Genomic DNA, 144179 nt, shown 5'->3' with positions numbered 1-144179 from the left:
CATCGAAGAAAGTAAAAGAGACTAAAATTGAGTGTCCCAAAGATACTTGAGAATACGAAGAACAACACCCAATGAACTTTTATGGAAGCTGAAACAAATTTACTACAACATGAACAACATGTGCAATGTCTAGACAAATCACAGTAAGATAAACCAGACTCCCAACAATAGTTCGATATAAAGTATAATCAATCAAAGGAACACTATTAGATGGAGAATATTGTACACTTGTCTTAAGAGGAGTATCAACAATCTTGCTGTTAGTAAGTCGAGCACACTCAAATAGGTCAGCAATATACTTGGACTAAGACAAAAGATAACCTTTGGGAGAAGAAGCAACCTCGATATCTAAAATAGTACACCCAAATCATTTATAGCAAAACGATGGAGAGTGTAAGTAAAAGTTGTCAAAGCACAACTATAAATCAAACATAAAAGTCCAAACTACTAGAGATTATAGAAAATCACAAAAATCCAATTAAACCATTTTACATTGTATTGTTAACATAGATACAATGTATAATGAACCTAGAATTTTTATGGTTTATATACTATTTTGGTCTATCTTTTGTTCCAGCTTGTTCAATTTGTTTTTCTTTTTTTGTGCGTTTAATTTGGTATCTGATTTGCTAAATTGTGTTCAATTTCGTCCTTTTTGATACTGTTTAAATTGATAACGGCAGAGTGTACACGATGTCATTGTTCATTTGACGTATTCACATTATAATTGGTTTTATTTTGTTCAAATAAGTCCTTATTTTAGTTAAATTTGTTCAATTTAGTCACATTATGTTAGTTTTGAAATTGTTATTTAAGCCAAGAAGGGGGGGTGAATTGACTTTATAAAAGTTTTTCGAAAGCTTAAACCTCTTTTAAATTGAATCAAATTGACTGGAAAGTTAGTATGTAAAAGTAGCAGACCAATACACTTTCAATCGATTAAAACACAAAACAATAGACTAATTTGTTCTTGAACTATGAAACAGTCGATTAAAAAGACAAATCAGTCGGCTAAAATAGTAGAGATTTATGCAGAATGCAGTATTCGCATATTTAACTCAAATAACAATCTTTTACATACAAGACTTGTTCCAATCAATATTTTTAACAAGTATACAATCTCAGATTACACAAGAACGCATTAAATCACACCAAAGAATGAATTGCTTGGTTTTCTTGAGTTTTTAAAGAGATTCAAAGTGAGTGAGATGAGGGAGATAGAATTGCACAGTTGTTTTTATACTGGTTTAGTCAATCACAGAGCTACATCCAGTTTACCAGGACAACCTGAGCCTGATTTCCACTATATCCAAAAGTTTTACAAATCACACACCAAATTACACTTTTGAACAAAGAAACTCACAAGATTTTTGACTCACAAAAATCTAGACACACACCCTGCAAGAATCACACTTACAGACCTGAAATCACATCAGACAAACCAACTAGAGGCACAAGAACATCCAAACGTGATGGTGGTTGTCCCTAGCCAACCATACATGTGTTCTTCAAGCTACTCACAAGTCAAAATGCCTCCAAGATCACCAAAGATCTTCAAACCACGAGTTGCAGTTGTGTATTGTAGAGAGAGAGTTTTCCAGAGAAGAATGACAAAGTTTCGTGCTCAAAAACTCATATTCGCACCTCTGCTCTCGAAAATACAACATATATAGTCTGGTTTAAGTGAAAACAGTCGATTGAATTTTTCGTACAATCAGTTGATTTCACTCGACTTAAGTGAAATCAATCCATTGAAAAATAAACTGACTGAATGCATTCATACCAGAAACTATATAATGCAAGCCTTTTAATATGTTAAAACCCATTTTAACATATTAAAAGAGACACACTAAGGCACACAAAACATCTAACCTATGTCATATAGCCTACCAACATTATATAACAATAAAACATTACATTTAACATATTATTTTCAGATTTAACAACAAAAACTTAATCTTCAAGTGGATCTTCATCAAACACCTATAATCTTCATGCACATGGCTTTATCAATTCTTTGCTTCAAGCTTGCTTGTGCCAACATACTATTTATTTCATGACCTTTTACCACTACCACCACCACCAATGTCGCTATCACCACCACCACCACCACCACCACACAAAGCGTAGGTATATAAGGGGAATCTGTTGGTGTGCATGAAGGAGAAGGAGGCGAGAGCAAGAAAGAGTTGCGTGATCATTATTCTTAATCACTCCCTGCAACCACACCACCACTATGAGTGTTGTTGTTGAAATGGAGGGTCATGAAATGGAGGATGAAACTAAATTGAACAAATTTAACTAAAATAGAGACTTATTTAAACAAAGCACAACTAATCATAATGTGAACAATGTTAGTTTGTACACTATGTCGTTATGAATTTAAACAATGTCAACAAAAAAGACAAAATTGAACATATTTTAGCAAATCAAAGACCAAATTGAACGCAAAAAAAAGTATCGAATTAAATAAATTGGACCAAAACGAGACCAAAATATTATTTAAATCGATCTTTATTGATATGAATTTTCACTTGTTATACTTCTCAATATTGTTTCGTGATTGTAGTAAGAAAACTACAAAGGTTAGTAATACAGATAAAATTTACCTTACTATACATTAATTATGATGTTGACTTAGTATTAATAATACTAATAATAATAAATATAAAATATTATGCTAATAATTAGGGATGACAAAAATACTCGTGCCCGTAAGTATCTGCGGATAAACATAATGAATATTTGGTACCAACGGATATTTGTTACCTACGGATAACGAGTATTTTAATACCTGCTTATAAATGGGTCGGGTGCGGGTATCATACTATCCGTAACCGCGGGTAACTACGGGTATCATACTTTTAAAATTATGTTTTATAAAGTTAAATTTAATGAAAATGAAAATTTAATTTATATTTTATTAGATTAAATTAAATTAAATTTAAATTTAATTGAATTTATATTTTATTTTATACTTTTTTGTAATTTTATTTAAATTAAATTTTAAATATTTATAAAATACATTTTTTAAATATTTACGAGTATCCACAAGTACCCGCAAATTTTAAAATACCTACGAATATTTTTTAAACGGATATCCACATGAATAGAGGGATGAGTAGCAAATAAATTTTTTATCACACATCAAGTTACAGATACATACTATCTGTGTTCGACCCGACCCGTTCTCATCTTTATTAACCACTCCCGTGATTGTGATATGAATTATGGGGATGACCATGACACTATGGTATGGTAGTTGTTAAAATGGTTATAATCGTAAAGTTCATGTGTATGGTAATGGTATTGACAGTAACACTAATAATAAAAATATTGATAATGATGATATAACAAAAAATATTATGTTAAATTAAAGAAAAAATTATAACCTCACTAAATAATACTCATACTTCCCTTTAATTCAAAAAAATTGATACCTACCTCCGTTTGTTTTTACAAAATAATACTTACATTCTCTATACATTTTAAATAAACATAACCTTTCTTATATTTTTAATAAATCACACATCTATTTATTTTAGTTTTTTCAATAAAGTGACAACGCAGCATCTTACTTTATATAAATATTTATATATTTTTTTCAAATTTTATTTTACATAAATTTTAGTTCTGTTAAAATTATATGTTAAAATAAAATAAGATAAGTGGGTGTTTATTTAAAGGTAAAAGAATTACGAATCTTATTTTATTGCAAATATAAAAAAGAAAGTAAATGTAAATTTTCAAATTTTCAATTTAAATGTAATGAAGTTGATGTGCTGTTTTATAAAATGGTAAAGTAAATACTTATTGTTCCGTAATGAATTTTCATATTTAAAAACAGAGAGTAACAACTATCAACCTTAACAAGGTTTTCTTAAAGTATTTTGAAATAGCGGAATTAGAAAAAAAAATGAAATTATAATTTATTGATTAAAATTATTTTAGTTGTAAGAATTATTTTACATTGTTCTAATTTTTATGTAAACTAATTTAATTTTTAACAAAAACTTATTTTATTTTTTATTACTCTTGTTTTGTATAGTATAAAAATGGCAGTATTATTCTTGCGTCTTAATAATAACAATAAACCAAAACAGTTAGGACACACGCGGCAAACGCTGACGAAGAGAGAGAAAAATTTGAAAACATTTCAATATACCGGGAGATTTGAAAAGCTGAGTGAGAAAATAGTGGAGGCAAACAATGTCTTCGTTTCCGAGTTCTGAAGAACGAACGGTTGCATCGTCTCTGCTTCTTCTCAACATCACACCTCCCTCTCCCTCGCTTTCTACTCCAAAGTAACTGCAGCAGTCTGAATTTACGTTTTTCTTCTTAGGTTTCTTCGTTTCGATCTTCACTCTGTTTTCACAAATTTCTCGCTCTGAAGGTTTCGCTCTGATTCAAGCGATGCAGTTCCAGAGAGAAGAAGCAGCAGCAACACGTCCAAACAAATCTCAGTTTCCTACTGTTCTAATAAATCCTCATCTTCCTCACTCACCAATGACGACGGTGATTCCTCGGAGAAAGAGATCAAATCGCACAGTATATCGTTCTCTGCTATATTGCGTTACAATCAGATGAAGCTCAAGGTCGATTTTATATTTCTGTATATCTTCTCGTTGGTTGTATTTTAGAGTTTATTTCGCTTCGTTTTTTGTTTGTGCTTGTGTTTGCAAGCAGAACAAAAACAAACATCTATCTGTGATATGAAATTCGCGGAACTGATTCTTCTGATGAGATTATTCATCGTTGTTGCTGTTGTTTCTGGGATTTTATGTTCTGTTATGATCTCTTGGATTTGATAATGTATGGTTGTGTCTAAGCGTCGGTGTTAGAGGATAAGAGATTTAATTATTTGATTGATAATTGCGATTTATGTTATAAATTTATCGACTGTTTTATGTAAACTGAGGATTTTAGTTTTGTGAAAGATTGCAAGGAAGATAAGATCGAAGGTCACGTGGACCTCGTCGTGCTCCGGCGACCGGAAACCCAACGCCGGCGAGGATGCGAATATGCTCTCTCCTTTTTCGGCCTCCGGCGAGGCCTCTTCCTGCTTGTCGAGCAGCTCGAGCGGCATCTCCAGCGCGCGAAGTTTGCGCTACGCTAAAAGATGCAGAGGCGCGATTGTTGAGCGTGTGGCCGGGATCGGACGTGAGAAGGCCGCGCCGTCGCGTCGGGCGGCTGGTTCACCGCACCTTCGACGGCGTGGCGAAGCCATACTCAAGTTGCTCTCTTGCGGTGACTCCTCTGAAGTGAAGATCCGTCAAATGCTCGGTGACAGCCCCGACACCAGCAAAGCTCTAAGAATGTAATCTCTCTCACTCACCCAAACACGCAGATTGTGCCATGCAACATAACGTTTACGTGATTTAAATATAATAGGTTTAGTTTGGTTGATTTCAGCGGATTGAAATCATTAACCGTTTGATTTTGTTATTGCAGCGAAAACAAGCACGAACCAACTGTTTGGATTTTTCATACACACAAAAATGATAACAAATCACTCTCAGGATGTGTTTAACAGGGAGGAGGAGGGAAATGGGAGGAATGAGTAACATGAAAAGAAGTAATAAGAGTGAAAATATATGGAAAATGAAGTGAAAAGAGAGAAAAAGTAAATGTGTTAAATTGAGGGTAGAGAGAGACAGTACGGGTACGAGTAGAAATACATTGGGAAAAGAATATAAAAGTACAAGTAGGTTCTCATTGTTCCTAAGATTTTTTTTTCCTTAAATCATCTCAACCAAGCATTCTTATTTCCCTTTTTAATCATCCATCGTCATAAGGTATCTCCACCAAATAAAGGCTTAAAATTTATCAAAAACTGAATCTCACTTTTCTCTAATGAATGTTAATTACGACAGTAATAAATTCTAATAATACTAAACATGTTTAAAAGAACCTACTAAATATTGATATTCAATGCTTTTATATATATAAATGTCATTATTTTTGTTGTCTGATGGATAGAATACTGTGTCTAGGTTGCTAAGGGTGGATGCTGTGAAAAGATCAGGCTCAGGAGGGCGTTATGATCCTTATGTTTACACGGTACACATCTTTATAATTCACTAATTAATTGAGTTTAATTTTTATAGCATAAAATTCGGTGTCATTTCATAGTGATTCATGCAATAATGAATTACACTTATCCTATCTTTTCCCCTAACATCTTATTGCTTCACGATGTCTGCTCTACTTAGATGATTTCATTTCCTTGTTTTCATGTTGTTTTTTGGAAAACAAATATTTTTCTCACAGATAAGTGGATGAAGTTAGCGTTGCTAGCTAGATTGTAGCGGATTAAGTATACTCACGGATATAGGTAATATCATATTTCGGTGCAATTTCAGGTATATATATCCCTAAAATAGATAGGGAAATTTTGCTGTAGCCCAATTATTATATAGTGATCTAGATGTTTTTTATGCTTATGATGATGTACTATATAAATCAATAACCATCATTGAGTACATAATGCTATCCGAATGTAGTATAGAAATCAATAATCATAGCTTAAAGTACATATTTTTTTTCTTCTTGCTATCTTCTCTATTTCTTTTTGTTTTTATTTTGTTGTTTTGTTTGTTATTCTCCGTATTCAAAATATGTCAGTTGTGCAATGAAAATATATTTAAAACTCAAAAGTGGTAGAACTAGAGATTGGAAATGTTAAGTTGATGACTTCTATGTGCTCCCCATACATTAAGTGATGAGCTTTGTAGTCTAGTATTCTTGTAAAATTCACGTTTGAGCACAATAACTCTTCAATGTATTTATCATTCAATATGATGCATTTCTTCGCTCTCAATTGCATGAAATCTATTTTAAACAAGAATTGGGTCATTCCTGATTGAAAAAACAATTAAAAATGGTAGTATTCAGACAATGAAAATGATTATAGACATTCTGATGTTGTCTACATTTATTACACACTTTTTTTTTTTTTCTATCTCTCTTCTTATCATATCACATAACCTATAAGTTTATTATCTTTCTTCTCTCTTTAAGTGTTTTTAGATGTTAATACACATTTTTGGTGTCCTTGAATTATTACTCTTCATACATGTGATTATTACAAAACATTAATTAGGCATAACAAGTACACTTTTTAATCCTGAATAACCATTCAAACTCTATACCTAATTCTCCTAAAAATGATATTCTTTGACTTGGTTCAAGTTTAGAGTTTGAACTCATTGTTCGGATCAAATGTGTTTATATATATATATATATATATATATATATATATATATATATATATATATATATATATATATATATATATATATATATATAATATTATATTGATATAATTTTTATTAAATTTTATATTACTTATTATTTTGAATTTATTATATATTGTTTAAATTTATCGTGAGAGCTAAATTATATCATTAACTTGCTATTTTCAATTTTTAAAAAAATTAACGTTATTTATGATGATATTATGTTATGATTTAATAATTAATTGATACGCATTATTTTTGTATAAATTATTAAAAGTATATCGTTATAATTTGATCTCTTATATATATATATATATATATATATATATATATATATTAGTTCTTACAAAAATGAATATAAATTATTTAATTTATTAAATAATATTTTATTTGTAACTTATTTTCAATTTATTAAATTTGTTATATTTTATCGATTCAAATTATAATTAATAGCTTAATTTACGATGTTTAAAAAAAATTCATAAGTACATTATTTTCTTAAAATTAAAGATTCTCGCAATTTTTTACAAACAAATTTACAAATTTGAGGAGAATGAGTTTTAAAATTTTAAATCTATCTTTTCCAAAAATTCAAACTCAGCCCTTTAACCTCTTTTTTTGTTGTCATCTCACCCTATAACCTATCTCGACCTCGTGACATGAAATCTTTACATAAATGTTTAGAAACGGTTTATGAGAGCGATGCCATATTATTCTTAACACACAAAAAAATAAAAAAGACAAAGACGTATATTATGAAGTGGAAAAGAAGATGGAGCGATATAAATTTTATTTTGCAAGAATATTATAACTTTTAAAGATGTAGATACAAAATATTTCAAGTATGAACGTATTATCAAATATTTTGAGTTTTTCTATGATACTGTATTTGTAGTTTTGTATATATTAAATGCTATTAATTCAAAATTAGATTATATAATATTACTTTAGTATATATTTTAAATAAATCACATAAATGTAAACATAATATAATAATAGACATTTATTTATATCTTAAATAAAAAATATAAATTAAAATAAAAAGGGGTTAATTAGTATCTAAATATATCAATTTTTTATTTAATGACTTTATAAGAATGCAAAGATTTGATTGATACAATTTATTATTTATATAAAAATATTAATAATGTAAAAATTTGTCAAATTAATATGGAGTACATATTAACTCTAGTATGGAGTATATATTGATTGAACAAAAATATCTCTCTCTCTCTCTCTCTCTCTCTATATATATATATATATATATATATATATATATATATATATATATATATATATATATATATATATATATATATTAAAAAGTGTCGTTAAGGATAATAATAAAAATTAACTGTCATGAAAATTAGTGGATATTTTTCCTATGTCATGATGATAAAAAATTAGAATAAGGTTTAGATCGTGAGGAGATGAATAAAGTTATATATTTAAACTTTTAATTAATCTTTATTTTGATAAATCAAATCTTTTAAATTTCAATTTGTTAGTTCTAATAAATTAATTTATTATTTTGTGTATACAAAATAAAAAATATTATCTATAAACAAGTTAAAATTTCATCAAAACAAATGTTAGCTAACATTATTATATTTCATATTTAATAATTTTAAAAAATTACGAATATTAACCTCTTAAAACTCGTATTCATAGAGAAAAGATAGTTCCAAGACAAAGAAGAAAAATATATAAAAGAAAAGAAGAGAAATCAAACAAAGAACGAGACAAGAGAAAGAAGAAACATATAAAAAAGGAAGAGAAATAAAACAGAGGAAAAGTCGAGAGAAGAAAGAAAGAGAGAGAGAGAGAGAGGAAAATAAGAAAGAGGAAAATAAGATTAAGAAGGAAAAAAAGAAAGTAAAAACTGTGAAGTACACACAAAATTTGAAAAGACACAAAAGATACAATAGAAGAGAAAAACATACAGATGAGAAAATAGACACAAGGTTAAATTCTTAATATTTTGTGAAATTTGAAATTTAAAATTTAAAGTAATCAAAATATTTTCATAAATTTACATTCCAATTCTTTCCAAAAATATTTTATCCAAATATGCTTCAGTACAAAATATTTTAAATTCTCGAATTATTTTTTTTTAAATTTCTAATACAAATACAGTAAAACAAAACAAAATAATTATAATTACCTTGAATTGGTTCAATTTATTAAGACCTTGTTTAGGAAGTTGTGATTATATCTTTAAATGTAATTTTAAAATAAAATGTGTTAAAGAAATACTAATATTATGAATTTAAAAGGTTTTTCCTTTGTTTTCAAAATTAAGAAAAAATATTTCTAAATTTAATTTATAGCATAAAAGATATATATATATATATATATTTTACTTTTGAAATAATATTTTCTATCACCATTATTACTATTACCGTTGTGGAGACTAGGGGCCATGGTCCCCAAAAATTTGAATTTCTTTTATACTATAGATAATATATTAGAAATTAATGATAATTAAATTAACTATTTTTATTTCTTTTATAAAATATAATATTTAATATTAATAAATAATAAAATACAAAAATCAAACATAATAAAGAATAAAAATATTTATCAAGATATTTTTTTTATTGTGCAAATTATTCTTATTTTTCATTCTCACTTGTTTTCTCTTATTTTTTAAGAGAAAAATATCTATTACTTTTACTCTCATCTCTTATATGTTCTCTTCCATTCTTGAATCTCTCTTGTCTTACTTGACAATGAAATATTAGTTTAATCATTTATTTCATGAGCTTCTTGTATATCAATTTTTTATTTTGTGAACATAGAAGTAAAAGTATTGTTCTGTATTTTTTTATAACTTAATTTTAATTGTGGTTTAATTATTATCGAATTTTCTTTTAGTATTTATGTCTCTCAATTTTATTTTTTATTAGATTATGGTAAATTATTTTTTAGTTTTAATTTTTTTTAAATAGGTATATTGATGAAGAATAAATTGATATTTTTAAAAGTGATAAAAAGAAAGTTACACATGAAGATGAAAACAAGACAAATTCAACATCTTCATAAATGTTGAAACACGATACTAATGATCCAATTGTTCAAATAGTAAAGCCCTTTCTTAATGCTCAAAGAATTAGAGGTGAAGAATTTCATATTAATTCTTTGGAACGAACTAGGAAAACATATTATTTTAACTATTCCTGTCTTTACAACTACAACACAGATAATTTTCTGCAATGAAGATTATCAAAACAAGACTGCAAAAAAAAAAATGGAAGATGGATATCTTGCTGACAATATGGTTATTTACATTGACAAAGGAATATCTGAAAATTTTAGTTTTGATTTAATTATTGATGAGTTTAGGGATATAAAGGAACAAAAGAAAATATTTTAAATATGTGTGATTTCTTTTTTAGTTATCGTTATACCAATTTTAGGTGTATTATTTTGGCTCCTCCAACAATGTTGGTCAAGATCAGCTACTGACGGTTACAACTACCCATATAATTAGGATCACCAACACTTTTATTTCAATTTTATATCCTATTTGTTTTGTTAAAATTTCTTAATAACAACATTTGACTTTGGTGTTTGTTATGTGATAATTTATAAGTGTCTAGAATATGTAAAGTTTTCATACAAATTTGACACTTATCATGCTTTAATTAATCATGTTTTGTAAGTAAACAACCCCAATGAGGTACTTTAAAGAAGAAAATTAGGAAATTGATTATTTTTTGATAATTTTGTAGCAATTTCTCAAAGATTTAAAGATGATACTGCTGAGCCCCAGAATTCACGGTTGAGATCTAGTAAGGCGATCAAAGAAGGATCCAGAATATGACTTTTCGAGCTGAGCCACAACAAAATGGTGCTCAGCACTTAACGCGGTGCATGATTGAGCCACAAGAGAATGTGGTTAGCGCACTTAAGGCGACGCATAGTTGAGCGCCAAAAGTTGGGCTAAGCATCGTTCTCTAAATAAAGACTTTAAGTCCTCATTTAAAGCATTGAGTGGAGGCTATAAAATGTAGTAGTAGGATAGAATAGGGTCTGTGAGGCGCAATGGAGATGCTTTTAGTGTAAATCTTATGTGTAGATGTTGTTATAATTGCATTGTAATATTCTATGAGTAGTTGAACTCCCTCGTGTCCAGTTTTGATGTAATCAATTCTAATTCCATACACTTCTACTCCTTGGGTATTTATCTTTGCTTTCATTCAATTGTTTGTGGTTTAATTTATGCTTAATGATGACTTGATCACTCATCTATTTAACTAGTTTGGATTGAGTTGAGAAATTGGTCTCAAGTGCCTATTTGATGCCTATTTAATAGCTAGAGGGGATGCCAGGTAAGAGAGTTTTGCACATTAAAGCAATGATTCATTTTATCAGGAGTTGAGGAATCACATTGGGTTTGAAGTCCTTAGGTTCTAGTGATTCAAGGATGAACCTAGATCTATAGAGAAAGATTACTCCCAAGATATTGAATGATTTGCATAATAAGTAAACAAGATGGTAGTGGTGTAGTAGAAGAAGATGAGATGAAATCAATTCATAGCCTCCACTCCACTCAATCTATATAATTACTACTATCTATATTTACATAAACTCTATCACAATCCAAAAAACCCAAAAATTAACTATCAATATACTTACTAAATCCTTATGGATACAATAACCCTCATTCGGTTGTTCTACAACTGACTTGGTACACTTGTCAATAGGTCACACAATTGGATATCTGTTTTAAAACTTGATTATGTGTGATGTTGGGGCTTTTAGGGCTAAGCCTATAGGACTAAAAGATGTTTTGGCTTTTGTGGCTCAAGCCCAAATGTTCTAAAAATTGTTTGTGGCTTTCGTTGCCCAAGCCCAATGGACAAAAAGTTGTTGTGGCTTTTGTGGCTTAAGCCCAATGTGCAAAAATTGTTGTGGCTTTTATGGCTCAAGTCAAATGGACTAAAATTCTCAACTGAAGTTTACCCATCATTATGTCTAATTAGTTATACTTTATATTACTCTAATATGTAGTTAGTTACAATTGTAGCTAATTTGTATGTATTTGAGTCTAATGATAAATTTTTCAAAGGGTTAAAGGGAGTCCCGTAAACTTTTTTCTGTTAAGTTTTTCAAAGTAAATTACATACACATGGAACAAGCATGAAACATTTAAAAAGAGCTAAACATGAAAAGAAAGCCAAATCATGGTGTATGGTCTTTATATCTATTTTATGTGGTATAGGAGAGACACATGAGAATAATTTGAATTTTTCCTTTCTTTTGTTAAATTTTCAAATATAAAAATAGGATCCTCCACTCTCGGTAAATTCACTTTGGATTTGAATGAGATAAGTTACTATAGTGGAATTTTAAGACAAAGTTATTTTTTTGTAATTCAATCTCATCTTGCATGTCTTGAATTAAGTAGCAAATCTCCTTGTTACTCGTTAAGAATCCTTCCAAGAGGCATGATTTCACTTCTCCATCCAGGTAAGTTATTTTCTTCGATGTCATTTTTCAAATTTCATTTACTTGTCTAGTTTGTCTCTATCTTTCTATTCCACTTTTGCTTGTATTATTGTTTGTGTTGTACGATTCCATTATGCAATTTGATGAAAGTTTTCACACTTATTCCGGTGAACATCGTAGAGTCTTCTTTAACCTAAAATTCATAAAGAACTAAAATTCAACTTTAATATCCTTCTAAAAGCTAATTGTTTGCTAATTCTTATTTTCTAATTCTTATTTTGTGCAAATTTTGCTCTTATGAGTAAAAATATGCTCCTCAAAACAAGAATGAAAAAAAATAATAAGATAATTTAAAAATCAAAAGGAGAAAGATGGTAAAGAATTATTGAAGCTTCTACCTTTTGAAGATAACATGAAATGGTTTGTACATAGGTACACTTTTGCATCACTTCATTGAGATAAGCAAGGAGTTAAATCACTACCTAAGAACTCCACTCAAGATAAGAACTCTTCTAAAAGAAAGAAGGCTTGCTAACTTTCACAAATTACTCTAAACTCAATTTTATCAAAGTTGTCTTACTCGATGACACTTAGCTCCTTATATAGATACTAAGGTTGAATGTTTTACATCACCAAACAAGGATGGTCATGAGTTTAACTAATGCACAAGATATATTATTACTTCGAGAAAGAGGTTATTCGCCTAAACTAAAATATTAAACTTTTTTTATGATCTCTTGTATTTCCTGCATCCTTTCTTTCTTTTTCTTTTCTCCTTAGTCTCACATCTTGTAATAGCTCCTTGATGAACACTTTTCCTTATCTCTTTTACTATTTATTTATTTGATTCATCTTCTTTATCGACACTCTTCTTCTATGCAAAGTATTTTTTTATTACCTTAAGTTAACATGCAAAAAGATTTTCATCTCAAAATTTTACATCATTTCAAATATGCTTCTTGATATACTTCATTATTTTTATCTAAGATGTTTTGTTGTGCATGATCCAAGGCTTGAAAGAATATTTTGAAAGAATGTGTTGAAAGAAAAATTCTTCTTTAACTTCGTTCTTCATGATGTTTGATCACATAAACAATAAAAAAAGAATTTAGTAAACTTTAAAAAAATTATAAACTCAAAATAAGAAAAGAAATTCAAATAAAGATGTATTGACATATTTAACTGTAAAAACAACAAAAAACACACAAAACAAAGAGAATCTAGGACAACTAAAATAAGACTTTGAACAAGAAAAATATATTAGAACAATTTACTTGAAAATAAATGTCTTCAATCTTAATTTGAATCCAATTTCTAGATACCACTTAATGAAAACTTATGTGAATCTTAAAAGGATCTATCAGCTCTAAGTTTTTAAAACAAAGAAATCAATAGAACTCACGGATCCCATGAAGATATAAACTCATCCAAACAAGAAACAAAAAAAAAAATAATTAAAATAAGAAATGGAAAGAGGAAAAATGATATACCATGCCATCTTTGGAAAAATTAGTTATAAAGATTCACTACTTGAATAGCCTATTAAAAGTAAGAACTAAAGAGAGAAAATAAATCTTATAAGAGAAAATTGATAATAACAAAGTAAAATTATGATTTACCTGAAGATTGTAGCTATCTTAAGAGGTGTGTGCAAGAAATTAAATAGAATTCTAGTTGTAAAAATTTAACTATAATAAATTTAGTCAGTTCTAAAATCTTTAACTAATTAGATAAATTATCATTGATTATGAGACCATTAAGCATAAATAACTTATTAGATACGTTATCATTGTTTCAAGTGTTTAGGTGGTCAAGTTGTGCTTTGGTTATACAATGGATATAGCATGACTACATGGATAGTGTGAAGACCACAATTTGAAACCCTTAAATGAATTAAGAAGAATCAAGGACGTTGTGATGATCTCTGGATGTGTTAGACTCATTTATTCATTTATAATATAGATTTGTCATCTTTGTATTTTGGAGATGTATGTGGTTATGTATTGTATTCAAGATGGGCAATGGGTTGGAATTTCTTTGGTGATTAAGATGTTAGTCCTATGCACTTATTGATCCAAGGTGAACAATATTTTGGTCATCATGTTCATTTTTTTTTTGTCGAGACTCATGATGTTAATCTTCTTGCATCCCTTATATATAGGGCTATCATATTTTTTGTAAAAGAGTTAGAACACCCTACAAGTGTTTTACTATATTATTTACTTAATTCTTTGCTGACAAAAGAAAATCATAAATAATTTATTGTCCATGCCAATAGTTTCTAAGAGAAGTTTTACATGTTAGATGGAAGTTAGGATAATTAATAAATTATAAGTTATTTCATTAATTTCATGGTAGGAGATTAATACTTAATATTGACTTTAATACACATGGTTAATATGATGTGGTCAATACCATATTTACGAAACCCCTTAACTTGATTTGTCTTTAAATTTGATGGGCATATTTTAGAATAAGAAAGAAATACAAAATTATTTTCTTTTTTTCTTATTTACTTTAATTTCTTATTCATCTTCAAATTACTCTTACATACAAAAAATATATATATATATATATATATATATATATATATATATATATATATATATATATATATATATAAATACTAAAACTTTGATCCCTTATTCATTAAAAACTAATTTCAGACAAAATATCATCTATTAGGCTTGACATGGAGAAAACCTAGTGGCAAGACAACATCTTTTACCCATCAAATATTCATTACCTATTGAAATGTCTTTGGCTATGTGTTAATTAATAATGTGGTTTTTCTTTTCTGTGTTTTTTTTTGTTGCCTTTCAATGAAAGTTTGCTACTGAAAATTTAATCCTTTTACTCTATAGATATTATTGGTTACTCAACACGTGTTGTATTTAGTATGAACCGCTTTTTTTCATACAACTTCATTTATAAAGGCTTTAAAAATTTTACCATTGATCGCATTTAACAACAAACACAATTGAAAAAAAAAAAACTGAGCACAAAACGTATAAAAGAAAAAAGAAAAATAAAGTTAATGATTAAGATAAAAAAACACGTACACTGTCATAAAATAATATCATAACTCTGGAAATGTTTTCATTAATTATGGACACAACACAAATATTTATTTATATTGGAAAGAATGTTAATTTTGATTGTCGAACCATTATAATCATGCTGCCAATTATCAATGTTCTATTTTATATTGAAAACATGAGTAGAAACTTATCTAATTACGTACACACATTCCAAGTCATTTATTAATTGATATATTTTGGTTAATATCACAAAGTCTAATTTAATAAAAAAATGTTATATTTATAAAGCAAGATAGAAGCAATTAATTAGTATTTCAAGAATGACACCTGCCATATGCTTCATATGTCATGACATGCATCCAAACAAGTGTTATATGTTAAGAAATGCTATAGATTTTTTGTTATAAAATTTTGTATATGCATAGTGTAAGGGATGGCACCGGGACGAGTGAATTGCGGACATGTTTTCATTATCTTGAAAGTTTCGGTTAGAGATAAGACAATTTTATAATACATAAGTAAAGGAACTTTATTTTATAAATTAGTTTTTTGAAATCGAGTTAGGTTTAAAATCCATTTTTGACATATTATCCTTTCATTTTTATTTTTGAAATAAAAAAGTATTTTTATATACATTTTTAATCTAATAATATAATTTTTTTTGTCACATTCTATTTTTACTAAATAACCGGTATATCTCGTATCCATTATTTTACCATTTCAATATCAATTAATAATATTTTTGAATAATATAAAATTATGATATAAAAAATATTATCAAATATTTAATATCAAATAGACATATTTTAATTTTTTCCATATCAAATATTTATAAAGTAATTAGTAATAATATAAATTTTAAATCCAAATACCAAGTAATAATTGGATAAAAATGAAACAAATATATAAATATTATACAATTACACATAAATAAAATTTTATAACAATAAAAACATATATTAGTATCACAAATGTTAATAAAACAAAGTTGATAAAGTTAAAAAGTATTTTTAAATAATTATAAAAGAAAATAAATATTCAAGTTTAAAAATAAGTTAAATGTCTCTTTACTTTCCTTCTCTAAACTGTAATGAAATCTGTTTTTTGATACACCAGAAAAAATCATAATACACCACTTAAATGAAATTGTACAGAAAAAAAAAATTATTAAACTAAAAAAATCAAATTTAGATATAGATATTTCATCTTTTCAACTTCTTGATAATGATATTAAATTATTATATTATAGTAAATAAAATATCATTATACAATTATATCGGTAAGATTACACTTATGAGAATGAGTTAAAAAATTAAAATAATTATATAAAATCATTAAAATAATATTTTACATGATTAAAATAAATAACAACAAAAAATATTAAAAGAAGTAAAAATGATCAAAATGTGCCATAAAAACATTTTAATACATCATTGAATGAAATCACACAAAGTAAAAAAGTATAATTAAGATTATGATAAGATAAAAAATAACGAGATATGAGAAAACTTAAGATATAAAATTAGTTGAACTATTGGGAGATAATGAAAATTATTTTAATAAAACAAAAAAATTTTCAAATAAAACAAAGATTAAAGATAAAAGAGAACAGAAAAGATAAGTTATTATATATATATATATATATATATATATATATATATATATATATATATTAAATCAAGGAACTATGTGATTGAACACTTCCAATTAAGAGTCAAAAATTCTGATGCAAAATAAACATAAAATAAGTATACTAAAAAAAAGGAGTATAAACAATCACATGTAAGACCTAATACTCTTTGATTAATTTAAATTGATAATACACAATTTGAATATATATATATATATATATATATATATATAAATATAAAAAATGTGTAATTAAGATTGTACTTAGAGGAAGAGTACTTTGGAGAGGTATAACAAATCTTGTGGATATAAAACAAATCAAAAAGTTAGAAGAGAGTAAGAAAAAAGTATGAAACAAAAGAGAAAAAGAAAAGGTTACAAAACTAAATTATATATATATATATATATATAATTTTTTTAAGTTATTTAATAAACAATAAATACTTTGGTAGTTTAAATTGGACAAAGATGAATATGAGTTGAATATTAAGACGAGTACAAAGTATAAAAATATGTATATCATTAAAAAAAATAAGATATTATTTATATTGATATCTTAATTTAATAATTGCAGATTTTTTATCAAAATAATAATAATTACATAGACGGATAATTTTCTCATTCCAAAATATATTTATTTTTGTTTGAGTAACATGTATGATATTTCTTTAGACTTTCTCTTATTTTCTTTGAATAGTTTTGGCTAATTAAATTGGTCAGTTAAAAATCTGAACTATATATTGCGAATTTAAATTTTAGTTTAACTTCTTGAGACTTTACTTATTTTTCAAGTGATTTAAGATTTTAAAATAAACTCCTGAAATTTAAACTGTTCTATAACTTACAAAACTGTTATGTAAATTAAGACATATTTATTGTCTGCAAATATGCAGGAAAATACACGAAACGCACTTTTAAATTAGAATAATTGTTATATATATATATATATATATATATATATATATATAACCTTTAATATTCTTCTTAATCTAGTTACCATATCAGTCCAATGTGTTTAATAACAAATTTTCCTTTTTATTTTAAATACCTAATTATTAAACATAAATACTTATACATACATAGAATTTCTTTATAGATACTAATAACACAGAAAAAGAAGATGAAATGTACAAGTTAAAATTACTTGAGGTATATGAACTAATTTGTAAACTGTTTTATATATAATTTTAAAAATTTAATTTAAATTCTGTACATAAACTAATTTGAATATGCATTGATTTTTATATAAAAGTCTTCTATACTCAATTAAAAGTGAAAATAATACAAAAATATTTATAATAATAATTTACTGAATCATTATTGTTATTATTATTATTATTATATGCATTATTTTTTTATATTTTAGATAATGATTTTTTTATACCGAAGGTGAGAAGAAACAATCTTTCATAAAAAATATATTATCATATTCTAAAGTTCAAACCTCTCACCTCTCATACACCATATTTTTTTTATGTTAATATTTTGTTTTGTTAGTTATACCAATGCAGAAATTACTTTTTTATAGTTAATATACCATATAGATAAGATGTTAGACATATTTACTTTTTCTTTTTCGAATTTGTTCATGGTGTGTTTGAAAAAAGAATGTTCAAATGATTTTCTTCTGAAATTTTAATTTTGTTTCAATCAGTTCATTATAAATGGTGTGTGACAATTGAGTTAAATATACAATGCAAAATAGAACATACGTTGAATAATAAGGGTAATGAAGATGGTCAAAGTTGAGTTAGTTTTAGTTTGACTATTTAATTTCTTTAGTTCTATTGAATGTAATTAGTATTCAGGATATCATGCTATTTAATTAAAAATGTTCAATTTGACTTGACCACTACCCTTATTATTATTTTTTTCACATTTTTATGAGTGTTACATCATTTTAAACAATAAATACATAACTATATGTGCAATATTATATTTACTCAGTTTAGATTAATTAAATTGCTTTTTATTGATTCTTTTTTTCATAAAATATCATCCTAGTTCACTCTTATAATTTATAATTTGTTCAGTATGGTTAATTTGAGTGTGTTGAATGACTTCAATAGAATTAAATGGATTTCTAATATAACTTAAACAAGGGATGTGGAATTAGGTGACCAATTCACCATTGGTCAAACCAAAACAAACTTTGGTGTTAAAACATTACATTGTTTTTAATGTTTTCATTCCATGTTTTCCTAATTCTTATAATATAATTGGGTAAGAATTTATAATAATAATTGTTTTTAATTTAGATTGAGCTTAATTATATTTTCATTTTTTTATAAAATTAGTGAATTCTAATTTTGATTTTTATAAAGCAATATTTTTGTATAAAAATTGAAATCACTTTATTTAGTTATTTTGAAATATTCTAAATTTTAATTTTTATCTATGATTTTTTTTTTTCAAAAATTTAAACAATATTTACTTTATATAAATAAACAACATTTATTATATAAGTTTTAAGAATTTTTCATATTAATGTCAATATTATATTACAGTATTTAAATGCATTACTTGAAATTATTATTTAATATTTCTAAAAGTAAAAATTAATATGTATTCATTTACATAATTTTAATTTAAAAATTAAACTTACACGTGTTATAGAAGAACACACTGTGAATGTATTACTTGCGTAAACGACAAAAAACCCTTTTTAGGTGAAAAAATCCACAAAATCTCAGTGTTTAGGTACTTAGATCAAATGCATGAAAATATGTGAAACATCCGACAAAGATTCTGTGAACCATCCGACAAAGATTTTGTGAAGGATCCGACAAAAACTCTATCATTATCTAAATCAAGTGAATGTTCTATCAATCAGAAGAACTTTGCTATAATCTTTTTCTCTTATGCTTAAATTTATTATATTTACTAAATCCGATAAATCTGAATGATTTCACAACCTTATATAAGTAATTTAAAATCAGTTTTATTCACATTAATGTCCTATGTAACTGTTATCTTAAAATAATATTATCCATCTATATTGATGCGAGAAACTTAAATACTACTTTTTTTTTTCTTTTCAAATTCAAATATTTAAGTTATATATATATATATATATATATATATATATATATATATATAATTAGTTATAAACTAAAGATAGTATTTAAATAGTGTAAATAAAATGTTATCGTCAATATTATAATTTTTATTTACATATAGAATTAATTATATTTATAGATACAAGTAAAATATATATTCAAAGCCAATATTCACTCTTCGTTTATTATAATAAAAGTTTCATTAAACTATAAATAATTTTTAATTATTAAAATAAATAATATTAATATGCTATACAATAATTTTCATAAAAAAGTCATTATAAAAGTAGATAATTTTTTATAATATTTTATTATATACATGTTTTTTTATTAAAGTTAAATATATTTGTAATTCTTAATCTTAGACACAGAATTAAAATTAGTTTTTGTCCCAAACTTTAATACATTCTTGTTTCAAGCTTAAAAAATGAATAGATTTGTTCTTAACCCAAAAAAGTTAAATTTCGTTGACGTGTCAAAACATATTTAGACTAATGTTCGAGCTCTTTGACAACAAAAAATAATTTAATGTCGTTGGGTTAAAATTACTTCAATTTGAAGGTTTGGAAAAAAATTGTATCAAAGTTGGAGATACTATAGCCAACTTCAATTGTGTCTAAGTTTAAAAACTACAAATATATTTAACATTTGTTTGAGTAATTATTTAAATGTAAAAAAATTTATTAAAAAGATAAAATTGGAAAATAATTTTTAATTATAATAATTATTTGAATTGAAAACATAGTTATTAAAATGGTAAAGCTAGAAAAAAAATTGTGCACACAAAGAAGAAAAACCTATGTAGCAATGATATAGATCAGAGACATATAGAAGTGTTGCATATAGCATAAGTTATTTGCAAATAGATATTTTCATATATTAATTTATACTAATAACACATAATGAAAATATCGATAATATTATTTAAAATTGTTTTTATTAAAGAAGTTGAAACTGAAATTTTTTTGAAATCGCATTGTAATGTGTAATGTGTGGCCCCTCATCTGTAATGATTTCAAGAGTCGAGGGATAGTAACAAGTTTGTCACTTACAAGAGAAAGATTCTATTTTTTTTTTTTATATAATTAAGAATTAGAAGATGTTAATCTTATAATGAACTCTTGTTGTAGAATGATACAAGCTCCACCACCCTGATAAACCATACAAAGAGCTTTGTACAACTTGCATTCTTTCATATCACCCCTTGTTTCTTGTTTATCGTGAAGCCAAACATTTTCCTTCTTTCTCTGCCTACGAGACAGAGAAAACAACTAGCACCTGGTCCTGTGCCAACCTTGTATTATGTGATTTCAGTTCTCTCTTTCATTTTGTCACTTTTTTGCTTCTTCTGCTTTTCCATTCCTTTCCTCACATCTGCACCAAAACATGCAATTTATGGTGTTGGTAATGTAACCACCTTTTGTTTCTTTCACTGTTATCTCTTTTTCTTGCTAAGCAATTCCTTGGACTGGCTTGATCGTCTTGTAATTCTCAAAATCCTTCCGTCCACATTACCATCACATGCATTTTGAAACCATTTTAAAAGGGGGGTATCTCTAGACCTTTTCATTGTGGGTTACTCAATTATCCAGTGAAAGCTTACAAAACCACTTTTTCTTCCCTCAACAAAGTCTTGTGAATTCACATCTTCAAGAAAAGATCTTTCTTTTTTTCTGTGAAGATGGTGTTTTCAGTGATGAGAATTCTTAGCTTGTTGCCTTTTCTGCTTACTTTGTTTCTGTCAAAATCTCTGCTTGTGGATGCTGAGTTGCAGGAACAAACTATACTATTTTCCATCAACAAAAATCTCAGAGTTCCTGGGTGGAATGCCACCAACTCAGATTACTGCTCCTGGAACGGTGTCACCTGTGGCCATCGCTCACTGGTGGAGAGTCTGTCACTCTCTAAGCAGAATCTTGGAGGTGATGTAAGTTCAATTTCCATGCTCAAAGCTTTGAAGTGGCTTGACCTTTCAAACAACAACTTTCAAGGGATGATTCCTAATGCTTTTGGAAATTTATCCCATCTTGAATATCTTGACCTGTCTTCAAACAAGTTTGAAGGTTCAATTCCAATAGGATTTGGACGCCTCAAACGCCTCAAAACATTGAACTTTTCCAATAACATGCTGGTGGGAGAGATGCCTAAGGAACTTCAAGGCCTTGAGAGTTTGCAGGAATTTCAAATTTACAACAATCATCTGAGTGGTTTGATACCATCTTGGGTGAGGCACTGGACCAATCTGAGAGTTTTTGCTGCTTATGAGAATCATTTCAATGGAATGATTCCAGATGATCTGGGATTCATTTCTGAGCTTAAAACACTAAACCTGCATACAAACCACCTTGAAGGTCCTATACCAGCAAGCCTCTTTTCTGCATGGAAGCTACAAGTCCTGATCCTCACTCAGAACAACTTGAGTGGTGAAATTCCGGAGGAAATCGGGAACTGTCAAACCCTTCTCAGTGTTCGAATTGGAAACAATAATCTACAAGGTAACATTCCTAAGAGTGTTGGAAACCTCACTAGCCTTGCTTATTTTGAAGCTGACCATAATAATCTTTCTGGTGAGTTAGTATCAGAATTTTCTCTGTGTTATAATCTCACCTTCTTGAACCTGGCCTCAAATGGGCTTGCTGGAAAAATTTCACCAGAGTTTGGAAAGCTTATGAACCTGCAGGTGCTGATGCTTTCTGAAAATATCCTTTCTGGAGATATTCCAGAACCGATTCTGCAGATCAAAAGTCTTAAGATTGTTGACTTAAGCAATAACAGGTTCAACGGAACAATACCAAATGAAATCTGTGGCACCGCTCAGTTGCAGAAGCTGCGTTTGAATCAGAATTTCTTAAGAGGATTGATCCCTCATGAAATGGGAAGGTGTAGAGAACTTGTTGAATTGCAGTTGGGGAGTAACGATCTGACAGGAACCATTCCCTCTCAGATTGGTCACATGCATAACTTGGAGATAGCCTTAAATTTGAGCTACAACCATCTTGAAGGAAAATTGCACCCAGAATTAGGAAGAATAAACAAACTTGGCTCTCTGGATCTTTCCAACAATAATCTCTCAGGTAAGATCCCAGAAACATTTATCAAGTTGTTGAACTTGGTTGTCGTTAACATATCAAATAATCAGCTCAGTGGTCCATTGCCAAAGTCTGCAGCATTCCTGCTCAATCCTGCTTCAAGTTATTTGGGCAACAAAGGGCTCTGCGGGGCGCCATTGAACACTACATGTGAAGATCAAGATAATCCTCATCATTATGCAGCTGTGGGAAACAATAATGGAATTTCTTACGTAACCATAATATATATACTTGGACCAATTCTTCTGGCTTTTGTGTTATTTGCTTCAACTGTCTTTGTAAACAGAATGTGTCGAAGGCAAGTACCAAATGTTCCTGAGATAATAGAAGGTGGTGAAACCGATACCAAACCATATATAATATCACGAGAAGTTTTTGCTAACAATCTAACAGAAGAAGTAGACCTTGGCGCGGTTGTTGAAGCAACTCGTGATGAATCGAATAAGGTTAGCAGTGGAAATTTCAGTGCAGTTTACAAGGCATTGATGCCCTCTGGGATAGTCTTATTTGTAAGGAAAATGTTCCCTATGGACATGACAATGATGCAGCAACACAACAAGATCGTTGCAGAGCTTCAAAGGCTTAGAAAACTGAACCATGAAAATTTAATGAAACCCGTTGGATATGTCATTTGTAATAAATTTGCTCTTCTCATTTATGAGTACATATCCCGTGGAACACTGGCTCAACTTCTTCATGAACCTGCAATGCAACCTGCATATGAGCTCGATTGGCCTGCTAGAATCTCTATTGCAATTGAAGTGGCAAATGGTTTGGGTTTCCTTCATAGTAAGACAATGATCCACCACGACATTTCTTCTAGCAATGTTCTTCTAGATGCAAATCTGAATGCACTGATCGGGGACATCGAAATATCAAAGTTCCTAGATCAAACTAAAGAAAGTTCTAGTATTATCCCATATGTTGGTTCTTTCGGTTACGTTCCACCAGGTATACTACTTTCTAACATCCAATCTTCCATGTTTTCTTGCTACTAATGTTTAAACTAGATCAAAATATTGTTGTAGTTCTCATATTAAAAAATGTTTTCATCAAAGTTCATTCTAGTTTCTACGTTTTCATGGAGGTAGTTCTGTGCCTTGTATTTTCTAAAATGCAGTGGATCTTGTCCTGTGTTGGTTCAAAATGAGGTATAGCATTCAAACACTGAAAATGTAATGCATTTTGATTCTTACATGAATTTGTTCCTACCCTCTTGAGAAAGGTTACAACTTTGTTCTATGTATTGAATATAATGTTTGGCATGATTGTAAGTAACTATTGTGGTTGTTCTTTGGTGCAGAATATGCATACACAATGCAAGTGACAGAATCTGGAAATGTTTATAGCTTTGGTGTGATTCTTCTGGAGATGATAACTTCCAGAACAGCCATTGATGAAGGTGTAGAGCTGGTGAAGTGGGTTCATGAAGCTGCAGAAAGAGGTGAATCTCCAGAGGAGATAATGGATGCAACGCTTAGCTCGGAGTGCGATGGTTGGAGGAATGAAATGCTTGGTACTCTGAAATTGGCGATGCTGTGCACTGACAACAGGCCAATAATCCGACCACAGATGATCAACCTTGCGGGAATGCTTCGACAAATAAGGAACCCTGTTGATGTCTATGTCGCATGATCTACCCTGCAGTGGAGAGTAAGAATAAACCTTAATAAAGTGGTGTCTGTCTTTTTGTTTTTCAGTTGTTAAGAAAAAAATTACAAAAATAAAGAACCTTGGTTTGTTTATTTTGCATTTGAATTTGAAGGGAGAAGATGAAAAATCCTTTTTCTGTGTAATCACTCTGATATCAGAGATGATGATGACAGAATGGATTGTGTTTAGCTTTCTAGGTTAAGTGGTTTGAGTCAATAAAGCACTATGTTGGATTCTGTTTGAGATGTATGGCATCCATTTGACTTTATATTTAGTTGAATGTCATGTTATTGCCTTATTATGAAAGAGTTGTGTTGATCTGAAAATCAAATTTGAAGAAAAGAGATTAGTGAAAATAAAGGAATGCTTTTTCATAATTTTTTTTGGTGAGATAAAAATAAAATTATTCAGATCGGAAAACACAAGCTCACTCGACTCGATCGATTGAGTGAGACTGGTTCATCACCCGGCCGCAAAAAATGGAGGTTTTTTCTTTTTTATCCCATTATTTTAAAATAATCATTATCTGTTCTAGGAATCTTCTGGAACAAGTTTTCGAAACTTTTAAAATATAACTTTTGGAATAAAATTTTTAAAACGGGATTTCTATAATAAAATTTTTGGAATATCTTTTTCTTAAACAAATGGAATGGATATTCAAATATGCATTTCAAGATTAAATATATTTGTGTAATTCAAGTTTCATTGAAATTTAAAATTGATTTTTTTTTAAATTTTTAATTAATTTAGTCTTTTATATTTAAAAATGTATAAATTTAGTTTTTTAATCATTAACCAGATATTGTTAAGTTTATCTTCTATTTCATGATAGTATTTGAATTGTTTATATCGTTTGAACTATTTTCGCTTTAATGCTAACTCAAATATTATCATAAAACACGTTTGAAACTCTAAATAAACTTTACAAAATGTGATTAAAAGAACTAAATTTACGCATTTTTAAAGATGAAAGACTAAATTGGTCAAAAGTTTTAACGAGGGACTAATTCCAAATAGATAAAAAAACATATTTAACCTTAAAATTTTTAGAATAATTTTCTTAGAATATGTATGATCCTGTGTAGAACGAGGTTTTTGGAACAAACGTCTTGAAACAATTTTTTGAAGAAACATGAAATACATTTTGGAATAAGTTTTTCATACCAAAATTTTTGGAACCGGCTTTCCAGAATATTTACGATATCTTTAGGAACGATTTTCTTGAAACAAACTTATTTTTTCTTCTTCCTTCTCTTAAGGAGTGCAGCGGTGAAGAACAAAGGTGTAGTTGCAGGTAACTGTGATAATGGTAGCAACAGCGACGACAGAGGTAAAATGATGCAACGAGGAGGATATTTTAGCCTTTTACTCTAAATATAGGGGTGCAATTAAATGAATTATCATGTGGTGCAATAAGAAAAGGCCGAAATGAATCATAAAATACAAAAATGAAAAATAACCATTAAGATTTTACTTTATATACTCCGCACAATTTCTTTGTGAACCCCTCAAACTTTTGAAATAACCATTCATCTGAAAAAGTGACTTCCGAACTACATATTTTACAAACTTTTCGGGATTTCGGGATTTTCAAAACTAAATTTCTGAAACAAAATTTCCAAAACGTAATTTTTGGAATAAAATTTGGAGAACATATTTCGTATGTTCTTTAATAAAATTTTCGGAATGAGATTTTCAAAGAAAACTTTCCGAAACTCTTAAAATGTCTAAAAGAGCTATCTAGAATACATGAAATATTTTCTGGAAAAAGACTTTCCGGAACAAGTCCTTTTCTACTTGTTCTCTCTTCTTTTCCCTCTGCAGCATTTTCTTTCTTTTTCTTCTTCCTTTGCGCACAATAAACGTGATAGAAACTGTGATAGTGTTGGTGATGTGTAGAAATGAATATGGGAGTGCAGGAAGCAATAGTCTAACTCTTTTATCCCGGCCCACCGTAAGCCTCATCAGGCTTATCCAGCAATAGCATACATATTGTAGTATGGTTTCCAACAATTAAAAAAAAAAAGACAATTAATTTAAATAGGAAAATTTAGTTGAATGATAAAAGATAATAATAATCTAATCTAAATTTAATTTAAATATTTTTTTAATAATATTAGAGAAATTAAATTTATAAAATAAGCTAACCATAAGAACTATATACATTTTTTTTAATATTTAAAAGATATACAGTAAGAATTTTAAATTAAATTTTTTGATATATATTTTTTTAAATGGAGAGCATGTAAGATAGTCATATGGATATATTATCTTTATGAGAGTTATCTTTCTATATATTTATTTCGTTTTGTACCTAAAAGTCATAGCAGAGTTCTTGATCTCTTGAAAAAATTAAAAAGGAAATTCAGGAATTATTTATATATTCAATGTAACTAAAAGTGATTTATGTACTAAATTATAAAATTATTTCTTAGTTGAACTCTTAAAAGAATTTTAAAGGAGTATTGATGGTAACACAAGTTAAGATGAACTAATATAAAACCCTCTTTTACTTAAATAATGTTTTATTTTATTTAATATTATTTTGGTCAAACTTAGGATTGTTAATATGAGTTAGTGAGTTGGCCCAAGGTGTACCTTGTATTTCTTATCTGTGTTGTTTGTGGTACAGTGCATACCTTTGAATTTTCAATCCAAGTTCCTTTGACAAAAATAAAACAAGGGTTCATAAAAATCGATATTTCAGGGGGAAAAAACTCTAAAATCTATTCTGTGATCTCTCTTCTATATTTCATTCCTTCTTCTTTGAGCTCCATCAGCAATACAACCTGGCATAACAAAATCAATAAGAATCAGCTTATACAACTCTCCTACTATCATTGTTAACTTAAATAACTTGTATATTATTTCACTAACTTATTTGAAGCTCTTTTGGTACACGAATTTGTTTTAGTAAGTTCCATAGTTTTTTCATGAATTACTTGAATAGTTTATCAAAATAAATTAGCTTATAAAACACGAACTTTTATTTTTTCATTGTTATCCTAATTAATGTATTTGAAATATCATTTTAACTCAGAATTGGAAAAAAAATATCTCAGAACCAAATATTTCATTATATCGATCAGCTATTTCATTCATTACTGATAATATTTCAATTCATTTACTTGTAAATCTTTAACTCTTCAGTTTCCAACTTCTAGCTTGTAAGCTTCAACTAGCTTAACAATTGGCTTTTACCAAACACGCACCCTTTATTATGCACACAGCAAATCTTGTTAATGGGAATTAATCTCTTCACATGAAAAAAGGAGAAAAAGAGGGTATGTAGGAACAAAGTGAGGTCCGCCACTGCTTCCACAAAATGAGTGTGAAGTGAAATTCGAGAACTTGCATTTCCATTCTAATTTCTAAACGAGAAATTCGAGATTTCGAAAATTCAGGCCGGTCCCAACAAAGTTAGTCAGAAAAAAAATGTACATCACTATCGATTGAATTGATCCTGCAAATCCCTGACAAATTTGCAATTACTGATAGTATCCATTGAAGAGGTCAGTGTGATTCAAAACATAAAAAATAATTGAGAAATCAAATGAATCCGTCAGCCAAGCCAATCCCGAGGCATAGATACAAATAAGTAAAGAAGCATCTTCAAATTCATATCCACACTTTGATTATGAAGTTTAATTTTGATATATATGCTACGAGTGTAAGGATTTGTATCCTATCAGTCAAGACTTTTAAAGTAACTATAACAGAAGTCAACAAATTTTAATCATATGTGATCCATGATTGTATGACAATGTTTACACTCTAAAATGTATTCAAATTCAATTCATGTTAACAAAACTACTCATCCAGAATTGCCATAAAAAAATGCATTTTCTTCTCGGTATAATTCATTCAATAAAAAATACCAACTCCATACCTTATGATCTAGAATTGCCACCATGATCCCTCTCAACATGTTCCACAAGGGCAACAGGATCCTGAAATCCTCTGCTACACTTAGGGCAAGCATCAATTGTAACCTTTGGTGCAGATCGGTTGCCACTCCTTTCATGAACTTTTTGCACATGGTCCACCAAAGCAGTAACAGAGGAAAACTTGGCACCACACTGAGGGCATTGCTCCACTTGACCACTACTCTGGCTAGCTCCCACCCCACCTGATGCTTTCCACCAGCCTTGGTTAGCTTCACTCAACTTCGACACACCAGCCTCTGCTGATGATCGAATGTTAGAAACTGCATTAAGAAAGCCTGAAGACCATCTAGATGATGCAGATGAACTTGGCTGGGGTTTGGATTCCTGTTTTTTACTCACATTCAAAAGATTCCTGAATGAAAAACTTGTTTCCATTTTTCTGGGACCAGGACATTTATGATCAGGTCCAAACCGATGCTTTAAACAATGGTCTACATTGCAGTCCCTGCACTTAATTGTGTTTGAGAATCCTAATATCTCTCTGCACCCTGGGACAGGGCATTTTTTCTTCTTCGTGACTTTGTCATAGTTCGATGGGTCACAGTCAGTGTTGACATGATTCTCCCAAGTTATATTTGCATCTTGATCTGGAACTAAGCGAACTCCTTTAGCGCAAAGTGGACATACAACTACAGTAACATCTTTCTTGTCTGCTTTTGGACACTGATGTTTAATATAACCTCTGTGCTCCAAACAATACACCTGCAAAGATTTTGCTGATAAGTTTGATCAAACAAAAAGCTCTTAAAACGAGCGCAGGTGGAATAATAATCCATAATTCCACACCCAGATAAATTCCCAGTCACCAGAGAAAATCAATAATCAGAACAGTGTTTCATGCATTAACCCAAAAGTTTATGTGCTACTCAGAACCAATGAAAAATTATTAATACTTAACCAAACAAAACAGAAAATTGCAGTAGCAGAATTTACGCAAAACTGACTTTTGAGGGGCGCAAAAGTTTTAAGCTGAGTTAAAATTTAGAAGTTTAAAATATGACTGTGTGAAAGTTAAGAGTAACCTAAACTCATGGAGCTACTGCAGAATTGACTCTTGAGTCTACAAAATGTAAGAAATAATATTCAAACACAACCTATTGATAACATAAATGTATATACTTTCAACCAAGGTTATCTTATCAAATCGTGAATCATGAAGCTAATTTTTGAACTGTGAATCACAGTACATCGTCCGAACGATGTGTAGTGTTCATTCAAAATTTTTAGAGCAAAATTATTAGTTATATCTGAGTTTATAAATCCTTTATTTAAGAAAAATAGAACAAATTAAATGACTAAATAACACATTGAATGAGTGGGAGACAAACATAAGTAGTGGAACAGTAAGATAAGATAAGTTAAGTTTAGAAGTGTTGCATCAATTCCTTTTCATTTAACAATTTAAGTTTATATGACTTTTCAATTCTTTTCATGGGAATTGGTGGAAAAACAATGAATTGAACGATTCATATCAATGATTTGAATTTGAACATATTCATTCATGAATAGAAAGATTCTGATAACTATACTTTTAACACAACAACAACTCAACATTTCAGCTCCACAATAAAACAAAGTATCCAACTACAATACTAAACTACCTAAATGATTGAATCATACATAAATTTATAAAAACAAAAATTTCTATGGGGAAAACATTTTAAAAAAAGAGTTAACAGAGTTAATTTCTTCAAATAATTTGATCCCAATAAAATGTCAACATTAGCTTCAAAAGCTATATATGGTTCATTTAAAGCATTGTCACAATAGTTAGTTAAACTTATTGACTTATTGACTCAGTTCTTGACTCAAGCGTTTATACAAGTTTAATGAGTATACCTACGTTTACCAAATAAAAGACTTCAATAGTGAGTTAACTCATTTTCTCTAACTAATTGTAAACTTATAAGGATCTACAAGTCAACTCAAAGTTCAATAACAATTGTTAGAAAGTTTACAGCACCCCTTTTCACACACATATATATAATGGTATTTTTCTTTAGTTGAATTTGAGGGTCATGGAAATAAAAATAACAATACTAAGAAGCAATTCCTTAGTTCTATTAGTGCTATTTTCAAGTTATAATTGAAGGTAACCCCACGATAACAGTTGGCATTGGTTTAAACTTCTATTTAAAACCCAAAAATGCCCATAAAATTGCACCAAGTCTGATCCTATAACTAACCATTGTTAGGTTTTTCAAGGGGAGATACCAAGAAGATTCAACACCAATGCATCGTGAACAAATTCATATAAGAGATCAGAACACCACTTTCAATCGAAAACCTTAAGACAATAGATTTATAAGTCCTTCTACTCATATATTGTTCATCTTACTTACTTTTATCCAATGTGGAACTTCCAACTCACCTTGAATTCTTCACAATCTCTTCTTCAAGTGTGAGTCTTTCCACACCGGAATACCTCCCTTTCAAGCACGAGTATCTCAGTGGTGACTATTCCTTTGTACCACCGTTCTACCATAGTATACACTTTCCTGAAATGGAAGACTTTCGATACAAAGAACTCTTCAACTTTAAAATTTTTCACCTACTTTATACCATACTCGTCCAAACCAAAACTAAGATGAACCATTGACTTTGATACCACTGTGAGGTTTTTGGAGGAGAAACACCAGGAAGATTCGGTACCAAAGAGTTATGAACAAACCTATATAAGAAACCAAGATACTACTTTTAACCCAAAACCTTAAGACAATAAATTTATGGATTCTTCTACTTATATATTGTTCATCTTACTCATTTTTTATCCCATGCGAGACTTCCATCTCAACTTAAATTCCTAACAACCATAAGCTACAACAACAAGGAGCCTACCATTCCCACCTCTTTTGTCTCCCGCTCTTACATCATTGCCACTTTTCCCGTAGTTTATATAACTACTTTTACTTCCATTCCTAATTCTGGAAGCCACTTCCTCTGCACTTTTCTTGAATTGTTTCAACTCTGCACAGTTGTACAACTAGCCAACTTCCCATCCCTACTTCAACATAAAATTAAAAACAAGCCCATCCTTTCAAAGCTTTTCATCACAAAAGCAACTTCTCCTCTCATCACCATAATTCTTTAAAAATTAAATTGGTCAATATAGGTAAATAGACTTTCGCCCAATTAGCTACAGATTATGCCAGCAAAGAAAAAATGACACGATGGATCAGATCAAAAGGTAGTTTATAGAATAACAGTATTAAAATAAATTGGAAAAAACACATACCCAGATGAATAGTCCAATAGGTTTGTTCTCATAGTTCATGTAATACAAGAACTCAATCAAATTACAGCATTAGGCGTAAGTCAATTGAAAAATTCACTTTTGGGGGGAAATCAAAGATATAGAAAGGGAAGAACCTGGTGGCAGCGATCACAGGTGAAGGGCAAGAAATCGATCAGCTTGCAATCAGAGACCGAACAGTGCTTTCCCAGATCTGGGAATTCCGGCGTTCCCATCCAACACACTTGCAAACACAAGAAAAGGAAAATGAAATTGAGCAGAGAATGAAGGTTGGTGGGAAGAGGAAGGGAAAAGAAGGAGAAGGAGTCTTCCTATGCTGACCTTGACCCCTCTCAAAAACCCATCTAATTCCATTCTAAATTATGTATATATTTATCTATTTTATCTTTAAAAAAATAAATTTTATATATACCGGTAAAAACTGATGCACTACAAGTTCAATTTTTTAATTTTATTATAAATATTTTATTATTTATTTTATAATAATTCTTTTATTAAAGATATTTATTTTAGTTTAAAAATGATTAATTTAAAAATAAATAATAAAGAAAATAGTTAAATTTAACAAAATAATTATTTAAAAGGTAAAAATAATAAGATAGTTATTTTAATTTAAAAAATTATTATTTATTAAAGTGTAGGATTGAAAATAAGAGTGTGAACACCAAAAAGGGATATTTCTACTCTATATACAAGTAAAAGCACATGCGATTTGTGTTCACTTTTTGTAATTTTAAAAGTAAATTTAATATTTTTTAATTTTTATTATAAATATTTATGTAACTGTATATAATTTTTTTTAATAGAGATACTAATTTTAGTTTAAAAATAATTAAATTAATGAAACAGTTAAATCTAACGTAGTGATTACCGAAAAAGTAAAAATATTAAAATAATTATTTTAATTAAAAAAATATTGAAAAGTAAAATTAGAAATAAAAATATAGACACCAAAATAAAATATAAATATAATATATATATATATATATATATATATATATATATATATATATTCTTCTTTTATTGTATTTTTATTATTTTGCTTAATTATTTATAGTTTTTAAGATTAAATATATTATTGATTTTTAATTTTTGGATTGAAATTAGTTTTTTTATAATTTTTAGTCTCTTGTCTTTCGCGTAAATTTAATTTAATTAAATTTTGTTTAAATTTATTTAACGTGTTTTAAATGCGTTCGGTTAATATTGAAATAGTATATAACTTTCCTCTTTTTATAAAATTAATTTTAGATTCATCTTATAATGTATTTGAAATTAAATAGTTTTATCCTATTATAAACATATTATTCGATTATAAATAAAGTATATCAATGTATCAACATAATAACATATAATTACCATTAAATGACAATTTAATGAAATGATTAATTTACAAATATTAGAATAGGAAATATCTAATTAAAATTTTATAAAATTCAAAATTATATATTAATGAAACTACTGGACCCTTACAAATTTATCTTATTTTATTATTAAATTTTAGATTTGATTTACTTTATAATTTGTTAAATGCATGAAAGTGTGCTCATGCTAAGAAGATTTAAAATAGTTCAAGGACGTCAAGTTGTTAGTGTAAGAGGAGTGAAATGCAAAAAAAAAAAAAAAACAGAAAAAGTTGATTTTGTTAATGCACACATCACAATAGTTACAATGTTTTAAATAAAATAGTTTATAAAATTGTAAAATTGACTAAAGTAACTACATATAACTCACAAAGGGTTTGAATTACATTTTTAACACCTTCTTTGGTTCAAAATTTACAAATGAAAATCAACTATATTGACTTTCTTAACTCTTTCAATCTTTTGATCTTTAAAGTCATAGTCATAATATCAGCCAGTTACACTTCTATCATGCAATGCTTTAGTTTGATCATATCTTTGATGACTTGATCTTGAAGAAATGAAACTTGATGTCTATATATATTTGTTTCTATAATGAGACATTGGATTTTTGGCCAAATCTATGGCTGATTTATTGTCCACCGATAATTATACAGTATTATCAGCATACATTACAAGAAAATTGGTCATTATCTATGAATATTTATTTACGAAATATTTTTCGTAGATAATTTTATTTTATCTACGAAGAGTAGTCGTAGATAATGTAATAGTTCGTAGGTAAAAGAAAAGTAAATTACGTACGAAAATTTCGTAAATAATCATGACTCACTTTGGTGAAAAACATTTCTACAAAGTGTTACTGGTGAAATTTGGCATAGATAACAAATATCATAAAAAATATATATAAAAATTATTTTAAAAAACTTTATCTATGAAATATTTCATATGTAAAAATTATATTATTTTTTATTAAAAATATAATATTTTAAACTTACTTTGTATTACCCAGACAACTTTTTTTTTTCTAAGTCAGAAAGAAACCTCGAAACCTCACCTCACTCTCGAACCCTCACCTCGCTCGAACCCTCACCTCATTCTCAAACCCTCACCTCGCTCGAAGCCTCACCTCACTCTCGAACCCTCACACCCACCGGAAATACTCTGTCATCGAAAACCTCCATAGTCACCTTAAACCTCCACACTCCGTCCCATCTCTCTCGAACCCTCACCTCGCTCGAACCCTCACTCTCGAACCATCACCTCGCTCGAACCCTCACCTCACTCTCGAACCCTCACCCAAACCAAGATGATGCTCGGGAGAGGGACCACCATCATGGACAAAACTCTTCTCATTATGTAGATTATTAGTTAGGTTTGTAATTGTAGGACTTGTTGAACTAAGGGTAAAATTAGTTAGTTTTTAAATTGTAGGACTCGACCTATGTAGATTATTTGTTAGTTTCTTAATCTGTGTTATCTACTTTATTTTATATTTGTAGTTTTTAATGTTTTGATGTGATGATATGAATGGTGTTAAACCTTTGGAAAACTATGTTGTTATACTTGATGTGTTATTTGAATGTTGGGATGTTTGTAGGATCTACAGGTGGAGGCCAAGGCCAACTTTTATGTCTAGACATCACTTCTCTTGTCTATGATATAAAACTACTATATTTTCTATTTTAGAATCTTTTGAGTTATAATTAAGTAGACAAAATTGTCTACTGCATTGTTTACATGTAGAGTTTAGATGTGAGTGCTGACATCAATTAATATATGTTAAAATATTTAATAATAATTTTTAGAAATTAAAATTATTTTAAATTTTTTTATAATATGATAACATTACCTATGAAAAGTTTCATATGTAAATTACCTACGAAGTCTGTCGTAGATAATTACCTACGAAGATCTTCGTAAGTAATTTACACATGCAGAATGTTGGAGATAGTTACCTACGACAGTGTTCGTAGATAACTTACCTACGAAGATTTTCGTTGGTAAATTATATATGCAGAATATCGCAGATAAATTACCCATGACAATTTTTGTAGATAAGTTACCTACGAAATATTTCGTAGATAACTCTAGTTGTAAATTATCCACAACAATTTTCGTAGATAACTCATGTTCGTAGATAATTATCTACGTACTCTTTTCGTAGATAATATTCGTAGGTAATTTATCTACGAAGCCAGAATTTCGTAGATAAAGTTACCTACCAGCTCAATACCTACGAAATTTGCTTCGTAGGTAATTCGTAGATAAAATTGCATTACCTACGAAAACAGAACATTACCTACGAAAAACTGGCGTAAATAATAAGCGAATTTCTTGTAGTGATACATCTTCAATTCATTAAACAATGAGCATAACCATAATACTTGACAAATTGTTAAACAAGCTACAATATAGTTTGTTTCACATGTTGATAGTGTCACCACTATTTACTTATTTTAGCTCCAAGACATAGGGTACCCAAACAATAGAAAAACTTATCCACAGTGTTTTTCCTATCAACCAAGTCACTACACAGAAACGGAGATATAAAAAATTATTGATAATTAAATCTTATTATTGTTAGTAATTTTGGGTCATGCATATATATGATACATAATTAAATGTGTTAGGGCCATTATTTATAAAGTCAAATAACAAAGTGATCTGACTAAATTAAAGATTTGGCTAAAGGCATATGTCATGAAAATAAATATTGTGTAGCAGTTAATAATTTCTAATTTGATGAGGGACCAAATTAGAAATACTAAAACTTAAGTAATTCAGTTTATAAAGGGTTGTGGTCCCCTTCTGAGAGCACACATAGAATCATAACGTACTTTTCCTGGTCCTTTCTCCCTATCCCCATCAAGAGAGAAAACCAAAGGGAAATCAAGGTGCTCTACAGGAGGAAGATCACTGTATCATTAATGCTCTAATATTATCGTTATGGCCAATTCAGGTACGCTTCCGTTTACTTTTTACAGCATGATTATCAGTATGGATATTTTGTATATGAGTTTATGATTGATTATTAGAATCAATATTAGGATCATATTACGTTTATGCTTACAATTATACACTAGTGCAGAAATTGATTTTTACCTCGCCTTATATGCCTCGGTTGTCCAGGAACCGAAGCATATAATGGCGCGGTGGCATTTTTGCAATTTCAGACAACTTTTATGCCTCGGTTCAGCTTAACCCGAAGCAAAAGAGATGTATATGCTTCGGTTCGCCAAAAACCGGTGCCAAAGGAGGCTCATATGCTTCGGTTACACAGACCCGAAGCCAAAAACCCACTAGTCGTTACCTCTTTGGCCTCGGGTGGGTCTGAATCGGTGCCAAATAGGGCTATATGCCTCGGTTCAATTAATAACCGAGGCCATATGGTTTAATTAGGGCACCAAATTCGCGAGCCCCCTTTCTCTTCTTCTTCCCCGCGCCCCTCTCTGCAACAGTACCATTTCTCTTCTCCCTCTGGCATGGTTGTTCCAGGCGCAGTGGTGATGGTTGGATGCGCTGCTGCCTGTGCTTCTTCTTCTCCTGTGATGTGGCTGTGCGACGGAGATGGTGGAGCTGCGGTGGCTAGTGCAGGTTCCATGGCTCGTTGACGCTGCTGTTGCAGGTTGTGTGTCGCGGCGCAATGAAGCTTTGCGTGAGCGTTAATGGTGCATATCAGTGTTGGAGCGTTGCGAAGAATGCATCTTGCTCTCGTTGCTGCAATGGAGGCGTTGGTCGCAGTTTCAGATCTGCCAGATCTGCGGAGCGTTGATGATGGTTCGAATCTGGCTCGCGTGCAGGCAGTGGATCTGTGTTGATGGTGAACGTTGCAGGTGCTGCCTTGGTGGTTGCAGGTCCAGACAATGCTGTTGCTATTGCGGAACGCTGGCTGTTGTTGCGGTGCCGGAACTCGCGGTCACGGTGGAAGAAGATGGTGGTGGCTGCTGCTTTTCGCTGGCGAGGTTACAGAACACTATGGCTCCGGTTCATTTAGAACCGAGGCATAAAAGGAATTTTATGGCTTCGGGTAACGACCGAGGCCAAAAGGGGTGTCTTTAGGTCTCGTCCCAATATGCCTCGGTTCCAGACCCGAGGCAAAATGAGAAAAACAACCGGGGCAAAAAGCCCTTACTGCACTAGTGATAACAAATAGCTAAATTAAAGTGCATACATCATCTATTTAAATTAATCCTAATGTGTGTGTATAATGTTGAAAGTTAATCATAAAGTAAAGTATGATAAGTAAATTTTATTTATGGAACATGGAACAAATGATGAGATATGATACAAATATGATTGTTGGCTGCTATACAAATGAATTAGCCTTATTATGTGCAAAACAATTAATGTTGCATTATTTGGAAGTGTGTGTTTTGTATTGCTATGGGCATTGAGGGTTAACATCTCCTCTGTAGGACAATTGAACACTGTTGCATGAAGCTTTGGCCCCTTCTCCATCTTCACGTTCAAGCTCTACGTTCTGCAACACTATCCCTTTGCATGGGAACTTCTCGCTGCACTCAAATTGCACACCCACATCAGAAGCACTTGTGCCCTTTATGTTTTCGTACAACACATTCCTGATCTCAACTGCAGATTTCTGCAACAACATAACCTAATTAATCATCACTAATTAAATAAATAAATAAATAAATAACTTAAATTTAATTTGTTTTTACTTGTTTTTTGCATGGTGTCGCTTGATCACAGTAATTCTGATCTATTATTATGGGGTTCATTACTTTGTCCATTTCAATGTTCTGAAACTTGATGTTGCTTGCACTTCCTGAACCTCCCTGCATGCATGCACGCACGTACACAATAAATTTAACCAAAACCGATTATATATATATACTCACTATGGTAAAATGGTTCTTCAAATTTCAAATTACCTGCCATGTTTTAATTCTTACTCCATTTGTAGTTCCAGAAAATTTAGCACCGTTTATCGTTACTCCTGAAACAAAATCCTTGGATTTCCCAGACCCTAAGCTTCCGATGCTGATATCATTATTATTGCAAACACAGTCACATTTCAAAATAATCATAGCAATGTGCGAACAAGTCTCAACAATATTAAAAGTTCTTTTTATTTCATCTCAGTTAAGGTATACAGAAGATTGTGATGATTATGTTGTTGAAGGTACCTGATACCATGGCCTGGTCCGCAGGTTATTTTTGTGGCTTGCACATTCGTGGATCCACTTTCTATTGATATACAATCATCACCTGCAAGAGTTGAAACCGAAAGTGATTTAGAAACTTTAAGAAATTCACTTTTATTGTTTTGAAACGCGGAACATGTAGATTAAGAATACCTGTTCCTATAACTGTGTTTAAGATTTGGATGTTTTGAGTGTTTGTGATGTGAATTCCATCAGTGTTGGGGCTATCCTCAGGTGCTGTCACAGTGAGACCAGAAGCTATAACATTCTTAGATTCTTCGAACGACACATGCATCTGTTGGCCATTCTTTATCGTCAAATCTTCAACTGTTAAGTAGTTGCACCGGTAGAAAGTCAACGCCTGCAAAGATACAAAACAGTTGTTAGCATTTGAAGGTTGTACCAGTGAATTAATGGATCTTCTTCTGTCATATTCCACTTTGGCTAAATTATTATTATTTCTTCTAAATATCATGTATGTTTTACAGAAGACAATGCAATAATATTAAGTCTTCTTTAATCATACAAATAATTTATCGTTGGAAATAATAACTAATACTTTCCACAAAATGCATATATAATACCAAGTCTAATTTATATATAAAATTCTTTTAGTTGGCTACATTAATGTATTAAAAGTTTTATTATTTTTCTTACAATTATCCTTTATTTTTTTAAATATATTTCTGTATAATTCTAACCAGAAAAACAAACTTAATTAATTAATTAATTAACAACCCAGCTTCAGTAGTGTCATTTTGTATTCCATAAAAAAGGTGGAATAAATGAGAGGAGTAATCCTAATGCGTTTTCCTATACTCATGAAAGAGAGAGACTCATCAAAGAAATTCACTTATCATAATTATATTTTTGACTAGAAAAAGAAAATGTCAATGGAGTAACTAGAGAGCTTTTTGTGTAAAAGTAATTGATTGTAATAAATAATTGTTTCAAAAAGGATTAACCAAACCAACTTTATATATAGACATAATTAATCTTATAATCTTATAACGAATTTAAATATATTTTTTTTCTATTAATCCATAGATTTTAATCCAAATTGAGAGAGCAATACATACCGTAGGGGCCTTCTTGCAAGGCTGCAAATGGAAAAACACAGAAGAATGGTTAGGTTTTGAATATGATATATTACTAATCAAAGATAACAATATTGCAGTATAATATATATCTTACAAGCTTGTGGTTCCTTTTGCATGAGTTTTGCCACCATATGTTTCCATTTCCATCGATGGTTCCACCACCATTAACTGATAGTTTCTGAACACTGTGGAACATAATCCAGTGTGTGCGGTCTCCACTGTAATCTGATGGATTATCTGATGCTTCAAGGGTCCCAGATATCTGATAAAAACAAAAGAAATCAAGAGTTCATCCCTTATAATTAATCTATGTTACCGTTCTACATGACATCAATTGTCCTCCGGTGAAAATCAAGTGAATTGAGTCATAATCGAATCATGATGTTTGGATTGTTACATTCTTAAGTAAAAAGAGTTGCATTCAGACTAAAAATTATAGTATTTAACCTAATGGTAAATGTTCGATCTAACTGTTACTATGATGCGGATATTATTTACATATAATTTTAATGCTTTTAAGAATCTCTGGAACTGCAAATTTGAATCTGTGCCTTACTAACCTGTACTGCGATGTTGGATTTGCAAGGTCCAGAAAATGTGATTGGCTTGAGTACATAACTTTTCTGCGGCACCACAAAAACTGCTCCTGCAGATGAACATGCTACTTTCCAAGCCTTCTTGAATGCCTGAAGTAACCAACCCATTTAAGCAAAAACGAATACTTCAAATATTTACTAACACAACACATCACTAAATTTAATATAAAAAAGTACGTGATGACATTTTTATACAAATGATCAATATTTAATAAATATAAAAGAAGTAAATATTTACGTCTAATCCTCATAAGTTAGTGATAAATAAGTAAATTTACGTATATTGAAAAAAAGTTAATTTGTAATATATCTAATATTTTTTTTTGGTTACTATATATACTAGGAAGTGTGAGTGAGAAGATGCATGTGACATGAATTTATGAGGTGAGAATATTTACCAGAGTGTCATCAGTTTTACCATCTCCATGAGCTCCATAATCATTGACGTTAACCATTTTAAGCGAAGAAGAAACGAGACCCAATTTGCCAAAACTCTTCAACTTCAAAACATGTTGTGTACTCTGCATGATGAAGTTCTTGTCTTTAGGAGAAGCCTGATGAAATAACCTAAGTGGGTCCTCTGGCACTGTGCTATCAGCAAAAGAAACAAACATGGCAACGAGGAACAAAAAGAGTTGGTGTCTTGGGAGGGCCATTGTTTGTTGGATTTCCCTTTGTGTGAAAGTGAGAATTGATGCTATCTTGAATAATGAAAGATGTTTCATGAAAATGGCTATGGCCGATATATCCAAGTTGGTGAGGAATTGATGAGAAGATTGTGTATTTATAGAGAAAGAAATAATGGAGTTGATTAAGTATTTTTTTTTTCTTCTTATGTTACGGTATGGGAAGCTAGGGTATGAGTGATTGAGACGAAAGAATCTCTAGGGTTCAATGACTTTAATTTGCTCCATACATGCTTGTATACACAAAGTTTACCAATGTGTCAGTTCATTTATGTGATATGTATGTCAAAATATGACCTAAATATTAATGATAAGTAAATATGATTACTACGTAACTACGTATATATGTATCAATTAGCCCTAGACACAATTTTAAGTTGGCTTAATTAACTTCAAATTAAGGATTGGAATACTTCACTTGTAAGACCTAGTTTTCCATAGGCTTTCTATGAATTTCATCAACTGCATGATATCTTCTTTATCTAGAAAATAAAAAGGAAGAGATGATTTTTTTTTTATGAATACAAAATAATTTATGTATATGATGATAATCGTAATAACAAGTCATAATTTTTTTAAATTATTATTTTTAATTTACTAATAAATTAATGTTAACTTATGAAAAAAAATTATTTATTGACAGACTTCTTTAAAGATACATTTACCACTTATGTTAGGGTTTAGGGTTGAGCTTAAGTAATCTTTCCTAATTAAATTGAACAATATTATTTGAACTAAGTCACCTTCCATTTATATATATGTTTTAGGTGCAATCAATGCAAATAGGTATGATAACGGGTGTGTTTTCATAGAAGTTGGGAGGGGAAAAGGTTTATAAGAGGTGTGTTTAATTTTAATACTCATTCTCGTTTATGTGAAAGTTTTGATAAACTTATTGCTAACTACCCTACTTATCTTATTTTATTGTTTACAATTTCAATTTATACACGTATTTTAAACAATTTATATATTAATTTATTAGTTATATTTTAATTCTTGATAAATGTAATTTACAAAAAGTAAGTATTTTAAATAACTGGTTTGGTTAATTACAAAATCAATATAAAATAACAATGAGTTAATATGTTATAAATATGATACAAACTTTATGAAAATAAGGTCTATTTGAAATATATATTAAAAAAAATAAGAATTGAAAATGCTTGTTATTAATCCTATTTTTAGTATTTATATTTCCTTAAATTAATATCAACTAAGTTGACACTAATTTTAATTATTTTATTATTTATTTAAGTTAATATGAACTAAATTAAATTTTTAATATTTATTTATGTCAGTGCCGATTAAATTGATAATATATATATATATATATACATATATATATATATATATATATATATATATATATATATTATGTGTTCGTGACAATAAATATGAACACTAAATTATTTTTAATTCAAAGGCTTTTATGACAAATTTTTTCATTTATAATTTTTCTCTTTTCCTCTCTATGGTCTTTCTTTCTCACTTTTTATATAAATTTTCTTATAATTATTTTTTTCATCCACATTTATTTTTTTCCATCCATATATCACTTATTTTATCCACATTAATTTCCTTTGTTCATTATAATTTGTTTTTCATTTGTATTTTATTTTATTGAAAATATATATAGACTGTCGACAATTTTAAAATTATTTTCATTAGTATCACCTAAAAAGTGTAAACTAAATTAATATTGAAAACAAATATCATCTAGAAATGGTTTAGCGACACTAAATTAAATAACTTTTAAAATAAAAAAAATCATTACTGTCGACTATGCTAATCTACTTTAATAAAAAATTAATTATTGAAAGGTCCACACTAATAAATTAACACATATGATCGTAGGAGTTTGAATTCTCTATTGATTTTGTTGTACTGTTCCTCTACTGTGTTATTATAATACACTGATTACCACTAATTTTACGTTTTAAAATATATTAAAAAGATATTTAAAATACCAATACATTTTACTTTTATCGTTCAGCAAAGACAACACCAAAAAAATCAGTAGAGATTCTGGACTCATGATTGTAGTGTTTGTTCTCCATGGAATGCAAATCCAACCCTATTAGATAATTAGTATAAATTTTAGGTCGATGCTAAATGTCTATTTTATTTTTGTAATAATTTATTTAGAAAATTTGGACCAGAACTTAAATTAAAATTTAAAAGTTTTAAAATAAAAATTAAGTACTTTTGTAAGCAAAAAGTTAAAAAAGTTACAAATAAAATAAAAAGGTAAATAAGTGTATTAGAAAATATGAATATGATTTTATCACAAAAATATAAAAGAGATAAATTTCTACTTTAAAGTTATAAGGTACATAAATCCTTTTAAGTAGAATTTTTCTATTTTAGTTGTCCTTTTCTTAAAGTAATGTTGAAAAAACGACAAGGAGGAACGACATACAAAAGACATAGTTTATTAGGTTCCATTCTGGGATTTGTTAATCTATATTACATGAATGAGCTATTACAATCTCAAGTTACTTTTGAGTTATATTTTGTCTTGCTTTGATTGTTGGAAACAATTTTTTGATTGAAAACGTTTCGTATGAGTTATTTACAAAATGTCTTACTTATTTCTCTAACTAACTTGACTTGAAAAAAAATTATTTATTAAAATGATAACTATTATTATATAGGTTTAATAACAACATTTTCTTTTTACTATTTATAGTAATTGTTTAATATTTTTTTTAGCTTTTCAATATTTATTAAAAGGAACATGGTCCCTTTCGTAATAACATTAGTTGGTAAAATGATACGGATTTTTTTTTTCTTGTAGAAATATAAAGTGCTAAATATTTTTTGTTTTTAACTTTAATTAAAAATTAAAATTAATTTATTTTTAAAATTTTAATTCGATTTAGTCTCTATATTTTAAAAATATGTGAATTTAATTTTTTAAACAAAATTTTGTTCAATTTATTAAAAGGAACATGGTCCCTATGGTAGTAACATTAGTTAGTAAAATGACATGAATATTTTTGTTCCCTTGTACAAACATAAAGTGTTAAATACATTTTTTTTTTATTTTAAGTGAAAATTGAAATTAATTTATTTTTAAAATTTTTGTCCAATTTAATTCTCTAACTTGAACTACGTGGGTTTAATTCTTTTAATAAAATTTTGTTAAATTTATTTAAAGTTTTTAAAGTGTTTCATGATCGTATTTGAGTTGTTTACACCGTTTGTTACATTTCTATTTCAATGTTAACGGAAAAACGCATTTGAAACATCAAATAAAAACAAAATTTGACTAAAATGACTAAATTCACACATTTTTAAAGTTAAGGGACTAAATTATCAAATAAATTTAACAAAATTTGGCTAAAATAACTAAATTCACACATTTTTAAAGTTGAGAGACTAAATTATACCAAAATTTCAAATAATAACTAATTCCAAATTTCAAATTTAAGAAACCAAAAACATTTTAACCCAAATATAAATATATCAATGTGTAAATCATCACCCTCTAACAATTAAAGGAATTACGATGATTCATTTTAATAAATAGCTATACCACATCAAGTAAAATAAATTGGGTGAAAATATTAAATAATTATTATAAATACTATGATAAAAAGAGATATTAAACCAATTATATATAATAATTAAATAAAAAACTGAAACATAAAATTATGATTTACTTCAATGATTAATTATTTCATTAAAAGAAAATTAAAAATAAATTTATTAATAACTATATAACTGTAAAAATCACAAATTACATTTTTTTTATTAGAGATACCTCATATTAATGTATTAATATGTTATAAATGTATCTGATGATCTTAAAATGCATAATTGATGGTAGTTATTTACTCTCACATATAATTGAGAATTTATATATTTAAAAGTTATTTTCGTTTTTTAATTTCGACAAAACTTTTTATTTTCATTATTTTATCGTCGATAGAATGTTTTTTTATTGGATAAAATATTTTAGTATCATTGTTTTTAATATTTGTTTTACTTTGCTATTGTCATTTTAAAAGCTACATATAATTAAATTTACCAAATATATAAATATATGTAAAGGAAAGAAGAAGGTAAAACATGTTCTTAAATTGTCATATATTTAATGTTCTTAAAACTTATTAGTTATAAAACCGCTTAATGTAAGGTTTAATGGTTTTCGAACTGAACAAAATAATTTTTAATCACTAAAAATGATATTAAAATGTACAATATTGCAATTTTATGATGTTAACAACTAAAATTAAATATAAATTTGATCGTATTAATTTTTTATTGGTGTATATCATATTCTAACAAAATAAAATAATTAAAAAAAAAATAACTATTAAACATAAGTAAACGTATTAAGACACAAACTTAAAAATATTGATTAAATTAAAATATAATTAATGTGTCAATTAGTTTATACTTTCGGAAAGATCAATGCAAATCATTACCAAAATTTGCTGCATCCCCTGACCTTGAAGTTAATAGGAGAACCTTTAAAACTTTCATTGAAAGGGCAAAAAAAATCACTTTGCGTAGAAGAAATCATGAACTTTATGTAGACATAATTCTAAATAGATATCCTTAACATTTTATTTTAGAGAACATGTACAAGTCATTAATTCCCATGACACTCTTTATTTTTATCAGATTTTAATCATAATTAGTGGGTTGATTAACCGTATACTCCATACAAGCTAGCTAATGATGTTGTCTTATGGATAATTTAAGTCGTTAATTAAGAAAAAAAAACTCATGGAATCATGTCATTTTTGCTTCAAAAAAATATATGGGAATTATATATTCCTAGTTGTAAAAGAAAAAAAATCTTTGACTTTATCATGTTGATGAACAGTAAAATATTGTAGTTGTTCTTTTTTCGATGAATTACTAGAGAAATACAAGTCCATGTTGTATATTAATTTTAAACTATCATCTAAAAATAAACCAACATGAAAGATAAATTATTATTTATTTTTATGATAATTATCTAAAAGATTATACTAATTATAGTTTGAATATTAAAGTGTTTAAGTAACAGGGTTTCGTGAGATTAGTTGTTTCGTGCATTGTTTATACTTTGAAGGAGGGTACAGACATTCCCATACCTTTGCATGCAATAATCACTAATGACATCAGAGTGAAAGTTTGGTTCATCTTATTATGCGTGTCCAATATTATAATTAGGATGGTTAGGAACAACATTGCTGACTAAACATTTTTCTCTTGTTCAAATGTTAATATTCTTAACTATATGATCTTATATTAGGTTGGAAGTTTCGTGTCAACCAGAAATAAGATAATTTCGTGATATAAATGAGGTGCAAACTTTACCTTATAAGTCGATTTTGTGGGACTGAGTTAGACTTAAAAATTCACTTCTAACGTAGTATGAGCCATTGTTTAAAAAAAAAAACTATTACCGGATGGACTTGGATCAGGTTGGAACAGAAAATATATTAAATGTATACATTAATTAATTTATTTGTATGGTTGTTAGGAATCCAAGTGTGAGTCTAAGTCCCACATTGACCAGAATTGAAAAAGTAGAGCACCATATAAGGATCAAGGCCCATAAACCCATTGCCTTAAGGTTTTGGGTTGAGAGTGGTGTCGGTATCTTATGTGGTTAGGCTCAGGTCTCATTGAAAAATTCACTTCTAACATGGTCTCAGAACCATTGTTTAAAAAAAACTATTACCGAATGGACTTGGATCATGTCAGAACAGAAAATATATTAAATGTATACATTAATTTATTTTTACTATAAATTAAATTTATTATTTTTTTATTTATTTAGATATAATATTTTAACTACCAATTAAGTAATATTTGTTAACTCAAAAATATTAGTTGGTAATGTTTTCCTTCAACGTTGATCAATAAAATATTAAATAATGCTAATTGAAAAATAACACTGATTTGCAAGAACAAAGAGATAAGCCTTGTTAATCTCAAACTAATTTGGTCACACTTTAATGACAAACCAAGGAGAGAATATGAAGAAAATAAACGAATAAAAGAGAAGAGAAATATAAAACAATTTAAATTCTTACTTTTTACGTAAAATTTAAATTTTATAAATTTAAAATAAAATTATTTTCGTAGATTTTTAAATTTCAATTTTTTTCTTTAGAAAAAAAAATAAACAAACTATTTTTTTCCATATAAAATTTCAAATTCTCTATACAAAAATGAACTATTCTCTAAAAAATTTTCCTCCACAAACATATTTTGGTGATGCTACCAAATTATTCTAGAGGATGATAAAGGGAAAAAAAGGGAAGTTTTGGTGAGAGATATGCAATGAGAAGATATACTCCAAATTTGACTTGTAAGAAGATGAAGGTATGGAGGAGAAGGTGAGTCTTAGAAACATAAAAGGTTGTATAGTTTATGTCGAATAAGTTTGACTAAGTTATTGTGAACTTGTGCACTTCATCTTACTATCGTAACGTATTCTTTTTGTATTTTACTTTGGATATTTTTATGGACACAACATAATCATAATTATATACTCCATTATTGTACAAGAAATCATTTACATTGTTCAAATCAGGTAAACCAATTTGAAAATGTGATTTGGTGACGTACATATAGTTCGGGCAAGTCTAAAAATAGATGATAAATTTTATATTCTGTGAAAGTTGATAAAAAGTGATGGGAAACAATAATAATACAAAACTAGAAAATGGTAAGAATAATCACAAAAAAGAGAATAATATTTTTAGCAAGAGAAAAAATTTTCAATGTGAAAATTAAAATCATACCGGCATAAACCAATCAATCAAGTTCTATTAAGATTAAAGAGTCAAATAAAAAACATAAACAAGTGTCTACAACCAATATGTCAAAATAGTAATACTTTCAAATTTGAAAAACAAAGAAAAAGAAACAAAAATAGAGTCATAGTGCAAGACTGATTTCTCTAACCACATCCTTCCAATTGAAGATCCCAATAACAATGAAAATGAAGAAGCATGTGTCACTAATCTTCTATCAAATTTTTAACTCAATCCAACGATAAAGAAAGAGGAATAACAAATTTATTGAGACGACATGACAAATATGTCAACAATTTTTCTCTTTTTCAAAGGCTGTGAAATACTCTCTCTTGACCTGAGGCTCCTCTCTCCATTAGGATAAGTGAGACAAAATAAGCTTCATTAGGTTGGACTTTTTAGACACATAGTTGGAAGCCTAACCCAACATAATTTTCTCCTCACAACTATGTGAAGGTGACTATCAACCCGACAATTTCACAACAAACTTTAAACTTTTGTCTTGGTAGAACCTTAGTTATCATACCAACACCATTGTCATTGGTTTGGAATTTATCCAACTTCAACAACGTAGCATCCAAAGCATCATGTATCCAATGACACCTCACATGTGCAATATCTGATCTTATACATACCACTACATATATCAAATTGTCCATCGTAGATGCATAAGGAACTCTAGTCATATATGTTTTCTCAACTTCATTTGAAGGACTCTCTTTAACACTTTAGCACAATTTTAAAATGTGTAGCATGACCAATGTTCACAACTTTAGCATTTTCAATCTGGAATCTATACTACACCATCTTAATGTAGTGCTCCTATGATAGTCAAAATTTATTTTCTCATCCATCACTTGAGATACTTATGTCAAGAAACTTTTTATCAACTCTCATGTCTTTCATGACAAATGACTTGCCAAGTGTCTTCTTTAACTTGTCAACTTTGAAATATTTTTCCAACAATAAATATGTCATCAACATATAATACACTACACAAATATGCTTAATTGTTGACGAAATTTTACCATGAAAAAAAATTTGTTGGTAATTTTGATTTATCGAAGGATTTTACTGAAAAATATAAATTACTAATTTCATTGATAATGGACCATCAGTGAAATTCGTTAGTAAATAACAGCTTTAATTACAAATAAAAATTTTTATCAATAAAATTTGTCTATAAATTAGAATTTTAATTACCGGTGGAAAATTTCTATTAGCAATGGATTCATCAGTAAAATTTATTGATAAAATTCATTGATAAATTATAATTTTAACTATAGACAAATTTTTTTCATTAGCAAATTCTATCGGTAAAAGGGTGCCAAATTCCCGCTTTGGATTTTGACCATTTCGTCGTTATCCATCGATAATTTTGTTGGTAATTGATTTTTTTTTTAATTTATCGGTAACTTTGTGATAATTTAATATTTTTGAAAATTCATCAATAACTTAATTTTCTATAATTCTTTAGTAAACCCTTTCATAAAATGGATACCAAAGTTTCTATTAAATATGACAATATGTTTATAAATTAATTGGAATCTATCAGTAATTCCATTTTTTCTTGTAGTGATAACAAGATAATAAAGTCAACATAAAAGAACTTTCTAATAATAAAGACACAATGATGAGAAGTAATCATTTTGTAATGTTGATCACACATAAAATACTTAAATTTCTTATACTATTATCTTGGAACCTGCTTCACATAGTATAAACTCTTTCTCAACTTATGCATAACTTTCTTTGCTTTGAACAAAAAAACCAATGGTCAAGCAAATAAATATAGCTCCAAACCAAAGAGCTATAATGGAGAAATAACAACACGACAAAAAATAACAAAGTATTTAACTATAATTCATTGATAAAAAGTAAAATTTATTGATAAAATTCATTGATAAATTATAATTTTAACTATAGACAAATTTTTTTCATCAGCAAATTCTATCGGTAAAAGGGTGCCAAATTCCCGCTTTGGATTTTGACCATTTCGTCGTTATCCATCGATAATTTTGTTGGTAATTGATTTTTTTTTTAATTTATCGGTAACTTTGTGATAATTTAATATTTTTGAAAATTCATCAATAACTTAATTTTCTATAATTCTTTAGTAAACCCTTTCATAAAATGGATGCCAAAGTTTCTATTAAATATGACAAAATATGTTTATAAATTAATTGGAATCTATCAGTAATTCCATTTTTTCTTGTAGTGATAACAAGATAATAAAGTCAACATAAAAGAACTTTCTAATAATAAAGACACAATGATGAGAAGTAGTCATTTTGTAATGTTGATCACACATAAAATACTTAAATTTCTTATACTATTATCTTGGAACCTGCTTCACATAGTATAAACTCTTTCTCAACTTATGCATAACTTTCTTTGCTTTGAACAAAAAAACCAATGGTCAAGCAAATAAATATAGCTCCAAACCAAAGAGCTATAATGGAGAAATAACAACACGACAAAAAATAACAAAGTATGCAATTGAAATAATTTCTCAAAACTTGCAAAAATCTCCGAGGAAGCAACAATAAAAAAAAAATAGCATAATAATCACAAAAAGAAAACACTAATATTTTTAATATGGAAAAACCCTCTCAATGTGAGAAGTAAAATCTACGGACATAAGCTAGTCAATCAAACTCCACTAAGTTTAGATATGGGTAAAAGAGAATCAAATCAAAAAGTACAAATAAGGGTCTAAAATAAGTCAATAAATCTAAACAATAATGTTCTCAAATTTGAAGAATAAAGAAAAAGAAATCTAAAATAGAATATCAATGCAAGACTAATTTCTCTAACCATAAATATTTAATTGACAATCCCAACGACCAAAATAAAAACTAATATATCATGAACTTCCTATCAAAATTTAAGTTCGATCTAATTGTATCAAAAGTAAGAATTATAATTTTACTTCAGACAATTCAGTAAATAGCCAACAAATTTTCTCATGCTTTTTTCTCTTTTCAAGGCTACGAGAATAACAATTTCTCTTATCCTAAAAGATCATCTCCACTTATATCAAATGAGACAAAATAAACTCAACTAAGTTAAACTTTTTAAATACATAATTAAGAGTTAAAAAAAAACGGTAAAAATTGATGGAAAGCACTTATTAAAGGTATTCATACACGTTATTTTACACAGGAAGACAACAAAATGCGATGGAAAGATTTTTTAATAGAATTCATTTACACCAATTAAGAAAAACAATGAATACTATTTAATTTTACCACTCTCAATTTTAATTTTTTTCTAGATGCTTCTTATTAGAATTTGATACCATTAAATGGTGTTTAAGTTCACCATACGTAGCATTTTGATTGTTTATATTTAAGTTTGGATGGAATTAATAATAATGAAATGATGTAAATTTGTTTGAGATATAAAATTATGACCAATTTATATATCAATTTATTAAGTAAAAAAATTAGTAACTAAAATAGATTTTGTTATCACTATTACAAAAGTTTACATTATTGAGATTTTTCTTGCAAATTTGTTAAAATTGTAAGAAAATTTTTTTTCTACCATTTTTTTAAGAATTTTAATTGGAAAGTATTTTATTTGTGGGTAATTATTTCCTACAAAATTATAAAATTTATAAGTATTTTTTATAAAATTTGTTGTGAAAAATGTTTTATATAAAATATTTTATAAAAAAATTGGTAGCAATTTCTTAAAAAAAACTTTCATAACAAAATTTGAAAGTATTTTTTACAAAAAATTCAAAACAAAATTAACAGAAAATATGAATTTTTTTAATAGTGTAAGAATAATTAGTCTGTAAATTAGTCTTTAAAATTTAATTATTAAGAGTTTGACTACTAAAGTAATTAGTTTATAAATTAATTACTAAATATTAACTATCGAAGTTTTAGTTATCAAAAGAATTAGTTTCTAACTTAATCTACTTAATTAATAATCAATTTAATGATCAATTATAATCTTTTATTTATAATAGTAACTATTTTAATAATTAATAACTTTTTATTTTGTAAATTAATATCTAAATAAATTAATATAGTACCTACAATTTTTTATTATTAAAATTTATTATTATTTTAAATGATTTGTTGCGGATTATTTTGATTATATTTTAATATAGAGTTTGATTATGGATGAACTTGTATAACATATTAAGAATTTGCTTAAAATTATTGAAAAAGAAACATTATGTGTAAATAAGAAAAAATTGTGTCTTAGGAATGATTGTGTTGTCTATCTAAAGTTTTTGTGAGCTCCATGGGTATTAAAGTTGATGAGAAAAAGGGTAAGACAATAAGAAAATCTAACTCTACAAAAATCAGTAAGGTAAAAAGATTTCACAAGTATGTTAATTCCTATAATGATACATAAGCTTATTTAAAATTTCTATAATCGTTTTGAAAGATGTTAACACAATTGTCATCTTTAACTAAAATAGTTAAAAAAAATTATTAGAGACAAGGTTTAAGAAAAATCATTTTAAGAATTAATAAACTCTTAATGCCCCAATCTTACGACTTCACAATTTCACTAAATCATGTGAAATTAAGAATAATACTTCCAATATAGATATTGAACTTGTACTTCTTCAAGAAGTACCTCCTGTAATTTATTTAGGTAAAATATAAATAGGAGTTGCATCAATTATTCTACCAATGATAAAGAATTTCATGATAAATAGGAGCTGGTTCTAATTACTGGAATGGGAATTTTGCATATACTTCTTGGTTCAGCGTTGCTTATCTTTTATCGAAAAAATTAAAGGATTAAATATATTTTTCTCTCTTAACTTTTATGAATTTTAAAATTTATTTATTTTAAAATTTGAATTAATTTAATTTTTAATTTATAAAATAAAAATACTTTTAATTAATTTATTTAATATTTTATACACATTTAAAAATTATATTTAAATTGTTTATAATATTTTACATAATTAAATTAATTCAAAATTTTAAAAATTAATTCAAAATTTTAAAGTAAACTAATTTCAAAATTCTATGAAAATAAAAGAAAAAGACATTTAATTCAAAATTAAACGATATTAAATTTGTCACTAGAAAATAAACTAAAATCATATTTTCTTGTTAATTAAACTATATAGATTTTATGGTACAATTCTATTTATTTTATAATAATTCTGGTTATGGTTTAGTTGATAATAATATTAATATTTATGAATTAATTTCTTAAACCCAATTACAAAGACGGAAGTAAATATTGGAAAAAGACGTTGAGTTTTTATTACTGAAGAAAAACTTTTCTTCCTAACACAAATACACTCTTCTCCGTTCTATATATGGTACCACTGCATCTGAAGCTATTAAGACTCAAAAATGGATCTCTATCTGCCAAACGTACATGTCCCTTTCAGGCACAGGGATGTAAAAGGTTGTCAACCCGTTCTCTGAGTCATAGTTGAAATCTGTTTCATTGCCACCCACCAAACACTTCACAGGACACTCAGAACAATAAACCCCGAATCTGCCATTTCCTCTCGCTCTCACAATAAAACTTGTTTTTCCTGATTCTTCATGGACATCAAAATCTTCCACTGCACCTCCAACGTTCAACATCTCCAGTAACCCTATCGGTGCAAATGAAATACTTGGCTCAATTTCCTGTTCAACAACACTGGACCAATTAGTATATCATGCTCCAGTTTTAATAACACCACAATGGTACAAAACCAAAAACTAATGAAGCTTCTTCACCTTGATTGGACAAAAATGGAAAACTTCGTACTCCAGAACTTTCAGTGTCACAGGAACCGAAGCACCTTTTGGCAGCCGAATCACCTCACCTAAAACATGGAAACAGGTTAGTTTCAATGAGGTTGAATTGGAGTCGTTTGCATAATTAGAACTGTCAAAATGGATCAAAATCAAAATGGATCAAAATCCACCAGGTATTGAGTTGAATTTCTCTTACAAATTTCAAGACCAGATTCCAAGTTTTTCGATTTGCTAACAAGTAAATCAGATTGAATTGATCTGCTAATTAATCAATTCGTGATAAATCGGATCTATCGATCTATTTTTGACAGATCTAAGCATAATAAATAAACTAAGTTTAAGTTACCTGATCTATAGGCATAAACAACAGTGTCACCATGCCAATCAGCACCGGCTACTTGAGCAATGAGGTCAACATCAGAGGCACGAACAGAGCCAGTGAGAGTCCCGGGTGATGGACAATGAATTCGGGTTTTCTTTTGTATCTTGCACCACCCAGCACCTTGGCAGTTAAACACACCAACCACGCCAGAGCATTTGTTCAAGTTCCATATCTTCAGCAAACTGGACAAGACAACTTAGGCACATGAGAACCATCACAATGTCCCAAAAACATTGCAACATTGGTAAGAAAACTAAACCAACCTGGTTCCATCTCTTGCTGGATCGACAAAGAGAGTGTCAAGAGTAGGCCTGCCAGGTAACTGAGCACGGAGAACTGAACCATCATACAGAACCAGTCTCTTGAGAAGATTAAAATTGTGCCTTCCTGGCTTATCACTGCAAAATCAACAAATCTACACGTCACATGTGCTAACTCGGTTCATGTATGGCCTAATGCAGGACAATTAATATTTGTAACGTACCTAACATAAATTGGACCTCCACTGACTGCACGAGCTGCAGCATGGTACTCTGCTGCCGGATGTAAACTCTGACACAAAAATTGTTTTGTCAAGATCCAGGAAATGTAACATATTCATGAACTAAACTACTATAACTTCCACTTACATGAAACATATCCCAGTCAGGTTGCATAAACTCTCCCAGAAAAAGTGTGTTATATGCAACAGATGAAATGTGAATTGTGTGGGAAGCAGGATCACTGGGATAAAAGTCATCAGAAGCTCTCACAACAGCGGTCTGCTTAGAACTGTAAAGGCCATCAGTGTTATGGCACATGCAGGCAATGCATCCATTGTCAGCAAAATTCTGAGCAACAGAAGCCTCAAGTGCCTGAATATAGCTGCGCGTGAGTGTGACTCTACCACCGTGTCCACTACCTAGTGTCTCAATAATGTTTTGCACATCAACCTTCACTCCATCTACTCCACATGAAGCTAGGTAAGCATGAAGCTCATTGTAGAAATCAAAAACCTTCTTCGGGTGCACCAGTCCCAGGCCATGGACAGACAAGCTGTCCATGACAATGTCCGGTTGGTTTCCTAGCACACCCGGAGACTGTACTGGATATGCCAAGGAAGTGTCGTAATGTTCCATGCCACTTGCTGCAGGCTTCACTCCTCCCCAATAACCAGCCAGAGCATGCCAAACATAAACATATCTGTCCACAATTCACAAACTCATCAACATCTCATAATTCTCCTCTAACATTAAAATATCCGAAAACACTCAACTCAAGTTTCAAGGTCTAAGACCATACTTCACATTGTGACATCGCTTTGCTTCATCTACAACATGCTTCAGACCAGAAACTGTGTCATTGCTCTGTCCATTCTTCTGAAATTTAGTATTTTCTTTGATACCAGTCAACCTGGTAGCAAACCTGCCATCACCAAAATTCTCCAAAATATAAATTACAAATGCTTTAAAATGATAATGGAAAACTGTTGGTAGCTATCAAAACTTATTAGTCAATCTTACTGTGCTCCTTCTTGTACAAGACAATCATCATCGTTTTTTGGTTTACTTTCAATCTGTTGCCAGCCATCATCAATGATTAGGAACCTTGGACTTGTACCTCCCTCTGATAAGCTGAAGTAATATTAACCAAAGTTTCAGTGTTTCAGTATCCGGTAACTTGACTCTTCTTCACGGACATAAAACAAACTAGCACACTACTATTTCCCTTAGATTATTACCTTTTGAGGCCTTCCTCAACACCCTCAGCTGTGACATCAGTATAGAAAGCATCCCATGTGCACCACCCAAACCAGTCAAGAAAAGATGGCAACTGCAAAAGTGGAACTAAAAGTAAGAAACAAAATGCATCACATATTAAGCATTGAATCCTTTTGTATACAGCCAAGAGGAGATTCTTACTTTTTTCTTCTCACGGTGACGGAAAGTTTGCATATGTTTTTCTACAGCCCTTGAGTGACATTAGAAAAGGAATCAGTAACATCTCAGTAGACAACAAACAAATTCCATTGTTCACCAAAAAAATGACAAATTCAAGTCAATGCAATTTTTGTGTAAGGTCCTCGAGAGACAGATAACATATTACAGAGAGAAAAAGGGAAAGTTGCCTTACTTGACAGCTTGGTTGATGACTTCAAAGGGGTTGGTACCGGCATGCATGTAGACCAAGTGAAGGCCGTGATTGGTCTGAACAGCAGGATCTCCTGCAAAACCAAACCATACACCAAAAGGAAACATATTGTTTCTGTTCTTTGGGACTCCTCCTTACATATACATTTTTGATTGATTTAATTGATTGGTAGGAAGCCATTGAGAGGTTTCTTCATCCCATTAGTATATTCACATATGGTAGCTCCACCTCAGGTTCTCTACAAACTTGGGGGAGCTTAATTTGAAGCCAGTTGCAGAGTTTGTGATAGGTAACACCAAATCAATTTTCATGGCCAAGAAGCAACTCACCACTCTCAAGGCAAATCTCTATCTGGTTTTTGTCATTGCCTTGTAGAACAGCACGGAACTGGCCTTCGAGGAGAGGAAGCAGAACAGTGTAAACTGTTGGAGAATTGTCTTCATTATAATAATCTTTACTGTCCTTGCTCTCTATAAGCATGAACTGAGTCTCCAATGGGACGTCCCTCCCACAGGTTCCCACTCTGTGAGTCATCCACCATAACTTGAACCGGAAACAACTCAAGAACCGAAGATCCCTATTCAAAAACCAGCTAAACTTTAGTAAAGAAGATAGATATAGCATGCTAATTCATTGTATAAAGGAAGCAAAGTTTAAAGGGACTTACTCTAAGACACCGATGGGAAAGACATGCAGACTTTTGGTGTTGGAAGCAGTGGCACCAATAAATGCGCCTGTGACAAGGCCCTTTCCGGTTCCTGGAGTTAGGACAATGTTGTCTGGCACTGCACTCAGTATAATGTTGCCATTAACCACCAGGTTCCCATCATTGATCGAGATCATAGGTCTCACCGTCATGTTTGGAACACTTAACTACTGAAACAACAACACCATATTAGAAACACTAGATTAGTATTATTAACATGAGAAAATAGGTAACAATTGATACTTGAATACTCTAGATGTTTCAAAGTCAATGTGAGCCTAAGAGAGAGAACTACCACATATTATGAATAATGATATTTTGATTTTTTTTACTTATTTTTAATTTATTATTTTAATTATTTTAGATTATTATATTATTTTAAATATTATTATAATCGAAATAGGTTATGCATGAGTAACATACAACAAATAATTATTAGATGGCCCGGATAACATTTTTCATGGCATGTAACTAAGTGTTTAATTATTTAAAAACATATAAATTAATAAAAAAATTGCTTACCATAATAAAAATTATTATTTTAATATAAGTCCCACGTATGATTTATTTAAAATTAAAAAATATATTTATAAATAAAAATTATTTTCATTTAAATCTAATATTTAATTTGTTTAAATTAAAATATTTATTTATAAAGTGTAAAGAGTTTTTATATTAATACTTCATTTAATTTATAAAATAGTTAATTTGTGGAAATCACATTAAAATATAATATTTTTATTTATAAATAACAATTGTAAACCATTCTCATCCAAATTTGGATGAGATTTCCATTGAAGGTACTCTTAATAAATAACTTTAACCGCCACATTTAGTTTCAAGTGTTAGTTTTTAAGGTGTCTAAATATGATTTTGTCTTTAAAATATTACATTTTATATTTTTTTTTAAAAAAGAAAAATTCAAAGACCCTTATTGCTTTGATTTTTTAAAAATTAATATATAAAAAAGTTTTAAAAAATCAGAAAACACCAACTGAGGTTAAATTGAAAATCATGTATAAATATAAACTATAATATTATTTGCACTGAACTCAGATCAATTATTACATACAGATATAAACACGCATCAAAGTTTAATAATAAGAAATGTTATATACAGATGTTGAATGGTTGAGGGAAAATGATTCTCTTTTTATACATAAGTTATCTGAAGATCATTTTAGACAAACATTTATACTTACAGAGTACTGATTATGAGTCAGAGTTAATGAAACTGAAGAACTTACCTGAAGAAGAGGATTCAAATATAAGAAACCTTGAGACAGATGAAGAACGTGAAACACAGAATCAGAATATCAGAATGAGTGTGTAATAATGAAGAAGAGAAGAGACAGTGTTGGTATCAGAAACTCAAAAGTTTGATGCAATTGTTAGCTGAATTCGAATTGGAATATGAAACGAATGAGATTCCAGAGAGTAATTTATAGTGCGTGAGGAGGTAAAGGTCGAGCAACTTCTAGGCCTCCATGGTCGAGATGGTGACACGTGGATGTGACATTCATGGTAGATGGATCTTGAAAAATGGTGAATTAGAAAGGAGAATTTTTGTTTTTGTAATGTAAGAGAAATAAATACCAACATGTGATCTGACCTACTGAACTACGTGTTTAGATTGGTCACTATTTTTTTTTTTTAAATTTAAGGGGTTTAAAAATTAAATCAATCAGTATTTTTAATCTTATCAAATGTTAATTATTACGTTTTAGTAATATGAATAGGAGTAACATTTGATCTTTGGAACATATGTTATCATCATATTATATAAACAATATTTTCTATATTATATTAAAATTTATATAATTAATTCAAGTATAAGTGATAATTTTCATGCATATATTTATTTAATTTCCTTCTTGATAAATGTATATAATAACATGTCATCTCAGTGGGAACAAAATGCACAACATAAAACTTGATAGTGAGAATGTTGTGCATATAAGAATAGAAAAGGTCATGATACCCTAAAAGCCTTATCTATATAATCTATTTTCTTATTACATTATTTTGATACCCTAAAAGCCTTATCCTATATAATATATTTTTTATTACATTATTTTGACTTTATAAATGTCATAAATTTCACCACATTAAAATTTTGTCATGACTTTCTTAGCTTGATGCTCATCCTAACATCGATGCATATTGATTCTCCAACATTTAATTGTCATTATTAAAAATTATAATAATATACTTATTTTATCTTTGAGAACATAAAAATATAATATAATATATAATATTATAATTGCTTTATAAGTATAATAATATACTTATTTTATCTTAAATATACTGAACATCAAACAAATTATAAAAATACAATTATAGACTAAATTCAGAAACTAGAAAAAAATGATAATGACTGCATTGGCAGATAGAAATATAATTTATGTGAAAATGATTTCTAGTTTTCCGGAACAATCTAGTGAGTGCATTGATGGCGTCATTCAATACACAAGATAGATATTTTGAAACTCACAAAGATTTATGTGATTGGAAACTTTGTTCCATTTGAGATTCACCTAAAACCAATATTAGTTCTAGGTATACAAAATAATAAAATAACCAAATGAAATAAGCACATAAAAAATAAAAGCTGAAAGAAAATTATATATAATATTATGATTCAATAAGTTGAACTTAAAGAGAAAATAATTTTACATAATATTAATATTAAAAGATATTGTCAAGTTTTGGACGAAGTAGAAAGACTAAAATATGACTACCCTTTGTGTGTAAATTAATCTTCTAATTGTTTTGGAGAATTTTCAAGTTTAACATATTCTTATTCAGCTTTGTAGTAGCAATTATTTTTTACTATGTCCCAATATAAATTAATTGATAACCATTAATAATGGTTCTTCCAATTTTGTCAAAGATGTGTGGAGTGTTCTATTTTAATACAAATTTTAATGTTGTCCTAGAAAATTTATTAAGTTAAACCTCAGCAGTAATAGTAATGAAAAACAAACTTGTTTGCTTCACATCTACATGTACATGGTAAGGGTTAATAAAATAAAAATTATCATAAATTTATTATACAAGAGTAGAAATAAAATATTATTAGTGAAAATAAAGTGTAATATAAACTCGTAAATAAATATCTTTTTATAACTCATTTATAATAAATAATCCAAATTTCTTAATAAATATCTCTAAAGTAAATTATAAGTCCTTCTTAACAAATCTCTCAATAAATTTTATTATTTATGGAAAAAAATATTACATATATTCTTATTTGATATGGTTTAGCCATTTTATCTTTAGATAATAATACTTTGTTAAGTCAAAAGTAACTTATTGAAAGAATATTTTGTTAAGCCAAAAATGATTTGTTGAAATAATACGTTAAGTTAATAATAACTTATTAAAAGAATATTTGGTTGAGTTAGAAGTGATGATGAGTCCAAACAATACTCAAAGTGTCAATGAGGAGTGGTTATGAACTCAAACAATACTCAAGAGTTAGTTAGGAATGAGTGCGAGTTTAAACATTGCTTAAAGGGTTGATCAAAAGTGACTATAAACCCAAAGAATACTCTTTGTACTTCATGACATTAGTATGCTTAATAACTCAATCAATTAAATGATAGTTTATATAATCAAAGGAACCAATATAAAAATGTAATGTCTATTTTCTCTTCTTTTTTTTGTCTTTTTTGTCTTTTTTGTCTTTTTTTTTTTTTTTTGCATCTTTTTACATTTCATGTGTGTATAACCAAAGATTTTAAATAAGTAAATCAATTAAACACTAAAGTTGCATACGTTATATTTCTTCATATACAACTACCATCAACTAATTATACTTTACATACAAAATTATCATCTAAATATTTTTTATGAGATGACATTTGAAAAAAAGTCCAAAAATTTTCTTGAAATGTAATTAAACTCTTCTTTCTTGATTTTACATCAAAACTTTTATTGAGACATGTGATAATGATTTTTTAAAATAATGAACATTCAATGAAAAGTGTTGTCAATAATTATTGTATTTGAGTTTATTATTTTTTTTATCGACAAATGTTAGTTATTAGTTTTTGTTAAGAGAGAGAATTGAACCTATCATGTCTTTCACCTTCCCTCTAGACCTACTAAACCAATTTTATTTCTCTAAATTGTTAACATACGTCATCTCTTATCTTCATTGTCTATTTTTTTTATTATGTTAGTTTAAAATTCCATATAATTATAATATAATCACAACTATTTAAAAAAAAAAATACACTCACGTTTTGAAACCTCCATGTTTCACCAACTCCTATCTCAAATGACATTTTCAACCAACAAAAACAACTTAGAATAAAAGTAAGCAAATCACCATCTAATCGTATCTCTATATAAAATTGACAAACAAAATATGTACACGAAAAAAAGTGAAAATTTCCATATATTGAATTCATCGTCTTATAATATGAGATTGTATATAGACTAAATATATCATTGAATAATGAATAAAACTATATAAATCGCACATGAACTTTAGGTCACTAAACATATTCTTATCTTCACCATATAACATTTTAGTGAAAATTTAGAAACCAGAAACGAACAAGCAACAAACAATGACAAGAAATTAGTTCATACTTTAGATAATTTAAATATATTTTGTTATAATTATTTGTATATTTTGATCATTGAAATTGAATAAAGTATAATATATACATACAGAGACAGAGAGCCCAAATGTTAATGAATCTGTAAATAGAAAACCTGTAATATTAGAAAGGCATTGAAAATTACAAAAGAGAATTGTGTTACAGTTTTGAATAAAACTTTTGACCTTTAATTGCTTAAACAGTAAGCTAAGGGCATTGGTTATAAGAAAAAATTGAGAAAAGAATAAGGATGAAGGGAAAACAGTAAAAGGATGAGTTTTTGGGAGTAAAACAGATTGTGATTTCTAAATTCAGCTACCGCCATTGTTTAACTGCAAAGACCCGTCCTTCTTGAACAACTTCTGACTTAAGGTAGAAAACCTCTCTCTTGAATACTGCCTTGATGCTTTCCTCCAATCTGTGCCAGCCTTCATCATTGCAGCAAATTCCTCATAGCTTATTCTTCCATCCTGCAATCACATCAACACAAACTCTTTCAAATTCAATAATGTATGTATAATATATATACATATAAAATCAAATTCAAATATACTGACCTTATCTGTGTCAACATCATGCATAATTGCATTGATGACTTCGTCGATGTTTGTTTCAACCTCATCAGCTAAGGTATTGTGTAACTCTTCAATTTCAATATATCCACTTTTATTCTTATCAAAAAATTGGAAGGCTTTGTGAATGTGCTCATCATGGTCTATCTTTCTCAGATGAATAGATATGGCAAGAAACTCTGCATAATCTAGATACCCATCTTTGTCTGAATCACCCTGTATTAAGCAGCACCCATCCAAAGTTTACACTTAGTTTCATATATTACAACGAAAATAATTTTGAAAAACAAGAGAAGAAACTACTTTTTTCTCCACCCATAAATTGAAGAACAAAAAGAGATAAAGTGAAAAAGTACTCACAACTTCCATAAGTATTTGTACATCTGCGTCAGGAATTTGGTGACCTAGTTTCTGCAACCCTTCTCGCAGCTCATCAATGTTAATTTTGCCTTTATTGCCTGTATCCATCAGGTCGAATCCCTCTTTTATTCCAGCAGCTTCTTCTGATGACAAATGTTCTGCAATCACCTGTTCACATGAAAGTCAACAGAACATAGTGTTAAAACAATTTTCCCTTAAGATTTTGGAGAGTATTTCCCATAAGATTGTTCAAATACGGTTTAGAACATTACCCTCAAAGCTCTTTTCTTAAGCTTGTTCATTACAGAAAATTGCATGAGCTTTGATCTAACAGTTTCTCCCAATGAAACATTAGGAGCTTTCTTTTCATTCTGTAACCATGGATGATCTGCATTTAGTGAACATTTTTGTCAGCAAACTTTTTATCATAATAGTCCATCTTATAAGAAAAAAACCAAATAATTCTACACTTAATCTCCCTAAGCAGTTATACGAAATGCATATATATATGTATACCTAACACTTCTTGTGCAGTAAGCCGGCGCTTTGGGTCAGGATCAAGCATCTTCTTCACAAGGTCTTTTGCATTATCAGAAACCTTGGGCCATGGTTCCCTCCTAAAATCAACGACAGACCGAATAATTGATTGAGCAACTCCCTGTTCAGTTTCTGCATTCAAGACAAAACATTTAGAGAATCGAATATATCAGAGACAATAATAGCAAGAAATAATTGTATGACACAAATTTTACTAAACGATCGACGATAAGCGAAACACTATTCATACGAGCACCAAATAATCTTTTTCTATGTTAAAAGATCACTACGAGTAAATAATTCTTTTTCTATGTTGTAACTAAGACATAATATTTTTCTTCCAACGCAAAGAATTATTTTTCTAACATTACTATAGTACATATTTGTTGTTAGTACAAAAGGGCAAAACCCACACACATTGACCTAAATAAGTGAGCTACTTAAGATCTAAGACTCTCGCAAATGCCAGAAACATCATTCATAATACAAAACTAACCTGCCCAAAAAGGTGGAACACCACAAAGTAAGATGTAAAGAATTACTCCAGCACTCCAAATATCTACTTCAGGGCCATAATTACGCTTTAATACTTCAGGAGCCATGTAATATGGACTTCCAACTATCTCATTAAACTTTTCACCTGCAGAAAAAGGCAAACTTCAGCTTATTGTAAAGGCATGGCAGCATCAAAATGTTGAGGATCAAACAACAGCATCGAAATTTAATAAATAGCCAAAGCATTGCCTGGTGTGAAGATAACCGACAATCCAAAGTCAATTGCTTTCAGAGGTGCTGACTCCTTCTTGTTTCCAAACAAAAAGTTCTCAGGTTTGAGATCTCTATGCATCACACCATGTTTGTGGCACATCTAAACCACAAAAAAGACAAATACAAAAGAGTGATCATTTAATATCAAATTTAGAATAACCAATAATATATATATAGAGAGAGAGAAACACTCCAAGCACATTGCAGTGAAGAGCAAATAATATTCATAGAAACCAAGAAACAAACCATACCAGTCCCAATATTTCAACTCCAAAGGTTAAAATGCCATTCATGCATAATATATCATTTATTTGAAGGTCTGATAAGTGAGATATACAAAACAGTCTTTCATCAACATCCATCTGATAAACGTAGAAACTCCCATAAAAGGTAAACAAAAACATAGCAGAAGAAAATATAGTAATACTGAGTCTTCAGCACCGATTTTAAACAAAACACTGAATTGCACACACCAATTAATTACGTAATTGTTATGCTATTTCTTTCATTTCAAAGTAATACCACAACTAAAATTTCAATTTACTTCAAATTATTCATCATTTAAAAATTAGCAACAGAGATGAAGAACTTTTTTTTCTGATCCCACAATGAATAAAAAAGAGAAATAACATAAAACTACAACACCATCAGTTAATTTAATACCTAATATCTCAACATTATTTTATCATCCAAAATTATTTGTCAATATTTATCACTAATAACATCAACATCACGTAATACTCATTTTAGCCTTTTTAAAATTCCAAGACAAGCACCAAACCAACCAATATTTCAAAACTTCAGAGGTTAAAACAACCTAAATCATTACTTTTTTCTGGAGAATCTAAACCATTACTTTATATTAATTAAATCCGTAATCTAATCTAATATTTGACTACAATTAAAAAAAAAAAAAATCAATGCAACTGCGTTACTGCTTCTATTATTCTTCTCTAATCAGTTAAAATTTATGCTTGATATCTGTATCAAAAGCTAATGTAAAACTCCATCATGCAAATTATTGAAGTTTGATTACTGAAGAATTCTTTTTTTCATTTCATAAGTCATCTACCATTCTAACAATTCTCCCTTCTGCAACTTGGAAACCGAGACTTTGAACCGTATACGGTAACACGGTATAGGGTCTAGAATGTGAGCCCACCCGGCTCACCGTATGTTGAGATGAAAATGGGTTACCTTAATCTGGCTCAGAGTTAAAAATGGGTCAAATTAACCCATCTTACTTTATAACAAATAAAAAATTTTGCTACCCAACTCGAATTATCAGATATTAGCGAGTTCTGGCAGATAGACTCTGAATTTGTTTTATATATTTATTGGAAAAGCAACAGTGTGGGTGGTTGGTTCTACCCAGCTATTTATGCAGAAAAATCAATAGTGATTTCTCGTGGGATTAAAAATTCATATATAGAAATGAGTAGGAGTTAATCCACCACGGACCTACCTCAAACCCAGATTAGTGAATTGGGTTCATACGGTTCAAAATTCAAAAGAAAGTTTTTTTTTTCTTCAATCTAACCGAACCGGGTCTCCGCGCTGAGCGGATTTGCTCATAGGTTTGGACCAATTTGACACCCCTACCGCGGCAACCACCATCCAACGACGCGTGTTGGCGCTAAATTTAACTTACACGCGAAAAAGAAAGACGAGTTAACGATCATGCAAAAACGGTAAACAGAAAGGATATGGCAGCGAACCTGGACGACTTCGACGATGGTTTTGACGACGGATGCGGCGGCGCGCTCGGTGTAGTGGCCGCGCGCGACAATGCGGTCGAAGAGCTCGCCGCCCTCGCAGAGCTCCATGACGAGGTGAACCGCATTGTCGTCCTCGAATGTGTCCTTGAGCGAGACGATGTTGGGGTGTTTGGGCAAGTGGCGCATGATCTCCACCTCTCTGCGCACATCCTCGATATCAATGGCGGTTCGCAGTTTCTTCTTGGATATCGATTTGCACGCCCACTCCTCCTTGGTCTCCTTGTCGCGGCAGAGGTAGGTGACGCCGAACTCCCCTCGGCCCAGCTCCTTGCCCAATTCATAGCGCAGCCCAATGTCCCGGCCCGTGGGTTCCTTGAGCACGACGAGCTTCTTGGCCGCCGCCTCCTCCTTCTTCCGCTGCCTCCTCTCCCTTCTTAGCCTCACCGGAGTGACGCAACTGTTCCCCATAACTACAATGCGTTACACCGTTTTCAAAATGGGAGAATGAATTGGAAGAATAATAATATGTGAAGGAATATGAAAATGAGAAAGGAGGGTTTTGGAGAGAGTGAAGGATGAATGAGAAACGCGGACGCAGGGTCCAGCGTCTCCGTCTTCTTCTTCTTCTTCTTCCTCCTCTTCTTCCTTGACCCTCTCTTTTGCGCTTCTTCTTCTTCTTTTTTCTCTCTAACTTTAATGGCGTGGAAAATGTGAGTATTTCCATTTTTGTCCTCTGCGGTACTTGGCTTTTGTTTCGTGCGGGTTTTATTTTTGGCAAAGCTGACGTGTCACGCTACCTGTCTCTGTTACAAAAACAAGCTTCGTTAACTAATTAATTCATTATTAATTGTTGGGATTGTTGAAAAGTGTTGGTGCTGGAACAATCTCTGTTTGTCTGTTGCTGTTGTGTGGATGGAAAGAAATTTATTTAAACTAACTCATATATATAAAGAAAATCAAATTTAAGAAAATTGAAATAAATAAACTTATATATAAAGAAAATATATTGCACAACAATGCCTCACGAAACTCATCTCAATTTAGAAAGTGACACCACACGATGAAAAATATTATTATTATTTTTTTGGCTTTTAAATAATATGTAAAAATTTATAACATCATTATAAAAAAAGGAAAAACATGTAGTAACTTTTTTTTATCGTAAGTTTTCTAAACTCATTGGTACAGAACTAATACTTTTATAATTGCAGTTAATTGGGACTTTGCTATTTTACTAATCTAGATGAAAGTTTCCCTTTTTTTCTTATTATCCATTGTTTGGTTTGGATGAAAAAAATTAACCACTTGTTTACTTCAAAAGATGTAAAGACACACATTTACTGGTAAGAAAATAAAAAGGAAATGAAGAAAACCAAAACAGAATAAATACGAAAATTGAAAATCCAAAATTGATACTATTTTCTATTCAAAACCACAAGAAATGCGATAAAAATAATTATTTATAGTTTATTATATTTAATAACATAATCAATTTGTGTATATAAATCTCATATAATATTTGAGAATATAATTGATTATGTTAGAAGATGTTTTTAAGTATCATATTATGTATATAAACCACTTCCATGCTTACTAATAGAGATTTGTGATGATTTTTCTTAGAACAAATTACATTTATTAATTTTATTTGTTCGTTTAGGGGAATTTTACATCTATGTTGCATCATAACACGAATTTATAGACATGATAGACTTTTACAATAGAAAAAAAAAAAGGATGGATGTGATAAAGTTTAAAGCCTCACGTAAGTTTGAGTACGTATTTTCTTTCTATTAAAACAAAGAAAATAGAAGTTCAATAAAAAGATCTCATGAATGAATTTACTTTAAAATTAAAATATTAAATAGTAATCATGTATACCACTCTTTTCTGTTTCAATTTAATGTTTGAAAAGTCTCTCTGAGGAAATTTATTTTCTTTGATTCTAGAACACGAGAGGACGAATTTATGGAAAAAAAAAATTGGAAAATCTCTTTTCTATCTTCTTTTTTCTTCGATAAAACGATGTTATGTCAAAAGTATGATAAGCTTGTCAAAGGATAAGTGTAACGTTTCATTTTATTAGTATAAAATTAATAAAATAAGAGATTTCATAATAATATTTAAAAGGAGATTAACAAAATAAAAAATATATTAATATAATTTTTATAAGAGTTCAAACTATAAAAATATACAACGATACAAAGTCTACAAAAGATATCCCTATAACTAACATATTAACTCCCCGTACATCCACCACAATCTCACAATTCTAACTACGGACTTCTCATTCAAATACTGACAAACATTAAAAATATTTTAAAATACAAAGTACACTAACACACAATATCACTTTCAAATGGAGGGACCACAATGAAAAAAGAAAGGAGCACATGCCATGACACAGACCCATACTGAAATAAGCACAATATTCCATAATACATTACTATTGACCAACAAAACTAACATTTGTTTTCCAAACGGATGAGCGCACTCGAAAAAACTTCCAATCGCACAATCCCCAAATTTTCCCAACCTTTCTAATTTTAAAACCCTAAACCTAATTTCAGTAATATAATATTTTAAAAAAATTCCCTACGTAAAAATTACCCTTGTCATTCCACGTCATTGTTTCCTTGCCTCGTCACTGTTCTAGCACTGGTCAACCTTGCCATGTCACTATTCACCTAACGATGTCTAGCCAGACTTAACAGAAAGGGCAAATTTGAGACTTTTTAATAAAAAATGGGACCAAATTGAGATTTTAACTCTAAAATGGGGACCAAAGACATGATTAAACCTTATATATATATATATATATATATATATATATATATATATATATATATATATATATATATATATATATATATATATATAAACTAAAATATTTTAGATTATACTACTGAAAATATATGCGTCATATATGTGTGTTAATTTCTTTTATACAGTGGACAATTTCAGAGATATCATTTCCCACAAAGACTAATGTAATTTAAACTAATTGGTTGTTTAATAATAAAAGGGAAGATTAACGAAACATTTTGGTGTATAAAAATAAGAAATTCAGAAGTAAAGAAATAATAGAATTTCATTCAATGGAAACAATGAGCATTATAAGGTCCTTTATTCTTATGTAGGCATCCTAATGTCAGGTACGATGTAGCGAAATGAGTAACACTTGCCTCACCAAATCTTTTCTTTTTGTGAAACATTGTAGTAGAGAAATTAGAGAAGATCTTGATAGATAAAGGTAGTCATTTTTTTTACCTTTTGGAATTGTCTCCCATGAATGGAGATCTTCTTCACATAGTCCTCCAACATTAAGTCAACACAATGTGCAGCACACGATGTCCAAAATAGCTTTTTTCTCTTTTGTCATAAACATTTGACTAGCAACTTTGTAGTTTATTACATTATTTGTGACAACTTGAATGAAATTTTCTTCTCCTACCTCTTCAACAATGTTATCCTTCATATCAAATATTTTCTCAATTGTTTTAGATATTGCATATGCATCTATGAACTTCAACAACACAATTTCCTTTAGGTTGCTCACCAGGAAGTTTATTACTGTCCTTCTTTTCCTATCTGTCCAAAATCGGTCATAATAATACATCCTTTTTTTTCATTCATCCCTATGTGCTTGTAAAGCAAGGGATGTAGTTCGAACTTCCTCTTTCAAATATTTAACTATAATATCATGATAAGATGAAGGTTTAAAACCAAGGCCATGTCTTGGAACCAAATCAAGCATAGTAATGAACTCTTCACTTTTTGCCACATTGAAAGGTATAACATTGTTATAGAAGAATCTAGCAATTGTTTGACAAACTTCCTCTCTCATACCTTTCTTAAACATGTTCTTGATGGTAGTTTGTGTACTAAATACTGTATTCTTAAAAATATTTGTAGGATTGTTGCTTGATGCTTTACTATTTTTTCTTTTCTCACCAGCTTCTGTTGTTTCCTCCTTCATATTAAGCATTGGCTTCTTGTTTAAATTTTGTTGCAAACCAATAACAATTTACCACATTTCTTTCTTCACTTCATTTGTAACATCCTTGCAAGCACCAACGTTCTTTTGAGTACTAACCAAGTGACACTTCAATCAATAAACTCCCTCTGTTACTAGCTTTTGACAATATTTACATTGAAGTTTCCTAGTATCACAGCAACAGAATTACAATGCTTCAAAACTATATCACTCCTATTTCTTGAAGCATTTTTTTGAGCCACGAGTATAACAGATTTTGAAGTCATTTTAATAAGTAAGAATGCATATTGGACTGCAGTTTGGATGTTGTGAAGAGTTTGGATAAACAAAGTAGTGTGGTGATGTCGTGAAAGAAACAAAGGGAGAAATTGTGGGTGGGTATGGCATTTGGGTACAGGGGGTGCAGTGAAGTTTGGGTACACTAGGCAGAGTGAAAAAAAAAAAAGAGAACAAAGAGAGAAGAGAGGGGGTGGTAGTTCAGTGTCCCTTTTTTTTTAAAAAAAAAGAAACTTAGAGTGCCACTTGTTGTATGTTATGGAAGAGAGGGAGTTACTTTTACCTATTGGGGTAATGGTAACTTTTACGGTCATGTATCTTTACCTTTCATTGTCACTAATTGAACTTCAAAATTGGACTTTAATATGTTTAAAATAATAGGGTTTTAAAAGAGGTCCCAATTCCATCAATCCTCATAAAGGGACTTGTAGAGAGGTCGTCACCACTATTAGGTATGTTGATGTCGTTAGAGTCATCATCATCAGAGTTGTCGTTTGTGGAGGCACCACCGCCGCAAGGTCTACCCCCTTATTCTCCCTCACCACTAGAAAGGATTGTGATGTGAGGCCACGAGAGAAGCACCATCGCGAGCCCTATCAGCTTCTCCTTCACCATTTGGAGGGACTGCATCGCGAGAATCCCTACTCCCACACCACTTGCAATTTACAACGACAATCCAACAAAATATGTGAAGATCACGAATTTTAAGTGAAGCGAGATCGAAGATGGAGAAAAAGATCATAGATTCATATAATCTCACGTTCTAGACCACGATTTTGACTACCTTGTTATTATGAGCATCACCATATACCTTTGAATATTTAATGACTTTAGCACACAATACCTACAGAATTAATGCTGATTTAGATTTTAATCATATCTCTTGTTTTATGACTATCACCTAAGAATTTGCGAGTCTTTCACAAGTGAGACTCCACGACCACACCATGTGTTTGATTTTTGACACAAAATAAATCTTTATTAGTAGACATTGGTAAAATATTGAAAGTTCTTTAATTACATGACTATATATAAAATATTGCACCTCTATAATTTTTTTTAAATAGGCTCACCAAAAAATGTTTCTCCAACATTAAAGTAAACTTTAAATCTAATTCAACTCCATTGTATATATACAAAAAATATATATATTGAATGTCTATAACTTTTGTTTCAACATGTTCACCAAAGAATGTTTTTCTAACATAATCTATTAAGATATGAACTTTAAACATAATTCAATCACACAAAATCAACTTGTAATGTAATATTTAAACTCACTTATATAATATAAACTTACCTTATTTCGAATTGATATAAGATCTCCAACATGATCCAAGACTAATTTTCTTAAATGAAAAAATCTTAGTCTTGCATGAAATGTTTTTCTAGCTTGTCACTCATTCAAAGTAAAAGCTAAATATCAATACGTGAAGATTGGTGAGGTAGTTCAAAATCAGTGATCTCACTGGAAATTTAACCCAAGGTGTGGTGTTGCTATTTGCCAACCAATATGAAGAATTGATATCTTCAAGTTCCTTTCTGCTAAAATATGGACTTTACAAAGCAAGTAAACAAAACTCTGTAATGTTACTTTATCCCCTTAAATCAACTGTGACCAATACCTATAATGAATATTGAATACGGCTTTCAGCAGCTCCTATATTATTCTGCATGCAGCTTTGGAAGAATATGTGACACTACATCACTGGTAGTGATTTACTTCTTCATCGATTCAGCAGCAACAGCATTAATGAGTCATGCAGCTTCAGCTGTAGTAACTGGTAACTCAAAAAGCATTTGCAAGTTACTGCTTCACAGTGAAAGTCTACCTTGGTTTCCTTGCTAATTTTGGATTCTTGCACATTCGGATACTTGTTGGGGTGACCTCTACAAGTTCATCTTCTTGGATGTATTCAATGCAGTCATCCAGACTATAGTCTAATGGTGTATCAAGAATCACTGCACAAGGGAATAAAGTAAGTTAAACCTTTCTGGCCTATTAGCATACCACTACCACACATTTCTTCAAGATTATTGAAGCAGCATTATTTCTTCAATGGTACAAAACAATGTTGAAGTTAAAATTAATCAAAAGAGTATATCATTTGAATTCAGTTCAGTAGTACTGCTTTAACTGAGGAACTAAAGATCATCAAACCATGTTATTCGAATGTGTGTTTCATATAAGATAACATATGATGTACCGAAACTTCAATTCGTATCCCGTATCTGTGTTCAACACGTATTCGTATCCGATATTTTATAATACTTTACCGATAATTATCATTGAAGTATCTATTATATAAATCAGTAATACATTTATGATGACAATAATTTATAAAATTTTATGTTGAAAATGTTTAATATATTTGATTTTAATTTGGATTCACACAATATTAATCATATATATATATATATATATATATATATATATTATGTTTTTAAGAATTTTTGTATAACTTTCGATATACATATATCATGTATCGTGTTTATTATTTTAAAAATAAGTGTATGGATGTATTAGTTACGTGTTGTCTTGTATCCGATACATATGTATTGCATCAGTACATCATAACTTGAGTGTTACCTGTTTGTTCCTTGTTGGAACGAATGTTGGTAGCAGCTTTCTTCTTACAAACATTCAAGGACAAGTCTCCAGGTCGCTGATGGATGCCAACAATTTGACCTTTATAAACTTCCACACCAGGTCCAATAAACATCTGTCCCCTCTCCTGTGAACTAGAGATTGCATAAGAAGTACTTGCTCCATCCTCAAAAGCAACCTGAAATTCCATAACTTCATCAATGACTGAGGGAAACAATGGAATTATGGAGTACCATGCTCTACAAATTTCTTTCAATGCAGACATTACCAATGAGCCTTGATCACGGGTACTAATGTCACCGGCCCAATGCCCGTAGCTATCGAAGACGGTGTTGAGAATAGCCGTTCCTCGGGAGGCGGTTAAAATTGAATTCCGCAATCCAAGAAGACCACGTGTTGGGATCTTATATTTGAGTAGTGTAGTTCCTTCCGATCTAACACAGAAATAAATGTTGTCAGTATCAGATCAAATGTTATGCAAGTGTAGTTGATAAATGTGAACTTTTCATCAATTATTATAGCCAACAAAGATATCATCAATGTCTTTTACGTGAATCTAATCTATTAATCCAAAACAACACAAGATAGAACTCCCAATGTACTAAACAAAGAAACTCATTTCCATGATGATGATTCTCTTAGAAGTTTTGCTTAACTTCAATGCTTTGTTCCTATAACAAGTATATCACGTTCAAAATAGAAGCAAAGAAAGAATTTACACACCCAACTCCTTGCATGTCAAACATCTGTCCCCGTCTCTTGCCAAGAAGTTCAACAACAGCTCCCATGTGCTCTTCTGGTACCTCCACAGTTGCAATCTGCAACACATCCTCTTGTTAAAACGTGCAATGAATTATAAAAGAAATTTATTCTTTGTTAGGATGATAAAAAGAATAGGAAGAAAAGAAAGAAAAAAAGAGAGAAATAGAGTGAAAAAGATGCATTGTTAATATGAATAAAGTTGAAGAAAAAAACTAAAATTTCTCTTCACTTTGTTCGGATGTGTACAAAAGAGTGAGAGGAAAGAAAACAATGTGTAAGATTTTTTTTTCTAATGTAGGGAAGAAGAGTAGAAGAAATAGAGGATAAAAAGAAGAGAATTAATTTTGTAAGTCCCACACCAAAAAGGATAGAAATTTGGCTGGGCGTTTCAAAACAAAAATCTTAATTTTTCTGCTTTTGAAAAGCAGTAAAAAATTGATTGAGATATTACCTCAAACGGTTCCAACAGTTTGTCATTCAGCTTCTTGTTGATAACTTTGGGAGGTCCAACCATGAATTCATAGCCTTCTCTTCGCCTGCAGATGCAATATTATTTAAAGAGCTTGAAGAATAATAATAATCAATGAGAAATGAAATATTCACAACACTCACATATTTTCTATGAGTATAGTGATATGTAAAGTTCCACGCCCACTGACAACAAATGTATCAGCTGTTTCACCATCTTCAACTTTCATAGCCAGATTCCGCTCAAGTTCACGATAAAGCCTATCCCTTAGGTTCCTACTAGTAACATACTTTCCCTGAAAAATTACAATACATTTTAGCTGATCTATGACATAGCTGTGAAAAGCACAAATTACACTGTTACCAAGAAAGAAGCTGAACATAGCAGCAATGGTTGTGCCTAACTAACAGAGAAAGAGATAATACAGAACATTTTTATGGCAAAGCATTAATATACCTCACGGCCAACAAAAGGTGAAGTGTTTATGGAGAAAGACATTTTCACTGTTGGTTCTTCCACCTTGATGGAAGGTAGTGGCTTCCCAGATACTTTATCAGCAATTGTCTCCCCAATCTGAGTATAGCATTGTAAAGGTTAAAAAGGTTACTGTGATACAAGATTATGCATTTTATCCAAAACCCTCAATCTTTACCTGAATGTCAGTAATTCCACACACTGCACATATATCACCTGCCTCCACATTATCTGCAGGAACCCTACTGAATTTGTCATACACGTAGAGCTCACTAATTCTTCCAAATCTACATGAATCTTCTGAAGTACATACCTGGACAAAATCAACGAATAAGGGGTATGCTGATAGAAACAGGATCAGAATGTAGAATCCCTAATTCCCAATCACTGCCCCAATGAACGAGATCACGTTTACCCCCTGAATATCACTTGAATACCACTAATCCTCTCTTTATGTATCCACTTTTATTCTCTAGGTGCTGTCATAAACTGATTATTACAGTTACTATTGTGTTTCTCAGAAGTTATGATCCCCTCTTACTCTCTTACTTCTCCTCACATAGACTTATTTAACTGGAGGTCTTTTACTTTCAAAAACAGATTAAAATAATCTATATCCTACATCAAACTTTGAACTGAATGGATTCATTCATTTGTGTTCCACAATAATCTCTACTACAACTCGCCCACAACTCAAAAATACAAGATTTAGAGAAGTGAATGTAAGACTTAAAATATAGCTGTTTGTAAAGTATATAAAATTCACTATTATATGGAAGTACAGATATTTATCCCTGGTAGTAAGATAAACTCAAAGAAGCAAAGGGTAACATGTGAGTATGAATGAATTCACAAAAATGAAGAACAAAATACTCACTCGAACATCCATGCCTTTTTCTAAAACTCCAGCTTGCACACGCCCAATTGCTATACGCCCTTTATGTTCATCATATTCAATATTTGTCACCTAGTTGACAAATAAGCATATGTAAAAACAAATTAGATCTTGTATACAGAAATAGCATTATCAGAGTCAAGCAGAAATTTAACAGGGTTGTCATTGTTTATTTTCTCATAAATAAACTGGTCAAGATCTTCACTTGCTTCTTTATTTTCTATTTCCCTTGTGCTGGTAAATTAGCAGGAACAAAAATAAGCTAACCATAATGAAAAGATAAATCAATAGAAAAATAGAATAAAAAAGACTAAGAAGTGATATAACTAGCAACTACTAACCAGCATTTGAAGAGCACCATCTTTGTCAATGCGCGGTCCAGGGATGCATCTAATGACGGATTCAAACAATGGACCAAGGTCTTCTGCCAGATCTTCAGGAGACAAACCTGCTTTCCCTTTTATACCACTTGCATAGATCACTTGAAAGTCACACTGCAAGCAGAAAAAAAAGATGATTTATTGTAATAATATTCCTACAGATCATTGGGAATAAAGAAATCACAGTAGAGTTTTGACCAAATACAAACTTCCAAGCTCCAACCCAATTTGTAAACAACACACAAAAACTACAACTATTTAAGTCATATGATAAGTTGATAACCAACATACTTGTTCGTCAGTGGCATTCAGTTCAATGAAGAGTTCAAAAGTAGAATTGACAACAAAATCCGGGCGAGCAGAAGGTCTATCTATTTTATTCACAACCACAACAACTGAATGACCAAACTCCAAAGCCTTCTTCAAGACAAATCTTGTCTGTGGCATTGGTCCTTCAACAGAATCTACCTACAAATACAAAGAGCAGCTTCATAAACCCTATATATTACAAGAAGCCACACTACAAAAAAGAAAATGAAGCATTTTTATATAAGGGAATATGTAACAAAATTCCTAATGGAGGAAACAAACTACAGTTAGAAGGAGTACCACTAGAAGGATCCCTTCCACCATATTTAGGATACGCTCCACTTCACCCCCAAAATCAGAGTGACCTGGAGTATCTATTATATTGATCTTTGTGTCTTTATAGGTGACAGATGTATTTTTACTCAGTATAGTGATCCCTCTTTCGCGCTCCAAATCATTCGAGTCCATTATCCTTTCCTGCACAAATTGGTTATCACGAAACACCTGCAAAAAATTCAACAGATGAATACCATATCAATATTACCCTTCATTCTTTTTTATAAGAATAAACCAATCGACTTTATGGCGAAAACAATGGCTAAACCATTTAACAGATATTGAATGTCTCTAATCTACCACTTTTCAACAATTGTATAAAACTATCCGTCTGTTTAGTCTGCTGGATAAATCAACTCCACACACTGTGACGCACATTCCAATCACGTTAATAGTTAAAAATCAATTCTACCAAACACAAACAAATTCTCACTAAATCATTTTCTACTACAGGGCCTGCACGCCAAATCACGTCCATTAAATAATGGATGTCAATTGGCTCAAGTTAACAAATGAACTAAAATTACACAAATAAAAAATCAAATTCTCCAAAAGAAACCCGTTGAAACTAACCATGTTCCATGTAATGAACAATACCTTAGTTTGTTTGAGCATGGCATCAACGAGAGTAGTCTTTCCATGATCAACATGAGCAACAATCGCTATGTTTCTGACGTCCCCTCTTCTCAACAATTGCTTCTTCTTCTCTAAGAGACAAATAAATAAAAAAATCTCAAAAAGGCAAACCTTATAACAAAGGGTTTGCTAAAACCACTGCAGTAATTAAGAAACTAAAAGGAGGAAAATTTAATTTGAAATCATACAAAAGCTGGTAAAAAACATTACAAAAGAACACATTTTTAGGTAGCCCGATAAAAAAAATGCTTCTAATTCCTAAACAAATGAACTTGAATCACTGGTTAACAACACTTTGTGAATAATAAAATTGAAATACAGATGAAAGAAGAGGGTGCGGATTTATTACCACCAGCTTTGGGCTCTGTGGCTTCGGAAACAGAACATTTGATGGGCCTGGAAGTGAAGGAAGATAATCTTTTGGCGACGGAAAAAGAAGAAGATAAGGGTAGGCCAAGAAGTCGGGTAGAGAAGAAGGGTTGAAAAGATGATGGCTTTTGAAGAATGGTGTTGGTGGGGAAGAAGGAGGTGTGGATAGTAGTAAGTGCAGCCATCTTCTCCATTCTCACTCTCACACAGAAGAGAAGAGAAGAGAATAGGAGAAGAAAGAGATGAAGAAGAAAAGGAGTAGGAGTATGAGGCTGTTAATGAATTGTTTTTGCTATTGGAAGTTCCGCTATTGAGTGGCAAAGGAATGGATATCGAAGACTGTGTGGGAAATGGCGTATAAGGTTTCACTCTCACAGTCTCTACGGACCACTTTTTTCCACATCATCGTATCTTCCCACCTTAACCTATTTCATTAACCTTAAAAATGGTTTTATTTTCGGTTTAATAAGTGATACCCATTTTTGTTCAGATGTGTTAATTTGGTATCTGTTTTTAAATATGTGTCAATCTAGTTCCAACTTTTGAAAAAGTTTCTTAATCAGATCTCTTTCAGACAAAAATTACTAAAACCGTTAACTTAATTCATGATTTTTATCACTAAATTTTAACATAAATATCAATACATAATTTTGTAAGTCATTGTAAATATCAATAACCGTTAATAATGTTAATAATTTTGTTGAAAAGAACATAATTGAGACATCTTTTCAATAGTTGGGACTTAATTGATACATTTTTAAAAACGAATATCAAACTCACATGTATACCATCTAACTAATTAAACATTTTCTATATTTTTTGTAATCCTATGGATAGAAAATAACCTATTTCATTGTAATACAACGAACCTTGATTTTTTTATGTTCTTCTATTTATCTATGTCAATAATATGTAGCTTTTGATTATACAAAGTTCTATGCGAATATCCCAAAATTCTCTTTGGACTTGTATTATCCACCTATTACAAAATATCACATAATAAAGAAAATATCAATCATGATAAGCTAAGACATTTATTTCATATTAACCTTATCAAACATTATATAGACAAACCTTATTATCTAATCACATGAACCTTTTTACTTCATCTTAGAGCAATACTTTTGTTTATTATTCATCAAAATAAGCATTTATTAATTTGTCCTTGGACTTAACAATGAGCCAACATGGCATCATCCAAGAGTATTTTCATGATTCCACATACACATAAGTAAAGAGTGCTTAGTTAAATCATGGAAGTGGAATATCACAATTAAGCATCCTATGTATGTTGCACTTCATGCATTAACCAAAATTTTTCTCACAGTGCATTTATATAATGCTAACCAAAATACATAAACTTTATTATATATTATATTAGAATCATGTTGTAATAAATAAATAATTTGAAATACTTAGAGATTACATGTATATAAAATGTAGGCCTTTTTCTTTAATTTACATAAGAGTCTCTTTTCACTATATGTTACTTTCTTTTTGTTTTTTTTATTCTTATTTTTGCTTGACTATGTTTTATTTTTCTTTTCTTTTCATTAACATTGGTTTTTTATTGTGAATTTTGTATGATAAGTTTAAAATATTATCAATATAAAATAGAAAAATAAGTTATGTACATAAAAAGAGAAATTACATACTTTACATATTTTTACATACTTTTACATGAATAAATTATTTCAAAATAACAATTCGTCTTTTGACCTAAAGTTATTATTTTAACACATTTACAACTCCAGATTAATTATTTATTTAAATGGACTATTTACATAGAAAAGCTTCTTTAAAAGCTCCATTATTTTTAATTATTTTCATTATACATTTTAGAAAGAAAGACAATGTGGGTTGAACCGTCCGTTTAGGCTCGATTCGTATAAGGTTCGTACATCGCGGGCTATCTCGTCCCATCCCGCGTAATTTATGCGGGCTATAACCACTGGCCCGCTCCGTCCCGTACTTGGCCCGCGGGCCTGCGGGCTAGCACGATTTTTTTTTCATTTTTTAAACTTTATTTTTTTTTTAATTTTTATGATAAAATTTTCAATGTTTAAAAATTGAGAAACTTTAAGAAGTTTACACAATCAAGTAAAAGACTTTGGAGAGTTGGATGATAAATTGATAATTCAACATTTTCATTATTCATACTATGACATATACAATGTATTCTTTAAATTTTAGCACATTAAAAAAAATATACTTGTATTTTTTCAGTTATACACAAATTTGAAACGTTAATGCAAGAGTCCATAAAAAAAGTAATTAACATACACAAGTGCAAGTTTTTTTTATGCGAGCTTGCGGGCCGGCCCGCACAGGCTGCAGATTTATGCAAGTCGGTCCGCACAAACTACAGGCTTATGCGGGCCGGGCCACTACGGACATGCGGGCTCACTACCCTGGTCCACCATGTGTTTTTTTCGCGGGCTGGCCCGACGAGTTAGACCTTGATTGCCATCCCTAGAATGAATGACTCAGATTACTATTTAAGCTTTGTTTGGATGATATAATGAATTTGAAAGAATAAATTTGTGAGAAAAAGAAGATGAATGTAGAATTATTTAAATTAAAAGAAAGATAATATAAATGGAGAAGATTTGAGAAGAAAAATTATGAAAAATAAAATATAACGTGACAAATTTAATCAATTAAAAAAGTATTTTAGTTGAAAAATATATAAAATTGTTATTATTTTATTTTATTATTATTATATTATTTTATAATCATCATTATTATAATTTAAATAAAAGTTAACTTCATTTAAAGTAAAATTATTTAACTTTCCTCGCAAATCTCTTGTATTGTAAAGAGAAAGTTAAAACAAAAAACATAACTTTGATTTCCGTGAGTTTTTGTCTTTTACCTATTACTTTCTTTCTAAATTAAATTTCTGCATTTCTATCGTTCGAAACAAAAAGAGTATTAGGATGTATTAATTTGAAAGAGTGAATTCGTGAGAGAGCGAGTCGATGAATATCAGTGGATTTGAGCGGATAAATATTAGTTGTTTATTTTAGTAAATTTGAAGTTGAAGTGAGTGAATTTAAAAATAAAATTTATAAAAATTTATAAAAATTTGGAAATGAAAAAATTGATATGACAGATAAAATTAATATACTATTTTATTTATTTATTATAATAATTATTGTATATTATTAATTAAATAATATAATTATTATATATTATTATTTAAATAATATAATTATTCATATATTATTATTTATTTAATATATAATAATAATTATATATGTAAAAATTAAAGTTGAATCCACCATCTTTCAAATCTTCTCTTATAAGAGAGATAATCATCCCAACGTACATATTTCCATATCATTGGAAATCCTTCAAAACGGACACAAATGAGTCCCGCAAATCTTCTTACAAAATCTATTTGCGCCCTCACATAGTGTTAAATGAACATGCCCTTACTCTTTTAAATATCTAACATGTTATATATATATATATATATATATATATATATATATATATATATATATATATATATATATATATATATATATATATATATATATATATATATATATATATATATAAATATTTTAAATGAAATTTATTTTTTAGTTATATATTTTCGAGTTGGATTTTTCAGCTAAGTTTTGTTATGTTGTCCCTAGTTAAATATTAAATACACATTGTTTTAATATTTTAAAAATAATTTTAATATATTTTAAAATTTTTAAATTAATGATCATAAGTATATTTTGAAGATATAGTCAAGGAATAATAAAAAAAAACTAATAAAAAAAAAATCAAAACTCCATTTTTTCTTTTTACAAACTCAATTTAACATCTCACTCAAACCTAGTTTACTCATTTTAATCAAATATCAATTTTCTAAAAGATAAATAGTGTGGTAAATATTTGGTTTAATTAGTCGGATGTTTCATTTTATTTAGATGTGTCAGTTTGATATAAATTCTTAAAAATGTGTTAATTGAGTTCAACTTCTGAAAATATGTCTCAATTAGGTCATTTTCAGCAAAAAGAATTATTAATACCTTTAAAAGTATTGATATTTAAAATGACTTACAAAATTAAGTAATGATATTTATATTAAAATTTAGTGGTAAAAGTTATTAATTAAGTTAATTATTTAGTAATTTTTGTTTGAAAGGGACCTGATTAAGACATTTTTTAAAAAATTAGGATTAAATTGACACATTTTTAAAAATAGATATCAAACTGATACATCTAAATCTAAATAAAAAAGGGTATCATCCGACTAATTAAATCTAAAATATTTTAAGCTAATGAGTATTTTTTGGCACATAATATGATAATTAAAGAAAAGGACAATTATATACCAGAGGATAATTATTTGAATTTCACCTTGTGGTAGTGATGAGTAGAGAAATTTAAACTGCTATGGAAGCAATCGCATTCAGTTGATTCTGTTAAGTTTGCAAGTACTTGTTCCAATGGTTCACCCAATTTTCCAACCACTTGTTCCACTCTCCATTCTTCCTTCTTATTCATGCCCTTTGCACATCCTTCCACCAAATAATGGCTTCCACCCCATTTTCCCAAATCCCTCACAAAGTCTGAAACTTGTGAAACCACAGTGTTGTGCTGTTTTACCCTGTAATCAGAACAATACCGCTCTTCTCGATGACTGGTCTCAGCTTCTTCAATTCTCAATTGGGTCACAGGATTATATGCTGGCAAAGACAATTCATGGGTCTCTCATCAAATCTGGTCGTGAAGGTGACCTATTTGTGGACAACAATCTTGTGAATCTCTACTCAAAATTCAACAACATGAATGATGCACAGAGGATATTTGATGAAATGCCTGTGAAGAGCACAGTCACATGGACTACCCTCATGAAGGGTTATTTGAAGAATGGGGATGTTGAGTCTGTTTTGTGTATCGCACGTGATATGTGCATGGTTGATGAAAAGTTCAATGAGCATACTTGTTCAGTGGTCCTGCAGGCTTGTAGGTCCCCGGAAGATCGATTTTTTGGCGAGCAGGTTCATGCTTTTGTTGTAAAAAGTGGGCTTCAGGAGAATGTTGTTGTGGCTACTTCATTGGTTTCCATGTACTCTAGAAGTGGCTACTTGGGTTGTGCAGAAAGGGTGTTTGATGGCATAACTGTTAAAGATGCTCAGTGCATAAATTATATGATTTTGGAATATGGAAAGGCAGGTTTGGGAGATAAGGCATTTCAGATTTTTGTGGATATGCTAAAGTCTGGACTGAAACCAAGTAATTATACGTTTACGAATTTGATCAGTGCGTGTGATTTCAGTGGAGGATTATATGTAGGGAAACAACTACATGGGCTTGCGGTGAATTATGGTTTTATGTGTGAAACATCTGTTAGAAATGCAATGATTACAATGTACGGGCAACATGGAATGGTCGAAGAAGCTGAGAGAGTGTTTGCTGAACTGGATGAGAGATCTTTGATTTCGTGGTCTGCGCTTTTGTCAGTATTTGTTAAGAACGGCCATGCTAACAAGGCCTTTGAATTTTTCTTAAACATGATTCAGATTGGTGTGTCTCTTGATTCTGGTTGCTTCAGCACTGTTCTTGATGGGTGTTCAGAGTGGAATAATTTGAAATTTGGGGTTCAGATTCATGGACTTACAGTAAAGCTTGGTCAAGTCTCTGATGTAAATAGTGGTACTGCTTTAGTAGATTTATATGCTAAATGTGGAAGTTTGAAGTCAGCAAGAGCCATTTTTGACAGGCTCCGAAATAAAACTATTGCTTCATTTAATGCCATTCTAGTTGGATATTTGAACTCAAAGGTAAGAGATGATGAAGAGGACCCTATGGTTTTTTTCAGCAAATTAAGATTCAGTGGTGTAAAACCTGATGGTGTAACATTTTCACGGCTCTTTTGTTTATCGGCTAACCAAGCATGCTTGGTAACTGGGAAGAGTCTTCATGCTTACGCAATAAAGGTGGGACTTGAAGATGATACTGCCGTAGGAAATGCTGTTATTACGATGTATGCTAAATGTGGCTCTGTTCAGGATGCTTATCAAATATTTAGTAGTATGAATCGTGATTGCGTTACCTGGAATGCCATAATTTCTGCGTATGCCCTTCATGGTGAAGGAAACCATGTTCTTTTGCTGTTTGAGGAGATGAAGGAACAGGGTTTTGCTCCTGATGGGATTACAATATTGGCTGTTCTCCAAGCATGTAGTTACTCGGGTTTGTGGGAAACTGGGTTATACTTATTCAATGAGATCCAATCAAAGTATGGGATCACGCCTGTGATTGAGCACTACTCTTGCGTGATTGATCTTTTGGGTCGAGCCAGAAATCTGTCCAAAGCCATTGATATCATCAACAAAAGCCCATTTCCAGATTCAGTTTTGCTTTGGAGGACTTTTGTCAATGCCTGTAAGCAGTGTGGTGATTTACAACTTGGAATGTGGGCATCAAGAAAATTGCTTGATTTAGCCCCGCATGATGCCTCCTCTTACATACTTATATCAAACATGTATACCGAAGGGGGCATGTTTGAAGAGGCTGCGAAGGTGAGAACGGCTATGAATGACTTGACATTAACTAAAGAAACAGGCTCCAGCTGGATTGAGATAGATAATGAGGTTCACTATTTTATAGCAAGTGACAAAGACCACCCTCAAAGTAGAGAAATTTATGCAAATTTGGATCTGTTAAAAGATGAACTTTGTTGGACCTGCGGGAACAGAAATAATGTTGAACTGATATCAAATTCCCTGTGATACTATTTTACATTTGCTATAGTTCATTAGTAAGATTTCAGCAATAGTCTGAGGATTGAGGGAGGATTTGCGAGTAGATCACTCTTCCATGACAATTTTGTAATGGTTCCAGTTCCACCACATTGACTCTGTATACCCCTTGTAACCAAGAAAAGGTTGGAAAAACCTGAACATCTTTTGTAATGTTCCTTGCACAGTGAGTTAGAAACTGGTGCATAGCAGCTCCTTTTGTTCTTAAATGAACCAAAATCATTTACACTTGTAATTTTTATAGAAAATCCAGCACTTAACCTGAAGCTCATGCATTATACTTCATCAAAATGAAATCAGGTTCTAGATGCTATGGAGTTGGTAGACTTGACTATTACTATTACTTTTGGAATGCAGTGTATCATGGATCTAGTTACTGTTTCAAATAATAAACCATTTTCTGCATAAAAACAGAAATATATCCTTTGAAGCCTTGCCTAGGGTCCAAGCTCCAAAGACACACAACCAAGCATGAATGTATTATTTCAAGATATCTGTGAATCCCATCTAAGATAAAAGAAGCATATTTGATTATTTTATTGGCAACCCACAGATTTGACAAAAAAATTAAGTTGTGTCACATAAAGATTGACTGAGACTATGAACAAGTGATAGTATCAGACTATATAATAATTTATCTTGAGTGACAGAACAGATACAAGATTAGCAAAACGTGGGACCAAGGACTTGAAAATCTCATTGGACAAACACAGGAAGAGGAGAAATTGAAACATTATGAATGATGCCTTGATCATATTTGATTGCGAAGAATCTCTCCTTTTGGCTTGTGATGAATTTATGAAATTGGACACTGTATCTAGCTTTATTGACAATGCATTCCATGCAGACACTCAATCCGTTTCTAGACCAGTATTGGTGAGAATTGCCTTCCACTGGAGATTCACGCTCCAAATACAAAAACACTAAAAGACGAAAATTGTTTCCACTGTGCTTAACTTTAGCTCTTGCTTTTAGATTGAAAGCGTGAAACTTTAGTTACTTAAGGTGAACAAATACTAGCCACATCACTGCGCAATTTCCGTGCAAAGGTTGAGCATCAACTATTCTGTTACTTTTTTTTTTTTCTCTGGTCTACAAAGTAGTCACATGTCTAATCTTTTCCCTTTTTAAATAACTTAGTTCTTAATTTACTAGTCAATAAGATTTAGATTCAGAACTTCTTTTAGAGTTATTCTCCAACTAAAATTTAGAGTTTTACTTTTAATCCATCATTAACAGCTGGGAGAGTCAAGTCAACTATATTTTACCATTTGTTTAGAAAAGCATGACATACCAACATAAGTGTTATATTGAACTTGTTAAGAGTTACTTTTGCTTGTTTAGATAAGTTACAGGTGAAATTAAATTTAAATCTTCTGAAGAAAATCTAAAGTTCAAGTTTTAGTAATGAGAAAAACACCATTAAAAGTAGAACTGTCATTGAAAATAATCAATCAAGTTTTTCTTAAAGATTAATCTCTAGTAAAGTTCATGGATATTTTACATCAACAATAACTTAATGTTGCTTTTCAATCTTTTCACGTGAATTTGTGATGATGCAACGCGAGTGTTAAGCTTCCTTGCATGTGTTAGCATGATCTGCAAGATATTTTCTCATAAACTAAACAATTATTTCTTTTTTTCTGTGATGGGATATGAAAATTAACAACTGATTAGAAAGATTAGTGAGGGCCACAAGATTGCGGAGAAAATTGCAAAAATGTTGGACACAGTTACGTGTCGGCAATGCATTTGCAAGTAGTGGAGGCCAACTAATGACAATAAACCAAATTTATTAATGTACAAAACGTTTAATCAGCAGCACCACCAACCCAAATGATCATCATGTCTATAAATTCTAATGCACTAATCAATCACTCAGAAACACTCCAATTGGTTTGTATATAATATAAGATGATAATGTACACCCCCCATATCTTCTTTTTTCTTCATACTGCATCTCCTTAACCCTTTAAGTTGAATTCAAAAGGAAAAGGACTCTCACCACCACACTATGTCATCTATTATGCCATGATATTTTCTTCCCTCTCTATGTTTCTTTTTTTGGTTATATTTGTCTACAAATGTGGTTTCAAAGTATAACATTTATTACTATAATACATCTTAAAAGAAAGATCTTTTGGTAGGTGCTCTTCCAACTGCTCTCATGAGGTTGGCAATCTCCAGAACCCTGGCTACTTTTGTGCCCCTTTTAGCCTCTGCTGATGCTTTCCTCTCCTCAGCTTTTCTGTGAGCTTTTGCTATCTCATTTTGCATTTTCTCCAGTGCTCTTGCTCTTTTCTCCTCCAACTTCCTCTGCACAATGAGTGCAAAGTTTTGGTCACTGATGAACAAAATTGTAATTGCAAACAAAGTGCACTTATTAGTCAAACTTCTGTTTTACTGTCCAATAGAGTTGGTGTAATGTAGAATGAAAAAGGAAAAACAAGCATCAAAATCAAATCATTAGCCCACTTGCTTTTTTTCTGGCGGCTACCATATTTCCAGCTCTTTTTTGTTGTCACTGTAAAAGTAGCCTTGGAGATAAGGCAATGGATGCAAGCCAAATGAGTCCTTTCATATATTATGAACATGTTATTATCCTATTAACCAAAAGAATATACTTTTGATGGTAAAAAATGCAGAAAGAGCTTGTGGCTGAATGATGACATTTTTCTTTCAATTTGGCATGACAGTATCCCTGTCCAAAGATGGGAACAGCAAGAGCTTATGATGGAGAAAAATCCTAATTCAACTTTTCATTTAACATATCTTTCAACCTGGGAAGACTTTGATTTTAAACCCGGATATGATCAAGACCAAGCCCTTGAATTGCATGCTAAAACCATAAACACACATCAAAATTCAAAGGATATCTGCTACCACTGACACTTTTTGTTCAGGGAAAATAGTAATATTGATCCATACATAGAAGTAAGTTTTTTCCCCAACCATTCCCACAAAACATGTTGAACATTGATCCATGATCCAAGAGTCTAAATAACAATAATTAAGCAATCATCAAGGGTATATCAACCCTACCCCCTAGCATGTCAACCATATCCAATCTTTAACTTCAGTTAAAATAAAAAAAAAACCCACTCATATGAAGACCCAGAAGAAATTAAGGTAAGAGTTCCTCTTCACCGATCGATTGGATCAACCATGGACTAATCTAACGACTCAATTTTAGTCTCAACAGTAATCATCATAAACAAGCACCACCATCACCCAAAAATCAAAATCAACTAATCATGATCACTAACTAACCCACTTACAGCCACCAAAGAAAAAAGTAGCCAAAATTCAACTCGAGAGTTACTATATATATATACCCATACTCTGGTACTGAAAAACACCTTGTTAAAAGAAGTTAATTTTTTCAATTTTGAAGAACTAGTCTTTGCCTCCATCCAAAGTAATTTCATAATTCATACATAGCATACCTCAACTTTCTTCATCCATGAAGTTGCTTTCTGAACCTGCTCATTCTCCCACCCATTTATAACAGCATCTTCCCTCTTGAACCTGTTGTTAATCTTAGCAACCTTTGCGTTTTGCCAAGCTGCTATCTTTGCTTCAACCTCCTCCTTTCTCACCCTCTGCACTGTGACCTCACTCAAAGCAGCACCAGAAGCTGAAGAAGAAGAGTTCCCTCCACGCCTTGGAGGTGATGATGAGGAATCAGCTCCCAAAGGGTTGCTATCTGCCACAATTGCCAAAGGGTTAGTCTCTTCCATCATCAGCAACTCATCCTCTCCGATCCTCCCCAAGTTGTTGCTATTGGTGTTCTCGTTGTTAATGCTGCTATTACCACCTCCTTCATTGCCATGCATCATATTCACACTCATGGGACTAGTGGTGGTGGTGTTGTGATCAATACTCGAGCCTGCTAGAACCAGGGCACTGAATTCCCTACTCACGCTGAAGTTCTCGCTGGAACCACCTTCTATGGACACAGAAGAAGAGTGGTGGCTGTGTGTGTGCGTTTCCCAGTTAGGCTCTCTTCTGGGGGGTGGGGTCAAGGCATGAATTTCTCTGATTTGTTGTTCATTATCAGTGTAGTCGCTGTGTTCCTCTCTGGCATGGCTTGTGGAAGGTGTTTGATAATTCAGCATAGGTGAGGATGTGTGTTGTGGTTGAGTCTGAACAGAGAAAGTGAAGGGAAAGTTGAGTAAAGAGTAGAGACAAAGTCAGGGGTTCAAGCACAACATCATGGTTTCTTTGTTTATTGTGTCTGTGTTGTGTTTTCTGAGATTTTAGTCCTTTTTATTGATAACTGAAAATGGTGCCAAAAGGATCAGTGTGTGGATATCAACTCAGATAAATTATTTTGTATTTAATAAGTGGTTTTGAGTATAAAATTTAGATATACTATACTTTTTGTTAAATGCTCAAAGAAGAAAGTTTTACCATTTATAGTGCTTTTATTCACTTGAACAAAAATAATCGTTTTTGGTAAAAGAGGGTAGGTTTATATAAAAGAAAATTGAATAAAAGGATATATATATATATATATATATATATATATATATATATATATATATATATTGATACGTGTTTCATAAGTGATAATTAATCTTTAAGATAGCATGACTGATCATCTTTTTGGAATCTCTTCACAATTTCAACTTTTCTTGTTCATATTTATGATATTTGAGATTTTGTTTAAAGAGATAAATAGATATAAATAACTTGTTAATAGAGAGAGCAATTATTTGATCCATATTGTTTTTATTATGTGGAAAAGGATAATTATAATTAAGGGTGATTTTAAAAAGAAAAAAAATTATACGTTAACTAATAAGAAAATCTACATTGTTATAGATGATATAAAATTTCAGAAAATGTGTTGGATGATTCTTTGGATTCATGTTACATGTATGTGCTAAAATAATCAGAATCAATTGTTATTAGATAAGCTATAACTTCTTAATTGGTAATGTGGTTACTTACTATGGGTTGCTGTGGAGAATTTATTTAATGAAGAATTACATTGATTAGTGACATGTGTACCAAAAACATTCTTAAAAATTAACTTAACTCATGGAACTGTTTTCGTCGAAATAAATATAAATGTATCTTTGTTACGTGAAAATGTTCATTGAAAAGATACAATATCAATGAAATTTGAATTTGATTAGGCATTTATATCACTTTTAACTCAAAATATTGACTCTAATATTATTTGTTAGATTTTTAGGAAGAGTAAGTTAACTGGGATATAAAATACCAATGATATCTAAATTCAACCACATCAACTATTGACACCCTTCTCACTCCAAAATCTTAAGATAATGAATTTATGAATCTTTGTCCTCGTACGATGCTCCACTTTCTCGATGTATTCTATAAAAAAATATATGTAACGAAATACTATTTAATTTCCAATATTAGAAAACACATCAATCAAACAAAATAATAGTAACAATAGTAAGATTAATGTGAAAGTTACGAGTTTTGCTCATATGAATGGAACATGGCGATATTTAAATGCAAGTAATGGTTTTGTGAATTTTTTATGTGATGCACTTTTATTAGAAGAATCCTGAAAGAGCTAGCTATGGAATGTTGGAGGGACTCAAATGGACCACTCAATTCTCAAACCATAAAAAAATCCTTTGCTTTTCAATTCAACAGAAGAAAAATAAAAATAAAAATAAAAAACATATTTATGTGTGTTAAAACTAGTTTATTCCTTTAGAGGCTTCACGTTGCACACGGAGTAAGTGAGTGGGTGGTATTTTCTATAAAGATTAAATTATATTTAAAGTTTATATTTTAAAATTATATCAAAATCATTTAAAATTACGTTACAGTAAGATTTGATTTGTTATATATAATAACCCATTGAAATATAATACATAATATAATATAACCCATTGAAATAAAGTCATAAATCAATTAAATATAAAAAATATATTTATTTTACATTATTAAAAACATACATATTCAATAACTTAAAACAAACCAAACAATTTTTGTTTTTAGCTTAAGAAAAAACTCCCCACTTGAGCCAAAATTCATTCTTTTGAGCGAATTTTGAACAAAAATAGAGGTTGAGTTGTACTGTTGTTTTTGTTTGAGTGAAAAAAATTTGACCGGAGAAAAATAAAAATGGGAGTAACGTCATTTTTAATTCTATTTTTCATGAGTGAATTTTTTTTTTCTTTAAGTAAAAATATTAGAAAAATAAACCTCAACAATATAACCATACTAGTTTTGAGTGATAATTTCAAAAACATTTTAATTGATAAACTTCTAAACAATCCAATTAATTAATTAAATTGTTATTTGCTCAATCATTTTTTACTCATTTTTTAATCAATTTTACTCTCAAGTATACATATTTACACTCATATCAAATTTATAAACTATGGTAAGAGAATATATAAATTCCACTTTACTTACCTAAACCATAATTAAAACTCAATTCGAAAAGATTTTATCTTTAACATGTATAATTTAGTTACTAAATTAACTTATTAATAAGAATATCTAATTCATAAAAAAAAATCAATAATATTCATGAATTCAACATTTAAATAAATTTTCAACCAACTACAATCGCTACATAAAACTCAAAATACAAGCAGTAAGGTGTCAAAACATGACATAATTTAATATACATGATACAAAAATTTGAAAAAATCACTTTTCTTAATTAACCTTATTAAGCATGACAAAATCATAAAAAAATAAAATAAAAATCTATAAAATAACTAAAAAATTATCCTCTTTGAATATCTTATTAAATAAAAATATCCATTAGCTCCTGAATCAGTATAAGGTGCTTTGAAATAAAAAAAAAAAAACTAAGAAAAAAAGTTTAGAGAAAACTGGAAGAAAAGAAAAGGAAAAGTGAAAAGGAAGAGAGAAGAGTGACATGGAGACGTCACAGTAATGGAATAGGTGAAATTATTAAAATATCAATTAGTTTGTTTACCATTTCGAATGCAAACACTTGGCAATTCTCTTTCATTTTAAAATGGTTTGTGGTTATCTCATGATAAAAAAAATAGAAAAATAATAATTGGATTTTTACATTAAATTAAAATTAACTTAGGTAGAAATTAAAAACAAAAGGTTTAGAAATATATAAAAAAAAAGCTCGTTATCTTACGGAGGAAATTATATAAATTTGTTTATTATTCTTTTAATTTTTTTTGTTAGGTCTATAGACCAAGTTTATAGAGGGAATTTCACTGGAGAGAACAAACACCAATGAAACTTGAATTCAACCATATAAAGAATTGACACCATTTTCAACCAAAAACTTCAAGACAATAAGTTTATGGGTTTTTAATTTTATACAGTGTTCTACTTTCTTATTTTTAGTCAATATGAGACTTAGATTCATATTGGAATTCTTAACATTTTTAAATACTTACAAAGATGCTTAAATAATCCTATGCGATTTGGGTTGTTTTTGGAAGTGAAATAAGCATTTATTTAGATAATTGGATTCCTTTAAAAATATAGAAAAGTTTTGTGAGCAATTCCAATGGAAACACCTTTAAATTAGATTATATCTAAAAAGAAAAATGAAGGAGTGAGAAGTGTAAGAAGATTGGTCCATAAATTGCACTACAAACAAAAGAAGGTGGAAGAGGCTTATCTTCAACGTTGTTTTGTTTGATTTTCGAAAAGTTCCAGAAATTTTTTGCATTGTTTCGGTGGTTTTGTTTTCGTGATGAACGCGTATTACAAGTTCCACACTTTTCTCTGTCTTCTTCCACCATATTCATTTCACACATTTAATTCGGAAGTTACATCTTGGTCAAAGCTTCAAATTGAATGGTATATAAAATCTTAAATCTAAAAATATTATTGAGTTACACAACTATTACAATATTCATTTAAATTATTTTGTTTGACTAACATTTAAAAACCGTGAAATCCAAATTCATTTAAAGACATTATACAAACATTAAATCCAAATTCTCGAGAAACACAATGTATAGTATTCCACAGCACGTGAGAAGTAGACGAAAACAACATAATATCTATACAATAGAGAGAAATTACATCAAAGAGTGTACTCAAAACTTCAAGAAAGTGCTGATAATTATTTTTCAGACATGAAACCTAAGTTTCCCCATCCCAAAGGTTATCAAAGAACACCACTGGTCCGTTGTTAATACGAATCTGCTTGATTTGATTAATCTTTTCATGGTCATCTCTTGCTTCATTCTCTCTTTGTTGTAGCTCTTTGCCGCAATAGTCACACCTTGTTCATACAACCATCTAAGACTCACCTGTGACAATCAACTCATAACATTAATTAACTTTACTCATCATATGTTCAAGAATCAAAATCTAAGGTGAGGAGTTCTAAATTAGGACTTGCAACACAGTCCGATAGTGACCCAATAGCTAGTGGAACAATAAACTAATAAACCTTTGCTAGGATAAGATCTAATCCATGACTCTGATATCATGTCAAGGAATGGACTTTAAACCTAACTCAACTTTATAAAATCGACTTGTAAGACAAAGATTACACTAATTTATATATTTTAAATTGATTTTATCTCTATTTAACGTGGGACTTCCCAGAGTCTCCATATATAATCTGTTGTAAGAAAAGATAAATTCAAGTGATTGAATATGAAGTAATGTTAAAGTGTAACCTGAGCAATAGTTCGGCCATGGGCTTGTGCAATTTCCTTGAGTATTTCACTGTCCATGACTTCATTGGTACCCCAACTGGCCCCTTTGGCTCCCAGAGGAGAAAATGCAGTAATGATTATACCCTTTGCTTCACAGAATTCTCTTAGCTTCTTCTGATGCCAAGCAGGATTCATCTCCACCTATTTTGTAACAGTGTAAAGAAATAGGTTAACACTTGTCAAACTCAATGAACATGAGAAAGAAAATGACCAAGATGAATTCATTGGACTACTTGATTGACAGAAGGGGGAATGGTAGCAAATGAGAGTAGATCTTCAAGTTTCTTGCATGTGAAGTTGCTGACTCCTATAGATTTTGCAAGGCCTAGTTTCTGACATTCTTCCATTGCTTTCCACACACCCTTTAAGTCAAATGTTGTTATTAGCTCTTCACTATATGGAGTTTCCCAATCGCCAGGTTTCACACTGATGGGCCAGTGGATCAAATAAAGGTCCAAATATTCTAGTTTCAGCCTCCTGCATAATGTCGTTATTTCAGCAGTGTACTCTCTTATTCCTTATGCAATATACATGATGCATGATGAAAGTTTCATGATATGGCCAAAATAGTGTATGGAGGATAATCCATACCTTTTGAGCTAGTTTTGATATTGAGTTAGACTTAAACTCAAATTCTAAGATAGTATACTTGTACCTATAGTGAAAATCTCACAACCAAGTCACCAAGGCACAACTTTTACACCAGGGCTTGCCCTCTAATTGATTCATTAGTCTGACAACACAAAATGCTTGAATTTGGGAAATAGATCATATCCAGTTCCATTTTTAACTTCACTTTTTACAGCTAAGATCCATGCTCTAAATTTTTCTTCAACTCATTTTGTTAGGCTTTACTACTTCTGCATAAAACAGAAGAAACAGAAGCAGCAGAAGTTAAGGGCCCCCTGCAGTAATTTTAAAACTGCACAGACTTTTGACTTGAGCTTGTGGCCTCTTTAATCTACATAAAACATTAAATTTTGTACATGTAGCTATCCTAAGGCTTCTTTCTTTCACAATGAAACAGGAAAAGTTTGTTATTGTAACTATTTTTTTAGGATATCTCCAATGACATCTGCAGTTTAATTAGTAACTCTATAGATAATTATGTGTGAGCAATATACAATTTTGAATATTATCCTGTCTTTAGCATATAAGAGCCAGGACATTATACTATATGGTTTGTTGTGCTAAATCTTTGTCTATGTAGCTATCCTTAAACCTTTGTTGATGTTAGACCCAACTGCAGCTTTTTAATTTTTACTGGTCCTGTAAGTTTCTTAGTTGTAACTTGTGTTTTATTGTCCTACTTTATTTATTTACAGATGCAGGGTTAGAATACAAAATTAGTGAAGTTGCTTAAAATAATAGAAAAAAGATTATTTGTCAGAGCTTTAAGCCAATATACATGTAACCCTGAACATAACTCATGAAGTTGATCATGGATCCTAGATAACCAATATATTCATGGAATCCAGAGAAGATGATCATGAAAACTAGAGAACCACCATTAATCATTCACAACTGTGGTCATCCAGAAAAAAATACTACTTAACCGTTGAGTGCATCACTGCATATGCATCATATTCAGTAGAACATATTTGATCATTGAACTCTTAATATCTATTGTTTCTTAAAGTAAACATTTCCTACTGAAAATTGAGTACAATCACCGAGAATATAACACAGAATTTAAGGTAGAATAATTTATTTATGTTCACATGTAACTGATCAAAACAAAACAAAACAAAACATAGATAGAGTTAGAAACTGAAGAATTGATTGCATCCCTAACATATTTCTGTTTTGAATGGTAAATAAACTATAGACCAATTTGATGCACTGAAAAAAGCCCCCAAATGAAAGTTACTAATTAAAACAGCCATAACAACAAATGAAAATCTTACTACAGCGATTTTGACGTTGAAAAGGATGAAGTTTTGCTTACTGGAGAGATTTGTGCAGAGCAGGAAGCACAAGATGAGGAAAATTATCAGTGAGCCAGAGCTTAGAGGTGATGAAAAGCTCCTCCCTAGACTTGATTAGACCGAGTTGAAGAGCTTCAGCTATGGCTTCTCCCAAGGCCTCTTCAGATCCATAGAATGATGCAGTATCAAAGTGTGTGTAGCCCAATTTGATAGCTTCTATTACTGCCACTTTTGTGGTTTCTGCACTGCTTTCGTTTGTATCAGCTGCAGTTCCAAGTGCTATCACTGGCATGCTACACTGGTTGGAAGAGGATTTTAGCATAACTTGGGGAATTTTAGTTAGAGACATGATGGTATCACAAACCTTATGATATTTACTTGGAAATTGATCATATACTTGGTGTGCAAACATGGACACTTTGCATCTCTTTATATAATAGTGATGTATAAAAAATAATTGTGTTGATACTTTGATATTGATAGCTATTTTACATATGTATGTACAAGGTTATGTTTGAAATAAGAGAAAATGGTTTATATAATGGTAACTACATTATATACTAATATAGTAAATTTGTAATCTGCTAATATGTTGCTTCTTCTTCTTTGTGAAATCCTATTTAAAAAAGTAGTATAAAAGATATAAGCTAACATAAATTATTTATTTATGCTAGGTTATATTTAAACAAATATAAAAGGATTTAATAGTTGATCCCACTACTAATAGAAATGGATTATAATTGGATGTTTATTTGATTAAATATTTTTTTATGTCAAATTATTTAAGAAACTCGAATAGCAATAAAAATAGCTTTCCAAAATTGACGACTTGAATTGACCATAGGACAGAATTGAACATTTATCTAATTAAACATTATTTTATATCGTATTATTTAGAAGTACAAAAAGTAATTCCAAGCTTTTTGTGATTATTGGTTTGGTGATGTCTTTTTGAACAGAGAAAAAAAAAGACTTGGTTCTTAGGGCAGCCTTTGTCACGATCTAAATTGAAGCAGCCACTACCTATGCATGTGTGTCATTTCAATCGGTTTATTGTTAATATCTACAAATATTATTTTTAAATAAAGATGTCAAAATGGGTTGAAACTCGAGAATCAATCTGGCTCATCACAGTTTTAGGTTGGGTTGGGTTAGAATGTTTTTACAAATTTTAATACGGGTTAATTTTTGACTTGTCTCACCTAAAACCCGGCTCACCCGGGTTCAACCCGTGGTGAGCCAATAAATGGTCACACGGTATTTTGTTATTAAGTTAGGTTTTATATTTGGATTATATTAGGTTATGTTTTTTAGTCAACACATAAATAATTTGTATTTTTGTGATTTTAGTTTGTATTTGGATTGTATTAAAATTTATTTAAATTTTAATTAAAATTATAATTTAGTTTTGACCAAAAAAGTAAAAAAATTGTATTCTTTTAATTAAGTAAATCAGTGAGCCAACCCGTTTAATCCACCAACCATGGTGGGCTCGAGCCAGATTCAAATTTTTTTAGCTCGCTAATAAGTGAGTCGAATTGGATTGACTCACTGAGTAATCAACCCATGGGTTGGACTAGGTTATCGTTGTGACAGCTCTATTTTTTTTAATATGCATATATGTTAAAATAATAAGTTTATTTATTTTCAAATATCTATTATGAATACACCTTAAATTAACTTTTGTATTTTATGATTTAATTATAGAGATGTTAAAATTTATGTAGTTGGGGTTGGTGAGATGTGATTGGATCGAGGCAGCGGTGTACTCTTGTTGGGGCAGGAAGGGTTGATCACGGAAGTGCATTCTATGAATAAACAAAATTATCTATCTAAAGAACGCTTAATAAAATTTTAACTATTTTATGAATTTAGATATTTTTAATTACATTTTTATTTATTAAGTAAATATTTTTTTAAAAATTAAGTATTTTTATATTGGTTTTTATTCTTAATAAAGTCACGTTACATTTTACTCTTCTAATTCGATCTTTCTCTTTTTAATCTCTTCTAATCTATCTATGAACATTATTCTTTTTAATAACAAGTTAATAAGTAAGTTATGGAAGATTAGAAAGAAAAGATACAAGTTAAAAAAAAAAAAAAAACTAATGATCATATATTCCGATGATAAAATCTGATAAAATACGTAGACAAAATAAAAACATATTTTAAACATTTAATAAAATAAAAAGTTAATTGAAAATAAACATGTTAAGATAGTTAAAATTTTATAGATTTTTTAAGGAAAAAAAATTATTAAGACACGTTAACAATGAAATATGGGTTTAATTTATGAAATGATTCACGTTACTTTTAATTTAAAATCTTAAAAGAATATATTTATAGTTTTCATTTTTATAAAATGTTTAATTTTTTTCAATGTAAAACTTAAATTTTCAACAAATTCAAAGGTGAGTCTTTTTCATATTGACACAATATTCTTTCAATGAAAGTATTTATAATCACAAGTAATTTAATTGTAACATCTCATTTAATAGTTTAACAAAATATTAAATATTGATACGGCAAAACAGATAGTGGAAGGCGTGTATATATATATATATATATATATATATATATATATATATATATATATATATATATATATATATATATATATATATATATATATATATATATATATATATATATATATATATATATATAACGATAAACTCGTGTTTTAAGAGTTTTTCAAAAATTACACAAACATGAACAACTTCACAACTAGGAATGTCAACGAGGTGGGTAAGGTACGAGTAGTAGCTCCTTTGTACCCTACCTGTTGGATAAATATTCGCCTCGTACCCATACTCATATCCATTGGGTATCTATTATGCGGGTACCCGTCTATTTTTTTCATATTTACGAATATCCACGGGTACCTGCGGGTATTAATAAAATTATTTAAAAAAATATATTTAATCATAAATTCAAATAAAATAAAATAAAATACATCAATGTCATAAATTTTAAATAAAGTTAAAACAAACTCAAGTTCGTACAAGTCCAAATAATTATTAAAATAAATATAAAATGATGTTCAACACAATAGAAATTCTTTAATTAGTGTCTTGATCAACAAGCTCATTTTTTCCGATTGATTCCTGAAAAATAATCAAATAATAAAACTCAACGTCACGTGTCAAGTATTCTTATTTTGATTCCATCATTTTGACAACAAGCATACCATAAATGTCACTGTCTATATAGGGTTTGATGTATATGCCCAATTTCAAAGAAGAGAAAGAGAAGAATGTCAAGGGATGTACTTGGAAGAAGATAACGTACCAATACTTGAAGCTAGAAGAATGAAGACAAAAGACAAGATGTGCAGCTTTAAAAAAATTAGGACAAAATGTTTTTTACTAATATATATATATAAGGGTATTTTTATGAATTAAAGTTTTGCGGGTACGGGTATCCACGGTTACAGATACTATGATACACGTACCCGTCTCGTTAACATGCGAGTATAAAAAATATTCATACCCACGGGTAGCGGGTATCCATTTTTAATATTCATTTTCTACCCATTACGGATTTTATCCGCAAATATCCACGAGTACGAATATTTTTTACATCTTTATTCACAACTCTCAATAGCTCTACTCGGTAGTCTGAGTGTCATCCATTAGAGGGTTATTCTCACATGCATCATCCTCTGCTCACACAACTAAATAATCATTACAAAAAAGACAACCAAACACAAACACTATAAATACAAAATAGGATAAGTTTATATGAAAATAATTCACTGTATAAAATCAAGATCATGTTACAAATCTCATGTCACAGTATATATATATATATATATATAATCTCCTCATATTGCACTGAGTTATTTTTCCGCACAACGATTGCAAAAGTAATAATAATAAATGATGTACTTGTCATAGAATTTTAGTTGTATATAATTATTTATTTGTTTTATATAATTACTTGATATTTATGCAATTGTTATTTTTTTTTATTATATTTTAATATTCATGCAATTTATAACTTCATCCTTAAAAGATGACATGAGGTTGTGAGAGAGTTGAAAGCATTGATTATACATAATAACATGACAGGCACACTTTTTCTCCATAACATCTTTGTATGGTTATACATACGTAATCTCGTAACTTGGTTCACTTCCTTCATTGGATGAAAGTTTGGTGTAAATCTTCTTTTCACACCTCCTTTTTAAGATTTTGTATGATGGGGATCGTCCAATCATTTTAGCCTCTATTAATGATAACACACTCTGCTACATTCATCACCAAGTGCAACAACAACGTTGTATAAGGTTGTTGCTGCTTTTGCCACATAGTGAACTAAATTTAGCAAAACTTTGACAAGAAATTAGTCTCACACAGAATCTGCTGGATGCTGAAAAATATGATCTTTTATATTTAGATAAAATTTTCACGTTTGAAAAGGAATTCTGAAAGGGAGAAATCCAAAATTAAATGGCATTTATAAGTTGATATATGTACGATATATTTTCAACAGGTTGACAAGATAAAAAATGCTTCCAATAATTTTTTTTTCTTAAAAAATGATACGGATATTCAGAATCATACACTTCAATATCATAAAAATTTGTTTGATGGTATTTTGTGTTACAAACCAGAATTACCGCAGTTAATATTAAAGCAGAAAAAGCTGAAGGAACTGGAAAATTATGTATTATTTGTAACATAGAGGGAAGCTACACGGGGAAGAAACGTCGAATTATCTATAATATTAAAGTTCTCAAAATGGATTACTTTTGGTTTCGTCTCACTCATCATGGATTTAGTGATCATTTAATGAGTCAATCTAATCTAGTTCATTAATTAATAAGTTAAAAAAATTTAAACTCGGTCTGAGTCACCATGAATTTGAGAGTTAAACGAGTTAGTTAACTTAATTAAAAAAATACATTTTTTTTCTTTCGTCCAAAAAAAAAAATTATAATTGTGATTAAAATCTAAATAAACTTCAATATAATCTAAATACAATCCAAAATAATGTTCAACCCTAAATACAAATCAAAATCACAAAATTAGATTTACATTTAACAACCTAATTATGTTAGCTAAAAAACAAACAACCAAATCCAACTCAAATACAAAAACAAATGTGTGACTCTTTATCTGTAGGTGGATTGTGAGTCAACCCGACTTACCACAGGTTCAGCCCGAGTAAGTCAGGTTCTTGATGGGATGGATTAAAAATTAATCCGTACTAAAATTTGTAAAAAAATTTCAACCAAACTCGGCTCAAACCCGTGGTGGGCCAGGTTGACCAACGGATATTGATCCGGTTTGACAACTCTAATACAAGGGTGGCAAAATGGGTCAATCCAACCCGTTTTGGCCCGCCAAAAACGAACCAGGTCGGATTGGCCCACCAATTGGAAATGGGTTGGACACTGCAACCCGCCCGCCTCAGAGTAGGTCAGTGGGTTGGCACTCTAATTTTTTTAATTTTCTTTTAACTTTTTAACAAAATTTGCTTATAAATTTTTTTATATATAAATTTGTTTATATAATATAGAAACTTTATTAAAGAATTAAAAAAAAAAGAGTTGACAGGTTAGGATGAACTGACTCACCTTTAACCTGTCAATTTGACAGACTAGACAAACCAGATCACAACAAATTGACGGATTAAAAATTCTAACCCAACTCACCCTTATCTTGACGAGCTAAGAAGCCAACCCAATAAACCTAGCCCACTTTAACATGTCTATTCTAGTTTCTCTATCATAATATCATAAATCACAAAATGAATGAAACCTGACTTCATATTAGTTAACGGTTCAACATAAATTAACTCATGTTTCAGATAACATAGCACTTGTTGAGTTGGTGTTAAAAATACAGAAGACTTTCCATCTTTTCATAATAGTTATCTGAAATATTATTAGACATGGATCATGGAAGGAAATAACAACAATTTAATTGGCAAGAGCCTAATGTTACAGTAAATGTAGAAACTAATTTTAAATTTTGATAAATTAAAACGACAGATACCTAATAAAACTAATTTAAAATAAAATGAATACAAAATTTACTTTATTGAATGAATCAGTTTATGAATATAATCTTTTGTCTAGATTTGAATTTTTTCTTGAACATTTTTTTTCTTAGTTTATTTATAACGTTATTCCTTTATTTATGTCACTGTACACTATCTTAAATATTACGAAAAGATATGAGAGAGTAATAACAATTGAATACATAAAAAAAATAGCTTACAATTTAAGCTAAAAGAATAAATTTTATAAGCGTAAAAGGTTTTTAAATAGACAAGAGTAGAAAATAATTAAAGTATGAACAAATTAGATCAATTAATTCTTCAATAAGGTCAACTATAATTTTCTCAATCCATCTTTTTATTCTCAATTGAATTGCAACAGTGAAAAATTATATTAAAAATTTATCACTTGACTATGTGAATATACCTATATTTTTTCACACCAATGTTTAAATTTTGTTGTTAATAATTAAAATATTTCATATCACTTAATTCTTGAACTCAATTATTTGTTAATTCTTTTGTATGTGAAAAATAATTTACTCTCTTCAAATTCAACTTTTTTTTTTCTTTCACAGGATAATTATATGAATTCATTTTTTGTTTTCACGTGTCGAGTCTTGTTGTGACACATAATAATGTCAGTACCACGTGGTAAGATAATGTCACGTATACCAAATGTGATTGTATTGATTTTAATTTTGTATCCATATATATCTCATTATTTCAATTTAATCCCCACTTTTGTATCTTTGGTTCAATTTTGTTCGATTTTTTTTTTAATAATAGAAGTATATTTTTTAATTAATTTTGTTATAAGATTAAAACTAATTAAGTATACGTATTTTTAAAACATTAAGTACTTATATTTATATTGCAATTTAGTGGTCAAAGAATACATTGACAAGATATAGGTTAATAATATACAATAACGTAATATGCTAAAAAGTCACTTTTAATAAAAAAATATTAGTATAACATTCATACAAATAATATATTTGGTCTTGAATTGGAAAGAGACAATATATATTGATCTATTTTGAAAAAAAAAAAAAGTGGATGATTATATTGTTCTATTATATAACATTTTCTTACTACTAAATTTTAATGTAAATATCAATACTTAATGTTGTAAAAATATTTATACTTAATTACTTTAAATCTTATGAAAAGGTGAATTAAAAAATGTACTTAAATCTTTAAAAAAGTTGGGACAAAATTTAACCAAAGACACAAAAGTGGAAACTAAATTGAAACAATGATGTATATATGAGTACTAGATTGAAATCATTACGATGACATTTGCCACACGTGACATTATCCTGTTATGTGACATTGACATTGCCACGTGTCAACATGAACTTGACACATGAGAACAAAAAAATTTTACAAAAAAAAAAAACAATTTAAAAAATCAGATAGTGACACGTGACGTGCCATTGACCGTATTAATTATATCTTGCTGGAAGGAACTTTATTGAGACACTTTTTAAAAAATGGAAAGATAATTAACACTTTTTTACTAAAAGTACCAAATTGACATATTTATACTAAAATGAATATCATCCGGGATTAAACTGTACAAAAGTTACAAAAATTAAAAGTAAACCATTCCTTAATCAATGAACTAAATTAGAAGGAGCGAAGCTTCGCACGCACCTCACAAAAGACTAAAGCCGGTCAAACCGGTTCGTGAACTGAAAGCAAAAGAATAAACCGAACCGAACCCTTTTTTTTTTCACTATTTGCGCCTACAAATATGAAAATTTGGTTCTTGATTTTTGTTGCACCTTCCTCTGCCGCCTCTCTCTCTTGTTTTCTCTCTCTCTCTCTCTCATTTCATCTCATGCCTTGTTTTCATTCTTAAAATCCAAAGTTGAAAAGGTTGTCAACAAGGGAAGACACAAGTTGAACCTCAAAGGAACACACAGTGCCACCTCAAAATAGATCAAACAAACCTTGTTTTGTGTTTTTTTATGTGCACAACCCAACCTGCTGCTATCATCAACAGGTAACAACATTATCATTAAAATTGTTGTTCTCGCCCTTTCAAAGGCTTAGACCTTTTCATCAATGCGATCTGGGTTCTCCTTGATCCACTCTTGTTTCATTGGTTTTTTTTCTCTTCTTTTTTCATTCACAGATGTACATGTCTCTGTTTTTTCGGGGTTCTTTTATTTTGTTTTTTTTTTTCAAGTTGATTTTCTCTTTCTTTGTAAAAGACGGTAATCTTACGGAAAATTGCATGATGTGGGGTCTGAGAGATATTGAATAAAGGCCAACTATGGTTAATTCTTTTGGTATAAGGGTGGGATCAGAATGATGTTGAACTCCATCAGAATATCTTATCGGAAACGTTCTGTGTTTTTACCTATTGAAGTTTCTATGTATACTAGATCCCTCATGAGGTTAATTTTTGTTTATGCATTTTGATCAGGATTGGATTCTGACAAGGATTTCTCTATGGTAAGCTTTAGCATAAATTTTGTTGGGGGATTAGAATGAATGGTTTCAAAATGTGGAATATGGTTTATGGTTAGCTTATTATATTGGATCAGAGTGGCGTTTTTGATTTGGTGTGTGTTATGCTTCCTTGTTTATGATCAATAGGGAGAAGCACCTGTTATTATTGGTCAAGACCTGCAGAATGGGAATGACAATGACTTTGAATCAAAAAGTGGGACTTTTGAAACAACCACTATCATTGGTGATAAAAAGGTTTTGATAATGCAATATCTATTGTAATGTCATCTCTCAATGTGGCACAATTTACTAAGTTGAAAATCTTCTGTCTATAACAAATCATCCACCTCCATTTATTTGACAGTATGTCATTGGTGGGACTGCTGGTGAAACTTTTTTTGTGAAAGTTCAAATTCTTGACGACAACTGTCTAGGGGAATGGTAGGTTAAAGTTTCTTTATCTCTGTTTTTTTTACTGCTTTAATTTTATTTCTGATGTCTATTTTAATGTGCAGGGTTAATGTTGTTGATCTAGGCATTAAACCCATTTCATGTAATGGCCACTCAGCCGTGCTTTTGAAAGACAGAATACTAATTCTTAAGAAAAATTCTAACCCAGATGACTCTATATGGTTTCTGGAGGTTGGTGTTTTCAGACCCTGGTCCTTAATCTAATGCCAAAGTGCTGTTATTGTGTGGAAACTCTGAAACATTATTATTAGATTATGTAATGCTCTTAAGAGGTGTTAAAGTTTTCTTTTTATTATTATTATTGGCAGGTGGACACTACATATGTCAGACAGCAGCAGAAAAAAAATTTGGGGACTGAGGTTGTAGCATGGAGTAAGGGTGTGATAGGAAACGTGGAGAAACCTGTTGTTATCAGTGGTCCTTCTGGAGTAGGTAAAGGAACATTGATATCTCTGCTCATGAAGGAATTCCCCTCTATGTTTGGCTTTTCTGTGAGCCACACAACCCGTGCCCCAAGAGGCATGGAGAAAGATGGGGTCCATTACCATTTTACGGAGAAGAATGTTATGGAGAAAGAGATTAAGGATGGCAAGTTTCTGGAGTTTGCTTCTGTCCATGGAAATCTATATGGGACCAGTGTTGAGGCTGTGGAGCTGGTATCAGATGCAGGGAAAGTAAGTTCCTTATTGGCCTTATTTTAGAATGTTAAATCACAGGCCTATACATATCAATCACTCTCTGAAATATGCCTTTCTTTTATTGTTTCCTATTTCAAATATATTGCTCTTAATTTAGGCTTTATCAGAGTACTCATAGTAATCTATTGAGTTTTATGAGCACTAGTAAAGTCTGAAATGTTTGGATCTTTTTAACCTCCTTGATTGTAATTGTTGCAGCATGCACAACAATGCAGTCTCATAGCAGAATGTGTTATTGTATTACTTATCTGCACATTAATAAATTTTAATGCCACAGATGCTGGGAAAGAACATGATTTCTATCAAATATAACAGCCTTTTGCCTTTTTCTCACCTTCTAGTATTTAAATGTTAAAGGCGTGTGTATTGGGATTGCGTTATGAATACCTTGATCTACTGAAGCAAAATTAAACTTTTAAGTATAAATTAGTGTTTTATGGTCTTTCCTTGTGACTGAGATAGAATTTTATGTTTATGATCATACCAAACAAACCTCTTTCCTTCATATATGACTTAACCCTTTTGTCTTGAGATAGTGAAATCTTAAATTTTTAAATTTTGTTCAGAGATGTATTCTTGATATTGATGTTCAAGGGGCAAGATCCGTGAGGGCTAGTCCTCTAGAAGCCATGTTCATCTTTATCTGCCCCCCATCAATGGACGAGTTGGAGAAGCGTCTTCGTGACCGGTGAGTAATTGTTTCTTACCTGTGCTCTTTCCCTCTGAAATCCTCCCACAATGCTGCTATCTAAACACTTCAAACCATGATGTTTTGTGCAGAGGGACTGAGACAGAAGAACAGGTTCTAAAGCGACTAAGAAATGCTCAAGCTGAGATTGAGCAAGGGAGATCATCAGGCATATTTGATCACATCTTATACAACGACAATCTTGAGGAGTGTTATGAGAATCTAAAGGTAACTATTTAGTTGCTATAAGTAAACTTCCTTACCTAAACTCATGTTTTCTTTAACTGTTAATCTTGATTTAAAGCACCCATTGGTGCAGAATTTATTGGGACTTGATGGATATGCCACTCCTCCCAAGTCTGGTAAGAGTTCCCTAAACCAGATAAACTTGATCTCAGCTTCACATAACGTTTCATGTTATTAATTATTGTGCTTAATTTTGTCAATCCAGCACCAAAAGAGATAAATCTCCCAAGGGATTATTCAGTGTCAAAAATTGATAACAGAATCATCATAAATTCCACGTCTTCAAAACTAGAAAAGGAATCAAAGAACTTGTAAGCCTTGCCATTTACTTTTGATATTTGCTCCTAACAATTATTGATGAGAAAACATTATTGTATGAAGTGTTGCTTTTCTTATCAAATACTTGTCTTACACAAAACCTTTTCTTATTTTAGCAACCGATGATGTGATGAAGTTCTGAGTTTGTATTTTTCTGAAACAGGATCATGTTAGACGTGTCTTGTCTTAAAGGGGGTGCACCTGGACGGACAAGAGGACTTAATTTAGAAGCCATTGACTCGTTTTCAGAAAGCTTCAATGGCAATGGGAATGGACCAATTTGACATTCAATGAACCTGGTCTAACTAACTCTGTTTCTCTCCATTCATATATAAAAAGTTATTTGAAACAATAGGTCACAGATGAGGGTGAGGCATTAGGTTAATTTTCTTGAGATGTTTTTTCATGTCTTGATTTGATGCGTCTGGAACAATTTTTTGAATGAGAAATTTGAATGTTGTGATTCTTAGTACATTCCAATCATCAACAATGGCAAAGGTTGTAATCCACAATTTTTTGTGTGTATAATCAATAAGTACACAAATTATTTGGCATCTCAACAAATCACGTGGAGGAGCAGTGCCCTGTATCTGGAGGTCCATATCTAGCTGCCCTTAAGAGAGACACTCACATGCATGTCTACGCAAAATTTGTAGGCCAATTAACATTAACCAACTGATTAAATCTTAATTCATGATCTTGGGATACTGATCAACGAATCAAAAGGTTTCATACACGTGAAACAAAATTTAGTAACCCAGTAACAAAATCTGACATAGTCAGTAAATAATTGAGTATTTTAAGAATGTTATTAGAATTCAATTTTTGACTTTATGTGTAAAAGGAGGTTTTGTTATTGTAGAAATTAGATTTTTTTTGTGATGATTTTACCACCCATAGAGTTGAGAGAATGTTAAATGTGACATCTTTAAATAAAGTTTCGAAATTTTGATGTCACTTTAAATGAAGTTTTGAAAATTTGATTTTTGTAATGTTGCATGATAAAACTAAATATATTTCGTCTCCTTTTAAGTAATTTATATCTTTTGGTATTTTCATTTTATTTTTTATTAAAAAAAATGTTTTATTAAATGTCTAAAATATTTTCGATTTTTTTTTCACAAATGACGTTCTCTCCAAAAAAAAAAAACCCCATTTTCATACTATTTTCTGGGTGTTATTTTTCAATTTTCTCTGGGCTTCTTTTTGGTCTCTAACCGTCAACAGAAATTAGTTAATTCTGAGTTGGCAGAGTGTGGACCTCTATGTTGTTATATTTTAAGGAACAAAAAATAACATTTAAATTTTATGTTGGATTCATATGATAAATTTTTGCTAGGCCAGTGTTTTCCTTCTTAGCCAGCCCCACCAAACGTGACATTAATGTCAAAAATTGAGGATCAGTGGCTCACAATGTGCTGGGAACATGCATTTTGTTCAAATTTATCAAAAACCATAAAATTGAGAGTGAAATTTTGGATATGTGATCCACAAAATTTGAAAATAGAAAAAGTATTTGAAAAAAGTGTTGGAAAAGGTGAAAGTGAGAGAGAGATTTCACGGTGGGAAAGGTGGTGTGAGAGTGCAACTTGCCATCTCCCCACAGCGTTTGGGGGACCCAAAAAGTGCTTCTGAGAAGCAAGTTGGAAGGTGAAAAGTCAGAATTGTCCTTCTCTGCTGCATCTCTGCCATCTTCTGCTATGGGGTGCTTTATTCAGTGCAGCCTTTCACAACTCACATCTGTCACCAGTGTTTTGGTGGGTTCTACACTTCACATGCTACTTCAACAAAATATGCACTTTCTAAATTTCTTTTACGTATAATTTTCAAATTCATTATAAATTTTGAAAAAGTTGAGTTTCTCTTCTATTTTTCTTAGAAGTTCATTTAGAAAAAAAAAATGTAAACATATCTTAACTGACTCAGGAGAGTGAAAGCAAAAAAAGTAAACTACAATTACATCCCTGATTTTTTCTCGAATTATATCTATAATAATTGTTTTTTCTACCGTTACATTAACCTGCTTTTATCAAGAGGTGTAAGTTTAATGTTGCAAAAATTGGTGACAAAATATATATATATATATATATATATATATATATATATATATTAAAAAGCTTGTATAGATTTTTTAAAGAACTAAGTGTAAGTGTAATTAAAAAAAAACAAAACTGAAAGTGTTATTTACAAATCTTCGAGTGAGAAAATAAAAAATTAAACTCTTAAGAGAATTAATATTTCATTAAACGAAGAGATCTATATAATACAAAAGTCATATACCATCTGATCAATAAATACCCTCTCTAGAAAGACTACACTAATACTATTCTTTCACAACTCTTCCATCCTGCATTTATGTCAACATATATGCCATTATTATAAGTGGACAAATCACAACACAACCAAAAAATAATGGTAAGTTAATACAACAAAAAATAATGGTAAGTTAATGTAACTATGAGAGATCATACAAGTTATAAATTTTTTCATTATCATAACTAGCCAATCACATATAATAAAAATCAAATGTCCATATAAATTCTTAGTGACATACTTATGAAATCACAGTCCACAAATTTCTCAAAACTTAGACATTTGACTATACTTTCGAAAGTGTATTAAGCAAACTTGAAGATTGTGTACCTGTCATCTCTCATTCATGTCTCTCAAGAGTTGTAGTTATATCACACTTAAGCAACATCCCTCTCATAGGGCATGACATGATAAATTATATATATGTGAGTTTGACCTCTTATCGGAGCTTCAAATATGAACCTTCAACAATCCTCACAACTAGATCTCTTCCTCTAATCGAGTAGGATACTAGTATAATCCCTTTACAAAATCAACATGCAATACACTTTAACTCAAGATTAATGTAACACTTCCTCCTTGGAAATCACTACATTATCCTCACCCAAACAATCAACATCACACATTACATATTAACTCATTCATCACACCTAATAATCTTAACTGAACAAAAATTCATCTTGAGCCATGGAAGTCCAAAACAACCCACATGCAACATATTTCTTAAAAGACCAAAAAAAAAGATAAACGATGAATTTACTTTGTTCAAGATTTTGATCAGGTAAAATTGTAGATCACTTGGTCTAGAGTCCACCATCAAATAAATGAAAGACGAACTCAAAAAGTTAAAGAAAAGTTAGAAGTAATTCTAGAAATAATTTCTAGAGAGATGATGATTTTTTTATAGAATGAAACTTGATTTAAAGTCAAATCTATTTATAGTTGAATATTTTATAAATAAAATAATCAAGTGTTATTATTAAAATAACCACTACTCCTAAACTATATTGTAGGTCCTTAAATTAAGTCTTATAAAACTTACAAAATATCCTTAACAAATAATTTTCTTCTAGTCTAGTTAAAATATTAATTACCTTACATTATAAAGAGATAAAAAAAAATAGAATTGCACTGTCTTATAATTTGTAAATATTTTATTGGGTACTATAAAAACACTTTTATCCATAAAAATAATTAATATATATATATATAAAAGTATTTTTTAATTATTTTTATTTATAAATTTTAATCACTTAAACAACTTTTTTGTATAGTACACAAAAAAAAATTAGCTAATGGATATAGAAGTTCTCTTAACTAAAATCAACTTGTTTGCCTAAGGGCATGCAATTGATAATGGATAAGCCACTATGGACTATGTTTATACCTTGGCTGCAAAACCTCAACATATCAACTACAAATATTAGTGGCTCTTCTAAGCCAGAAAAGAACATTGTTCCTAAGTAAATCTAAACCTTTAAAGTTTGTAGTTCAAATGACTCCACCAACATACCAACTCCTTCAACCACGCTTTTTTGTTAGGCTTTTTTTCTAAGTTGGACTTGTGGACATTTATGTGCATCTCCTTACAATAACTTGATAGCATGATGTACATATATCCGTTAAATAGTTTCTATTAACAATCAAAATGTGTACAACAAAAATTACATCAAAATATACTAATTTACTTTAAAAAAAAATAAAACATGATCATTACTTAACAACAATTTTCAACTATTTACAAATTTTCATCATCTACATAAGATCGATGTAATAAACTTAAAAATTCACTAAAGTATATGTTTTACCATATAATTGTTCTAATTTTTGAATTTAGAACGTTTCTTGTGACATAATATATAACATAGAAAAGAAAAGTTAAGTTTTGTGATCTTGACTTTGATATCAATTGTTAGATCGAACTTTTACCATTAAGCCAAAAATTATAGTTGTTAGTGTTGGATATTGAGATCCCTTCCTATGTGGAGAAAAGACTCAAAAGTTGAGAAGCTTATGTCTCACTTAACCTAGTGAAGAGATGGTTAGAAAATAAGAGAGAGACAGAAAAGGTAGAGTCAAAATCCGCTTGGAACCTTAGCACATTGAAAGAGAAGAGGAAAAAAAATGTTCATATTTTTCACTGAGCCACCACTATAAAATTGACATTGCGGATTTGTTCACTGTTGGATTTTGTTCAAAACACAATATTCTTCATTCTGACAGTTCGGATTGTCGATACATACTTTGAGTTGAGAGAAATTGATTTCGCACTGCAACTATGTTTTTTAGGTTTTTTCTTCTTTATTTGCAAGCTTTCTTACTTGGTTGTTTGGCTAGGTGTTAGCACTATTTTGTGCATTTGGTTAAGACTCATTTGTACTCTTGTTGATTATAGTGAAGCTATTTATTTGATCTGCACGACTCGTGATTTTACCCTTACTTTGAGAGGTTTTTCATGTTAAAATTTTGGTGTCTTTATTTGTGATTGTGGAATAAAAACAGTTTCAAAAACTTATAGTGTTGGGAATTCAAATATGAGTCCAAGTCCCACATTGAATAGTAGAGTACTGTATAAAGATAAAGACCTATAAATTCTATTGGTTAAAGATTTTGGATTGAAAATAATATCAATTTCCTTTGTGATTGGAGTCTCATTAATATTGTATTTTTTTATGCCACTTACAACTATTATCGCAATTTAAAATAAGATGATCAATCAATTGAAGATTGAGATATCTCTTGGTTATTGATAGGAAATAAACAAGAAAAACATCAAGAGAAATTTTCCATATTTATTAAGACAAAAAAGTGAGAAAAAATTGAAGAATTCAGAAACTCCTGTCCTAAACTAAAATAAAAATAGAATGTCTTATACGAACTTACTACACATTTAGTGATAGCAATGCCTGATCAATTTCTTTTAACATACAAAATTAGAAATATTATAACTTTTCAAAAATGTCATGCTATATTTCTTACATCAATATTTTGCAATTCTAATATTAATTTCTATTTTTTAAATGTTCTTTGATGTATTTTTTTAAGAGTAACATTTAATTCTAAATTTTAATAAATTGTTAACCAAAAATATATGCAACTTGCAGCAAACAAGTTTTTCTCTATCAACATTTGCAACTAGCCACTAACAAAAACCATCACCCAACAATTAACTTTTGTGACCAATTGGTGACTAGCTATCCAACAATTTTAGAATACATTTTTACTTAAATCTCTGTAAAATAATTTGTCAATATGAAAATGAAAACAACATTCCAAAAACAATTTTTGAAATATTAAGAAAATAAAAATCATTTTAAAATATATAATTCAAGTTGTTTAGAGTATTATTCTCTAAGAAAAGAAAATCGATAATGTCTCATAAATATTTTTTAAATGTTAAGAATAAATAAATAAAAAGATATCTAAAGTTTCATGAAAAGTAAGGGAGGAGGGACGAAGTTAAAAGAATGAAAACTATTTTAATTTAATTGAATATAAATAAGATTTTAATTAATCTTTCTAATACTATATACAAGCATAGTCCTAGGGTTGAAAACATAAAGAGCGTGTATGCAAGTGTCTGAATGCAGAGGAGATAAAAGTGTTTTTGAAAAGCAGAATTTAAAATAAAAGAAATAAAATGGTAGTGTATGTAGGAGAAAAAGGGACTCCAAATAGTAGGAGCCTAACTATTTGTTACAAAGCCCATTTTAGGCTATAGTTCTTGTTAAACAAAACAGGCTATATTGAAGCCAAGCCTTTTTACAGTATTTTAAATTTTTACTCAGCACACCCCATAAGGAAACGGGCTATATTGTTATTGCAATCCAATAAGGCCCAACCTGTTGCCATGTTAAATCTCTAGATGACATTGGGCATTACTTTTCCTGTTTCTTTTATTTATTTATTTATTAATACAATCTACATTATATCCACCAATGGAGTTTGGTTTTTGATGATATAAGTTTGAAAAATTATATTTATTTTTTGTTCACATGTGAGTGTGGATAAATCATGCATTAATATAATTTCTCTTGAGATTATGCATGTTATAACAATTTTATTTCCTTTGGTTGAACTTAAACATTATTTTCAATTGCTTTAAAAATCTTTTATAACATACTAATACATTATGATAAATATGATTTACTAAATTATGTTTGCACATTAGAGTGTATTTACAAATAATCAATCATTTTATGTCATAATTAATAATTATTTACGAATCACGAATTTGAACAAATTTATGTATAGTCGATCATTACTCAAGATAATAATTTCTTAGAGTTTTGTTTAGATACAAGCCTTAGAAATAATTGATTATTAGGGGAAATAATCAATTATAATGTACTTATTGAGTTTCCATATTCAAACAAGAATAATACACTTAATCTATTACGGAAGATTTTCGGAATTTTTTTGTTGTAAAAGTTAATAAGATAAATTGTCCATATGGATTTGAGGTAGTCATGTGATTCAGAGTTAAATAGTTATATATCCATGTAAAAATATAATAACTATGTTGGAAATAAATTAAGTGTGAGTCAAAAATGTTTCACATTAGATAGAATTAGACAAAATTAAATACTATATAAAAATAAAAACTCATAACCACATTGCTTTAGGATTTTTGGGTTAAAGTGATGTCAAATGCCTTATATATGTAACACTAATGTCATATAGACCCATCAAACTCTACATAATTAGTTCATAAACCACAAATAATTTATTTATTTATTTATAAATTAGTAGAAGATAATTAACCTCTCTCAACTTTAACTCACATAATAATGATATTTCATTACATTACATAATTACCAAACTCGATCTCCAATTTGTTTATTAATACATTTAAATACTTAGAGTTACACCTATCTCATTTTCTGTAATTTTACATTTCTGGTCTATTAGGAATGTTATGTCCACACTAAACACTAATAAAATAAATTGGTTGGGATACTACTATGTAAATTTAATTAACAAAAGGAATATAAAACATTATTTTCATCATTATAGGATACGATACGTGATAGATACGTGATATATAAATAATAAAAAATGTACAATAATTCTTACAAACAAAATAAATATATGATTATTAATGTGTGAATCCAAATTTTCTAATTAGACACCAATTATTTTGGTAGTCAAAACCTTGTAGCTAATGTTATTGACCAATTTAAAAATCAATTCATCATTGAAACTATTTTAATTATCAATTTAGAAACCGATTATAATTTTTTGGAACTATTTTAGTTGTCAATTTGGTCACTATATAGTGACTAATTATTTTTTGTCACTAAGATTGGTCACCATTCAAAGATTTTATTGTTGTGTACTACTACTTTATAAATTAGATACTTCATTGATAAGTATCGTTAAAATATCCTAAAGTATCTGACACGGTACGTGTCGAATACAAATACGTAACCTAAATTGAAGTATTAGTACGTCATAGCCCTATTATATTTTGAAACATGTAAGATATTTTTGTGGAATAAACAAACATGTAAAAGAAAACATCAAGCTTGTCATAACTTTTGCTGTAAGATATATTCAAGAATGGTTTTAAAATCATTGTCTTTATATTGTTTGTCTTAATTCAAAAAATGTCATGGTACAACTTTTTTGGTGAAAATGTAACCATTGTCTTATAACGTACTATAACTTTCATAGTCATATAACTTTCAAAATAGCGAAACAAATCATATTAAAATTATAATGATAAGTAAGCCAATATTTTTTTTTGTCTTTCTTCTATGTTCTCTTTATTTTAATTTCTTTACATTTTTGTATCCTCAATCACCTTTTACAAGAAATTTTTATGAGATTTCATTTAATTAATAAAAAGTCTCTTGAAATACCAATTCACACTCCATTTCAACAGTAATTTTCTTTATATACAACATATTTTTTTACAAATATTTACAAAGTAATTTTCTTTAAATAATAATAATAAAAATCGCTAAAATATTTAAATATTATACATATATAATAACACTTTTTGATAGTAACCTTTTAGACAGTATTATTGGGCAAATCATCATTTTAACAGTTCCTAAACAGTGAAACATATTTATCGAAGGATTAAACATGTTTTGGTTTTTTAATTTTTAGTGAATTTTAAAATTAGTTTATTTTAAAATTTTAGATCAATTTAGTTTTTTATCTTTCAAAATACGTAAATTTAGTCATTTTAATCAAATTTTATTAAGTTTATTTGACATTTCAAACGCGTTTCATAACAGTATTTAACTTAATATTAGAGTAAAAATATGTTAAATAATAAAAAACAAATCAAATACAATTCTGAAATACATACGAAACATCAAATAAATCTAATAAAATTTGATTAAAAGGATTAAATTTATATATTTTAAGAGAAGAAATATTAAATTAGTCCAAAATTTTAAAATGGACTAATTCAAAATTTACCGAAAGTTAAAAAGTCAAAAACATATTTAACTCTTAATTAAATTTAAAAAAATAAAAAATAAAAGTTAAGAAATTACGTTAAAACACTTGATTCTACTTGTTGGGAATTTTAGGGCTTTTGATAATATGAGAGATATAAGAGATATATGTGATATGTTATACGGAGGAACATGTTTTTGTATTTTATTGATATACTCTATATATAGAGCAAAATATAACAAATATCAAGTATAAAATATTTATAATATCTCACTCCTAATCTAAAATAATAACAAATTTCTAAAACTGACACATATCTCTAAAACTGAAATATTTTCTAAAAACTAATTTAAATAAAAAAGATATTAAGTAATATTCTCAACATTCCTCCTTGCTTAATATCTGTTTATTTTATATCTTCAGATTTGATTCTCCATCTTTTGATGCTTGATTTTCTCCTCTTTTTGTGTTTGCAATATTTGTTTTTCTCCTTCTTCCATGGCATCACATCTTTCTTCAATTTGGCATCATCCTTCATATTTCTTCTTATATCAGCATCATCTTCTTTTTCTTTGTTCGGTGTGGATTTCATTGGAGTGGCATTGGACCTTTTGTGAATATTAAAATGTGAACCTCCATCTACTTTCTTCACTTGGACATCTACTTTCTTCCAAAGATATTTATCTTCTAATTTTGATCCTTCTTTCATGTTCACTTTCTTTGTATCAAATTCCTCCTTCATAAAATCCAGCGCAAATCTTTTGTCTTTCATGTGGACTTTAAATACCTCTATGTTGTTTGCATTTTTGATCACACATACTTTATTTTCAAAGGAGACCTTATAACCTTTCTCTAACAATTGAGCAACACTTAACAAATTCTGGGTAATCTCAGGAACATATAAGACATCAAAAATTAATTTGATACCTGAATGAGTTTTAATTGAAACTGTTCCTGTACCTTTCACAGCAAGTTGTTCTCCATTCCCAATTCTTACCTTGGAAATATTTGATTTATTCAGCTCCTTGAAAATTTCTCTATCATGAGTCATATGGTTTGTGCAACCACTATCTATAATCCAATCTTTTGAAGATTGGTTGGTTGTGACACATGATGTTGTAAAAAGTAGATCTTCCTCTGATTTATCCTCATCTGATTTATTCTCCACAATTTGAACATCTTCTTCAGAATCTTTAGATTTGCATACCTTTTCCACATGTCCCAATTGACCGCATTTGTGACATTTGACATCTGGCCTCCACCAACACCAATTGGGTTGATGACCTTTTCTCTTGCAATGGGGACAAGATGGAAAAACCTGTGTGTTGTTGTATTTGCTCCTTATATTTTTCTTGACTATGAGAGCATTATCTTCCGTGTAATTTAAATCACCTTCAACCGCCTCATGATCTTCTCTCATCAATCTTCGTTGTTCTTGTGCTTGCAAGGCATGTATCACCTCTGTAAAGGTGATTGTAGACAAATCTTTTGTGTTTTCTAAGGAAGCAATAGATGCCTCATATCTTTCCGGCACCGTCACCAGAATTTTCTCAACGAGTCTGGAATCTGAAAACTCCTTTCCCAACAATTTTATCTTGTTGGCAATACCCAACAATTTGTTTGAGTATTCTTTAATCGTCTCTGACTCTTTCATTCTTTGCATCTCAAACTCCCTTATCAAGTTCAAAACTTTCATGCCTCGAATCTTCTCGTTCCCTTCATATTCTGCTTTCAAGTATTCCCATATTTCTTTGGGAGACTTTAAAGTCATGATCCTGGTCATAATCATTTGTGAAACACCTGCGAACAAGCATGATTTTGCCTTTGCCTTTCTCGTTTTCTTTTCTTTATGCGCTTTCATTTGAGCCATGGTGGGATTTTCAGACAAGGGAACATCATCTTCCTCCACAACTTCCCATAGATCTAGCCCCTCTAGATATGTTTGCATCCTTACCGCCCATAGATCATAGCTTTCACCATCAAAGAGTGGAATAGCGACGTGCGACATATTTCCTTCCATTCTATCGGCAGTAAGAACAATGGCTCTGATACCAGTTGTTGGGAATTTTAGGGCTTTTGATAATATGAGAGATATAAGAGATATATGTGATATGTTATACGGAGGAACATGTTTTTGTATTTTATTGATATACTCTATATATAGAGCAAAATATAACAAATATCAAGTATAAAATATTTATAATATCTCACTCCTAATCTAAAATAATAACAAATTTCTAAAACTGACACATATCTCTAAAACTGAAATATTTTCTAAAAACTAATTTAAATAAAAAAGATATTAAGTAATATTCTCAACACTACTGAATCAGAATGTGGTTAATAAAAAACACAGGAAGCATTGGCCATGAAAGAAAGAAGAACGTGAGAATGCACCAAAATTTCGTGTCCCTAGCGCCGACACCAAATTTATAACTAGGATTTTGGTCTTGGTGATAAAGTAAAACGACGTAAGAATTAAAATTTTCACGAGGAGTTTCTGGAGATTCCCCCATTTATGCGTGTCCATACATAGAAACCTAAATTAAAATTATCAGCTTCCACACGAGCTGTTTCATCGGATTCTTTTCATCCATGTGCCTCTTTCTTCTTCTTTTTCTCTCTCATCTTTCATGTCTTGTTTTTCTTTGAATAATTAACCCTAAACAATTGCATGCACATACCCAACTTTTTTGGTTTTGCATATTCCATCACCAAGCTATCCATTGTCTTTGGATTCTCCTTTTGTAGCCGCAGAGACTTTTTTTTTCTTTTTTTTTTATTTTCTTTTCATGTCCCCTTTCGAATAATGTACAAGATAAGATTGACAGCAATGATAATCATAACCCAATATCTTAGTTTATCACTCATATCATTTTTCTTTTTGCATTCCTCTGCTATATAACTCAATCTCTTTCTTTCTTTACTTACTCTTCGATCTCATTAACTACCTTTTTTTTTTAACTCTGATTTCAAATGGGGTGAATACAAGTAATTACTATGATAAAAAAGATAACATTTTAGGAAAGTTGTAAGAAGTTACACGTGGACCAAAAATAAAATCAATTTATAATATATAGATGAGATACAAATTTAATCTTATAAATTGGTTTTGTAAAATTAAATTAAACTTAAAATGCCACTTTTATAGCATAATTTGTAATCTATTATGTGATAAAAGCATTCTTTAATGAAAGGGTCGAATATTCATCTCTAAAGATGGATTTGGGTGCTGTTTTATTAAATGAATCAGGAGTATTAAATATTTTAAATATATATGTCTTACCATTCAATAAATGAATGCATTAATTATAAATATATTTTAATCCCTCATATATAAAATAATGTTTTTGTCTCTGGAATTTTCTAATCCCATGTTTTTTTTATTATAAAATTACTCTGTGTGGCCAATTGTCATCCAAATTTTAAAGAGAAAACTCAGATGTAATAGGATATTTCCTGATCAAAGTGATTTATCATGCAACTAATTTGTATTTCGTTAGTCATAAGTGAAGTTTCAAAAAAGTTAGAAGAAACGGATTAATTTCAAATATTTTTTAAATTATAAGAACTAACAGTTAATTTTATATTTGAGAGAACAAAATAATCTTATTCAAATTTTAGAAACTAAAAATATATTAAAGTTAATATGTAGTTTGTTTTACCCATATAGTTTAATTAAAAATCGGTTTGAAATAAAAGAGTAGACAGTTCCAAATTTTTGTTACACTTGCATTTGCTCAAATGTGTCTGGAACATATAAACAAATTGATATCAGAATAATTTCATTTATTTCATTGGGATATTTTTCTTTTGCCTTATTATAAATTTTAGAAAAAAGAAATAAAGCATATACGTTTTGTGAGATCCAAATTAGCAATAGTCCCTCCCAATATGTTTTGAGAGAGATATGGTGGAAATTTAATCTCAACGATTTAGTGAAATTAGACAATAATTAAAATAAAATTTAAAAGAAATAGCATCAACAATTTAAATTTTATCCTATATATGTGTTAACTTCTCTCAATTGAATTAAGTGCTTATACTTATTTTTATCTCGTAGTAAATGTATAACAATGAATATTAATGATAGTGATATAGACACCATTTAATTGTTGTAGAAAACGAAGTAAAAATTATTGAAAAACATGAAATGAATATGTTTTCAATAAGAATAAGAGTAATTTATATATATAAAAAAAGAATAAAAACGAAATTAGGAATTTAAGAATAAAAAACGAAAAGTATTAGAGGAGGGAACATTCAAAAGCCTATTACTCTTCATTTCAAAAAGTTACTTTTCTTCCCTCTCCTTTCTCTACGTGTTGTGTGGAGATGACTCTACGCAGGTAACATTATAGCAGATGAAAAATTAACAACATATACCTCATAAACCTAAACCTTAATCAGAAAAAATGTCAACATATTCATCAAGCAAATTATGTATATATACATATTCATCACATGGGAAATCAGACACCAATGACAACAAAGATTGCAGATAAACCAGACATACAAATGATTATGAAACGAGTTCCTATCATATTCGATAATTTCATATCACTTAGAAATCGAGATCTAAATTAGTTTAAATACATCTTTCTCATCTATCTTTTGCCTTTTCTACATTCTGAAATGCCTTTTATGATTACGAACATTGTTCATCAGCCAAAAACATTAGAAGTATTATTAATAAAAGAAAAAAACAAGACTAAGAATTAAATAAGCTATATATATTTATATATGTGGTGTATTCTGCATATCTGCATACTACAAAGTATTCATAAACAGTGTGAGTTTGATCAGAAACTGAAGTTCAAACTCCACTTGGGGTAAAAGTTGAAGCTGTTACAGTTTTAACTGGTGAAAAGAAAAAGATCTCCATATCTGGTGAAGAAAAAAACGCTATCGATTTCTTGGAGGAGCATGTGATGGGAAGAACTCTTCTCTTCTTAGGTGCCGGTGGACATGTTGAAACCTCTGGTATTCTGAACCTTTTACCCTTTGGCGTAGAACATATATCTTCCTCATTCTGATCATCATCTTCACCCTTTACTTCTTTGGTACCTGAAGAAAAAGAAGAAGAAGAAGAAGTAGAAGTAGTTGATTTTTTCTTCTGCATTCTTTCTTCAACTTTCTTTCGCTTGATTAGTGTTGTTGAAGAAGCTGGTGCCATGTCAAAGGGTTCTCTCCTTAAAAAACTGCAGAAAGATTAGTTGAAAAGTTGAGAGATTGTTTATGAAAAACGGGGGCACAGAGAAAAAGAGCCTTTTGTTGTATGGTAGAGAAATTGTGTATGGTCAGCACTGAGCTCAATTTATCTTGTGATTTTTATATTAACATCAAAGATTCTTCATGGTTGAAAAGTTACGGAGCTGACATCATTCATATAACTGGAGAAATAATAAATAAACAATAACCTACTGCCACTCAGATTAACATCATTTTTATATTATTCATACAACAAATTTACACCATATTTTTTCATTATTGATCTTTATTTTTTTATTTCAAATCTAGTTGCTATTTTATTTTATTTTTTGACTTTATTGATATGAATCACTATTTATTTCTTTATATACTTTTTTGATTTATATAATATTGAGATGAGATGAGAATCTACCCCACTTAAGTTGCCACAAATTGAGCTGGGTTTAATATAGTTGTTTTTTGTAAAAGAAAAGTGAATGGGATTAAACTTTTAGAGCAATATTTGATGATGATGATGATGAAGGCGGTCCCAGTATCTAACTCTACGCGGTTCTTCGAAATGTTTTGAACTCAAAACATAAACTTTATGATCCAGGTTTCATAAGCTAGCCCCTTTTTACTCTTTTTTTTAATACAAAAGGTGGGAAGAACAGCCGCTGAAAAAGTATCATCTTTATGCTTTTATTTTTATTTTTCTTCTTTTTTATTTTCAATATATATATTCTCTGCTTTTTCTCACTTCAACTGAATAGATGATCTCAAACAAAATTTTAAGTTCGAATTTTGCAACATTATCATAAAACATAAATAATGTAACATAATTCAAAAATAGCATAAACAATAAGTGTAACAGCTTCTTTTCTAAGCATTAACTTATATATCATATTTTAACACTCAATACAATTTTTCAAAATGTTATAAAAAAACATCTAACTTATTTTTATATTACTCCTTTAATGACATATTCCAACTCTAGTGCTACTGTTTCCTTTAACTCCTATATCTGCTCCTATATTTAAAACACCATCATCGAAAAAGAAAAGAAAAAAAAAAACATACAAAATTATAAGGATAAACTAATTATCACAAAAATAAAATTCAATTTGAAAATTCTATAATTTTCATAAAAAAATTGTCAAAATAAATCCTTGAGATGTATAAAATAAAAATAATCCAAACATCAAATTAAAGATCTAGACCCAGTCTTCCGGAAAACTAGTGTATTGAATGGACTCATGAAACTTTGCACCTGTCATACTACCTCTCCTCTCTTCCTTCTTTACAACTTTTTATCACGGGTAACTCATACATTTTACCCAATACTGACAATGTTAACTTCATTAGCTTCATAAGTATGATCTTCTTTCAAATCATATTGTCTGCCAAGTGAAGTCTTCTTCGACTCTCACCACCTACTTATCTTCCTCTATTTGAGTTAGACACTAGTGCAGTTAGGATAGTCCCACATAGCAAATCCCCTTCAATACACTTGGACTCACCCTAGATTAGCATTTTCTCTTGGAAATAACTAATTTGACAACCTAAACACACTAAATTTTCACAATTACTCTTACAATATCAAGCATAACTCAAGATAATCATAAACATAATTGGTGGCATACAAAGAAACTATTTAGTACCATATAAATCATTTAAAAAAAAAATTTAACGACATTATAACAATCACATAAACCTATTACTTTCTTACAAAATATAAACATCATGTCACATTCAATATTACATTATTCAATGCATCTCCCATCTATACTCTTTACACACCATTATCAGTTCAAACTTATCTCTAATTAATTCACCAATTCTATAAGAATCATTGTACCACATCAAATACATTCCATCTATCAAATATCAGCAGTAACTTCACTATAGTATCATCAAAGTCACACTCATTCCTCATTTTTCCTTAGGTCAATTCTTCTTTAACCCCTTTATTTATTTCACAACTAATTTTTGTGTTTCAACAGTTCCCACCATCATATATTTATACTTTCAGAGTTCAAATCAACCACGTTTACTTAAATTTTCATAATCTTCTCTATTCATAAAATACCATATTATTGACACTATTCATCAAATACATTCTTCTCACAAATATTCTCAACCTTACGCTGACAAGCAGTCACATCACTTGTACTACAATTCTTGAATTTAATTATAAAACATTAAACTTTTCAAAAAGATTAGTTTCCCTTACCTTAAAGAATACGCCTAAAATGTTATTCCCCTGCATAGCTCTTCCACTTACGATTATTCTAGCTACACAACAAAAAAAGCCAGGTATAATTTTAGAACCACAACTAGATTTAGTTTCATGTAGAAAACATAAAGATTACATGTAATGCAAACAAAATTTAATGTAACGCCCCATTTAATTTAATGCGTAAAATTAAAGGAAATGTCACACAGAGATAACAATGTAGCGTAGTCTTGAGGTTCTAAATACAACCCCTACAAAAATCGGGCACACCACGATGCCAAAGGAAAACTGAAAACCAATCTAACAAAGAGTGTAAAGTAGAAATACATGAAACGATACATGGGCCTTAGCCCTAAAGAAAATATGAAGAGAACTCCAGCCTAGATGGCTAAGCAGCGGAATCACCATTCCCTTGTTGGCCACGAGAACCTCGCCCATCTGCTCCTATCAATCAAATTGATGATCATCGCAAGAAAGAACAGCCACATACAATACAACCATACAGCAAAACGGGTAAGCTAGAGCCAATAACATATTCATCATACAGTCAATTATATTTTCACCATCCAACATTCGTACCACAACCAAGCATGTTACGACCTTCCAAACAATACACTACGACACGACTCGACTCATCCGGATATGTATAACTTAGTCGGATTCAACGGATGCTTGCACTTGTGGTGGATACCTCTGCTCGACCCTGAGCTACTCACCCCCGAGCTATGTGTTACAAGTGTTACGATGAATCAAATCTCCCTCACCACAAGGTTAGCCCTTAATGAATTTCAGGCCTCCTACTACTCTCACCACAAGAGTGAGTCCGCTCTAAGTGAGACTAACTGGCCCCTTAGAGTGTCAGGATGCAGTCCTTATCTTGAATCCTTACCTAGTTATACAGATGGGGCACCACCATGGACACCCACTAACAGGGGCCATGGAATTACGTCCCGACCACTGAAGCGCGACCACTGAAACGCGACCCCAGAGGTCTCACCTAGAGACCCCAAGGAATTTACACGCTGACACGGACCAACATTCATAACTCAGCAATAAGAGAACATTAAATCATATTTGCATTTCCATACCAACCCCTGAGATTAATCCCTCATACGCATCATATTTCGCAACCATGCCTCTGATCATCACCACCCCATGAGTCCAAGGTCTCATCTCATATCAACACCATGTTCCTTTAGTTCCAAACCACTCATTCATTTCACATGCCAAGCTCCCACAACACCCATCATTCATCATTCATGGATCATATCACGCATATATAGCAATCCATTAGGCATATATCCACACATATATACACATATCTCATAATGGCAGTCATACCCAAACACACACCTAAACACCACGTTGTCTCGCCCAATCCCTCGCTCAGGCTGAAGGGTCTCGCTCAGGCGAAACATTCTCGCTTAGGCGAGTCCCCTTCGCCTAGGCGAGGGCTCGAAAAAGCATAAAGAGAGCTACGCGGGATCTCGCTTAGGCGAGACCCCTCTCGCCTGGGCGAGTTGTGTGCTCGCTCAAAAACACACCCTGGTTGCCTGAGCGACCACTCGCGCAGAAAGCTCTGGGCGAGCCTCTGCACATCTCGCCTGGGCGAGTCAAGCTCGCCTGGGCGAGACTATCAGTGTCTGCCACTGTTCGCACCTGCACAACGCATACACACACCCAACAGAGATTTCCAGGCAGTTCAAACACCCATAGCAGAACATAATCGCAAGCAATCCACAAACCACAACGATGCAAACAAAATACACCACACGAAGAGGGTCTAGCTTCCCTTACCTGGAATAAGCTAGCAAAACAACCCGACACGAGCTTGACCCTAAACAGCGGAACGCAGTCCTCAAGAGGTGACTCCAAGATGTAAGAAGTGAAACGGGTTCGAACCGGCGTGCTCACGATGGTCCCCAAACCCTAACAGAGGTAGAAGACGGCTGAGGCTCTAATGCAAGGATAATGATTTTCTGAAATGCCAAGAAGTGAAATGTTTAGAGCAGACCTAAAGACTTTATCTGTTGGGCCGACCTTAGGCCCACTTACAAGGGCAGCCCCCTAACTTTAGGACAGAAATAAAAAGGGGGCCTTACATTTAACATTTCATAATTTTATATTTTTGTAATTTTATATTTTTATTTTGTATTTTATAATTCAATAATTTTAATTAAATTAAAAAATAAGTTTCAATAAATACAATAAATTTTTTAGGAAGATCTCGTCATTATAATTTATTGTAACAAAATATATGAGGTGATATTTAATCGGCCTGATAATGGAAGATAATTATCATGTCACATGGTTAACAATGATATGTCCATGTAAGATTCAATTGAAAATTTTAAATTTTAAAATTTTGAAAACTCATAAAAATTAATAATTTTCAAATTTATCATGCCTAAAAATTTTAACATCCACGTTAAATTATTAAAAGTTCGAAAAACAAATATTTTTAGCTTGAGAAAAAATTACTTCACTTATAATCAAAAGAAATTAGTTCGAGTAAAAATATAACTGAGAACATCATTAAATTTGTACTCTATTTTTTCTTGATTGAAAATTATTCGCTTAAGTGAAAATAAGAACGATATTGATTTTCTACTCAATTTTTTTTGGGTGAAAATGAAGTTGAGAATAAATGTTGATTTTCTACTTTATTTTTACTTGAGCGAGAATGTGTAACTTTAAAAAAAAAAAAACCAAATAATCAATTTCATACAGGAAGATCAAAGTTATTTTCAAAACTTTACCTAAAAATGTGAAACTTTTAGACAAATTCAGAATTATCAACACGACACGACTATAATTTACTCAAATATAACTTTTCCTTAAGCTTATAAATCAACTCATAAAATAACTATAATAAATTAATTATTCTCATAAAAAATCATATTCAAAACTCACTTTAAGAATCTTCGTAATTTAACGTGTGAAAACCTATTCACCATATCAGCATATTGACAATAGAATTACATTCATATTACTGTAAAATAATTTTGTATTAACCAAAAGCTCAAATAACATTCTTATTCAATTTTAAACGCTTAAGTTTTATTCAAACAAAACATAAATCCTACGTAAAAATAAGATAATGTAATCAAGTCATCTTCGGATCTAGATAATGTACCGTCGAAACAATAATAATTCTTTGTAAAAACATGTTTTTACTAAAAAAAAGTGTTGAATTTGTATATAAAAGTTTGTTATCCATCTAAACATAAAACAATTCATCTAATTATATACGAACTTTATGCATTACATACAACTTTTGTTCTTAAAAAAAAAAAAAATTGTATTGCTAGTTTTAAACATTCAAATTTTTCCAAAACCAACTAAAAAGAAAGGGACAAAAACAAACTCTGATAGGACATATTTGATCTATTCTTTATAAGAATCTATAATGACCTTCGATCTACGACCTTTAAAAAATTTTAAATAAAATGCAGAGAAAAATATTTTAGAAAATAGATGATTTTTTTAAATAAAATTTTCATAATAAAATTTTCAGTTTATAAACTTTTATGTAAATATTAAAATATTCATTATTCAACTCTTTTAAACCACTTTTACTCTTAAATAATTAACTCTTACGAAATTTATGAATGAAAGAGAAATAAAATCATTTAAAGATAATCAATTATGTTTTTTTTATGAAAATTTTGTAGTAAAATTGTTAAATATTCGGTCATCAATAACATAATTGCTGAAAAAAAAAATACTCTTTTAGATCTTAAATATACGGAAAGAGAATTTTTTTTGTATGTTGGTTTCTGAGATAAACATACAACTCATTTCATTGAGACTGAATCCTGTTTACTTAAATTTTCTCTATAAAAAAATATGAAAATAATCGAAATGAACATTTGGATTAGTTTAAATTATTTTATTTAAACATAAAAAAATACAAAAGTTATATGGGAGAGTTTCTGTATATTATTTTTTTTTTCTATAAAAAGTGTTTAGAGAAAATTTATTCAATCGAGTCCATATCTAAAATACTTTTCATTTAACTAGAATTTCATTTTTTTATCTCTCATTTTCTTTTATTACAAGTTTTAATGAAGAACAATTTAAAATAAAAAAAGTTTATTTTTTAAACAAAACTAGCCCTCTTAAATCCTACTGAGTAACTATTTTATTGGATATGAGATATAATACATATAAAGGAAGGGAAATGACGTAATGAGTGATATAAAAGAAAAGTAAGAGCCAGAAAGAGGGCATAAAATAAGCATAAAAATGAGGATAAGAGAGAATAGGATTATTATATTGTTACCTAAAGATCATGATTAATTAAGAATTTGCTTAGTCCATGGTTTTCTCACAAATTAAGGACAAAATGGATTAAAATTTGGCTAAGTTGTGGCTTGTTGGCACCCAGTAATTGTCTCTATATAAAGTTATGATCTTCTTCCAAAACCGAAATCTGCGAAGACTAATTTTCTAATTAATAATTATGAAAATTAAGGAAAGTAAACTTACCTAATGAATATACAATAATATGTTATTACTTTTGCTTATGGTGGGTTGGTTGAGATTTCTTGGTGATGAAAAATTATAATTAATATGAATTCCAAGCTCAAACAATTAGCATGGTCCTAAACAAAAAAGGACAAGCACCTCAAACAAGTTATGTGTGGGTCAAAAACTAAGGAAAAACAACAAAAGCAAAAAACCTAACTCAAATTGGATGCATAATATTTGTATATAGCTACACGTATTTACAAAAGCCATTAAAAATGTATTTAAGATTTTTACAAAAGTATACACATAATGCACGATTTGTAGAGAATGTCTTCTGCATCGTGCATTTGTTTGATAAAATAGAACTGTGAAATCACACATGAAATGAAACGCGTGGTTTTAAAATCTCTAATCATTGCCATTAAATTAGCATCAAGAGAAACTACTTTGTATCAAAAAGTTGGTCAGATTCTACGTTATATGAAAGTGATTAGATGATTAGATCATTGTTTTCTGTTATGGAATATTGTATTTCTAGATAGTCAAATATTATTTAGATAACCGACTATTATTATAGGGTTAAATATGTTTTTGTCTCTTAATTTTAAGTGAATTTTTGAATTAGTTTATTTCAAAACTTTAGACCAATCTAGTTAAATACTATTATGAAATGCATTAAAAATGTCAAATAAACTTAACAAAATTTGATTAAAAGGACTAAATTCACATATTTTAAAAGATGAATGACTAAATTTGTCCAAAATTTCGAGATGGACTAATTCAAAAATTCACTGAAAATTAAAGGAACAAAAACATATTTAACCCTATATTATAATATATTATAGATATAATAAAATCTCATCATAAGTTATCATATCATATTAGACATATTTTATGATATACAAAGAGATTATTTTTAATAATGTCCTTCATCTCTCTTAATTTTTAACCTCTTTGCATGGTTAATAAAATGACATTTACTTTCCTTTTTTTTTTTACGAGTAAAGACTTTAATTTTTATTTATAAAAAATATTAATTTTATATTTTAGAAAACTTTCGTAATCATTTATTTAAATTTTAGTTAATATTTTTAAATCAAATAAGACAAGTCAATATCACTTTATTAAAAATATAAGGAAAAAGGGATCATTTATTAAAAATATAAGAAGTATGAATATTTATTTAAAAGTGAGAAAAAATTAAAAATTCTCTTATTAAAACATAAAAATAAATATTTATTTTAAAAATAAAGTGTGGACATTATTTAACATCATGTTATCTTAACTAATACTCTAAAATTCATTCTCCAAAATTCATCCATATCACATCAAAATTTATTAAAAAGGAAATATAATCACATTTTATACAATTTATATTGTATTTCTGGTGTAAAAGTGCTACATTTGTTTTGTTTTTTAAGACGTCTTATCTTTTAAATTTTAGTTTTAACCCTTTAATTCTTGGATACGTATCGGAATGTCAACCAAATTCAAAATTCATATCCGTTAATATATGTGGATAAAATTTACAATAGGTAAAATATAGATGTTATAAGTAAATATTTACGTATAACAGGTACGAATAACTTTTTTATCTCGCATGTTAATGGATATCATAGTACTCTAATTTAAATTAAAAAAATATGGTTAAAATATTAACACATTAATCTTGAATGAGTTATTTTTTATGAATTGATTTTAAAAAATCTTGATTTCTTTGTAAATTGTCATTCAACAGTATTTAAATGAGTTATTTCGACTTTGTTTGAAATTTATAAATATTATAATATATTATTTGAATTTATGGTTAAAATATGTTGTTAAATATTTTTATTTATTTTTTTTTGTAAATACCAGCTAGTACTGTAGATATTAGAAAATATGCAGGTACTCACATAATAGACATATGTACAAATTTATCTAGTGAATAGGATATGAAAAAAACTACTACCTGTACCCTACCCACCTTATTGACATCCTAAATAATCGTTAATCGCAATTAAAATTCAAAAGAGACTAACATCCTAAAACAAAAACTGAATATATTATAAATACAAAATAAAATATTAAACGAGTAACCCTAATAAAAAATATATTTAAATATGTTTTTGATCCTTTAATTTTTTAGTAAAAATTGAAATTGGTCCCTATTGAAAATTTTGAACTAATTTAGTCTTTCATGTTTAAAAATGTGTGAATTTAATCCTTTAAACAAACTTTTATTAAGTTTATTTGACGTTTTAAACCAAAAACATATTTAACCTAGAAACTATTATTATATTGTTTACACAATAGTTTTATAACACTCATTTTATATCATATATTTTTCACTTTTCTTCTCTCACACGAGTATGGAAAATAAAATTGTACAATTTTTATTGAAAAAATGATTTCTCAAAATCGATCAAATATATAATTAGTTATAATCATCCCTAGGATTCCTCTAAAGTGTTAAACGAATCACTAGCTTTCCAAAATTCCGCTGCCAAATATATTTCAATAAATAAATATTGTGAAGAACATATCTAATCATCACTATTAAAATAATATTAAAGGGATCCCTTGTATCTAAACAGTGAGTTGTATTCCATTTAGAAGCATAATTTTGCACTCATATAGAGAAAAGCTAAACATGAAAATAAAGAGAAAAAAAAGTGATTGGATATTCTACTAGCTTCTTCTTTGCAAGTATGATTAACAATGTTTACAAATATACTTAAACAAATGTTTTGTAAGTAGTTAAATGTGTGTCTGGATTTCAATTAAGAAATTAAGATGAATTAAAATCAACTTACTTGGCAAGAAAAAACAATTCACAATAAGTTTTAACATAAGTGGAGTTTCAAGTAAATTATGCATATGGATAACAGATTGATAAAAATTGAAAATTAATTCATATATTTTTAACTTAAAATCGACATATCCTTAAAATATGGGTGGCAATATGAGTTTGGTCCGGTGGGCTAACTCGTAGGCCTGTTGAACAAAAGCGGGACAAACCAAGATATTGAATACATTGTCCTGAAAAAATCTGACCCACATAATGCACAGTCTGAGACCCATATAAAAAAAAAACTTGTACTTATGTATATTGGTTACTTTTTGTTTGGACTTCTGTATAAATATTCTAAATTTTTGTATGAGTGGAAAAAACAAGTATTATATATGTTTGAATGTGTAAAACTTGAAGAATTCACGACTATGAATATGATGAAAATGTTGAATTATCAATTTATCATTCAACTCTTTAAAGTGTTTTACTTAATTTTATGAACTTGTTAAAGTTTTCCAATTTGTTGAACATTTAAAAGCTTTATCATAAGAAATTTTTTAAAAAAAAAAGTGTCAAGCCACAATCCTGCAGGCCAGACTTTTTGAGCCTGTATTTTCAACACGGGGCAGGTCAGTATGACCCGCATTTTGTGGACCAAGTGTGGGACGGGCCAACCTGCATTTAAAATTATATTTATTTTATACATAATTAATATTATTTAAAATTAACTATATATGGAAAATGGTTCATTGACAATCAATTCTAATGATCAAAATTTGTTAGTTACTATAGTGTCTAATTTAGATATCAATTTACAAAATAAAAAATTATTAGTTGTTAAAATAGTAATTATTATAAATAAAGATTATAATTGATCGCTAAATTAGTCACTAATTAATTAGAGATTAATCTAGAAAGTAATATCATTTTATAGCAAAAATCTTGGTAGCTAGAGACCAATTTTCTTTGGTACCTAAATTTTTGAAATTAAACTAGAGACGAATTATAATTTTTTATTCATAATAATGACAATTTTAATAATCGATAACTTGTTTATTTTGTAAATTAATATTTAAATTGGTAAATAACAACTTTTAATCACAAAAATTAGTTATTAATAAAATATTTTAATATTATAAAGATGGTAATGATTAGATTTATGATTGATTATAGTAAATTTTAATGTGAGATTCTAACAATTTTTTTTATCACTAAAATTAAAATTGATTGTTAATAAAAAATTTTAATATTATGAAGATGGTAATGATTATATCTGTGATTATAGTGAACTTTATCGTGAGACTTATTGTTGTAACATATTTTGAAATTAATTTTTTATTAACATTTTTAATATCATTCCACCAATAATTATATTGACAATGGAAATAATTGTATACAATTAGTTTGTTTAATTTTAACATGTAAAATAAATTCTCTCGTCCAATTGAACGCTAAGTAGACAAACTTAACGTTAATCATTAGTGATAATATCAATGCACCTAGGATTCCACTAAGGATTTCTTTGAAGTGTAAATTAACTTTTACCATGAGATCATTTTGTATAATTGTGATCATAATGCATAAATATATGCAAATTGATAAGGACATTTCGCTTTTAAAGTGAAATTAGGTTAAGACATATATGCAAAGTTAAATTTAGCTTTTGTCTTTCGGAGATCAGTAACAATGTCACAATGATGGTAAGTAATCATCATACCAATATGTTGACCATCAAACTTAGTTTAAGTTAGTACTTTAAAAATCATCAATCTTTACTATAACTGTCACTTTTTGCAAACCTAAATATAATCCTTAATTAAGACTAATTAAAATTAATTAGTGATTTTCTTATTTATAAATCTTTTATTCTGATGTGAAGAGAGTAGATAAGTTATATTCAAATGAAAATGAGGTAAGTTATCTTGTAAACTCTATATTTTTCTGTTCCGATACATCCAATAAATTTCATATCGTTTAGGAGTCGATGTCAAACAAAGTTTAAATACGTATACCTTCCTCCACCTTCACCTTTTTAGGCGCATTTCAAGGACAAAATCGTGACAGAGCTCCGTATTGCTCCAAAGCAGACAATACCTCGGAACGCGATAGTCATTCTCAGAGCTGTCAAAACGGGTAATCCGGTCTGACCCGGCTCGACCCACCACGAGTTGATGATTTAGTGAGTCAACCCAACTTGGCTCACTCTTTAGCGAGCCAAAAAAATTCGAACCCGGCCCGACTCACCACGGGTTGGCTGGTTAAACGGATTGGATCACGGGTTCACTTAATTAAAAAAAATTATTTTTTTATGTTTTTTTCAGTCAAAACTAAATTGTAATTGTAATTAAAATCTAAATACACTTTAATAAATCCAAATACAAACCAAAATAAAAAAAAATACAAATTATTTATGTGTTGGATAAAAAAATAACCTAACATGACCCAAATGTAAAGCCCAATTTAATAAAAATAAATAAAAACACTTGTGTGACCCTTTTATCTGCGGGTTGGTGAGCCAAAAGCTCACCACGGGTTCAACCAGGATGGCCGGATTCTAAATGAGTCGGGTCAAAAATCAACCCGTATTAAAATTTGTAAAAAAAATTTAACCCAACCCGACCTGAACCCGTGGTGAGCCGGATTGGCTCGCGGGTTCCAACCTATTTTGACAGCTCTAGTCATCCTTAAGGATGACTACTGAACTAACTTGAACGAACTTGGATCGGAATCAGTACACTTTCATTTTATTTTAATTAATTTAAAACTTAAAAAATATTCCTAAAAGATTTAACAAAGCTAACGAAATTTAGTTTTAGACCTACCTAAGAATAGTTTCACAATCATTACATTTTTCATAATTACATTTCAAAAATATAAAATCATAAAGCATAGGGCTCTTATGTCTTTTAAAGCCGACAATAGCAGAGTATCTCTTTTGTTGATAAGTTTTATTGGGCTAAGTACCAATGTGAACACCATTCATTGCTTTTAAATCATTTTTCCTTATAGGGTTCTCTAAACAATAAAGGATTTTGAAAAATAATTTTAATTGCGTAAAAAACTAAAATATCTTTTTTGTTTGAAAGCTTCCACATTAATTAATCCAACTCAAACTAAAATTAACTTTTTTCCTCAGCCATTCACAATTTAAAACAAGTAAAAAATAATATTAATAATAATTTTAATAAAGCAAAGAAAGCTCAATATTTTGAGTTCAACTTTGAAGTCTTTCACCGACACGGCTTTTTCAGTGAAAGCCTTATCTTGTTTTTTCGGACTTTTAAACGCCGTGAGAAAGGGCTGGTCCTACCCCATTTTTGTCCATAATGCCATAAAAAGTTCAACGTTCATTAAAATTCTTACTTTATAAACTAATCTTTTAAAAATAAGTTAAACTTAAATTTCTTAATATAGTATCTGATTTTTATAAACCAGTTTTATAAAAATAATTTAATTTTACATTTTTTTAATATAGTATTTAAGTGTATTCTAGCCAGTTTGTTTATTAAATTTGTGAAATATTCATTAATATTGTGAATAATTAATCTTTCTCGCATAACCTAATTGATCAATTTTAATGAAGTGTATCATCTCGACCAATGCTTTTCTGGCCCAACATAATATTGATAATAGAATAGCAATATTAAATAACTCACATATAAATGTAAAATGTCTTTGATTTTAGATTCATAAATTATTTATAAATATTTATAAATAAAATGATTAAATATATTTTTAATCTATATATTATTTCAAATTTTTGTATATTTTAATTTTTAAATTTTAAAAATGAATAAATATAATTTTTTTAACTCAACTTAAAAAATATATTTATTTTTAAAGTTTAGAAAACGGATTGTATCAAAGTTTAGCATCTGAACGAATTTTAATTTCAACTCAAACTAAAAACATACTTAATCATAAAACAAAACATTATGTAAGTTTATTTTTTCGAATATTTATTCAATAATTCTAAACCTTCTACATTTATATACTTTCATTATACACCTACTCTCATTTTACAATTCCAAATGCATAGAACATGTCAGTGCAAGTGTATAACTATTGAAAAAAACCAGACCATGTAAAACTGAACTTCTAATTAGCCTACTTTGTCCTCTTAAGTTACAGCAAACAGCAATATTCACACATACCAAAATTGTTCATTCTCAAGTAGTGTGTCTCCAAGCAGGGAAACAACATAAGCCAGATGCTGCATATCTATCTGAATTGAACAACATTGTCTTCACAGTTCAACTACCATTAAATGGTTAAGGGACAAAAAACAATGAACATGGTTTCTTGTCTCATCTAGAAGTTAGTCCAGTTCTACTATACACATCAAATATAAAAGCAAAGCTAACAAGTAAAATAAATAAAAACAAAAAACCAAAAGTTCCTAAAATTGGAGCTAGCATCTACACTTCAAACTCTGAAACATTTTCTTCTGAATCATCTACCTGCAAAGGCCTCTGAAAGGCAAAAGGAGGTGGTGGAGGATCAACACTCAATGTTCCATCAAGAACTCTTACTACCTCCCCCATGGAAGGTCTTCTACGTTCATCCATTTGAAGGCACCAAAATGCAATTCTCAACACACGCTCCAGTTCCTCTGAATTGTAACCTCCTTCCATTCTTCTATCAACCACATTCACCACCCTCTCTTCCATCCATTCTTTATAAGCCCACCCACAAAGTTCAACATGTTCATGATCACGACACCCGGTTAACAATGTTAAAACTACCTTGCCAAAATCCTCTACATCCTTCTCAGCTGAAAAGCCACAATATGTTGCCTTCCCATCTGCAATAGCAAATCCAAATTCACTCACCTTGGCCACCAAGTTTTCATCCAACATAACGTTTTCACATTTCAAATTTCCATGGCTGATGAACTCCCTGCACCCCGAGTGCAAATAACATATGGCTTTTGCCACACTTGAGCATATCTCAACTCTCTTTCTCCATGTTAGCATCTTGCATAGTGCAGGATCGTCTATGTACCTGTCCAGTGAACCCTTTTTGCAATATTCATACACCAAAAACCTGTAATCAAACTCACAACAATAACCCTCCAGCTTCACAAGGTTCTTGTGGTGGATGCTACCCATCTTCATTACAGCACTTCGGAACTTTCTTTCTTCCAAGGTTGCGTTCAGGTCTTTCAGTGCAATCGGGTGGTTGTTTGGTAGCAAACCCTTGTACACCTTTGTGCCAATTTGATTCTTGAAATCCCCTGTGAGGCTCTTGATTTCTGAGAAGGACAACACAATTAAACCCTTTGAGTTTGTGGTTGTTAAATGTAAAGTGGCCTTTTGCCTTGTAGAGTTTTTTCTTCTGTAGATGAAGAAGAAAACTCCCAACTGGAGAATAACAATGATGAAAAATGTGCCTGTGGCAGCCCCCATTAGGCAAGGAACACAGAGAGGAGGAGGTGGTTCCGAAGGAGGAGATTTTGTGAGACTTGGATTTACAGCAAATGGAGCTGAACATCTCTTGATAAATGATATTGAGCTCACAGATGGATCTGAATAACCAGTGACATACCCAGTTTTCTTTATTGAGCATAGCGGAGTTCTGTCATTGGAAAAAGTTGCAGCTGTACACTGTGAATCATTCAGACACAGCTGTCGACAATGCTCCAAATTACTTGTGATAACAGAATTATGAGGAGGGTAGAATGCATATAAATATGTGTTCTTGTATTCTATCATATTGGTTCCAGATGAACAATCTCGTTCAAATGGAACCAAACATTTGCTACCCCCATTTACCTTAACCGGGCATTTGCATTCAGCAGCACCTGAGGCATTGAACATACAGACACCAAGTTCACCACAAGTTGCAAAGACCTTGCACTGATTCTCAACAGCTTGCCACACCGATCTCCACAATCCCAAACTTTCAACCCACGAATATAAGCGAAGATTTCCATCCACATCCAGCCGAAGATATCTGTAATTCACAGAATCACTGTGATCCTCTCCAAATGCAGACCAAACAGGTTTCAAGCTTCGGTCTCGAAGTTCTAGAGCTCCACTGGTTGTAAGGAAAGCACTGAGATTCGAAGCAGAAGAAGGGTTTTCACTTGTCCAGTAGATAACATCACTTTCCCAATGCAGCTCCAAACGCCCAGATGCATTCATGTGAAGACTATAGTAACTGGACTTGCTATTCTTGATTGCAGATGCTGCACGAAGCCTTTTATCAGCGAATAAACTTTGTCCTGGGAGAAGAGTATCAGATGGAGTCTCAAAACTTTGCCAAATGATGTGTTGCTCTTTGTCCATTACAACAAGATTTCCATTGTCAAGGAGTGAAGCTGATGCAACGGATCGGTTACCCGTTTTGGTGGTCCAAACAGAAGTTCCATACAAGGAATCAAACAGGACCAGTTCCCCTTCTTGAGTGAGTTCAAAGTAGGACTTGTTACCCACTGTGACATCACCCCCAGCAACCCAAACCACAGTTTGTCGACTATATGGTATAGACTTGGAATTGAATCTAATACCAACACTAAACTGGTTAGGTTGATCTGAAATGTTGAAGAATCCAATCGCAAAATCACCATTGGAGGAAACCCAATAATCATTGTCAAACACAGAAAGTTTAGAACCCAAGGGAATCTCAGTTCCCACCACAGAATAATGCATCAAGAATCCAATGACTATACATAGCAAGAATGGTGATCTAAGGAGGCAATTCCCTTGTCCAAGCATATCTAGATATGCTCAGAGGGGCAAATTAAGAGATACAACAATCAATCCTAAACCCCAACTCTCAGTTACACGTGAAAGACATTGAACTCCACCTCAGCAATTATCATAAACAAATGGGAAGACGGAAGCTGAGATAAGATAAAGATTGAGGCTTTCTGTTTTCGAAGCTCAAAGTGCCGTTCAGAGGTGAAATGATAAAGAACGCAAGACACAAAATTTCTAAGAATATTAGGTAAAGGGTGGAGACAAATTTGAAGAGGTGAGGAGAAAATCCCAAAAGATCCAAGTGGGGTAGAAAAAGGAAAAGAGTTTGGTACCTGAAGGAAGAGTCAAAAGCTCAGAAATTCAAGAAGCCACCAACTACCATTCTCATCACAAAGCTTAGCCATTCCCAGACACAAAAACTCACAAGGTCGCAAGATATGGACTTGACAATGCAACCTGAAACTAGAAAGAGTTTGGAGCCATGTGTGACTTAGCTGCAAGAGTGAGGTTGCTAAGAAGAAGCGCTTTTCATTCTTGTACAAAATAAGAGGGCAAAAAATCTTGTATTAGAAATAAAAATTGAAGCTTTAAACTGAAATGGGGCCCAAATTAGGCCAATGAGGAACCCATTTTCCAGTATACAGTAACTTTTCTGAGCTCAAAGAGACAGAGAGAGAGAGAGAGAGTCTTGAAAGTTGAAATCGAATGTTGGCACATTGCAAATTAATTAAGATTACAACACACTCTACTTCCTATAAACAAAAAAAACAAGGGATAAAAGTTCATTTTCAGTGCTGCATCACATGACCGAAAGAAAAGTGAAATGAAAGTAACACATTTTTTAACGTTTTTTATTTTTAGTTAAAATTAATTATTATTTTTATTTACCAATTTTACCTACATTTTTATAATTTTTAACTAATAAAAACACGTTGAAAAATAATTTAAATATGTTTTAAGTTTCTCTAGATATAATTTTAATAATATATATAACTTACATAAAAGTAATAAGTGCATTACTTAACAGAATTCAACATTTAAAAATAGTTTGACTACTTTAATTTAAAATACTTTACATTAATTTTATTAAAACAATTATTAAATAACAAAGACACAAAATAATTACTTCCCTTATTATATACTATTTTATAAAATAAAAATTATTCATATCTAGAATAGTTTTAATTATAAATAAAAAATTATAATTAATTTATGAGTTAAAATCTAAATTAATATCTAATCTTAATTATAAATATTTTAACTATCAAAAGAAATTAATATTTAAATTAGTTTCTAATTTAAAATAATAAATTAATTTAGAATCAATAATAATAATAGATACATAAATAACAATTAGTAGTAGTAAAGACCGATTTCACTACTAAAAATTCTCATATTACATGAGATTTTTTTTACAAATTTGTTAAAAAAATTTGTAAGAAAAGACTTTTTCCTGCTATTTTTTCTAAGAATTTTAATTGGCAGGTAATTCCTTCGTGGATAATTATTTTCTACAAAATTATAAAATTCGCAAGTATTTTCTACAAAATTTGTTGCGAAAAGTGTTTTATACAAAATATTTTGTAAAAAAATTGGCAGCAATTTCCTACAATTTTTTTTTCATAACAAAATTTACAAGTGTTTCATACAAAAAAAAATTCAAAACAAAATTGGCAGGAAATATGAGTTTTTGTAGTAGTGTTTAAATTTTAATTATTTTAGATGTCATTAAATTTTATAATAATTAGTAATAGAGACCGATTTAAATTTTAATTCATAAATTAATTATAAATTTCTGTTTAAAATAAAAAGTTTATTTTAGATACCATTACTTTTAGTTTAAAAAATGATATTTTAGTCAATATATAAACTAACTAGCATCATCAGGTTACTATTTAATGTTTTCTTGTAATATTTAATCGTATTAATTAACATTTCTAATTTTTAAAATCATATATTAAATTAATAAGAGTAAAAGTTAAAAACAATAATAAAAATTTTAAACAGCTAACTTTATTTTCTGTAATGAAATTGAAACATACACATATTTAAATGTATATAGAAAGAAAAAGAAATGTGTAAGTATTATTTTTTGTACTATAATATTTATAACTATTGGTGGAATTCTTCGTGATTCTAAGATCCGTTGTATACAAAGGCTACCGTGGTTACGAACACATTACGTGTGAATCAAGTTCAGCATTAAATCAAGTTTTCTTTCTTAATAATTTTTCAACCTTCTTTTTAATATATTCTATTTTTTATTATATTTTTTATTTCCACATAGTAAAACAATGACAAGAAAAGAGTTATATGATAAAGAGTTCGTTTGACATTCTTTTTAAGAGAAAATTCGCATTGTATTAAAGTTGAGCTTATATTTTTATTTTTGTCTGTGTCCTTTTAATGTTTTTTATTTATTTATCTCTGTATTCACAATTTAAGAGAATCAAAACGATGCATTTTTTTTGTAAAGATTAAAATTTTATTTTAACTTACTATTAAATATGACTGAAATTGTGTTGGTAAATTTAAATCCCAAAAAACAAATTCCAGCATAACTTAAGTTAAATGTCTTAAGTAAATATCAGGTTCTCATGAATGGATTCGTCCTTTGATTCTACTGCTATCATCTTCTATAGCATGCAGACATATGCCATTGCATGGTGTCTCTATTATTACGTCAAAGTTATCATGTCAAATATTATATGTTTCTCGTACATGTCACAAATAATCTTCTATTATTTAAGAGCTATTATTCAGGTCATAATATGTCTATTTCATAGAATCACAAATAAAGAGATTACCTGGTAACCCAAAAAAAAATAATCTTTACTAGGTTTAAAGGTATTACTTTAAGATTTTTGTAGTTTTTTTCTCTCATTTAATTTAATTTGTCGAGAGAAAATATATATCACTACAAGAAAATTCTCAATTAAAAATCAGAGTGTGTAATGTTTTAAATTAGTGAAGTAAATCCTCATAAGTTGGAGTAGTATTACAAAAGTGTATTAGAATATGAACTTTAAGTTTAACTCAATCTCACAAAACCAATTTTGTAAGTTGAGATTTACATCCATTTATATATTATAAAATTATCTTATTTCTACTCAACGTAAGACTTCCAATAAAATAAATCTCTCATAATTATTTAAAGTAAATCATCAAAACAATGCAATTACTCCAGAAAAGAGGATTTGGATAGCTTTATCACACAACCTAGTTCATATAATATTATACATAAAAAAAAAGTGATAATTTTGAATTATAGAGCACCCATAAAAATGAAGAAATTAATCGTAGGGACCAAAATCAAATTCAATTATATTACATTGTCTAAAAATATATAAGTAGATTTAATTTAGTAAATTATCTATCAACTTTCACCTAGTTATTTTTAGTTTTCATGTTGTTTTTTACTGGTATAACTAATTTGGGTTGGGTCGAGTTTCATGTAACCTTTTTAATGAAGTTAACCAGATTTAATTAGATTTGATTGGGTTTAAATTTTTCTTCATTCAAATTGAATTGAATCCAATTTACAAAAGGGTTAAGTTGAATCATTTAAAAATGTTAGATATAGTTTGATATTATTAAGATATTGTTAGATATTGATAACCACAATATCAAACAATATCTTTTATTTAATCTTTTTATTTTCAGTTACTCTTTTTACTTGTACCTCTCTCTATTATAAATAGATTACCCTATGTGTGGTTTATACACAAGGGAGATTAATCTCAATCCCTATCTTCTTTATTCTCAACATGGTATCTAGAGCTTAAGGTTTTTTTTTCCACTATCGCTGCCTCCACCTCTGCCGCCACCGCCGCTGCTGCCACCGGAGCCGCCGGCGCCACTGCCGGCGCCGCCGCCGGAGTAGTCGCCGGAGCAGTCGCCGGAGCCGCTGCCGGAGCCGTCGCCGGAGCTGCCGCCGAAGTCGCCACCACCGTTGTCGTCGCCGGAGTGTTAGTTCCGACCGGCGACCATACAGTTTTGATCATCCCTCACGCGCCATTCGAAGCCGCATTCGAAGCCGCGTGTCTTCCAGTTCCTCTATGGCGTCTTCCGCTGCTTCTTTCTGTTCTGAACTCTCTTCTGTTTCATCCGATATACTTGTTATGTACAACAAATTTCTCAAATGGTATAAGGATCAACAGTTTTCTAGTTCCACTGCATCTGTTGCTCACACAGGTACATCTTTTGTTGGTCTGACTCAATCTTCTTCTCCTGGTCCTTGGGTTTTTGATTGGTCCTTGGGTTTTTGATTCAGGAGCCACTGATCATATTACTGGTAACAAATCTTTGTTCTCTTCTTTATCCTCTACTAATCCTTTACCTTCTGTTACACTCGCTGATGGTTCTAGAGTCTCATCTCATGGTGTTGGCACTGTGAAACTTTTTCCTTCTTTAACCATTGATAATGTTCTTTATGTCCCTGGGTCTCCTTTTAACCTGTTGTCCATCAGTCGCCTAACTCGTTCTCTTGATTGTGTTGTTTCTTTTACCAACAATTCTGTCTGTTTACAGGATCGGAGTTCGAAACAGGTGATTAGCACAGGATATGAGTCTCATGGTCTTTATCATCTTCGTCCCTCTACACACATTGGTGCAGTTATGGAGTCTCCCTCTCTTACAACAGCTTGTCCCTGCCTTGTCCAAGTTGTCTCGTTTGGATTGTGAGTCGTGTCAATTAGGCAAGCATACTCGTACTTCTTTTCCTCGTAGTGTCACACGTGATGCTTCGTCCCCTTTTGCCTTGGTTCACTCTGACATTTGGGGTCCTAGCCGCGTTAAGTCTACTTTAGGTTTTCTATACTTTGTTACTTTCATTGATGATTACTCCAGATGCACTTGGTTATTTCTAATGAAACATCGTTCGGAATTATTCCATATCTTTCAATCTTTTTTTAATGAAATTAAAACTCAGTTTGGTGTTTCTATTAGAGTTTTGCGTAGTGATAATGGCCGTGAATATCTTTCTCATTCTTTCAAACAATTTCTGGCTTCTCACGGTATTCTGCATCAAACTTCTTGTGCTTATACCCCTCAACAAAATGGTGTAGCTGAACGTAAAAATAGACATCTTATGGAAACCACTCGCACTCTTTTAATTCATGGCGAGGTTCCTGAACATTTCTGGGGTGATGCCATTCTTACTGCCTGTTATCTCATTAATCGTATGCCTTCTTCGGTTTTAAAGAATAACATACCTCACTCCATTTTATTCCCTCATGAACCTCTTCATCCCTTACCTTTAAGAGTTTTCGGGTCTACATGTTTTGTTCATAATTTTAGTCCTGGTCTTGACAAGCTTTCTCCTAGATCACATAAGTGTGTTTTCTTAGGGTTTACAAGATCACAAAGAGGATACAAATGTTTTTCTCCTTTTCTTAACCGTTATTTTGTGTCTGCAGATGTCACCTTTAATGAGTTCTCCCTTTATTTTAAGAGTCAATCTTCACCTCTGACTCCATCCAATCCTGACAACTCTTCTAATACCTTTAACGTTCCTATTGTTTGTGACCCTCTTACTGTGTCTTCTTCACCCTCGGTTCCTGCTCCATAGTCACCTGCTCCTCCACCACCTCTTCAGGTTTATAGTCGCCGTAATCGATCACAACCACCACCATGTGACTCCACTCCAGTGCCAACTACTCTGTCTCCTCCGGCCCTGACACCTGAGTCTGACCTTCCCATTGCCCTCCGAAAAGGTATGTGTTCTACCCGTAATCCCTCTCCCCATTATATTGCTTTGAGTTATCATCGCTTGTCATTACCTTTTTATACATGTCTTTCCTCTCTTTCTTCTGTGACCATTCCAAAAATTGTCCGTGACGCTTTAGCCCATCCTGGTTGGCGTCAGGCCATGGCAGATGAATTAAGTGCTCTTCATAATAGTGGAACTTGGGAACTGGTCCCGTTGCCGTCTGGGAAATCTGTTGTTGGTTGCAGGTGGGTGTTTGCTATCAAAGTTGGACCTAATGGTACTATTGATCGCCTCAAAGCTCGTCTTGTAGCCAAAGGTTATACTCAAATTTTTGGGTTGGATTATGGAGATACTTTTTCCCCCGTGGCAAAGATGGCTTCTGTTCGTTTATTTATCGCCATGGCCGCTCTTAAACAATGGCCTCTTTATCAACTGCATGTTAAGAATGCTTTCCTCAATGGTGATTTGCAAGAGGAAATTTATATGGAGCAACCTCCTGGGTTTGTTGCTCAGGGGGAGTCTTCTGGGATGGTATGTCGTCTTCGCAAATCACTATATGGCCTAAAACAATCTCCTAGGGCCTGGTTTGGAAAGTTTAGCAATGTTGTTCAACAATTTGGTATGACTCGGTGTGAAACAGATCATTCTGTTTTTTATCAACACTCGAGTGCTGGATGTGTTTACTTGATAGTATATGTTGATGACATCGTTCTTACAGGGAGTAACAACCATGGCATCTCTCAGTTGAAACAACATATCTGTCACCATTTTCAGACCAAAGATCTTGGCAAACTCAGATATTTCTTGGGTATTGAGGTGGCACAGTCCAATGATGGTATTGTTATATCTCAAAGAAAGTATGCCATGGATATTCTGGAGGAAACTGGACTGATGAGTTCAAAGTCTGTTGATACACCCATGGATCTCAATACTAAACTTCTACCAAATCAGGGGGAGCCTATATCTGATCCTGAGCAGTATAGACGATTGGTTGGGAAATTGAATTATCTTACCGTTACTCGTCCTGACATTTCCTTTGCAGTCAGTGTGGTAAGCCAATTTCTTAATTCTCCATGTGAAGATCATTGGAATGCAGTCATTCGCATCTTGAAGTATATTAAAAAATCTCCTGGAAAAGGATTGTTATATGGTTCTAATAACCATACAAGAGTTGTTTGCTATTCAGATGCTGATTGGGCAGGATCTCCTTCTGATAGAAGATCTACATCTGGGTATTGTGTCTCCATTGGTGGTAACTTGATCTCGTGGAAAAGTAAGAAACAGAGTGTTGTAGCAAGATCTAGTGCAGAAGCAGAATATAGAGCTATGGCCTCAGCTGCCTGTGAACTTGTTTGGCTCAAGCAATTGCTTCAAGAGTTACAATTTGGAGATATTACTCAAATGACACTTGTATGTGACAATCAGGCTGCCCTTCATATTAGCTCTAATCCTGTCTTTCATGAGAGGACTAAACACATTGAGATTGATTGTCATTTCGTTCGGGAAAAGGTTATGTCTGGAGACATCAAGACTGAGTTTGTTAACTCAAGTGATCAGTTAGCAGATATTTTTACGAAGTCTTTACGGGGGCCTAGAATTGATTATATTTGTAACAAGCTTGGCACATACGATTTGTATGCTCCAGCTTGAGGGGGAGTGTTAGATATAGTTTGATATTATTAAGATATTGTTAGATATTGATAACCACAATATCAAACAATATCTTCTATTTAATCTTTTTATTTTCAGTTACTCTTTTTACTTGTACCTCTCTCTATTATAAATAGATTACCCTATGTGTGGTTTATACACAAGGGAGATTAATCTCAATCCCTATCTTCTTTATTCTCAACAAAAAACATATCAAATTTAAAAATTATTTTAAAATAATACCTTTTTATATTTTAAAATATTATTATAAGATAATAACAATGCTTATAACACATACATAAATTACACTTATATGATAAAACATAAAATTATATTTTATATCAAATAAATAATATTCTTATTGAGTTAGGTCGAGTTTGTTGAGTCTGGAATTCATAAACTCATTATACAATTTAATTCTAATTTAGATAAAATATAGAAAAAATTAACTCAACCTAGAAAGCTAACATACAAGAATGTAATTGAGTTGAAGATCAAATGCAACTTATTTACACTCTTATATTTTTCATTTTGTTTTGCTATTTTTAATTTATCAAAAAATAAAAGTAATATTATATTATAGTTGATGAGATTTTTAATTAAGACAACCAGAAAAAGACAAGGAAGACAATACGGCATTCGAGAATGTAAAAGGAACGAACATGCCATAGCAGCCACATCCACATTATCTTATTATTATTATTATACTCTCTCTTTTTTTATTGCGTCTGTCAAAAGAAGTTGAAAACAAAGATACTTTATTTTTTCCACACCTTCTCTTTAAAATGTTTAGTAAACAATAATGTCTATGTTTATACGGTGGTTACTTAGATAAAATATATAAATAAAGCAAGAGATCAATTTTCAAATATTGCTATTACAAAAAATTATACCGTTAACTAATTGAAAATAAATTTATATAATTTCAAAATTAATTATTATGGAAATTAATAAATAATTCTATGGTTCAATTTGTAAATATGACAACATAAAAAGTATGTGTATTTATAAAACTGCACAAAAGAAAAAATGAAGTAAATTTATTGATAGATAAAATTCATCGATAAATCAAAATTATAAATGGTTAAAAAATATATTGTTAAAATAGTTGTTGATAAATTTTATTAATAAAGAGAAAAATTTTGATCACTAAATATTATGATTTGTTTTTTTTATCTTCTCTTCTTTTCTCAATATTTTTCTTCTTTATCCTCTTTTTCTCCTTCGTTGTGTTTGTCATCACCTCTCCCTTCTCTTCTCGTTCTTCCCCCCTTCTCCTCCTCTTTCACCTCCACCGTTGTCATTAACATCAACAGTAGCCACAAGTTAGCTTAGCCACCACCATCACCTCTTTCTCTTCCTCTTCTTCCT

The 144179-nt window shown here is 30.0% G+C and overlaps 11 protein-coding genes and 2 pseudogenes across 15 annotated transcripts; 5 read left to right on the top strand and 8 right to left on the bottom strand.

The window, feature by feature from the left end:
• Window positions 1-4209: 4209 nt before the first annotated feature.
• On the top strand, window positions 4210-6282 carry LOC114190105 (uncharacterized). The gene is made up of 5 exons (XM_028078873.2): window positions 4210-4304; window positions 4394-4595; window positions 4938-5317; window positions 5994-6060; window positions 6271-6282. Exons 1-5 carry the CDS (start codon window positions 4210-4212, stop codon window positions 6280-6282), a joined length of 756 nt encoding a protein of 251 aa, XP_027934674.1.
• A 15332-nt stretch (window positions 6283-21614) lies between these two features.
• LOC114190801 (uncharacterized) lies at window positions 21615-25437 on the top strand. The gene is made up of 2 exons (XM_028079845.2): window positions 21615-24461; window positions 24814-25437. The coding sequence occupies exons 1-2, from the start codon at window positions 22103-22105 to the stop codon at window positions 25143-25145; spliced, it is 2691 nt and encodes an 896-aa protein (XP_027935646.2). The 5' UTR covers window positions 21615-22102; the 3' UTR covers window positions 25146-25437.
• A 2308-nt stretch (window positions 25438-27745) lies between these two features.
• Window positions 27746-32703, bottom strand: LOC114192096 (zinc finger AN1 and C2H2 domain-containing stress-associated protein 13-like). The gene is made up of 3 exons (XM_028081676.2): window positions 32480-32703; window positions 29053-29812; window positions 27746-27952 (listed from the first exon to the last, which is right to left on the bottom strand). The coding sequence occupies exons 1-2, from the start codon at window positions 32576-32578 to the stop codon at window positions 29054-29056; spliced, it is 858 nt and encodes a 285-aa protein (XP_027937477.2). The 5' UTR covers window positions 32579-32703; the 3' UTR covers window positions 27746-27952; window position 29053.
• Window positions 32704-37959: 5256 nt separating this feature from the next.
• On the bottom strand, window positions 37960-41330 carry LOC114192470 (polygalacturonase-like). The gene is made up of 9 exons (XM_028082203.2): window positions 40990-41330; window positions 40556-40681; window positions 40090-40257; window positions 39975-39995; window positions 39049-39256; window positions 38878-38959; window positions 38623-38731; window positions 38410-38526; window positions 37960-38330 (listed from the first exon to the last, which is right to left on the bottom strand). Exons 1-9 carry the CDS (start codon window positions 41314-41316, stop codon window positions 38112-38114), a joined length of 1377 nt encoding a protein of 458 aa, XP_027938004.2. The 5' UTR covers window positions 41317-41330; the 3' UTR covers window positions 37960-38111.
• An 11935-nt stretch (window positions 41331-53265) lies between these two features.
• On the bottom strand, window positions 53266-58420 carry LOC114190444 (putative galactinol--sucrose galactosyltransferase 2). 3 transcript variants are annotated; one of them, XM_028079329.2, is made up of 14 exons: window positions 58248-58420; window positions 56962-57170; window positions 56624-56871; window positions 56277-56367; window positions 56066-56114; window positions 55885-55976; window positions 55667-55777; window positions 55446-55568; window positions 54794-55346; window positions 54649-54716; window positions 54428-54562; window positions 54129-54346; window positions 53762-53850; window positions 53266-53668 (listed from the first exon to the last, which is right to left on the bottom strand). In XM_028079329.2, the coding sequence occupies exons 2-14, from the start codon at window positions 57150-57152 to the stop codon at window positions 53378-53380; spliced, it is 2259 nt and encodes a 752-aa protein (XP_027935130.1). In that variant the 5' UTR covers window positions 57153-57170; window positions 58248-58420; the 3' UTR covers window positions 53266-53377. The 3 variants fall into 3 exon arrangements, with proteins under 3 accessions (XP_027935130.1, XP_027935131.1, XP_027935132.1); XM_028079330.2 differs by having other exon boundaries at window positions 56962-57167; window positions 58248-58418; XM_028079331.2 differs by lacking the exon at window positions 58248-58420 and adding an exon at window positions 58203-58217.
• Window positions 58421-61708: 3288 nt separating this feature from the next.
• Window positions 61709-66279, bottom strand: LOC114190561 (calcium-dependent protein kinase 32-like). Its single transcript, XM_028079501.2, has 8 exons — window positions 65569-66279; window positions 63827-63950; window positions 63579-63722; window positions 63062-63214; window positions 62818-62933; window positions 62546-62713; window positions 62171-62401; window positions 61709-62083 (listed from the first exon to the last, which is right to left on the bottom strand). Exons 1-8 carry the CDS (start codon window positions 66034-66036, stop codon window positions 61925-61927), a joined length of 1563 nt encoding a protein of 520 aa, XP_027935302.2. The 5' UTR covers window positions 66037-66279; the 3' UTR covers window positions 61709-61924.
• A 5008-nt stretch (window positions 66280-71287) lies between these two features.
• On the bottom strand, window positions 71288-77387 carry SVR3 (elongation factor family protein). Its single transcript, XM_028081430.2, has 14 exons — window positions 77060-77387; window positions 76672-76781; window positions 76039-76242; window positions 75721-75897; window positions 75391-75543; window positions 75032-75121; window positions 74333-74467; window positions 74137-74253; window positions 73824-73975; window positions 73663-73747; window positions 73173-73267; window positions 72718-72883; window positions 72432-72627; window positions 71288-71803 (listed from the first exon to the last, which is right to left on the bottom strand). The coding sequence occupies exons 1-14, from the start codon at window positions 77271-77273 to the stop codon at window positions 71670-71672; spliced, it is 2028 nt and encodes a 675-aa protein (XP_027937231.2). The 5' UTR covers window positions 77274-77387; the 3' UTR covers window positions 71288-71669.
• Window positions 77388-81433: 4046 nt separating this feature from the next.
• Window positions 81434-83895, top strand: LOC114190101 (pentatricopeptide repeat-containing protein At5g27110-like). Its single transcript, XM_028078868.2, has one exon. It carries the CDS (start codon window positions 81531-81533, stop codon window positions 83817-83819), a length of 2289 nt encoding a protein of 762 aa, XP_027934669.2. The 5' UTR covers window positions 81434-81530; the 3' UTR covers window positions 83820-83895.
• A 1730-nt stretch (window positions 83896-85625) lies between these two features.
• LOC114191978 (remorin 4.1-like) lies at window positions 85626-88151 on the bottom strand. 2 transcript variants are annotated; one of them, XM_028081461.2, is made up of 3 exons: window positions 87296-88151; window positions 86325-86386; window positions 85626-86193 (listed from the first exon to the last, which is right to left on the bottom strand). In XM_028081461.2, the coding sequence occupies exons 1-3, from the start codon at window positions 87965-87967 to the stop codon at window positions 85974-85976; spliced, it is 954 nt and encodes a 317-aa protein (XP_027937262.2). In that variant the 5' UTR covers window positions 87968-88151; the 3' UTR covers window positions 85626-85973. The 2 variants fall into 2 exon arrangements, with proteins under 2 accessions (XP_027937262.2, XP_027937263.1); XM_028081462.2 differs by lacking the exon at window positions 86325-86386 and having other exon boundaries at window positions 85626-86165; window positions 87296-88139.
• Window positions 88152-91732: 3581 nt separating this feature from the next.
• Window positions 91733-94918, bottom strand: LOC114189600 (NAD(P)H-dependent 6'-deoxychalcone synthase-like; annotated as a pseudogene). Its single transcript, XR_014983914.1, has 4 exons — window positions 94470-94918; window positions 92755-92998; window positions 92483-92662; window positions 91733-92107 (listed from the first exon to the last, which is right to left on the bottom strand). The product of XR_014983914.1 is annotated as an NAD(P)H-dependent 6'-deoxychalcone synthase-like (transcript).
• Window positions 94919-99774: 4856 nt separating this feature from the next.
• Window positions 99775-105814, top strand: LOC114189732 (guanylate kinase 2-like). Its single transcript, XM_085675535.1, has 11 exons — window positions 99775-99878; window positions 102373-102472; window positions 103072-103179; window positions 103289-103365; window positions 103440-103566; window positions 103704-104069; window positions 104660-104781; window positions 104874-105009; window positions 105086-105143; window positions 105233-105338; window positions 105509-105814. Exons 1-11 carry the CDS (start codon window positions 99775-99777, stop codon window positions 105627-105629), a joined length of 1425 nt encoding a protein of 474 aa, XP_085531661.1. The 3' UTR covers window positions 105630-105814.
• A 27073-nt stretch (window positions 105815-132887) lies between these two features.
• On the bottom strand, window positions 132888-136124 carry LOC114192568 (curculin-like (mannose-binding) lectin family protein / PAN domain-containing protein). The gene has a single exon (XM_028082328.2). It carries the CDS (start codon window positions 135461-135463, stop codon window positions 133163-133165), a length of 2301 nt encoding a protein of 766 aa, XP_027938129.1. The 5' UTR covers window positions 135464-136124; the 3' UTR covers window positions 132888-133162.
• A 5925-nt stretch (window positions 136125-142049) lies between these two features.
• LOC146884530 (secreted RxLR effector protein 161 pseudogene) lies at window positions 142050-142907 on the top strand (annotated as a pseudogene).
• Window positions 142908-144179: the final 1272 nt, after the last annotated feature.

Source organism: Vigna unguiculata, chromosome 7 (genome assembly GCF_037176805.1).
Source record: "Vigna unguiculata cultivar grain cowpea cultivar isolate G323 ecotype 2 chromosome 7, ASM3717680v1, whole genome shotgun sequence".
NCBI lineage: Eukaryota > Viridiplantae > Streptophyta > Magnoliopsida > Fabales > Fabaceae > Vigna > Vigna unguiculata.
The sequence above is the reverse complement of the archived record's forward strand: the minus strand, read 5'-3'. Positions and strand labels throughout refer to the sequence as shown.

Coding starts and splice junctions, on each gene's coding strand:
- LOC114190561 (XM_028079501.2), bottom strand. CDS start 66,036: ATGGGGAACAGTTGCGTCACTCCGGTGAGGCTAAGAAGGGAGAGGAGG. Junction 63,723..63,826: donor GTCGGTTATCTTCACACCAG/GCAATGCTTTGG, acceptor CTTTTTCTGCAG/GTGAAAAGTTTAATGAGATA. Junction 62,714..62,817: donor TTAAGAAAAGAGCTTTGAGG/GTAATGTTCTAA, acceptor TCATGTGAACAG/GTGATTGCAGAACATTTGTC.
- LOC114189732 (XM_085675535.1), top strand. CDS start 99,775: ATGGGTCAATCCAACCCGTTTTGGCCCGCCAAAAACGAACCAGGTCGG. Junction 103,180..103,288: donor CTATCATTGGTGATAAAAAG/GTTTTGATAATG, acceptor TTTATTTGACAG/TATGTCATTGGTGGGACTGC. Junction 103,366..103,439: donor GACAACTGTCTAGGGGAATG/GTAGGTTAAAGT, acceptor TTTAATGTGCAG/GGTTAATGTTGTTGATCTAG.
- LOC114192470 (XM_028082203.2), bottom strand. CDS start 41,316: ATGAAACATCTTTCATTATTCAAGATAGCATCAATTCTCACTTTCACA. Junction 38,732..38,877: donor GGACCAGGCCATGGTATCAG/GTACCTTCAACA, acceptor TAATGATATCAG/CATCGGAAGCTTAGGGTCTG. Junction 38,527..38,622: donor TAAGAATTAAAACATGGCAG/GTAATTTGAAAT, acceptor GCATGCATGCAG/GGAGGTTCAGGAAGTGCAAG.
- SVR3 (XM_028081430.2), bottom strand. CDS start 77,273: ATGGAGAAGATGGCTGCACTTACTACTATCCACACCTCCTTCTTCCCC. Junction 76,782..77,059: donor CACAGAGCCCAAAGCTGGTG/GTAATAAATCCG, acceptor TTTGTCTCTTAG/AGAAGAAGAAGCAATTGTTG. Junction 74,468..75,031: donor AAAAAGGCATGGATGTTCGA/GTGAGTATTTTG, acceptor GATTTTGTCCAG/GTATGTACTTCAGAAGATTC.
- LOC114191978 (XM_028081461.2), bottom strand. CDS start 87,967: ATGCTGAATTATCAAACACCTTCCACAAGCCATGCCAGAGAGGAACAC. Junction 86,387..87,295: donor CATGGATGAAGAAAGTTGAG/GTATGCTATGTA, acceptor CTTATCTCCAAG/GCTACTTTTACAGTGACAAC. Junction 86,194..86,324: donor AGCCGCCAGAAAAAAAGCAA/GTGGGCTAATGA, acceptor TTTGTTCATCAG/TGACCAAAACTTTGCACTCA.
- LOC114190801 (XM_028079845.2), top strand. CDS start 22,103: ATGGTGTTTTCAGTGATGAGAATTCTTAGCTTGTTGCCTTTTCTGCTT. Junction 24,462..24,813: donor TTTCGGTTACGTTCCACCAG/GTATACTACTTT, acceptor TCTTTGGTGCAG/AATATGCATACACAATGCAA.
- LOC114190101 (XM_028078868.2), top strand. CDS start 81,531: ATGGTTCACCCAATTTTCCAACCACTTGTTCCACTCTCCATTCTTCCT.
- LOC114192096 (XM_028081676.2), bottom strand. CDS start 32,578: ATGGGAACGCCGGAATTCCCAGATCTGGGAAAGCACTGTTCGGTCTCT. Junction 29,813..32,479: donor CCTGTGATCGCTGCCACCAG/GTTCTTCCCTTT, acceptor AAATCTTTGCAG/GTGTATTGTTTGGAGCACAG.
- LOC114190105 (XM_028078873.2), top strand. CDS start 4,210: ATGTCTTCGTTTCCGAGTTCTGAAGAACGAACGGTTGCATCGTCTCTG. Junction 4,305..4,393: donor CCCTCGCTTTCTACTCCAAA/GTAACTGCAGCA, acceptor CTCGCTCTGAAG/GTTTCGCTCTGATTCAAGCG. Junction 4,596..4,937: donor ACAATCAGATGAAGCTCAAG/GTCGATTTTATA, acceptor GTTTTGTGAAAG/ATTGCAAGGAAGATAAGATC.
- LOC114190444 (XM_028079329.2), bottom strand. CDS start 57,152: ATGACGGTGAGACCTATGATCTCGATCAATGATGGGAACCTGGTGGTT. Junction 55,347..55,445: donor AAGCGATGTCACAATGTGAA/GTATGGTCTTAG, acceptor AATTGTGGACAG/ATATGTTTATGTTTGGCATG. Junction 54,347..54,427: donor CCAGCAAGAGATGGAACCAG/GTTGGTTTAGTT, acceptor TGTCTTGTCCAG/TTTGCTGAAGATATGGAACT.
- LOC114192568 (XM_028082328.2), bottom strand. CDS start 135,463: ATGCTTGGACAAGGGAATTGCCTCCTTAGATCACCATTCTTGCTATGT.